The 144,179-nt window shown below is 37.0% G+C and overlaps 2 protein-coding genes and 1 long non-coding RNA gene across 7 annotated transcripts in view; 1 reads left to right on the top strand and 2 right to left on the bottom strand.

Annotated features, from left to right (window-relative positions):
* MPHOSPH8 (M-phase phosphoprotein 8) overlaps window positions 1–24,556 on the top strand; it is a 52,434-nt gene extending 27,878 nt beyond the window's left edge. Inside the window, exons 4-14 of one of the 4 annotated variants that reach the window (XM_073894807.1) lie at window positions 151–250; window positions 1,372–1,626; window positions 8,787–8,912; window positions 8,996–9,084; window positions 11,540–11,680; window positions 12,407–12,493; window positions 15,875–16,029; window positions 18,883–19,037; window positions 21,940–22,067; window positions 22,891–23,167; window positions 23,516–24,556. In XM_073894807.1, the coding sequence (XP_073750908.1) occupies window positions 151–250; window positions 1,372–1,626; window positions 8,787–8,912; window positions 8,996–9,084; window positions 11,540–11,680; window positions 12,407–12,493; window positions 15,875–16,029; window positions 18,883–19,037; window positions 21,940–22,067; window positions 22,891–23,139 (1,485 nt within the window). In that variant the 3' untranslated portion in view covers window positions 23,140–23,167; window positions 23,516–24,556. Of the gene's footprint in view, window positions 1–150; window positions 251–1,371; window positions 1,627–8,786; window positions 8,913–8,995; window positions 9,085–11,539; window positions 11,681–12,406; window positions 12,494–15,874; window positions 16,030–18,882; window positions 19,038–21,939; window positions 22,068–22,890 lie in introns of all 4 variants that reach the window. The other 3 variants (XM_025875233.2, XM_025875232.2, XM_073894808.1) reach the window with 3 other exon arrangements.
* LOC141373138 (uncharacterized) lies at window positions 17,845–21,944 on the bottom strand. Its single transcript, XR_012378842.1, has 2 exons — window positions 21,013–21,944; window positions 17,845–18,006 (listed from the first exon to the last, which is right to left on the bottom strand). It is a non-coding gene; the product is annotated as an uncharacterized lncRNA (long non-coding RNA).
* A 32,816-nt stretch (window positions 24,557–57,372) lies between the features above and the next one.
* PSPC1 (paraspeckle component 1) lies at window positions 57,373–127,808 on the bottom strand. 2 transcript variants are annotated; one of them, XM_073894816.1, is made up of 10 exons: window positions 127,248–127,808; window positions 120,842–121,143; window positions 103,674–103,769; window positions 99,644–99,840; window positions 91,673–91,757; window positions 82,167–82,272; window positions 78,998–79,018; window positions 64,837–64,894; window positions 61,397–61,566; window positions 57,373–59,377 (listed from the first exon to the last, which is right to left on the bottom strand). In XM_073894816.1, exons 1-10 carry the CDS (start codon window positions 127,611–127,613, stop codon window positions 59,192–59,194), a joined length of 1,587 nt encoding a protein of 528 aa, XP_073750917.1. In that variant the 5' UTR covers window positions 127,614–127,808; the 3' UTR covers window positions 57,373–59,191. The 2 variants fall into 2 exon arrangements, with proteins under 2 accessions (XP_073750917.1, XP_025731021.1); XM_025875236.2 differs by lacking the exon at window positions 78,998–79,018.
* Window positions 127,809–144,179: the final 16,371 nt, after the last annotated feature.

Raw genomic sequence — 144,179 nt, 5'->3', positions numbered from 1 at the left:
TGTGAAAAAAGATTTAATAATTAGTGGTTATGTGCCATAGTACCCAAAATGCAGCCACTGATACCAGGAACCTGCGTTTTCCAATTTTCAGATATATAATGTCAGTTCTTTCTGTCTTCTTGTTTTGTGTCTTTCATTTGTCTCTTGTAGGAGAAAGAGATAAAAAAAAATGAACTCAAAGAAAAAAACCAAAAAAGGCATGATTTGGACAAGGAAGAAAAAGGCCGTAAAGAGCCAAAGGGATTAAAGAGTGAGTGTGAATACTAACATTTTATCATTTACCATTGTCATCTTTTATACAAAGAATTTAATTTACTGTGAAGACAATCTCTCTTTTCTAACTTGCAAATTAGAAAATTTCATTCACTGGAGAATTTAGAACTTTATGCTACTTTTATTTAAACAGTTACTTTAGTTTATTGTATCATAGTTCATATTGTTTCTATAATTAATTTTTTCTCTTCTGTTCACTTTGTTGTTTCTCCTTTTGATGGAGTACACTAGAATTATAGAGATTCTGTAAATTAGTTGTGGTAGAAAAGTAAATGTCTCCATTTATAGTGGATGCTGAATGAGACAAACTACTGTTAATACATGTGTGTATTTAGCTCTGGGTCATTTGTATAAATATAATATTGAACATAAATTTTGGATCAGAAGGATACAACATTGAGAATCTGTGACACGTCAATACTAGCATTAAGTACTTTATAAAACATTCACCGTTACAGTATTTGAATAAAACCCCAATGGATAGTTTAGTTCTTGTACCAAAAGTACTTGGAACACATGCTCTCATGAAGCAATGATTCTAAGAGATAGATTATTTTTACCTAGTTTTTCTCCCAAAAGCTGCATATAGCTGAGGGTAATATTCAAAGTAGAACTGCCCACAACTGCTAAATAGCTGCCTACAACTGTATCTGAAGTTAACCTTGCACAAAAGTGATTCCTGATGGTGAGTGGGGGAGACAGAAGGGTGCCAGCACACTGACCAGGAATCATTTTTGTGCAAGGTTAACTTCAGGATACAGTTGTAGGCAGTTGTTTTAGCAGAAGGACAGTGGTGGCATGACTAGGATTATTTTGAGATTGACTGTCTTCAGTAGGCCTTTGTCAAAACTGGGAGTAGTTCTGAACACTTAATTAACAGCCATTCACTTTAGAGACCCTTTCTAAATATTGAGCAGCCAATAGAAAGGCCAGTTGAAATAACTTCATGGCTTTGAATAGTAAATCTGATCATGCTTTATAACCAAGGCAAATATTAGTAAAAATTTCAAAAATAACTGTTTCCTTAACACCCAGATTTTCTTTTGGTTACAACAGAAATTTGTGACTCATTTATTCTCAATTTTATTTTTTCACCAGCATTTAAGGAAATCAGAAATGCATTTGATTTACTTAAATTAACTCCAGAAGAAAAAAATGATTTTCCTGAGAATAATCGGAAAAGAGAAGAAATACTAGATTGTAAAATCACAGAAGATCACAAAACCAAGGAAAACAAGCAGTTACTTAAAGAAAGGAGAAATACAAGAGATGAAACTGATACTTGGGCATATATAGCTGCAGAAGGTGATCAAGAGGTTCTAGACAGTATGTGCCAAGCAGATGAGAGTTCTGGTATGTGTGTAGTCATTTTGCAGTATTTTTTCAGGGTAAATGCACCATATTATTTCACTCTCCTTATTCTTCTCTCCCAGCATAATTCTGGTCAGAAAATAATGGAGTAGATTTTAGTGATCTCCTGACAATTTTTAATACATTTTTATAAAATTGAAGACTTAAGTCATTCTGTGATTTCTAAATTCATTAAACAAATATTTTCTGAGTTCCTATACTGTGCTCAACACATTTAGAAATTATAAAGATTTTGGTTTTCTACATTACCTACTCTTGCCAAGCAGTCTGTTTCTATAGCTTACTAGATTTCTTTCAGAAAATTATCAAATACAGGCTTATTTGTATTCTGCCCTTTTAATTTTGCAGTAACACTTGATAAATAAGATTATATTATAAATGCTGTCCTTGGGGATGTTGGAATGGGCTGCCAAGGAGGGGAGAATCATGTGTAGAATCAGAGTACAATAGCTGTAGGGAAGAGTAATAAAAAGAGTGGTGTGTGTGTGTATAAAACTAGGACAGAATAAACAAAAGAGGTTAACCTGATAAAAACCTGATAAAATTATTTGTGAATCTTGAGAAATACTTGAAGAGAATTTTTAAAATATTTCAAAATACATGGCAGGCTAGATACTCTGGGTGACTCTCATACTGCAGAACAACTAGATTCTGAATACTGGGTAAAACATGCTTTTTGATACATTGCTGAGCTTGCTGGAAATTGGGACACTTTCTAGGAGGAGTAGATAAGAGGGAGGAAAGAGGTTACCCACAGGGCAAATGCCAATAGCAGCACTCCTGTTGGGATATTAAACATTAAGGAACAGATAGTAGGTATTGGTTGCAAACTCAGAATTTCCCTGGTTGAAATCTAAAACCAGCCCCGGTATAGGGAGTGCAGGAAATGACCAAAGGAAGACGCTGGCCATTCCAGATTGATAGGTAGCAGGTTTAATAAACAAGGGAACTTATATACGAAGCTTGCCTTGGTTGGCCACAAGATGAGTAGATCAATCTGTGCACGTGCACACACACACCCCTCCTCCTGAATCTTAGAACTTTATATAGAGGCTTTAACTGAGTTCAGTCATATATTTAGTCCAGATGGTCTCAGCAACACCTTATATTCTCAAGGCATGTCCTTGAAATAGCTCCTGTTTGGGAATGGTGGGTACATTCTAAGGAGACACCTCCGATTGCTCAGGTCCAGCCTGTGGGTCAACCCAAAGTCACATCCTCTTGATGACCTCCACCAATAGTAAAGAGCATCAATAAAGCCAGAGGTTGGTTCATTGATAAGACTAATAGGCACGCTTCCAGCAAAAGTGATTATGGAGAAAAAAGGACGGTTACACAAACAATATTTCCAGTGAAGAAAGAGACGTGCTTATAGATTGTGTCCAGATTAAAAAGACAATTTTCTGAGCAATTTTTTACCAATAAATTTGAAAACAGAATGAGATGGGAAAATTCCTGGAAAAAATATAGTTTAATAAAACTGACCCAAGAGGAAATACAAAAATTGAATAGTTTTATAACTATTAAATAAAGAATGTGAAATAGTAATTTAAAATAACCTTAAAAATTTAACACTAGCACAGATAGTTTCATATGCAAGAGCTTACCAAACTTATAAAAAGGTATTCCTAAAAATAAAGAATACTAACTCGTTCTATAGGCCTATCATAATTTCAGAACCATAATGAGACAATAACTTTGTTAGAAAGGAAAATGATAGGCCAAGCTTATGTAAATATCCCAAACAAAACATTAGCAAATTGAATCCAGCTGTATATAAAAACATAACCTCTTATGATCAAGTTAGGTGTTCCTAGGAATTCACTGTGTAAAGGAGAAACTGATTCAAGAACATTCTTGATTTTTAAAAAACAAAACCTAGCAAACTATGAATAAAAGGAAGCTTTCTTAAATTAGTAAAACATTAAACCTTTGGCAAACATCCGTCACCACTGTTATTCAACATTATTCTGAGGTCTACCCAGTCCAGTAAGACAGTGAAAAACAAAAGATATAAGCATTGGGAAGGAAGCCTCCCCCCCCCCCCGCAAAGCTTTTCATTATCAGATGTTATATATATAAAAAACTCAATCCACAAAGTTTTAGAAATGTTAAATGTTTAGCAAGGTGACTGGATATAAGACCAGTATACAAAAGTTAACTACAGTTCTCTATATTTCTATACAGTGTGCATTTCTGCATACATTTCTACATAAATAATATAATCTTAAAAAGTTAATTTTCAGTAAAAAAAAATAAGCATTGACGAGGATGTGGAGAAAAAGGAACCTTTGTGAACTGTTGGGGGAATATAAGTTGGTACAGCCTCTGTCGAAAACAGTATGGAGGTTCTTCAGAAAATTAAGAAAAAATACCATATGACGCAGTAATTCCACTGCTGGGTATACCCAAAGAAAAGGAAAACACTAATTCGAAAAGATATATACATCTCTATGTTTATTGCAACATTATTCATAATAGCTAAGATTTGGAAGCAACCCAGTTGTCCCATCAATGGATGAATGGATAAAGAAGCTGTGGGGTGTGTACACACACACACACAAACACACACACACTCACTCAATATAATATTACTCGACCATGAAAAAGAATGAGATTTGCAACAGCATGGATGGACCTACAGGGTATTACACTAAGTGAAATAAGTCAGAGAAAGACAACCCCCATATGATATCACTTGTATGTGGAAACTAAAAAAACAAATGAATACACAAAAAGCAGAAACTGATCCATAAATACAGAGAACAAACTGTTGGTTGCCAGGGGGGTGGGGATAGGAGAAAGGGCAAAATGGGTGAAGGGGAGTGGGAGATACAGGCTTCCAGTTATGGAATGAATAAGTCACCAGGATAAAAGGTAGACAGCATAGGGAATATAGTCAATGATATGTAATAGTGTTGTCTGCTGACAAATGGGAGCTACACTTGTGGTGAACATAGCACAAGGTATAGAGTTGTTGAATCACTATGTTGTACACCTGAAACTAGTGTAACGTGTCAACTATGCTTCAATTAAAAAAAGGTAGGGAGATGAGAAAATTAATTTTCAATAGCAACACATTTAAAAGATTGCTAAGAATATTGTATATGAAGATCTGTAAGACCTATATGGAGAAAATTATAAAAACTTTTTGAAAGTTATTAAAATTTATACCATTTTATTAATAAACACAATATTATAAATTTGCCATTTTCTTCAAGTTGGTCTGTAGTGTCACTGTGGTTCCAGTCAACTTCCCAACATAATTTTTCATGGAATTTATAAACACCAATTCTGAAATGTATGTGGAAGACTAACCAAAAGCCAAAACCAGTTACCCCAGTAGTAATCAAAACCTGCTATATAAAACTGTAGAACTAGATACAGTATTTACTTTGCACAGGGAAGTTTAGATTAGTTAATCGAGTAGAGCCCTCAGACTAGGACCCTTGCAGATGTGGAAACTAGATAGATGGTAAGTGGCAACACAGATCTCTGGGAAAGATAAGTTCTTTATAGATGGTGTGAGGATACTTGGTTATCCATGTGGCAGAAACCATACACAAAAACCAAATTCTGATGTATTAAGGCCTTAAATATAAAGAGGACTGTTAGGTATTTGGAGGATAAAGGATCATATCTTTAAGATCTTGGAGGTAGGGAAGGATTTCTGAAATGATGCAAAAAAGTACCATAAAAGAAAAGACTGATAATTGACTGCAAAACAGTTCCATTCATCAAAGTTCCCATTAAAAGTGAAAAAAACAAAGGATTGGTACTCAAAATATGTAAAGAATTTCTTCAGTATGATACTGTATTAATTAGGACTCTCCAGAGAAATAGAATCAACAGGATGTATATAAAAGGTTTGTTATGAGGAATTGGCATGTGTGATTATGAAGGTTTAGAATAGTCTCACAACCTGCCATTTGCAGTGTAGACCCAGGAAAGCTGGTAGTGTAATTTCAGTCTGAGTCCAAAGGCCTGAGAACCACAGAGCTGATGGTGTAAGCCCTGAAGTCCAAAGGTCCAAGAACCCGGATTCCTGATGTCTTAAGGCAGAAGATGGAGGTCCCAGCTCAAGAAGAGAATCTCTCTTCCTGTGCAATGCAGAGGATTAGGTGATGCCTGCCCATACTGATGAGGGCAGATCTTCTTTAGCTCATTCTATTGATTAAAATGCTAATCTCCCAGAAAGGCCCTCAGAGACATACCCAGAAATGTTTTACCCACTATCTGGGCATCCCTTAGTCCAGTCAAGTTGACACACAAAATTAGCCGTCGTAGATACCAATTTCTTCTTTTTTTTTTTTTTTAAAGATTTTTATTTATTTAACTGACAGAGGGAACACAAGTGGGAGAGGGAGAAGCAGGCCTCCCGCCAAGCGGGGAGCCCGATGCGGGGCTTAATTCCAGGACCCTGGGATCATGACCTGAGCTGAAGGCAGTCGCTTAACCGACTGAGCCACCCAGGCACCCCGATACTAATTTCTTTTTAAAGATTTTATTTATTCGAGAGAGAAAGAGCACCCTTGTGCAGGCACATGCACCAGCACGAGTAGGAGGGAGGGGCAGTGGCAGAGGGAGAAACAGACACCCGCTGAGCAGGGAACCCGATGCAGGGCTCCATCCCAGGACCTTGAGATCATGACCTGAGTCAAAGGCAGACAACTTAACCGAGTGAGCCACTCAGGCACCCAATACCAATTTTTGTAAAGCTAAGAAACAACTGTAGATTTTTTAGGATATATGTGTTTATGGCAAAACCATTTTTAAAAAAGAACAAAAAAGAATGACAGATTCAAACACCGGATCCATGATATCACTGTGGTGGGGGGTGGCATGGGGTGGGAGTGTTTAGGCCCCAGAGTGGTTCTGTGCTTAAGTTAGTGCCATGTTCACAGATGTTCACCTCCTAACACATTCTTTAGTGTTACTAAAAACGAAGTTTAGGGGTGCCTGGGTGGCTCAGTCAGTTAAGCCTCTGCCTTCAGCTCAGGTCATGATCCCAGGGTCCTGGGTTCGAGCCCCGTGTCAGGCTCCCTGCTCAGCAGGGAGGCTGCTTCTCCCTCTCCCTCGGCTGCTCCCCCTGTTTATGCTCTCTCTCTGTCAAATAAATAAAATCTTTTAAATAAAAATAATTGAAGTTTATTAAAGTTTATTAAAAATAGAAAAGGCTAAAACTACCAGATGCCGAATCAATGATCCAGTACTTGGTAGGAATAAACGTAGGATTTTGAACCAGTTGGCTATGTTAGAGACCAAAATCCAAACTACCTTTTCTTGTTATTTATGTTGTATGTTGTTGTTACTTATAATAGCCCTGTAAGTTAGGTGGTATTATCTCAACTGATACGAACCCTCATCTGTCCTGCTTCCCAGATCTTTCCATGGTTCTGTGGTGCTGCCCTAGAGAGGGAGGTCCAGCTGTGGGCTCAGATATGTCTCAGTGAGAATATGGCTCTTGCCTTATTGAAGTGTTTCTGAGCAAATCACAGAGCCTCTTCGCCTTGTTTTCTTACCTGTAACTTGTATCCCTATATAGATTATCGTGTGTGTGCTAAGTTATGTAAATACTTTTAACACTTCTCACTGAATATTAGCTACTTTTGCTATTACTACTACTGTTGTTATTCAGAAAGTGAGGTACAGCAAGTTTACATGACTTACTCAAAGCCATGCAGTTGATGAATGGAGCTGGGATACAGAAAATCCAGTATGTGTAGCTCCTAAGGCTGTGCTGTTTTCCAATGGAATGCTCTTGGAGGTAGCAAAGTGTTGGTTTGAGTTGAAAGCTTTGGAAGATTTTCCTTCATTTCTTTGCATGTCTTCTACAAACTTCATTTCTATGGCAAGATTAACTGTCTAACATTAGTTTGAGGAATTGGTTTTAAGTGAAAATACTTTAACTCTTACCATAAAATATTTATGCTTTTTGTTTTTTTTTCTTTTTGTTATGTTAATCACCATATCATCATTAGTTCTTGATGTAGTGTTCCATGATTCATTGTTTGTGCATAACACCCATTGCTCCATGCAGAATGTGCCCTCTTTAATACCCATCACCAGGCTAACCCATCCCCCCACCCTCCTCCCCTCTAGAACCCTCAGTTTGTTTTTCAGAGTCCATCGTCTCTCATGGTTCGTCTCCCCCTCCGACTTACTCCCCTTCATTCTTCCCCTCCTGCTATCTTCTTCTTTTTCTTTTTTCTTAACATATGTTGCATTATTTGTTTCAGAAGTACAGATCTGTGATTCAACAGTCTTGCACAATTCACAGCCCTCACCATATATGCTTTTTGTTTTTTAAAACAGCATAGTTGAAGGGCATCTGGGTGGGTGGCTTAGTTGGGCATCCAAATCTTGATTTCAGCTCAGGTCATGATTTCAGGGTCGTGGGATCAAGCCCCCACATCGGGCTCTGTGCTGGGTGTGGAGACTGCTTAAGATTCTTCCTCTCCCTCTGCCCCCCCAAATAAATAAATTAAATATGTAAAAATCAAATAAAATAGCACAGTTGTTTTGAATACTCCCCAGTGAGTTATGCTCAAATCTTATTTGTTGCACTGCCAATAGTGGATGAACATGCCCTTTCCTAATGTTAGGAAAGCCCCTGGGTCAGACAGATGAGGGAGGAAACTAGCACTTGCTTTGTAGGTAGAAGGGAGAACAGAGGGCTTCCAGGAGGAGAAGCTAGAGCTGAGTCTGAAAGATCAGTGACTAATTTACATACAGGTCTGGTTTACACATTTTAGAATGACTTTGCTTGCATAAATGATTGGAGGCAATGTATATCCAAGAATAGCCAAAGATAGAAATGTTAAGAAATTCCTCTTACTGAATCCCTACGATTTTTCTCTCTTCCTTTGAGCTACTTAATCTTATATTTAAAATTCATAGTTCATCATTTTATAATTAATAGATTACCTACTTATCTTTATGCCTTTGAAGCACCATGACATCTAAATATGGATAGTTAGTATTACTTGACCAAGAAAAGCAGAAATTTAATTAAAGACTCAATTACATAATGAAGTATGTTACAAGTATATATGAAACTTTGGTTAAGACACCACAGACTTAATAAAACAACATTGTTACAGGAAAAAAATGTGTATTAGTAAGGCTCTTCTGTGTTCCAGATGGCAGACAACAGATTTTGAGTTTGGGCATGGACTTGCAGTTGGAATGGATGAAACTAGAAGATTTTCAAAAGCATCTTGATGGGGAAGATGAGAACTTTACCACAGCAGATGCAGTTCCAAGTAGTGAGTAGTTTAGGAATTTTGGAGGTCCTTTTCATGAATCTAGATACGTGAAGCTTAACTTATCTTAATTTCTTTCATTGTAGATTTATTGAGGGATGCTGTGAAAAATGGGGATTATATTGCTGTGAAGGTGGCACTTAATTCAAATGAAGAATATAACCTGGACCAAGAGGTAATATGTCTTAGTAAAATCTCATGAAATAAAGATGGGAAGTAGCTCTTTTAACATAATTCTATTTTATTTAATTTTTTAAAATTAAAAATTAAAAAAAGTAATGTTCACTGAAAACACAGTAGAAATGTATAATGTAGAAAATTATAGACCTTGTAATTCCAGCCCCAAGAGTGACCATTTGGTTTAGCTGTGGCCTGTCTGGTTTTGTCTGTGGTTGAACCTCTGCTGCTCTGAGGGGCATAAAATGACTCCTTGTGTCCTTGTCACTGTTGATGTTTCATTCGTAGTCACCTGTTCACAGCAACTACCCATGGTTCTGTTGCTGCAGGTTTTTCTGATTTATAGGGGGGTTTTTTGTTTTTTGTTTGTTGTTTTAATGAAAGCATATTAACCCTTTCTTCCTAGTTTTTAGTTTTTGTTTTTTGAGTCTTTTATTGCTTAGAGGATTTTTATTTTTAGATAGTCACATCTGTCGATCCTTTCCTTTATGGCTTTTGGGTGTCTTGCTTACAAAAGATTTTTATATTTTCTTCTTCAGTATTTTTGCTTTAGTGGTGGAATTTTTTTTTTTTTTAAGATTTTATTTGACAGAGACACAGAGAGAGAGGGAACACAAGCGGGGGGGTGGGAGAGGGAGAAGCAGGCTTCCCGCTGAGCAGGGAGCCCCTAGTGGGGCTCGATCCCAGGATTCCGGGATCATGACCCGAGCCAAAGACAGACGCTTAACAACTGAGCCACCCAGGTGCCCCTAGTGGTGGATTTTTTTTAGGCTTAATCCTTAGGGGTTACAGTTCAATAAAATTATTGGGATTTTGGGTAAAGTTGCATGAACTCTATAGATTAATTTGGCTGAGTATTGACGTTTTTACATTTTGAGCCCTCCAAATAAAAACATGATAACTCTACATTCATTCAGCTCTTCATTTATTCCTAAAGCAAAGTTTTATAAGTTTTTTTCCTTTGTATGGTTCTTACACATTTATTTTAGATGTGTTCCTACATATTTGATAATTTTTAAATTATCTTAGTATGATCATTAGGATCTTTTTCCTCCCACATTTTGTCTTCTAACTGGTTATTATATATGTTTGGTGAAGCTGTTGATTTGTGTGTGTGTGTGTGTGCGTGCATATGGTCTCCAGTCACTTTGTGAAATTCTCTTACCGTAATAATTTTTAAGTCACTTGCCTGGGATTCTCTGGGCAGAGAATATGATTATCTGCTAAAAAGTAACTATTCTGTTCCCTTTTTCTTCAGTAAAATTTCTTTTTCTGGTCTTGTGAACTTGGTGACATTTTGAAGAATAGTGATGATGGAAATGATCCTGTTCTCTGATCTGAGTGGGCATTTCCCCTTAGGCTGTGTGTGAAGATTCTTTTTCCATTGTACTGTTGTTGGTTTCTCGTGGACAGTAGCCTTTCTCTTTTTAGACTTCCTTTCTTTGTTTACCTGCTTAAATTTTTATCAAGGATGGATGTTGGGTTTTAGCAGATGGGTTTTTTTTTCTACTTTAATACTAATGTAGCTTGGTCTTTATTAATAAATTAGGAAAAGGTTTTTTCCCTTTAACATGTTTTGTAGTAATAAGATACTTTACAAATGAGAGGAAGTGCACTATCTTACTTAAGTTGATTTTTCTTTTGTGTTCCTTCAGATTGCTCATACAGGTGAATTCTGCTAAGCTTTCAGATTACAGCCAAATTAACTACAGTATTAGAACTTGGTTTTAGCAGATGGTATTTAATGGTTTGGTATTCCCATGTGTTTGTTTCATAATGATTGGAAGTATTTTAGCTATTAATTACCTTTTTATTTTTGTCAATTTTATGTAATTTTATCTTTTTAATTTCTCTATTTTGTCATAGCCTCTTAGAAACCAATCATATTAGTGTCCTGTTTCTTCTTTCTGAATTTTCTTCTTTATCCTTCGAGTAGCCAAACTATCACTTCCCAACAGTTATATTCATATAGGCCACCATTTGTAGTGACAGCATTCACTTAGCCTGTCATCAATAGAGTGGACTTAGGTTACATCCAGTGGTCATTTCTAGCCTTAGGTCTTTCGGGCCAACTAAATGAGTATCACGAATGTGTGAGTTTCACCTATTTTCCCTAGAACACAAGGAGACTTCTGCGCCTGAAATGTGCGATAAATAAATACCTTTGCCATTTTATAGCATCAAGATATGAATGCAATTCATCGTATGTCAGGCAGAGTGTTGATATGATAGGCCTTACAACATGGAAGTTGTAAAATTTTATGATATATATGAAAGAAATTGTAATATTTCTGATTATTTATTATAAGGATATTTTCATGAAAACCTTAGGTAGCTGCTTAAATCAGTGCATTTAAATGATTTCACATTGAAATATCATAGATGAAAAGACTTAGTTCTAAAATTTTTCTGATAGACATTGACATTTTTTTTCCTCAACAAAACCAATGAAGGATTCAAGCGGCATGACTCTGGTGATGCTCGCCGCAGCAGGAGGACAAGACGACCTGCTGAGGCTCCTCATCAGGAAAGGGGCTAAGGTGAATGGCAGACAGAAGAATGGGACCACCGCCCTCATTCATGCAGCTGAGAAGGTTGGGAACTCAAAAGGCATCAGTTTCTTAGTCTGTGGGAATTCCTGCCTGTGGACCAGATCAGAATCTGTTTCTGTAGTGAAATATAACTCTCATATAGTTACATAACTTTAGAATCTCATATTTCAGCTCATCTGGGACTTGTCATGAATAGATTTTTTAATCAACAGTAGTACTTTATAATTGAATTTTCAAAGTGTGATTTATCTAGTGGGAAGTGAATCATAGTGAAAAAGGACCCTGGGGGTGCCTGGTTGGCTTAGTCTGTAGAACGTGCGACTCTTGATTTCAGGGTTGTGAATTCAAGTTCCATGCTGGGCATAGAGATTACTTAAAAAAAGAAAACAAGAAGAAGGGCCTCTGATTAATGTACTAATGCTGGTTTCAATCTTAAATCTTTTAAAAATCTTTTCCAGTTGATATTAAGTGTTCCTTTTGATTAAGAACTTAATTAAAATGTTCCCACATATTATCTTTTTAAAAGATTGATATATGGAGTTTCTTATGTTAAAACCAATATTTAAACTTCAGGTTGAAGTTGCTGTCAAATTGTGTGTGGCTGTGCAGGGGGCCTGAACGGTGGGGCACAGTGAAGAGCCATGTTCACTCACCTGCTTTGGATAGAGTCTGAGTATTTTTCCTGATGGCTAAAAATTTCAAGTCATCAAAAATTATCTTACTTTTAAAGAATTTTGAGAATTAAATATGCCTTTTTTTTTTTAATAGAACTTTTTAACTACAGTGGCTATTCTTTTGGAAGCAGGAGCTTTTGTTAATGTCCAGCAGAGCAATGGTGAGACTGCTCTAATGAAGGTAAATACTTCACTTCGGTTCTGACAGATGTTCCTGTTGGTACCTCTGATTACCAGGCACTCTGCCAGGGGCTGGGAATATGATGGGGAACAGGACACAGATGTGTAGGAGAAACAGGTCAGCAAAATTAAAAGCTGGTGTGAACCATGGGATTGTATAAAAGTTGATACCAGGCTCAGCAGTGCGGATTCAAGGTGGGACAGGGTAGGGCACCTGGCTGGCTCAGTCGGTAGAGCATATGACTCTTGATCTTGGGGTCATAAGTTCAAGCCCCATGTTGGGTGTAGAGATTACTTAAAAAGGTGAGACAGGCTGGATGTGATAGGTGGCTGAGCTGCATCTTACAAATGATATATGAGCTGGCAGGGATAAACTGTGTAAGTGGGAACTGGAATAGGATATGCACAGAGAACTGGGAGTGGAAAAGAACATGATGTACTTTCATTATTATTTTACATTGGTGGATTCATCTCCTTAGCCTCCGATTTCTTCATGGGTGTTTGGAATTGTGGTTTGCTGACCATTTTGACTGGAAGGTTGTTAAAGCCTCCCCCATGCCTCACCCTTTAATTACCTCTCCCTGTTTAGCAGTTTTGTATTTGCCTCTGCTGGGGCCCAGCCTGGTCTAGCATGTTCCTATGGCAGTTTTAGGTTCCTGGCCTAAGATGCCATTAGGACATCAAGCCATTCGTTAGTTCCCCACATGGAGGCTCTGTCTTACTGCCCCCTTCCTCGATACAGTTTCGTGCAAGGAAATTGACCCAAGTTGGTGTTTGTCTGAAGTACCTATTTTCAGCAGTCTTTCCTGAGTCAGTAAGAGAGGTCTAGGTGTACATGCCTAACAGGTATAGGCCCTAGTTAGCATCGGGCTTGGTTCTGAGGGTGGTCTTGAATCTCTGTTACTCTCAAAGCTGGGATCACCTTTCCCCTCAACCTCCTCCACACTCAGGATGTGGACCTTGCTCACTGCTTGTGTTGCCATTTCATTTTTGGTTTATGGAAATGCTTACTTTGTTCAGGAGCCCTACTTTTGAATTTCAATTTTCCTTGTGTGCTTCTATTGCCATATGCTTAGAGCAGAGGTGGCACCTCAAATATGAATTAAAACTTTGTCCTATTGAGAGATCACCAGGTACATTCTAAACAGCAAATAAGTAGTCTGGGGCATAAAGGTGTGCACATAGGGCAGTGAGCATGGACACCATCTACATCTGGAATGAGGGATTTGGACAACTTGATCCTGAGAGCAGCTGGGAGCCACTAAAAGGTTTAAGCTGGAGAAAGACATAATCAGAATAAAGATGGTTGTTTTTAATGTCCCTTACTTCAGTACGGGGAACGAATTGGTTAAAAAGAGAAGCAGTTTGCAGACTATTATAGGGATATTTTAAAAATTAAGTGAAATAATAGTGTGTACCTAGGTAGTGACAGTGGAGATAGAAGTGGGTAGACTGACCAGTGGTTTAAGAAGGTAGAATTCACAGGACTTGGTAACTGAAGGTGATGGTTGGTAATCCTATTTCCTAATTTAGGGAACTCAGGCAGTATACAATGAGAGTGGGGTTGCATTTGAGCTGGAAATGCTCAGATGATGTTTCACATGTGCATCTTTAGCTCAGGAGAAGAGGGGTCGGCTATAGATTCAGATTCAGGTTCATCAGTGTAGACAGCACAATTGCAGCCCTAGGCTGAGAGTCCGATCACCGCTGAGAGTTGGAAGGGAAAGAAAAGCCAGTGATGGAAGGCAGCCACATAGGAAAGACCAGGGAAGGGGGAGGAAGATCAGGAGAGAGAAGTATCCTGAGCGGTTCAAGGAGGAGCTGGCCTGCGGTGTCTGCTGAGGCAGAGATGCCAAAGGAGGAGGCTGAGAAGTGCCACTGGGAAGGAGCACTGGAGAGGGTGTTGGTGCCCTCATTTGTCAGGTTTGAGGGGTGTGGGACTGCAGGGGCTGAGGAGGTGGATGCTGGATGTAGCAGGCACTTAGGAGTTGATCTGCGAAGGAAGAATGCAGTGTCCAGATGGGAAGAGGTCAAGGGACTGTTTTTTGCCTCTTCATAGAGAAGAGCTTAAAGCATATTTAACTACTGTCTAAATAAGACTACCTGTAACTGTATTTAAATTTCGTTTTTGGTTTTTTTGTTTTGGTCTGGTTTTTGTGTTGGGGGTTTTTTTGGTACTGTTTTAAGGATTTAGTATATTAAATTGGTTTTTAGAATTAGAAGAAAGAAACGTGGGGAGAGATTTTCAGAAATTTTTGAAACAAAATTTAAAAAAAACCTTTTATCTCAGAAATAATATATAAAATTGGTTGTTACCAGAGTGTGAGGGTGTGGATAAACCATTCCCACCCACTGATGTGGGGCATATGATTGGTTCCAGCAGGGCTTCTCAACCTTCCCGCTCCTGACATTGTGGGCCAGATCATTTGTAGGATGTGTAACAGCATCCCTAACCTTTGTACCAGATACCATTAATACCCACCCTGTAACAACCAGAAATGTCTCCATACATTGCCTGAATTCCCTTGGGGGGCAAAATCACCCCAGTGAGAACCATGGGGTTATATCCTTTTGAAGGGCATTTGTCAGATCTGCCATGAGATGCATGCCCTTTGACCTAGCACTTGCACAGCTTAGAAACCTACTCTGTAGAAATACTGTCCAGAGTGGTAGCACACCAGACAGCCTTGTTCTTGTAGGAAAGCTTACTGGCTTACCCTGGTCCTTTACAATATATCTTTTAATTGCAGCCTCAATGTTGTGAGGCAGAAGTACTGTGATCCTCTTTTGACAAATGGAAACAGTGAGACTCAGAATTAGGGACTGACTTCAAGTCCCATAGCCAGTAAGTAACAGAGACAGGAGAGAACATGGATGTAGGTCTTTTTAACTCTAGAATTGGTCTTTGAACTGTGTCCAGGTCCATCTTAAATTTGCCAAATTCAAATTTGTATCTATGCTTAATTAGTCTCCTTTAAAGCAGCTTTTAGGGAAATTTTGAAATTATTTTGTGATGCTAAGAGACTTGGTCTGAAAAATGGAGCGCACTAGAGCTTAGAAACGCCTGGTGTTTGTTCTGTTTTGGGACAGAAGTATCTTTTTCAGAGTTGCCCATTTCCCCAGGAGTCAGGGATGAAATTGAACGTAGCACAGATTTCAGTACTGTTCACTGAGTAAAAGGAGCATACCACTGTTTGTTTACATAACAGTTTGTAACCCTTGGTGAGACCCGATGCCAGGTTTTCTTCCCCCTCTCCAACATTCTTGTCTTTCTCTTCACAAAAAATTCCTGGGCTCACTTGTGGAGAAGGGGGCAAACACAAATTGGTAGTTAACTTATTTTACAGCTAAGTAATTACTACTCCTTTTTTCCCCATCATAGGCCTGTAAAAGAGGAAATTCTGATATTGTACGACTTGTAATTGAATGTGGAGCTGACTGCAATATTTTGTCAAAGCACCAAAATAGCGCACTGCATTTTGCAAAGCAGTGTAACAACGTGTTGGTGTACGACTTGCTGAAGAATCATTTAGAGACGTAAGTGTGAGCAAATATGCCATGGTTAAGTCACAGAGTCTGTTTGGATACATCATAATTAGAATGGCCTGTGTATAATTGCTCAAACGAAGATTGTTAAGTGGAAGTCCTGATGGGTTTCTGTTCTCAAAAGATCATAAATTTAGTAAGTGGCATATGAATTATTTTTCTGACAGTTATTGAGGTCTCAAACTTTGAAATTTAATACTATCCTACTTGAAATCTTAGTTATGCTTGTAATTTGGCTCATGCTTTCTTAAAACTGTTTAATCTGTAGTTCCTTTTTTTTTAAATAGACATAATTTTTTCAAGCAGTTTTAGGTTCACAGTGAAGTTGAGCCAAAAGTACAGAGAGTTCCTATATATCCTCTGCTTCCATACATGCACAACCTCCCCTCCTAACATCTGTCACCAGAGTGGTGCATTTGCTAAAATCAGTGAACCTACATTGACAGTTACCGTTCAAAGTCCATAGTTTACCTTAGGGTTCACCTTGGTGTTGTGCATTTTGGGGTTTTGACAAACGTATAATGATATGTACCCACCATTAGTGTCATACAGAATAGCACTGCCCTAAAAATCCTCTGTGCTCTGCCTGTTCATCCCTTCCTGCCCCTGCCCCTTGACCCATGGCAACCACTGATCTTTCTGCTGCCTCTATTGTTTTGCTTTTTCCAGAATGTCATGCAGTTGGAATTACAGTATTGCCCTGTTCAGATTGGCTTCTTTCACTTAGTAATATGCATTGAAGATTCATCCATGTCTTTTTTTTTGTTTGTTTGCTTTAATTCCAGTTAGTTAACAGTATTATATTTCAGATGTAGAATATAGTGATTCAACAACTCTACATTACTCAGTGCTCATCACTCTTAATCCCCTTCACTGATTTCCCCCATTCCTCCACCCACCTCCCCTGTGGGAACCATCAGTTTGTTCTCCATAGTTGTCTGTTTTTTGGTTTGTCTCCTTATTTTTCCTTTGTTCATTTGTTTTGTCTCTTAAATTCCACATACAAGTGAAATCATATGGTATTTGTCTTTCTCTGTCTTATTTCACTTAGCATTATACTCTCTTGATCCATCCACATGGTTGCAAATGACAAGATTTCATTTTTTATGGCTGAATAATATACATACCACCTCTTCTTTATCCATTCATCATCTATCGATGGACACTTGGCTGCTTCCATAATTTGGCTATTGTAAATAATGCTGCTATAGACATAGTGGTCCTCCATGTCTTCATGGCTTGATAGCTTATTTCTTTTTAATGTTGAACAGTATTCCATTGTCTGGATGTACCACAGTGTATCCGTTCAAGTTCATTATTTTTCAAACGAATTCTAAATCATTTTATTTTAATTGAAAGTTCATACAAGTAATATAGTAGCTTTTTCCTTAAGAATTATTTTGTCTTACTCAGCCATCAAAAAGAATGAAATCTTGCCATTTGCAACGATGTGGATGGAACTAGAGGGTAATATGCTAAGTGAAATAAGTCAGAGAAGAGAAATACATGATTTCACTCATGTGGAATTTAAGAAACAAAACATGAACATAGGGGAAGGGAAGGAAAAATAAAATAAGATGAAAATTAAGAAGGAGGCAAGCCATAAGAGATGCTGAACTCTAAGAAACAAACTGAGGGTTGCTGGAGGGAAGGTGGGGGGAGGGATAATCAGGTGATGGGCATTAAGGAGGGCACTTGATGTAATGAGCACTGGGTGTTAGATGCAACTGATGAATCACTAAATTCTGCCTCTGAAACTAATAAAAGTATTTTGGCAACACATAGTAGAAACTTCACAAAGAGTAGTTAACACAAGTAAGGTGTTTATTGTTCAAAATAATAGGGAGTCCAGGGGTAGACAGCCATGGGCAAGAAAAGCCACTCTTCCCCTTTTCCTCCACCACACGTAGGGTGTGACTTGGATCTTCATGCCTGCATGATGGTTACTCCAATTCCAGGATCTATATTCTAAGCAGAAAGTAAGGTAAATTTCAGACAAGAGACAAAAAACAAACCAAAAGGGCATGTACGTGGTGAGTCTGCCCATGTTGGCAGCCTTTGCTGGGAGCCTTACCCAACCAGTATTTTCTCTGTGTGTCCGTGACCCAACACAGTGGATTTCCACTCCAAAACCCGGAATATCCTGGGCAAACCAAATGAGTTGGTTACCTTCCCAATAAGATCTTTTAAAAATACTTTCTGAATTAGCACTGATCATTTTTTAACTGCCTTCTAAACTAAGTACTATAAAGACGTGTGTGTGTGTGTGTGTGTGTGTGTGGCAATTCTCAAATTAATAGAATTTTCATTTTTTCTTTTTTAAGATTTTATTTATTTATTTGACAGAGAGAGACACAACGAGAGAGGGAACACAAGCAGGGAGAGTGGGAGAGGGAGAAGCAGGCTTCCCACCAAGCAGGGAGCCTGATGCGGGGCTCAATCCCAGAACCCTGGGATCATGACCTGAGCCGAAGACAGACGCTTAACAACTGAGCCACCCAGGCACCCCTAGAATTTTCATTTTCATTAGACAAATAAGTATTGAGTGCTTTCCGTACGCCAGGAACTATTCAGAAGGCTGGGAAGATGGAGACAGCAGCGGGGGAGGGGGAGGAGACTTGCCCTCTTAGAGCCTAAATTCCCTGTGACAACATAGACAGTAAGACACATAGTGTGTCAGATGTTAAGTGCTAAAGAAAAATAGAACGGGGAAGTAGAATGAGTAGGAAGTTATATTTAAAGGTTGATTTGGGAAGACCTCACTGGTATTCAGCAGTTTGATAATATGATTCATGGTTATTTTCTACATTGATATTAACAACTCTTACTATACTTTTTGACTAGACTTTCAAGAGTAGCAGAAGAAACAATAAGGGATTACTTTGAAGCACGTCTTGCTCTGTTAGAACCAATTTTCCCAATAGCATGTCATCGTCTCTGTGAGGGGCCAGATTTTTCAACGGATTTCAATTACAAACCCCCACAGAACATCCCAGAAGGTAAGTCTTTGTTTTTCTGTTTGAAAAGTGACACCGTAAATATCAGCTGATTTTTAATCAGATGAGATTGGGCGCGTTCAGGGTGGTATGGCCTTGGGCTATCATTTGATTTTTAAACAGAACTCTGAACATAACCTTAACAGAATCCCATTATGTAAAATAGTTAACAGCAGAGCTACTCTGGCAGAAAAAAAAGAGACCCAGCTGAGACCTACCATCCCAGGTGACTTTGAGGGATCCACCGAGCACAGTGTTAGCACTTTTTAAAAAGCATAGGGGTGCCTGGGTGGCATCCTGACTACTGATTTTGGGTCAGGTCATGGTATCAGAGTTATGAGATCGAGCCCCGCGTTAGGCTCTGTGCACAGCAGGGAGTTTGCTTGAGATTCTCTCTCTCTCTCTGTCCCTCCACCCCCCTCAAATAAAGAAATAAATCTTAAAAATTTTTTAAAAATGAAAAGCATGGAAGTTGGGCCTGTTCTTTCTGCTCATGGATCCTGTCCCCTGTGCTTTAATGAAACCACCTTTTTTGTACCAGAAGGGGGAAAAAAAAGTATGGAAGTTGGATCTTAATAATTGTACTACCTTTTGTTAAAATTGAGTTTTATTAAAATTTAAATTCAAATTGTAAGCCCAGAATCAGTGTTTTTCCTGAATTTTATTAAAAGAAAAAGTCAGTGTCTTGGCCCATAGGGAAGTTGAGTAGCAGGAGATGGAAACTTCAGTTCTGCTTCCTAGCCTCCGCTTAACAGCTGCTCTGCAGGCAAGACCATGACATGGCATGGTCCTTCTCTAGGACACAGACGCAGCATGTTTAAGTGGAAAGAACACTGCCTTCATGAAAGTAGGAAGCCGGGTTCTGGCTTTTTTGTTAAACAAAAACATCCATTTAAATATGTATTGGGCGCCTGGGTGGCTCATTCGTTAAGCGTCTGCCTTCAGCTCAGGTCATGATCTCACAGTCCTGGGATTGAGCCCCGTGTCGGGGGTCCCTGCTCAACAGGGAGTCTGCTTCTCCCTCTCCCTCTCCCCCCACCCTTGCTCATGCGTGCTCTCTTTCTCAAATAAATAAATCTTTAAAAAAATGTATGTATTCATTGATGAAAATTTAATTAAAATGTAGCCATAGCATGAAAATTTAAAGACAGCTATTCATAACACCTGTGTTTAGTGAACTTGGCATTGAAGAATCATTTGTGCTTTCAACTGTCCAGGTGGATCGTTTACATTGCTGGGTAGTGAGCACGAGGTTGGGGAACAGGGTGTAGGGGTGGCTGAGCTGATCTGGGCCAGTTTCCCAGCATCCACAACTTAGGGGCTTCAGTGCACCTGGACTGCCTTAGGGTTACTGAATTTTTTTTTTTCTGTACATGCACAATGTCTGTGGTCAGCAGAGAGCTTGTTAGAGATGCAGATTCTCAAGCCTCACCCAGGCCTGACTCTCAATTGACACCTTGGTGAGATGTTGGGTGATTTATGAACACACTCAAGTTTGAGAAGCACTGACCTTGGTTCCTTGATTGTGATTTTGTTTAACACCTAGTTTGGCTGGAGAAAGCATTTATACTGATACCGTGAAACAACAGCTAGCAAACTGATTAGGGTTCCTCGTGTCATTTTTTTATCTATGAAATTCAAGTATTTGTCGGAGTAGAGCTAATGAACACACCTTCCTTAGATCTAACTCATTTTGGTTAGAATAAACAGCACCTGAATGAAGGATTTTCCTGTAGACCACTAGTCCCCCATTCAGGCCATTTTGAAGAGTTACCACCACTCTCCTCTATATAGACAGTAACAAATAGTCCCAGATCAGATGCTCGTTCATAGTGGAGCTGAGGGGGAAAAGACAAGGAACGGACGGTCCCTGTATTGTCTGTAGGCCTTTTCTTCTTTTGAACCTTAGCATTTTGGGGGCGGTGGTGGGGGTGGGTATTGCATTTTAAAGCTGGAGAGCAAAATCAGTATGACAAACCTTAAATAGCTTGAAAGGCGAAGAAAGAGAGCCAGGGGCTCAGCGTGTCCTCCTCTCCCTGGGACCAGAACAAATAAAGCCAATGGTTCCTTGGGGTCTCTTTTATGAAGTCTCCTCTCGTTTATAATTGGGCTGGATCAGTGTTTTTTCATCTTAAAAATGGCTTACCAGAAAGGTCATAGAGTTCATGTATGTTTTTTCTGTTATAATAAAAGTATGGCTTTGTTCAGAAAAGTGAGTCATGCACAGTATTTTGGATATTCAGTGGAAGCGTCAAATCTCATGGTTTTTTTCCCCCCAAAATAGATTTTGGTATGAATCAGAAAGTTTGGAAAAGGCAAAATAGTATGTAGAAGAAAATGGACACTCAAACCCACACCCAGAGAGAACCGTCATAGAAGTTTGCTTCCATGGACGTTTACACATTTAGCAGCAACTTTTAAATACTCCTTTTTTTAGACCAAAATTAATGTAGAAAAGCATGTTTTAAAATATTTGTTCCATGGACAAAAAATAAAAGGGGTCTGTGGTTTGAAAAATGCTAGGTAACACCAAGTTTTGAAATTGGACTCAGATTGTCCAGTGTGAGTGGGCAGCAGGCTGGGTGTATACCACCAGGCTTACTGAGGGGACCACTCCCAACTGGTACAGGTGCGCCTTCCTCAGAGTTGAAAGGTGGCCATGGTAGGATTGGTATTAAAATCTGTGTTGGGGCGCCTGGGTGGCTCAGTTTGTTAAGCGACTGCCTTCGGCTCAGGTCATGATCCTGGGGTCCTGGGATCAAGCCCCGCATCAGGCTCCCTGCCCGGCCAGAAGCCTGCTTCTCCCTCTCCCACTCCCCCTGCTTGTGTTCCCCCTCACGCTGTCAATTAAATAAAATCTTTAAAAAAATAAAATAAAATCTGTGTTTCCACCTCCCTTATTCAGGCTCTGGCATCCTGCTGTTTATTTTCCATGCCAACTTTTTGGGTAAAGAAGTTATTGCTCGGCTCTGTGGACCATGTAGTGTACAAGCTGTAGTTTTAAATGATAAATTTCAACTTCCAGTTTTTCTGGTAAGATTTTCTGTAATTCATTTAAAAAGTACATTCTTCTAATCCAGAAGCACAGATGACTTTTAATTGTGTTTTAATAAAATGTTAATTCTAACTAAGCCAGTTGGAAATAAGGCAATAACCCCTAATTATAAAGTAAAATTATCCTAAATTTGTAAGAGTCTGGATTTCTCATGTTTGGTATATGTCTTAACGTTTACCATAATGTCTTAGAACATTCTGAATATAAATTCTTAAGGTATAATAAACATACTGATTTTTTTAAATATTCTGCCTTTTTCCACCATCATAATTACATTCACCTAAAGGAAATTTAGGAAATTTTAAAAATATACCCATCCTGTGCTTCAAGTACCTAGACCATGGGTCTGTATATGCTTAGTGTTAATGTGTGTAGCTTTAGGTAACCATTATACTGTAAATTTGGTTTATAATAAAATATTAGTGGCTATATAAACTTTAACAAAAAATGGTCTTGAAGAATCTTTGTGTATGTTTCCTTTTCTATACTTAGAATTCTTTCCTTAGGCTGAATTAAGCAAAATCAACTGTTTATGAGGATTTTTAACACTCATGCTATATATGGCTGGATACATGCTAATCCCAAAGCCAGATAAATCTTAACAAGCTTTTTTGTCAGTTGTATCTTTTTAAAAAATCAAGAGAAAAGTAATCACAGCAAATTGATCTATATAAAGTATAAAATTTGTGTTCTCTTTAATGTCTTTGGAATCTGAAATGTTTTTGTTAAGATACAGTGATGCTCTCAGATGTAGAAGTTTGTCTGAGGAAACTGACTGGTTGGTCTCTCTCCTCTCCCTAGGATAGTCATTTTGTTTACTCGTTCAGCCCTGCTGCAGGCCTCAATAAACTCTTCCTAAGGTTGACAGAAGCTCCTTCTGCCAAGGTGAAAATCCTTTCCTCACATTTAGTGCAGCTACTTCTATTGCTATGCCAGATTACTTTATCATCAGCAGAAAAAAATTCCAAGAATGCTGTGTTCCTGGCGTGCCTGTCCTGGAGACAAGTGCTCTCTGGGATAGCAGTGCACCAGAATCTACAGATGTGTTAGAAATTGTGTGTCAAGAAAGGGACTGATGGTAAGGATGCATCTCTCCAGTATTGAGCAGTCGGAGCTGTATTCTGGCCTTTGTTATTTAATGTACAACATTTTATGTATGTCTCCAGGCTGTTCACTGAACACTGAAGCTGGACCGAAAGTCTATGTAACGATAGTACAGTTATTTCCTATAATAATCTAAAAGTCAAATCATAAGCACTTGGATTTTTTTATTAAAAGTGATAACCTAATACCCTGAATTGATAACCATTTTGAGAACATTGCCAAATAAGACAGACAAATCTTGGTTGAGTGTTTCCCTCTTCTGAGAAAAGAGAACTCGATGGAGGTATCTGTACTGATTCTTATGCCTATTTTCTTTCAATAGGTTAAGCTACTAATAGGTGCATACAGAGTACAGCTGCAGTGACGGAATGGAGAGTTGGGATGGAGTTCTTTCCAGATCCGTTTTGGGACTCTGGCACAGCTAACACCTCCAGATTTGAAGTTTCATCTGTAAACCTCTTGCAGTGTCAGGCCTGCTGTCTGTTACAGGCTCTAAGACAGGACATGGTGGTTCTAATATATTATAAAATATAGATGTAAGTATTTGTGCCAGTGTTCTGAAATCTCGATGTTGTCTCCAGACTGCATAATTCAGTTTTTCCACAATGTGGAATGGTACATAGGAGAATTATTTAAGAAAATTAAAAGTCTTTTTTCTAACTTGAAATTTTCTACTAGCCCTGGTGAATTTCTGCGTTAAAAACAATTAAGTGTATATGTGATATTCAGGTTACCGAAGCACTAAATAAAGTGTGAATTTGCTGCCCTTAAAGGATGACTTTCTAACTTGGTAGGCAGATTCAAGGGAAGAGGTTGAGCTGTTTGTAATATGCAGTTGCCACAGACCCTGAATTGGAGGTGACAACTGTGTGTATTTGCAGTCATCCTTTATTTGTCGAAAAGGTAATAAGAATCTAAGATACAGCAAAAAAAATGTAAGCCAGGACACTATGGGGCCTAAAAGAAGATACTACTTGTGGACTTTGATCCTTGTTCTTGGAATCCATCAAGTAATTTTCAAAAGCCAGATCCTGTGCCCTTATTACGAACACTGGGAAGGCCAGCCGAGGTTTATTTGCCACATTGTGCCTCGTGTGAAGAGTTACTGCTTCTAGAGATACCCCACAGGTCTTTTATAGTCTCTCACGAACTATGTGGCCAAATAAGAAGTCAGACTCAGTCTGGACTATGGAGATGTATAAAATTATTTAGTTCCTGATTGGTTTTATAATTTACAATTTTAATGAAAAATTTTCAGACTGTCATATAGTAGACCACATACATTGTATAGACATTTCAGAGAGCCATTTTTACTTTACATACTGCCTTTTCCTACATTGTTCTCAATAAAACACCAAATGTTGGTCTGTTTTCTTTGTATTTCAAGTCTCAGGACTTCAATACAAGGGGGATACTAATGTGTCATTTTTTAGCTAAATGATGGCTGGGATTGGAATTTTTTCATCCGTACTGAGTCATGTATGACGTCATTAGCACTTTATCTGACTTCATAGCTTTCTAGGAAAAAAGTCATAAAAGATTTGAGTTAGCAGCAGTGGTAGGTCAGGGACAGTCAGGGAGATGGTACCTTCAAATAATACAATACATATAAGAGAAATGGGTTTTTAAAGAAAATTTCTGTTCTGAAAATCATGCTTGAGATAGTATCAGCTTTAACAGCATACATTAAAAGGCGATGTGCTGTTTATCCAAGAGGTGAGGTAAGGCTAGGCTAGAAATCAAGTAGAAAATCTGATGAATTTTTTTTTTTGAAGATTTTATTTATTTGAGAGAGAGAATGAGATAGCACGAGAGGGAAGAGGGTCAGAGGGAGAAGCAGACTCCCTGCTGAGCAGGGAGCCTGATGCGGGACTCGATCCCGGGACTCCAGGATCATGACCTGAGCTGAAGGCAGTCACCCAACCAACTGAGCCACCCAGGCACCCTGATGAATAATTTCTTTAGAAGTTTAGGTTCAGAAATATGAAAGCTGTTTGTAAGAGATGAAGAAACTATTAATTATGGAGAAATTGAACAAGTTATTTTGACAGAAGCAGAGTTAGGGAAGGAAGACAAAAGTGTGAGATTTGGGGTACCACAACCTTTTAAGTTGTCCATCTCAACTTCTACCAGTTATGCTGGATGTGGTAGTAAATTATGTAAACACAGTTGTGTCTACTAGGAATAGAAAAGCCAATTTAATACCTTTTGTTCTGAACCATTATAGCTTCTCTATAGCCAGATGAAAAGCACACCTGTCCACTCTGAAAGTTCTGGTTTCTTAAGGATGGAGAAGAATGGTCTAGAGACTCACACTTGAGTGGTTTCTTGTTGGTTCTCTGATGAGGCAACTTAATTCCATCAGATACTGATGATGCTGCTACTTTGACATTTAAATAAAATGTGTACAAAGTATGAGCCATGGTTTCTCTGGAAAAGCAAGTCTCAAAGCAGCACCTTAAGGCTTACAGTACTATAGGTCAAAACCAAAGCAGTCTTCTTAGAAAGTATATACAATACAGAATATGTAACTGAGCTTTATATCTAGGCCATGGACAATCTTATCATTAAGCAGATCGTCAAAAATGGGATGCACTGCTGTTCAGCCAGACTCACTGAGAAAAGCAAATAATACACATTTTTATTCCAATTTTATTTTTTTAATTTTTTTTAAGATTTTGAGAGAGAGAGAGGCATAGAGCACAAGCAGGGGGAGCAGCAGAGAGAGAGGGAGAAGCAGGCTCCCCACGAGCAGGGAGCCCGATGTGGGGCTCAATCCCCAGGATCCTGGGATCAGAACCTGAGCTGAAGGCAGACGCTTAACCAACTGAGCCACCCAGGCGCCCCTCAATTTTATATTAACTTAAAAAAATGAGGGGCACCTGGGCGGCTCAGTTCATTAAGCATCTGCCTTTGGCTCAGGTTGTCATCTCAGGGTCCTGGGTTTGAGCCCCATGTAGGGCTCCCTGCTGAGCAGGGAGTCTGTTTGTCCCTCTCCCTCTACCCCTCCCCCCCCCCAAATCTCGCTTGCTCGCTCTCTCAAATAAGTAAAATTCTTTAAAAAGAAAAATCACCCCTCAGCCATTACTCCTTTCCAGTGCATACGGCAGTAAGGACATCATAACTGGGTTAATTCAATTTCTGTATCATTCAGATCTGGTCCACTCTAATGAGTATGGCTATAGTACAAAGCACATTATACATGCTTTTTTTTTTTTTTTTACCTGCAATAGTACCAAAGAGCAGCATCCAGTATCCAAACTACTCAAATGTTGAACAGCTACAGTTAGGGAGTTTGGTTTCCCTCTGAGAACAGGGCATTTGCATACACCCTCTTCCCAAGTCATTCCTGTCTTATTTTCACTGAAATGTCAGGAGGTTGCAATTTGAAGCTCAGGTGCTTTTAGAATTGACCCAGTGTTAACACTGGCAGCTTTCAAAGTAAGAATTTATCAGTGCTGGAAAAAGGCTTAGCTAACAGTGAAAGGACCTGATAAAGCATTTACCATGCAAGTCTGGTGTCTTTAAAGCAAGGAGGATGATTAGCAAAGACCAGGGGAAAGGAGGATATATACACCAGAATTATCAAAAATGATTTATGAACTAAGGTAAGCATTTGGAAAATTTTAATATTTTATGTAGTTGGTGTTTCATAGCCTAAAACTAAACCCCTAAAATTGTTTTAAATTTTTAAAGCTTTATTGGTCCAAGTGTTGGCTAAATAAGTGCAGAGAACCACTGATAGAACCCACACTGCTTTCCTCCATCCTGTGCTGACTTGCAGATAATGCTCCTTTCAGACCAAATCTGGGATTTCTAAGCCTTACATCTCCCTCCAAGTACAGAAGAGCATTACTAGTAAGGTAGAAAATTGTAATTACAATGAGTCACAATCAAGTAAGGACCAAATTAAAATTGGGAAATAGTCCTATGCCAACATTCAAAGCTCCCAAGGACCCCAGCTAGAATCTAACCCTAATATTGGGCCATCAGTTTAACTTGGAAGAAAGTAATTTTCCATTACTCTCCAACACACTCTGCCTTGCTCATATCCGCCATTCTTTGCTTTCTTTGGGCTAAAATATATATGGGCTTTAGTAAAACACGATCTTTCTCACAACAATGCCAGATTCCACAAGTAGCTCCTTATCTTGGGGACTGACCCAAAATTGCAGGCCACGTGTGGTTGTAAAAAATATCCCTCTAATGGTTCCCACTTATAGGGAGTTGAAAGGGAAGTTTGTTGGTTATTCTGTATTTGTGGGTTACTACACTACTTTCCATGGCAAGACCACACCAAGAGTAGGTATACATCTTTTTTTCTTAATTTTGTTGTGTTAATCACCATACATTCTATCATTAGTTTTTTGAGGTAGTGTTCCATGATTCATTGCGTATAAGACCCAGTGCTCCATGCAATACGTGCCCTCTTTAATACCCATCACCAGGCTAAACCATCCCCCCCGCCTAGAACCCTCAGTTTGTTTCTCTCATGGTTCGTCTCCCCCTCCAATTCCCCCCTTCATTTTTCCCTTCCTGCTATCTTCTTTTTAACATATAATGTATTATTTCACAGGTACAGGTCTGTGATTCAACAGTCTTACACAATATACATCTTAATGAAAAACAAAAAAACACCTGAATGAAAATGGAAGTTTGCATTATTCCACATATTATTTTAACCAAAGAAAACTCCATGAGGCATAATGTCAAATGTTAGGATTACTCATACATCCATAAGCTGCTTGTATGGAGTAATAAATTCACAAATGAAATGAAATTTGTTTTCTGCCTTGTTTCTCCTGTGTCTTAAAAGCATTTCTCCCACAAAATGATCTGAAAAAAAAAAGGTAAATTCTTTGTTAGCAAATTAACATCTATTGTATATTTTCCACCGGAAACACAGAAGTTTCAGTTACAAAGAAAATAATTTGCTAGGCTAGAGTCAATGAGCAACAGACCTAAAAAATATTCAAGAACTGAATTAACACATTGCACCTATAAAATTTTCTTCAGTAATCCACCTCTGTAATTAGTATTTTGTTGTGAGCTCGTTTGGAGATTAAGTGCTGGAAGAGTTAAATATGTTAATGTTAAAAAAAAAAAAAGTGGTTCTGAAAATGCAGTCCCTGCCCCAGAGCAACACCAGCTGTCGGAAATGAGAACTCTCAGGCCCTCTAAATCACACATGGTGGGTCTGCAGTCTGTTCTAACAAGCCTCCAGGGGGTTCTGCTGCCCCTTGAAAACATGAGAACCACTGTTTCAAAGGATAACCTGAAGAGACCCAATTTTTAATAAGACTTGGGCATTTTATTAACTTCTAAAACTTAAAAGTTAGTGTCTTCCTGAAATGACTTTCTTTTCCACTAACTAGAAAATCTGTAATGAAAAGCAGTTATTTTAAATAAACACTATTCATCTCTTACCAAATTAACTTCAAAATCCTAAAGTTCCAATGACAGATCCACTTGACAAGCTTTTAAGATCTGATAGGCACAAAATGCCACAGCATGGATCTGTGGCACAGTTAGCCTACACACATTAAATTTTTTCCCCTTTCCCACGTATTTTGAGATTATTTCTTCAAATTTTATTTAAGGGGCTTACAAATAAAGCAATTTAAAAAAATATATTTTTTAAGATTTTATTTATTTGACAGAGACACAGCGAGAGAGGAAACAAGAAGGCCTCCCGCCGAGCAGGGAGCCCCACATGGGGCTCCATCCCAGGACCCTGGGATCATGACCTGAGCCGAAGGCAGACGCTTAACGACCAAGCCACCCAGGCACCCCAGCAATTTAAAAATTTAATACCAACAAAAGGTCTACAGAGTATTTACAAAGTAATTTTCTAATTTCAAAAGGCAATTCTAATTTTTTAGTAATTCCCTAGGTTCGTGGTTCTCCAATAGAAAACAGTTTACCTGTAAAAAAAAGAAAAAGAAAAAATAGTTTACCTGGATGGCTTTTTTTTTTTTTCCTTTTCTTTTCTAAGTAGGCTCCATGCCCAGCATGGAGCCCAGTGCAGGGCTCCAACTCAAGACCATAATGAGATCAAGACCTGAGCTGAGATCAAGAGTTGGACACTTAACCGACTGAACCACCCAGCAGGCACCACCCCCCCTTATTTTTTAAAGTAATCTCTATACCCAACGTGGGGCTTTAACTCCTGACCCAGAGATCAAGAGTCACATGCTCTACTGAATGGGCCAGCCAGGCGCCCCTACCTGGAGGCTTTTAAAAATAAAATACTGCATTGCTGGATCCCACCCACAAGTTTCTGTTGAGTAGCTGGACCTGAGAATGTGCATTCTTAAGCTTCCAGATAGTCTAGGGATCAGTTTTGAGAACTATTACACAAAGTTAATTTTCTAGAGCTGGATAATAGAATGCAAAACAGAGCTCTCACATTTTTGTCCTGCACCAGCATCAGCTACTTTAAAAGGGTGAAATTTCTCAAAGTTTCTGTATGTCAGTGCTTTTCACACAATGTGTACTCATTCAAATCCCCTGGGATTGTGTTAAAATGGGCAGATTCACTCAGTCAGCTGTGTGTTCTGTGATTCTGCACTGCCAAGAAGCCCAGAAGGCTGATTCTCCTGGTCCCGGGGACCACACATGTTAAGTAGCAAGAACAGAAGAGATGGTTTATCATCACCAGATAAAGTAGTTAGGAAAGAAATGCCCTTAAAATAATACTTTCTGGATCTATTAGGATGCCAGTATACCATCATTGGAATTCTGTCCTGAAGGTCACAATGTAAATGTTTATAGAAAAAAAATTTTTTTAAAGGTTTTATTTATTTGAGAGAGAGAGAGCACGAGAGGGAAGAGGGTCAGAGGGAGAAGCAGACTCCCTGCTGAGCAGGGAGTGAAACCAGCAAGGAAGATATGGAGCTAGTATCCCTAGTATGGATCTGAATTTATGATATTAAACCATTTTTAGGATTACACACTTTCCAAGGAACTTAAGACTTCTAGACTTGGGATCACTAAACACCAAGAGGGAATTTCTTTTCTTAGTAAAGACCTGTTTAATATGTCATTTCTACTCTTCAGTTCATTTTTACCTGAAGACAAATAACTAACCGTGAAGAAAGACGAGGGCAATCTGGAGATAAAACTAGCCTCCAACTTTGCTCAGAGAAAAGAGCAGCAACCCTGGGGGTCCCTTAATACAGGCAGAGAAGCAGAGGTTTCAGCTCCCACTGTAAACTATTCACTAACATTCCACTATCTCAAAGCATGGGGACCATGACATATGTTCATGAAGTCAGCAAAGTCAGGATCAGGAAGTATGGCTAAGGAAACAGAAGCAAGGAACAATGTTTTAACAATGACTCACCTGAAAGGAAATAATGACACCAGCACTTCCTAGTCTCTGAACTTGATTCATGCCAGAAGCCGAAATTCAGGAAGCTTCATCCATGTTTTCTTTCGCCCTCCTAGGAATACAAAAAAATCAAATTTAGCCAGTTTCAATAATCAATAAAATGGCGGAAGTGTTAAATCATAAAGTTCTTAACAGTAATCAGTTTCCACTCGATAAAGATTTTCCTTTGAATTCATTTTCTTAGAGAGTATCAAGAGACTTAAAATTCAGTTTAATTTGGGGCGCCTGGGTGGCTCAGTCGTTAAGTGTCTGCCTTCGGCTCAGGTCATGATCCCAGGGTCCTGGGATCAAGCCCCACATCGGGCTCCCTGCTCGACCGGAGGCCTGCTTCTCCCTCTCCCACCTGCTTGTGTTCCCGCTCTCACTTTGTCTCTGTCAAATAAATTCTTTAAAAAAAAAAAATCAGTTCAATTTTATGAATGGTGTAAATTTACACCACTAAATCCTAGAAGTTGAGTTTCCCAAGTCTGCTAATAATTTTAAAATATTATTTTGCTAAATCCTTAGTTTTTATTTCCATAGGCAGGCCCTCTTTTCTGCCTTGTTGATCCCTCAGCACACCACTGCCTGAAATCTTATAATCCAAAATTCTACATAGGATCCTGATCCCTACCCTAATCTGCAACATTTTATTCTGCTTGTACCAGGGCAGGGCACACAAATATGTCAGCTGTGCCCCATCAGAAAAAGACTTACCTATCCTAGTAATTCCTTGGGCCAGTGTTATTGAGAGAGCACTAGCCCCAGACTTTTCACTGGAATACAGTTTTAGGTGTATTATCTCATCCTTATAAAGTGTCTCTTTTAACATACCTGAATAGTACAAGAGTACACAATTACAGTTTAGAAATAAATATTCAAATTTGTGATCAATTTTTTTTAACTATTAGGGTACATGACCCGCAAATACTAGAAATACCCTAAATTAGTACAGTTTGCAAAACCCATTTGGGTCTCAAATATATCTGAAAATTGGATGGAGTATGAACAGTTCCCTCCACCCCCAAATTTGCATGTAAAAAAAATATGAACACAAAATTCTGCATGTAATTTAAGGGGATTCCAAATGATCCAACAGGACCCATGGTCCCAGTTATAAAACCTTAAATATTTTTTCAAACAAGGCATACCAAAAATCAACAAAATATTATCTTTTATACATTTCCACCTACAAGTAGCATTCTACTATGCAGGATCCTATCTGTCAATAAAGTTGGTTTGGTATATATTTGTACTTCTGTAATTATATTGCCTTTAGTAAAGTTAAGGCAGACAAGAATGGAACGCATAAACCAAACTGCACAACCAGACTATTAAAATTCTATCTTCTCAACTTTTCAAAAATGTGAACCCGCCATTTACAAAGCATTCATTGCCTATATTGAAACCTAGAAAGGTAATCTCTAGAATTATCCAAGTTTAGTTGCCAATATTTAGTCTTTAAAAGCGTGGCTTAATATCTGAATTCAATATTTGAAATCACTAGCATTCTGTTTAAAGTGGTCTTACAAAGAAGTGACCAGGTTTATTGTACATTGGAATGTAATCACCACTAATAAAAGAATTACAGTGAGCTACTACACATGTACATCCATTCCATGATACTCCTAATTTGGATTTAAAGTCTGTAAAGTCCTAGACAGTTGATACATATATTTTCTGATGCTGAAGAACAGCTGTCTCTATCAAAGTGATACTGTCAAATATTGGGGGTGGCCAATAATTACATTAAAAGAAAAGGTCTCCCTCAATTGAAATCTTAAAGCACAACTGTAAAAGACTATATGATACCACTTTGGATGAAAGTGGTCCATTTTCGATCTTAGGATAAAACTGAGTCAATAAAAATTGCGTACAAGTTCATGTTTGATTTTACCCTCCCATGCCAAAACATAGGAGTTGTTAAGAGTGAAAATCGGCTCCTCTAACCACACCCTAATTAGTCAGAAACATACAATATTTTCTGATGATTTTCTTAAAGAATAAAACATTGAAGGCCAATTCGTAAGTCAATTATGTAACAATGCACCTTTCTTCCCTCTTTGAGTTAGAGAAGGTATTCTTTTCCACTGAGTACACAATCCTTACATTACATATAATTTGTATTATATAATATATAAATTATGATAGTACATTCTAAGAAAGGAATGTATAAAATATAGATACTTCAGCAAGCATAGAAGCGGGGCAATACTCTACAAAGCTGTTCAAATTACAACAAACAAATTGTGAATACCCAAGAAACAGGATTTTAGCAATGGCTCATGTTGAAAATGCCTGGCCAGAAATCAACGTAAAAGGTAATGATTTCCTCTGAAGTAGATTCCCATGTTATCAACCATGAAAGAGCCACATTCTTTATTGGCATGCTCTGCAGCAGGGTTTCCCTTCTGAGGAGCATATGTTCTGAAGTTTGAGGTATGGAGGTGGGAGGATATCCATGTTGTCAAACATTACCATCAGAGAGAGCTTATATGGAATAGAGCTCACAAACTAATATGATCCTTTGCTTTCATGACAAAGACCACACTACTGGCTGCTAAAGCAATAAACCGAATGCTATTACAGGCAATTTACAACAGTGAAAATATGTAACGAGTCCTTACTGAAATAATTTTACTTCAATGTTAACAGATTCGCTTTAAGCAACAAAGAATAGGGACGCCTGGGTGGCTCAGTCGTTAAGCTATCTGCCTTCGGCTCCAGTCATGATCCCAGGGTCCTGGGATCGAGCCCTGCGTCTGGCTCCCGGCTCAGCGGGAAGGCTGCTTCTCCCTCTCCCACTCCCCCTGCTTGTGTTCCTTCTCTCGCTGTGTCTCTGTCAAATAAATAAATAAAATCTTAAAAAAAAAAAAAAAGGCAACAAAATGTATCTTTGGGGGTCCTGGGTGGCTCAGTTGGTTAGGTGTCCCAACTCTTGATTTCAGCTCAGGTTATGATCTCAGGGTCCTGGGATCGAGCTCCACATTGGGCTGCTCACTCAGTGGGGAGTCTGCTTGGGCACTCTCTCCCTCTGCCTCTTCTGTCTTGTGCAAAGCATGCACTCTCTTGCTCTAAAATAAATCTTTAAAAATAAAAATAATAATATATCTTCAAAGAGTATAGGGAAACAGTGTGTGATTACGTGAATAATATATCCAAAGAAATTAGGCCAAAAATTCAAAAGCCATCATCTCCCAAGGAAATGAGTAAACACCCATGAAAGTAGCAAATCTCTAAAACAAGGGACAATACTTCTACAAGTTCATCCTTTTTGATTTAATACAATTTCAACTGATGAACAAATGATATAACAGAATACAGTTCCAGTTAACTGAACAGTCAGTTGGAAGTTAGACAAAGAATTTTGACATTTTAAATTTTCACCTCTTTTGGATTGAAAACTGGCAATAAGGTGGACCTGGGTGGCTCAATCAGTTGGGTGTCTGACTCTTGGTGTTGGCTCAGGCTATGATCGGGGTCAAGGGATCGCGCCCCACACTGGGCTCTGCGTTCAGTGTGGAGCCTGCTTGTCCTGCTCCCTCTGCTCCTCTCCCGCCTGTGCTCTCTCTCAAATAAATAAAATCTTTAAGACAAACTGATTTTTTTAATCAAACCCATGTATCTTCTACCCACATTAGCATGCCAGACATCATAATAAAAGTTCAATTACATAATAATTTCTATTTTCCAGCTGTATTTTACAAAAAGCAGAAGTCCATAATATGAACATTCAATTCTGCATTCTCAACATCTGGCTTTCCAGAATTCTAATCGTTTTTTTACATCACAGGTTATACAAAGATGGAGTTTTACAACGGAGAGCAATGAAACCACACATCCTAGTGATAGTCGTTCCCCCTTACCCACAGTGTCGCTTTCTTTAGTTTCAGCTACCTACACTCAACGGTGGTCCAGAAGCAGATGATCCTCTTCTGACGTTGTGTCAGAAGGTCAATAATAGCCTAATGCTACTTCACCATGCCTACATTGTTTACCTCACTTCATTTCATCACGTAGGCGTATCACATCATCACCAGAAAGGTAACAGTACAGTAAGACATTCTGAGAGACATCACACTCATATAACTTTTATTACTATATACTGTTATCATTGTTCTATTATTAGTTATTGCTGTTAATCTCCTCCTGTGCCTAATTTGTAAATTAGGCTTTATCATAGTTATGTACATACAGGAAAAAACATAGTTCTTTATTAAGAGTTGGTACTATCCACAGCTCAGGCATTCACTGGGGTTCTCTAAAGTGTCCCCCTCAGATAAGGGGGGGCAGGACTAGCAATGAGGGTATGAAAGGCAAAAATACTTCACATAAAAAGGTATCCGCATAGCCAAAAAGTATATGAAAAGTTACTAGGTAAAAGCATATTAAAAACCACAATGATACACCTCTACATACTATAATGGCTAAAACAAATATGACTTGACAATACTGAGTGCTGGCAAGAATGTAGAGCAGAACAGAAATCATGTACACTGCTCATGGGAGTATAAAGGAGGACAGACACTTTGGAAAATTGTTTGACAGTTTCTGAGAAACACATCCCCTATACTCAGCAATTCCATTCCGATATTTTTCCCAAGAAAAACGTAATGTGTGAATGACTTGTACAAGAATGTTCATAGCAGCTTTATTCATAATAACCCTAAAGTGGAATCTACCCCAAGAATATATCAACAGGACACTGGATAAAAAAAATTTGGCATATTCACTTAATGGTACACTATGCAGCAATAAGAGAGAACCAACTGCTGATGTTTGCAACAACACAGATGAATCTCAAAAACACTATGTTGAATGAAAGAAGCCAGACGCAAAGAGTATACATTCTATGATTCCATTTACATTTTTCAAAAACAGGCAGAACTAATCTGTGGTCATCAAAATAAAACAGTGGTTGCTTTGATGCAGGACGTACTGCGTGGAAAGGAGCCCCTTAGATAGGTTTATGAAAAATGAGGCTGTCAAACCAAACAAAACTCACAAATTTAACTGACAGGCTATTCCAAATTTTTAAAAAGCAGGATTTTAAGGTTTATTTTTTCCCAAGATTATTTAAGTAATCTCTACACTCAAAGTGGGGTCCAAACTCACAACTCTGAGATCAAGGGTCACATGTTACACAGACTGAGCCTGCCAGGCACCCCGGGATTTGAAGTTTTTTTAAATTAAAGAATCAGAAAAAGATTAGAACTCAAAATTAAGAAATAAGTACATAAAATAAGGTCTTGTTTGAGTAAACAGGTAAGAATAATTTATAAACACTGTTAAATAACACTGAAATCTAGAAAATATTAAAGAAAAAATATTTAGGCTTTTCAGCTTTATTGAGGACAACCAGATTTTTTAGGAAAAGTTTACTGATATATATGATATATGTGATATATATATAAGATATATATTATACACACACCATCTTTTCTCCAAAGGTCAAGCACTCATATGAAATCAGTAAGTACAAATTGGTGACTTTTATCATACATAATTAATTCTTAGAAATCTCTAAGAAAAGTTATAACTAACTCAGTTTCTTTTTTTTTTTTTTAAGATTTTATTTATTTATTTGACAGAGAGAGAGATAGCGAGAGCAGGAACACAAGCAGGGGGAGTGGGAGAGGGAGAAGCAGGCTTCCCACAGAGCAGGGAGCCGGATGTGGGGCTTGATCCCAGGACCCTGGATCATGACCTGAGCCGAAGGCAGATGCTTAACGACTGAGCCACCCAGGCGCCCACTAACTCAGTTTCAATGTCCCAGACCTGTATATATTTTGCAAGGCAATGTGATGAGGTCAACAATGGCTAGTGACTGAAAGACACCACTGAAAAATTTCCAACTTAATTTCGTCCCCAAATTCCTACAAAGGCATTTCAATCAAACAAACAAAAAAAGCAACACTAACCTGTGATCACCTAAGATTTCTCAAGCACCCCTGCCCCAAAGCCAAAGAAAACATATCCTTGATCATTGCTTAATCAGGGTTAAGTTTTTTATGTTTTTTTTTTTTTAAGTAATCTCTATGCCCAATGTGGGACCCAAACTCACAACTCTAAGATCAAGAGTCTGAGGAGCCCCAGGGTTAAGTTTTTTAAAACAAGTTGGAGTACAGTAAAATAAATTGCATTTTTAGTTCAAAAGACGGTTATTATGAACTTACCTGTATGGCTTGCACTATTTTCTTTAAAAAGTTCAGTATTTCAAGTAAACTGATATTTAATGTATCAACCATGTTCATATATATAATGAAAAAAGCACTGGAAATTAACTAGCAAATAATATTCAAGTCTATTTTTCACCATGTACTTAAAACCACACAAAATAACTGTTACTGTTACCTACTTTGAAGAGAACAAATAAATCAACTTTAAGAGAAACACTTCTTGCAGAATCCACTGCAGGGAGAAAGGGGAACCTTCCTACACTGTTGTGGGAATGCAAGCTGGTGCAGCCACTCTGGAAAAACAGTATGGAGGTTCCTCAAAAAGTTGAAAATAAAGCTACCCTACGACCCAGCAATTTGCACTACTGGGTATTTACCCCAAAGATAGAGATGTAATGATCCGAAGGGACACATGCACCTCAATGTTTATAGCAGCAATGTCCGCAATAGCCAAACTATGGAAAGAGCCCAGACGTCCATCGATAGATGAATGGATAAAGAAGATGTGGTATATACACACACATACACAGACACACACACACACACACACACACACACACACACACTGGAATATTACTCAGCCATCAAAAAAATGAAATACTGCCATTTACAACGACGTGGATGGAACTAGAGGATATTATGCTAAGCAAAATAAGTCAATCAGGGAAAGATAATTATCAAATGATCTCACTGATATGCGGAGAAAGGCAGAGGATCCATAGGGAAGGGAGGGAAAAATGAAATAAGATGAAACCAGAGAGGGAGACAAACCAGTTATAAGAGACTCTTAATCTCAGGAAACAAACTGAGGGTTGCTGGGGGACGGGGGGATGAGGTGGCTGGGTGATGGACACTGGGGAGGGTAGGTGTGGTGAGCGCTGGGTGTTAAGAATGATGAATCACAGACCTGTACCCCTGAAACAAATAATTAATTATATGTTAACTTAAAAAATTAAAAGATATATATAGTAAAAAAAAATAAAAAAAAAAGAATCCACTACATGTTCACATGCAGTAAATATCAAATGTTACACTGGGGAGAAATTACTTAAACATCATTCAAGTATAATCTGCACTGTTATCTGTTGATTATCTAAATTTATTTAAATGTAGGGTAGAAAACAGGTGCTCAACTAAATCACTGAAGAAAATACTTTGTCCTGGACACAAGATGCCAACACATGTTCTAAAAAAGGGATTGAAAATTCTAAAAACAGACAAGTTAAAAATTTTGGTCACTGGGGGGGCTCAGTGGGTTGAGCCTCTGACTCTTGGCATGATCTCGGAGTCCTGGGATTGAGCCCTGTGTCAGGATCAGCGCAGAGTCTGCTGGAGAGTCTCTGCCTCTCCCTCTGCCCATCCCCCACTCAGACACACACTCTAAATAAATGAATAACTAAATTTGTTTTTAAGATTTTCTTTATTTATTTGACAGAGAGAGAGGGAACACAAGCAGGGGGAGTGGGAGAGGGAGAAGCAGGCTCCCCACTGATCAAGGAGCCCGAGATGGGGGCTCGATCCCAGGACCCTGGGGTCATGACCTGGGCCGAAGGCAGACACTTAACCAACCGAGTCACCCAGGTGCCCCTAAATAAAATTTTTTTTAAAAATTTTGGTCACATTTTAAAAATGTGCAAAATTTCCTGTTTGATTACCACTGTGTTTGAGAAATTAGGCTATAGAAACACCAAAAAACACAAAAACAAGGCATTGAAAATAAAGTCATAAATCTCACTTCTCAAACGTTTTGTGCCTCCAGATCATTTGTAAATGCAACATACTCCCAATCAGCAAAAGCTCCAGATGCACTGCACTGTGTCTCATCAGAGCCCAGGAGGCCTTCATGTCTCCCCTTGGCAAGGAGTTACAGGATCTGAATGGTGTGTGAACCTCAGAACTCCCTGCAGTCCCTTTTTGTTTTTTAATTTATTTATTTGAGAGAGAGAGAGAGCATGAGCAGTGGGGAGAGGTAGAGGGAGAGGGAGAAGCAGACTCCCCACCAAGCAGGGAGCTGGATACAGGGCTCAATCCCAGGACCCTGAGATCATGACTTAAGCTGAAGGCAGATGCTTAACCGACTGAGCCACCCACGTACCCCTCTGCAGTTCCTTTTTAAAACCACTTATGCTACTTATGCTATTTCCCATTTTCAGTCACCATCAGGGTTTGTTAAACATTCCCAGTAATTTTGCATTCATTCAATTTTGAGACAAAACTGTGGTATAAAATCTCATTTGGGTTCTAATAACTTCCATTATGATCTTGGAAAAACAGCCTGTTCACTGACTCAACAAATTGCAGTAAGCACCTGTATGAGTCCTTTTGCCTTGGGGAATTCACAATACTAACCCTCAATAAGTCAGAGGGTCCAAGAATTGTCTATTAGGTAAGAATCATTTAATTCTAACAGAAACTTTAACTGAAAATGTTCACATACTAATAACCACCACTACTGCAGCAGAACACAAAAGAACAGGCAGGCTTTTAAAGACTTCCCAGTCTGGAATGGAAGGCACAAAATATGGGGGCACATTCCTACTGAGAAAATAAAAAACAGAAAGTTGAAATAAATAGAGTTTTGACCATTCTAAACTGTGTTATAATCTACTGAAAAATAAACTTCAAATGTTAACAAGGGTAAAAATCAGACAAGTTTCTCATTTCCCAAGGGTCATTTCCTTCCTTCACTTCACTGGGTTCTATAGGCAACCTCTCTTTGTAACTTGGGAGGGCACACTATTCCCCAAGCTTTCATCAATATCATATGTAGACATACTTTATGACCATTAATGCTACATCCATTTATTCTCTCCCCTCTTTTGGTCTCTCTAATCTTCCTTATCTCTTTAACAATAATCTTTGAAGACCAAGCCACCATTACCTTTCACCTCTCTACTGGTCTAATTGGCATGCCTACTTTTTATTCTGGCTCTCTTTCAGTCTAGTCTCCATGAGTAGCTAAAATTCTTTTCTAATACATAAACTGTATCATGTCACTACCTGACCCAAGCCTTCATGATGATTTCTCATCAAGAAAAAAAATCTCAACTATTCACTACGGCATACACTGCTCTACATCTTGCGTTCTCAGTGGGGTAGTACTGCCCCCAAGAGGGAGAAATTAGTTGAAGGTGGGAGCAGTGGAGGGCAAAAATCTCTTTTAATGTATAAAAGCATAGATATAACAGATATATTTATAGTACACAAATAGCTGAGTTAAAATTTCATGAGGGGGGTCAAAAAAATTTCATGGGGGCCATGGGGGGGTCAATTAAGGAAAAAAAAGGGTTAAGAAACACTCCTGCCTTGTTCACTTAATTCCAGCCGCAAAAGACATTTTCCTATTCCATGCTATAAATGAAAAACCCCTCAGTTTGAACTGGGTTCACCTTCAGCACCTCCAACATTGCAAGTCCCCTCCTTCTGATTATTCAGGTATCAATCAGCTCAAGTGTCCCCTCAGAGAAGCATTCCCAACCATCCTAACTAAAATGGACACATCCGTTTCCCTAGCCCAGTTGTATCCCGTGTTTATTAGAACAGTCAGAATAGTCCCTAGTACTGCTACAGTATGTGCTCAACAAATATTTAAGAAGTCTAGTAACTACAATATGTGGTGAAACAAAACAATGTTTATTCTCCAGTCATACCTTGGAGAGATAATACTTCACAATTATGACGAATGTTGAAGTATATAGGTGGAATAAATGACCTCTGACCAAGGAGATTTTGGTTCTGCAAACAGCAAACTGCTCATTTAAGTCCTTGGGCAAACAATGTATACATAATTGTTTAAAGTTACTATCTGAAGATATTTTTTATTCAAAAAATCATTTCATTTTGCTATGAAGTCTTTAATTTTACATAATAATTTGCTGAATAAAAACCACAATTCCAAATTCAAAATAAAATCCTTTAAAAAAAACCACAATTCCTTGGGAATGTATAGAATTGTCTTTTAATTTTTTTATTAGTTCTAAGTAGAGCTAATCTAAAATATAGCTTAGAGCCTCCATCCTTTTTGGTTTATAAATGAAGTATCTATCTCCCTCCAGTACTTCCAAATAATATAAGATTTGAAATTCAAAGTGATATTGTAATATGAACACCAAAGATGGGAATTCTTCTAGAAAATTGTATGGTTCTTCCTATTCTTTTTTTTTTTTAGGATTTTATTTATTTGACAGATACACAGTGAGAGAGGGAACACAAGCAGGGAAGTGGGAGGGGGAAGCAGGCTTCCCACAGAGCAGGGAGCCTGATGCGGGGCTCGATCCCTGGACCCTGGGATCATGACCTGAGCCGAAGGCAGACACTTAACGACTGAGCTACCCAGGCGCCCCTGGTTCTTCCTATTCTTGATATTTAAGAAACAAAATCCAAGTTAGCTATTTGGGCACAGCAAAGTTAATGCCCATTCCCACCACTGCAGAACTGTGGAAATTTTTTAAATGAAAAATTTCTGAATTTGAGTCTCATGCCCTCCTTCTCTATCACAAAAAAACTAAGCCATATTAAATTCAGTGTAATACCTCTCATAAGGCAAACTGTTCATGTTCACCATGTCATTTTAAAAATCTAACATATTGGGGCACTGGGAGGCTCATCTGACTCTTGGTTTTGGCTCGGGTCGTGATCTCAGGGTTGTGAGATCGAGCCCCATACTGGGCTCCACGTTCAGCAAGGTATCTGCTTGAGATTCTCTCTCACCTTCTCTCCTACTTCCCCCCCAACTCTCTCTCTCTCCAAATCTTTTTTTAAAAAAATCTAACCTATTGATAACTCTCAAAGACATTAATACAGTTTATTTAATTAAACAGGCAACTATTTAATGTGATCTAATATTTAAGACACAAGACTTTAGGTCTCTAATTCCCAGAATTCTTATGAGCCAGCTTTACACTTCAAAGTTCTTCCAAGTGCAATTACATGATTTTTATTCTAAAACTTACTATTATTACCTAAAACAATCCCACCAGATTTTATTAATCTCTGATCTTTACTGACTTCATGCATTTGGTTGGGGACTACAGGGAATAAAGTTAAATTCTCATTGTCTTTAGTTAGGATAAGGAACCTCCAAAAAAAACTTCAAAAATATATATACCCAGTGACCAAGCAATTTAACTGGTAGAAATTTTATCCTACATATACATTCATATATATGCTTCATAATACATGCCCAAAGACATACTTTAGAGCATATAATGGGGAGGGGGGGCTCGGGGGGGGGAAGAGGAAACATCAATTAATCACTGACCAAAAAAGATCTGGAACATACCTAACAATGACCTAGCAAGAGGTGTAAAAACAAGGGATCTCTCTCACACACATATGCATTTATTTGGAACAATCTCCAAAACAGAATACTGCGAGGAAATAAGTAAATGGCATAAGTGTGTACAGTGTCCTTGCATATGCATTAAGAATGTATACAAATATGCCTGTGAGTACATAGAAACTTCTGGAAGGATACACAAGAAATAACAATGAATACACCTGAACAGAGAAGACGGGCGACTGGTAGACAAAGCATGGAGAAATTTACTTTCACTACATAGCATATTGTATTTCCACGTCTGCATACCAGATGCATATTATTCAAATAATTCAAAAATATATTGTGTGGTTTATGTATCAATAGTATTTGAAGGCTAGTTGATTTTTATTAGGTGTTAATGCTTTCTAAAGTACAATAGTGTGCTAAGGATTATTTCTAGATTTCAAACAAGTATTTGAATGATGGCTATAATATAGGGCTTACTTAGGTAATTCAAACTTAAGTTTGAGGAGTAAGACAAGTTAGTCTACCTCTGGTTTCCGCATTTCCTTCTGCTGACCACTGACCATGACCAAATATGATTGAAATATTTAGTAAATGTCCATTTCTTTAACAGGCTTGTTTCTGTAACTAATGCACACAACTGCAGTATTTATGGATGAAATGTATTCCAGTATGAAACTCAGTTCACCGAGCCCTTCAAAGTCTACCTAAACAGCTCCATCTACATAGGTGGTTAGAGGATATGGTAGCCCCCTTAACCTATATAAATTTTGCACTGGTGAACTATTTTTCTCATACTTTCATTTATCAATTATTGCTTACTTTGTTGACAACAAAATTCTTGAGCCAAGACCTTTTCCTAAGCATCACAATTTTTCATGCTGAAAACACTTACGAGATGTCACAAGAATCTGAAGCCTTCCATCCTGATCTGCTGCTCTATTCTTCGAAGCTGTAGCACCAAAACCACCTGCCATTGGTTAAAAACTAGTCATCCTTGCTTTCTTCCAGATAACAGCCCCCCACAACCAATTAACCACAAAGCCCTGACCACTTTGTAATTAATTAGGGTCTTATATTCCTCCTTTCCAATCCAAATACCATATAAAAACTGGTTTTCTTGCCCACAGTCTGAGTTACTACAAATGCACCCTTCCCACAATGTAGTTTTACTAAAATACAAACCTGACCACCACCATTCTCTGGCCAAAACACTTCCAATATATCTTGCCATGGAGTAAGATCTGATTAGTTTTCTACTCTAATTGTGGATTACTACCAGCCTCACGCACATTTATCAGCTCCCAGTCTTTGTTCATAATGGGTCTTCTTTGATTGCACCTGCTCCCAAAGACAATTTTTAATTCATCTTGAAGATGATACTCAGGCACTTCTACCTCGCCAAATCCTTGGACATACTCATTAAGATAAACAATTCTCCCCCTTTTGTTCTGAATGGTCATTTAACGTTCTCATCCTTCCCAATTAGTTTATCTTCCACTCATTTCTCCTCTCCAAACTCTCTGTAACACTTAATTTTGGACAAGTCTCATATGTAGTAAGTGAAGTCACCCAAACATACCGATCACCACCATTCAGCTGAACACACAGAAGGTTATTTATTTTTAAATGGGTAATGGAATACATGATGACCTACTGCATAAGATGCTCCAAGTCAATCACACCAAAATGCATTTTTACTGATAAGATTCCAAGACGTATTTTATATTCATGTGTGCTCTTTTCCTTTTCTTCCGCCTGCCTCCCAAGTCATGTAAACGTAATCCAAGTCTCAAATTATTCAAAGGTGCTGCCCCACTGATGTTTACCATCTTCTTGTTTTCCCTTAGGCCTTTTCTTCATCACTGTATCATAATTATTGTTACTGTATTCCAACCTCTGCCACTAGGGTTTGGAATTGCTCAGTAATAGGAACACCTTGTATCTACCCCACATTCGCTGCTTTAAGTCTTCAATATAGCAAATACTTAATGAATGGAACTGATGTTCCATGTCAACAGCACGTACTGTAGAATTAGTGATTCATGATCTATGACCACTTCTATCTTATACTAACCTAGGCTCTTCCCAAATATAACAATGATATAATTCTTTACAATTTATTCATAGGCCCTATCCATTTTTTAAAAATCATTTATTTTGGGGCGCCTGGGTGGCTCAGTTGTTAAGTGTCTGCCTTCAGCTCAGGTCATGATCCCAGGTCCTGGGATCGAGCCCCACATTGGGATCCCTGCTCAGCGGGAAGCCTGCTTCTCCCTCTCCCACTGCCCCTGCTTGTGTTCCCTCTCTCGCTGCCTCTGTCAAATAAACAAAATCTTTAAAATAAATAAAAAATCATTTATCTTATTGACCAAATACATGTATACACATATCCAATTATGACAGCAACAATGCACATACATTAAATTAGCATTTTAGGGGCACCTGAGGGTGGCTCAGTCAGTTAAGTGATTGCCTTCGGCTCAGGTCATGATCCCAGGGTCCTGGGATCGAGCCCCGCATCCGGCTCCCTGCTCGGCGGGAAGCCTGCTTCTCCCTCTCCCACTCCCCCTGCTTGTGTTCCTGCTCTTGCTATCTCTGTCAAATAAATAAAATCTTTAAAAAAAAACCAAAACAGATCATTTAAAAAATAAATTAGCATTTTAATACCTAAGTTATATTTAACGACGTGATAAAATTCTAGAAAACAAAAAACTCATTGTAGTACTAGCACCCATGCCACTGTGTGTGCATATCTTCAAGCATTATCCAAAAGAAAATAACTATTAAAGAACAAACAAGAAAGCAATAGTTGCTTGCCAAATTCTCAAGTGTTCATTTAATGATGATGCAGCTAAGAGCACATACAATCCAGAAGAGCACTGAGGTTCTGTCAGGTAGAGTTTGCTGCAGCTGTTCTAGACAGCAATAGCTCAGATTGGAGCAGAAAAAAGCGAGCCTCTAGGGAGAATCCTGGGATGAGGAGGGGAGCTAAAGGTAGGATGATGAGCATGGGAAATTCTAATGAAATGGTGAAGATACTGAATGCTGGGGAAAAATTTATGAAAAACTTATAAAAATTAGTTCAAACAGCAATTAATGGTCTTAAAAATCAATTCTCTTTCCACACTATTGAGTAGAAAGAAAACTTAACTATCGTTCAAGTAAATACTAAAATACACTTAAAGGCACCTGGGTGACTCAGTCAGTTACGAATCTGACTCTTGATCTCAGCTCAGGTCGTAAATTCAAACCCAGCTCTGGGCTTTAAAAAAAACCAAAAAACATACACACATACTCTTGTATTTCACATAGTACATATTAGCTATATAGAAAAAATTACCTTAGAACTTTGGCTAACCTGAGTTGACTCAATGTATTTGTCCTCCTTGTAGATGTTAGATGACATGTACCACTGTAACATGTTATTAAAGCTGTACCATAATGTAAATTGGAAAATTTTTAAGTCATTCCCAAATACTACACTTAGACATTTATTTTTTTTATTTTTTAAAAATTTTATTAATTTATTTGACAGAGACACAGCTAGAGAGGGAACACAAGCAGGGGGTACGGGAGAGGGAGAAGCAAGCTTCCCGCCGAGCGGGGAGCCCAATGCGGGCCTCGATCCCAGGACCTGTGATCATGACCTGAGCCGAAGGCAGACCCTTAATGACTGAGCCACCCAGGCGCCCTTGCACTCAGACATTTATCTCCCAACTTTTCAACAGCTCTAAAGGAGGGAAAAAATGGCAAAACAGAAAACTGTTTTATTGACGTCCCCAGACTCAGTGGCATTCCCTTTCTTCCTAACTTATATTAATCTGCATTTACTATAAAATACATAAAGATAAAAACCAAAGTGCAGGAGCTCAGTAATGTCTATTTAACTAAGAAAAATGTTAATCTTAGAAATAATTCAAATCGTTGTAAAGGCAATTCAGAAAAGCAAATAATGCCTCTTTTATAGGCAATTTTAAAAATCCTTATAAACCATCAAAACAAACAGTAATAAATGTTAACTCAAAGACCATGATAAAGGAATGGAAGGGAATTGGTAGCCTTTAAGAAGCCCTTTAGAGTATTGGAATAATTACCCACTCTTAAACAGGAACTGTTAATAAAAGACCAAGTGAGATAAAGTTTCTTCAAACTTTGTATTATATGCCTTTTCTCTCCCAGTATTTGTACAGAATAGTTTTTCAAGCTCTTTTTGATACAATACCCAAGTTACGTTATCAAAGCCACTGAGAGGACCAGGTGTTCCCTTCCTAACATCCAAGTGTTACTGAATGATTTCTCCTGAAAATCTTAACCACTCTGTCATTTTAAAGTTCAATTACTAGAGAATTACCATAATCAGACCTTCCATGTCTGTAGAAGTATATCTGATGGTTACATACAAAAAGTGTATATGGATAATCACAGCAACAACGAGCTGAAGTTGCTGCACTTTAATGAGACCCTTCGGAATATTTCCGGAGGAGTTGCTCTTTGCAGGCAACCTGTCCTACTTCTCCTTCTGATCTTCTCTTCAATGTAAACCAATGATCAGAAAACGTGCAAGAGAAAAATATGTAAACTTAAAATCAAGAGCCTTCACTTCACTCAATTAGAAAAACAGATTTTCTGGAAATAGAGATTGGATTTGGACACTTTAGGAGGCTTTTTATTTTAAGAGGGGGAGAAGGGGAGGGAGAGAATCTTAAGCAGGTTATATGCACAGCACAAAGCCTGACACAGGCTCGATCTCACAACCCTGAGATTATGACCTGAGCCAAAATCAAGAAATGATCAAGAGTTGGACACTTAACTGACTGAACCACCCAGGTGCCCGCCCCTGACACTTCAGGCAGGCTTTTATATCTCCTTCTAATTCCTCTGGTCTCCTTAATGCTTGGGGTTCCATTAACACCAAAACACCACTGTATTTCAGACACCCAATACACGAAACATACACTTGTGAGTTTAATTTAAAAAATTTAAGAATCCTTATTGTTCCAACTGTTAAAAATTTGCCTTCCATGCCAACAACCTCATCAATTCTCCAACCTCAGAGTAAGGTGTGACTTCCATCCATTCATTTCAAATTACTCCCTTCACATTTCCTCTCTCCCCACCCCCAGTTGCTTTTAGTTCTTTCTTTTTAGATATATTTCTATATAGACATATCTAAGGGTACATATTCTCCTTAATTCTACTAAAAACTGGACTATTCACTCACATTCTCTACTGGCTCTTCTTGCTCTGACGCTCAATACAATGATGAAATTGCCTAAGAATTTATCATTTCTTCCCATGATTTCTCTTGCCACCCACTGGACTTCAAGCTTAAAGAAGGTGAGGACCAATTCTATTTTCTTCACTATTATATGCACAAGCTGAGACAAAAATGTTCAATAACTATTTAGGGAATGAATAAGCAATCTGGGATTCTCATCCACACACTTTAATTGGTACTGAAAACTACATTTAAATCTATGCCATTACTCCCTGATTTTCTTCTCGATTTTCCCTCAGACTGGTTCAAGAAACAGTGTCAAATGTTGCGCTATAAAACAGGGAACAGATGAATAAAGAGATGAATAAAATGTAGGCACAACAAGCAAGCAAGTAAATATATACTGTCAAAGTGACAGGAATGAAAATTCGACTGGGGAAAGACTCTTAAGAAACCTACAAAAATATCTGGGGAGACAGGAACAATTTTAGTGTTTAGTGCACAAGGGGTGGAAAGTAGATGTGAGGCTGGAAAGGTAGACTGAGAACAGATCATATAAAGCCCTGTAACCTAGAGGTGCCTGGCTGGCTCAGATGGTAGAGTGTGCAACTCTTGATCTTGATCTTGGGGTTGTGGGTTTGAACCCCATGTTGGGTGTAGAGATTACTTAAAAAATGAAATAAAATCCCCCCTCCCCCAATAAAAGCCCTGTGGCCTACAATATAGTTGGGTTTTTAAAAAAAAAAATTTTTTTTTTTGAGAGAGACAGAGAGCACAAGTGGGTCTTGATCCCACGATTCTGAAATCACAACCTAAGCTGAAACCAAGAGTCTGACGCCCAACTGACTGAGTCACCCAGGCGCCCTTTGAGTTTTAATTCAAATGGAAAGCTACTGCATCTGAAAAAGGAGACCTACAATGATCTAACTCACATTTTAAAAGGATGCACTAGATACTATGTGGAAACTAAATTACAAGAGCAAAAGTAAAAGCAGGACAAGTTAGGAGGGTATTATAGTCACCTTTCATAACAAATGACAGTGCCTTGAGAACATATTTACCAGAGTTTTAAAATCCCAATATTATCAACCATAAGTACTCAAAATCGAAATATTAAAACCTTCCTCTCTCCCTCAAGCAGCTACATACCCCAACCCGGACCCTTGGACACACTTACCTTCTGTGTTTCAGTTAATGGTTATTACCACCATCACCATCATTCAAACTAGAAAACTCCTAGATCACTTTTCATCTCTCCCTCTCCCACCAACACACTAGTCTGTTAAATTCACTCTACTTCTGACTTACTGTCTGGAATCAGAACAATCATCATGGACACTACAGATCCTTTCAAATATCATGTGGGGGGTGGAGAGTGTGGGAGTGAACCAATGTTCTATGTGGTCTCTGCTTTCTGATTCATTTAATTCTTGTCCTGACACCCAGTCACCTAAAAGGCAAGGATCAAAACTCCTCAACTTAGATCAATTTTATCTAAACATTACTTCTTCCCTGCTCTACTCTTACCTCCTCCCCTAGACAGCTCCTTATTAACGGATCAGGATCTCTGTTCACTTATTAGCCTTTCCGACCACACCATTCCATCATCCCCAACCCTCCCTCCCTATCCTCTACCTCCAAAGAACCTACAGCTGGCAAGTACTTACTCACCTTTATGACCTGCTCAAAAGTTATCATCTTAGTGAATTCTTCCCAGTCTTCCCAATGTAAATGAATACTTGCTTCGAGGTTTTCAGAACATTTCCTATTCCCTTGCTTACTACCAACTGGTCTTACACTTTGCTTCCATAAAACCATTACACTCTAAATCCCAAGAGGGCAAGGACCATATTTTATTCATTGTATATTCTCATGGCAACAACCATGTGTTGCCCTCGGCTGGTGTAAATCATTCACTAAAAAACATTTAATGAGGATGTAATATGAAATGAGGATAAATCACTAAATGATAAGATCCCTACTCTCCTAGAGCTGACATCCCAGAATGAAGTAAACAAATAAATGAACACAAAAACTTCACACACAGATTTTAAGAGAAATCTTGTATGACAAAAATTTTTGGACTTAAAATTTTATGAAGTAAATAAACACAAAAGAAAAGTAACAAAAGTGAAAGGAATAAATGTAAACTTAATGTGTACAATTTATTTCCTAAAAACTGGTATTCAAATTTCTTTCTTGCACTCCTACACAAACACCAAGCAATTATACTACCAGGAAATCAATCTCACTAACACCTAATGGTGAATACATAAACTCTAAAGTTCAACCTCAAATTATTCATTTTTTAAAAAGATAAAAATAAATGAACTGCTTAATTACACCATATAATGAGATTCTGAGATTACATCCATGTAAGGAAAAGAAAAATTTGACAAAGTTACTACTCTAGACCAGCGCTATCCAGAAGAAAAATAATGCAATGTAAGAAAATTTAAATTTCTAAGTACATTAAAGAGAAAAAAAAAAGCAACAGATGAAATTAGCTAAATAGTGTTTTATTTAACCCAATATATCCAAAAGATAACATTTCAACATATAGCCGTATTAAAAATTGAGATAGTTTACATTCTTTTCCCCATACCAGATCTTTCCAATTCTGTACTTTACACATCTAATTCAACTAGTATATTTTCTCCAATATTTGTGTATTTAGATTTCATTATTTTGAAGATGCAAAAGGAGATATGCATACCCAAGTTGTTCCAAATACTCTGGTTTCTCTTCAGATCGCATAAATCTTTCACCTTTTATCAACATGCTAAACACCGTATTGATAAATTGGATTACAATAAAACTAAAAATCTTAGTTTCAATAGTCCCAAAGATTCAATAGGCCACATATGGCCACCACACTGAACAGCACAGCTCCAACAGTAGACTTATGACATCCACTTCATCCATCACAATGGTGTTTTTTATCAGCAAACTAAACTGACCAATGTCCCTTTGTCTTCTGAGATGGGTATTTTCTAGTCATCTTATCTAAAATAGAAACTGTCATTTTCTCTACCCTTATGACCTCATAAATTACTTTGACTCTATTTCTTCTATGTCTAGAACACTAGTGCCATGGGAGCTGAGAGGGTTGTTCTACTGTGTACAGCTATTATCTGCAGTGCCCAAACTGCAAGAAACTGTCAATACATCAACTGTAGAAAACCAGAACTGAATGTTTTAAATGCTAAATTACTTAACATGTACATCATACTTATATGATCTATAAAAAAGAATGACTATAAACTGCTTGTGACAGGTAGTCTTCTTCCATATGATACAAGTAGCTGCAAAACAATTCAAATTTTGAGATCTATAATTTCAATCAACCTAGGGAACATCTCATCCATTCAGAGGTCTAAAAGATCATAATATGAACCTAACTATACCTTAGTTTACCTCAGCTCTGACATTGTAGCAAATACTGGGACATAAACTAAACATTCCTCCTAAAAATATAAGCATATTATATTGCAAGGCAGAAATTACCAATCTGAATACTTGTTTTCCATATTATAGTTCCTACCCCCCAAATTTGGAGCACGTCATTTTCTAAAACCTCTGATCTCCTCTAGTATTTTAAAAGATTTAATGGCTCCAGGTCAAAGTCAATGTACCAAAATATAAAGAAAACAAAAAAATAAGGTTTTCTGAATTTTCCTAATTATTCATCATGCTAATTTTAATAGTAGCAACAGAGCAAGTACAAATCTAAAGTTTTTATACCTGCCTGTAGGATAATAACTGGGGTTGTTAAATATGGGGTCAGGTGCAGAGGGAGTAGAGAGGTCCTCCTTATCTGTGGTTTTGCTTTCCATAGTTTCAGTTTCCTACAGTCTGGAAGCAGACGACACTCTTCAGAAGTATGGTCAGGTCACTAGTAGCTTAATGCTACATCACAATGCCTATGATATTCACCTCACTTCATCTCATCACAAAAGCATTTTATCATCTCACATCATCACAGGCATTGAGTACAATATTCTGACAGAGGCCACATTCACATACCTTATTTACAGTATAATGTTATAATTGTTGTATTTTTCATTAGTCATTATTGTTAAATCTCCTACTACTGTGCCTAATTTATAAATTACTACAGACATGCATGTAATTAGGAAAAAAAAGTATATACAGGGTTTGGTACTATCTGTGCTTTTCCACTGGGGGGTCTTGGAATGTTTCCTCCTCATATAAGGGGATACTATTATATAGAGAAATCACAATATGAATCAGAAAACTTCAGTATAGATTAACTTCCTTTTTCAAATTTTATCCTTTTTCTCTATATTTGTGTACCTAAAAATAAAGTTAAGCACTGACTTTTGTAGAAATATAATTCATTGCAGTGTCCAAGTACTGCCACAGGAGTTAATCATTTTCTTGATTGAAGAAAACTAGTAATAAATAACAAATAACTGAACAGGAAAAACAAAAGCATAGGAAATCTAATCATGTTAACCTTTTTTTAAATAGATGAAACAAAGTTTTACTCTCATTAGCCACCTTGGGGAAGAAACCTAGTAGTATCCTTAAGTCCAGGGTTCCCATGGAGCAAGGAATCGGACTTCTTAATAAAAAAAAAAAAAAATGAGGGAGGGGTAGGTTGGTGCAAAGTTAAAAAGATAAAAGGGTAGATGAGTTGACTTCCTTGATGACAGATATGTAACTTCTGAGTCAAACCCATTTCTAGTTCACAAAAACCACAAAATGCTTGGTCAATGTGGATTTCCTGGTAAAACTGAGAGAACCGTTATGCTATGGCAATCTTTGGGAAGCAAGAGTGAGGCATCCAGATGACATCTAAATTACAAACAAGTTTCTCTTATTTCCTATACACAGATATTCTTAGCAGACACACACAAGGTTCTAGAAAATACCTGCTCAGATATTTAGAAAGCTATACACCAGGTGACTGTTTCTTTGCACTAATATAGTCAAAAAGTTTTGAAAGGAACTATAATCAATATTGCAACTATGTGCTCTCATTATGGACCAATTTGTTTTAATGTACTGCATAATTCTGAACAGACTCTGAATAATACATATGTGTAGCATAAATCTTTGTAAGGTCTCATAAGCCAGGCTATAGTTTTTACCATAAAATTACTTAATGATTTCCATTTATTGAACTCCTTGGTGGCATTACTTTCTAAAATGATTAATGAAAATTGAAGCTGCAAACCAAGAGAAAATTACTTTTAATAAATATACTCATTGTCTTAGAAAATGTATTTATCAAATCTGTATCTTCAATCTAGAAAAGTAAAAGACGAGTTCACAAAAGAGAAAGGTTGAGCCATCATTTTAATCCATCAAAATAGTGTCATTGTATTCATATTTACCAAGATGGTAAGCAAAGTCCAGGACAGTTTTCTAAAACCTTCACCTGTCAGGCATAAGCATCTTCAAGATTTTTTTTTTTTAATAACCACGACACCCAACGTGGGGCTCAAACTCACCACCCCAGCAAGGTCAAGCAAGAGTCCTAGAGCTGGCCAGACGCCCCAAGCATCTTCAAATACAAAAACAGTACACTGTTTCATTTCTCATACTGGTAGAGGAAGTTGAAAATCAGTTAAGTGAAAAACCTTTACAAAATTTTCAAATTGCACTTTTCTATATTCCCTCTTCACTTGAATTCACTAGGCTTGTGACACAAAAATGAAATCCTAGCTTAAAAATCTTGTGTATAAGATTTAGGACTCAATAGCCTACTTAAAAATAATGGACTTTTTGCAGTACTTGTCAACTGGCAGTAAGTAGCTGGAAAAGTTTGGGAGTGTTTTGAATGGTCTCAATGATTAGCCAGAGATCCTAAATAGCATATAACATACCAGGACAATCACTTATGCTACCACCAACAAAAATCAACTAAACAAAAAAGTTACTGTGATTCTTTTGAGTAATACTTTAGAACAGAGATTCTCAAAGAGTGCCCAAACCCAACATTAGTATCATCAGGGAACTTGTTAGAAATACACATTACTTAGCCCTACCTGAGACCTGCTGAATCAGAAATTGTGGGGTAGAGCACAGAAATCGGTTTTAATGAGCCCTCCGGGTGACTCTAAAGCACACTCAAGTGTGAGAACTACCAATCTGGAGGGATATTCACATGGCTGCTGGTCTTTAATTTAGAGCAGGGATTTTGTTTTTCCACTTTTGTATCTCAGCCTTAGGAAAGGGTACAGCAAACAATAGGACCCTCAATACATGCTGGTACAATATATACATGAATATAGTGCAATTCTGAATGACATGGCTTCCCCATAAACTCTATATGACTGCGAAAGTATCTTTTGTAGACAGTTACTTTGCAAAACTACTGATTCCTAATGTTTAAAATATTCTAACCAGTCCGTGAACATGTAAATATTCTAAGCACTTCTAAGAATTACCATTACAGACTAAGTAACCATTGAGCAAGTTACTAGTGCCTCCAACACTTTTAAAAGGTCAGAAATTGAGAGAATCACCATGTATGAGATTGTTTACTTCTTCTCATTACATAAAAACACCAAGCAACATTTGTAAATCTAAGCAATGTGTCACATTTGATACTGATTTAACATTATCTAATAATATGAAAATAACCTGAAGAAAAATTACAATTATTCTGGCAAAATGTACAATATAATTTGCAGAAAATAAATCGTCCAAATAAGCATACAAAAATAAAAATGTCAAGTAACTCATAGGCCAAACCTGGCAAAGTTAATAGTGATAGGATTATATTTACATAGTTCTTCTAAATCCCAAAACATACCTAAACTCTCATTCACATTCACAAGTCTGGTAGGTTGACATTTTGCATAAAGAAGATGAAACAAGGAAGAATATGTCTTAAGAGATCCAGTCACAGATATAATATAAAATATAGTGGATTACTGTGGCTACTCCTTTACGTTTTGACACTACATCATACCTATGTATTTCCTACCTTAAATATCTGAAATGATAATTTCAGAGCTAAAAACAATTTTTAGATATAAATATCAATTCCAAAGTCTTCAACACTACAAACAACACACTTACATAGAGCATTTAAAAAACTCTAGGTCCATTACATTACTACTCAAATAATGTCCACATGTTACTATTGATGCAATGCAAAACCCTTATTTTTAATTAATAAAAACCATTTATTTTTTTATTTTTTTTAAAAAGATTTTATTTGTTTGAGATAGAGCAAGAGAGAGCAAGCATAAGGTTGGGGGGAGGGGGGACCAGAGGGAGAGAAGCTGACTCACTGCTGAGCAGAGCCCGATGTGGGGCTCAGGCCCAGGAACCCAGAATCATGACCGGAGCTGAAGGCAGACGCTTAACCAACTGAGCCACCCAGGTGCCCCAAATGGTACTTTAAAAAAAATAAGTTGAACATTAAAAAATCATGTATTCCTACTAAGTACACTTCTTAATTCGACCTAATCCTACTAATTAGTCTTTAACTTTGATAGAAGTGCCTCACATGAAATCTGGGTGATTATATTGTATAAAACAGAACTGACATTTTATGTACATGTATAAGCAGAATACCATCTTTTAAAATCCGTTTAACTCAGAAAGACAAACAGTAATTCTAATTTAAGATTTTTATATAAACACAATCAACAAAATCTAGTATCTATTGCAGAGGGAAGAACTGGTAAGAGTTGACAGTGATTCAAACCATAAAACAATATACGTGAAAAACAAATTTTTTAAAAATGTGTACTACAAATTCTGGCTAGATTACTTTAAATAATGCAGTATACTCCATCTAGAAAATATAGGCTTCTCTTTTTGAAAAGGAAAACTGTGCATCATAAAGTAAAGAACATTCCACTGATTCCACCAGGTAAATAAAAAAATAATCAAATAGTAAGTTTCAACCAATAGGAACCCCTTGAAGATATTTATAAACTATACATGATTTTATAGAAAAAGGCAAGTAGTAATATTCCCAAAGTAACAGTGTTCCTGGTTGTGCCTTTAATTATTCAGTCTTTTAAGATTCAAACGTCAACTATTAATACTTCCTTCAGTAATCAAGAAAACAAAATTTCAAGTTTTTTTACACACTTAGAAGACAGTGCTTTTGACAAAAAAACTAATATATAATAGATTTTAATCAGATACTATTAAAAAAAATTTAAGAACGGATACTAAAAAAATTCTGAAATTCTTCACTATTTCAATAACCAGAGTGACGTTCTATAAATTACTTGTCCACATTCAACTGGGAAGCTTTGTGTGTTTCATTTTACACAACTGTGAAAAACAATTATATAAAATGAGCACACTAAAATTATTTCCTATTTTTCGAAATTTAGTTCTGAAAGGTGCAAGAAAGGAAACAATGCTCTTGAAAGTACGACACTACTCTCGATTTATTTATTTAATCATCATTTGTTTAGGATGAAATAAACCCACATGGGTCTATTCAACTTAAGTGATGGACGTGCTACTTACTTTGAAGATAAATAAATTGGTTTTCTTCCTTTCCACCTCTCCCCTCCACCCTGCCCCAAGTAAGTCCATGGCTACAAATATCTACTGATGAAGTAAGCACAGGAACATATTTACAACTGTTTAATTTAGGAGTCAGATATGTGGGTGTTCACTAACTTATTTTTGAAAATAGTAAGTCTGACTTTTCAAATCATTAGCACTCTCTTATATTTCAGGAACATATTTTAACATATTACTAGATACTATAACACAATAACACACACAAAACATTTAAATACCACAGTACTCCCCAGAAAATTTCCTCTATTTTTGCAAAATAATGTATCCCTTTTATTTGAGAGTCCCATTTAACACTACATTTTAAACCTTTTAAGAAAGGTTTAAACATTAACTTCATATTCACTTTTTTTAAATCACACACTTATTTCAATCACACACGAATCTTTTTCTCATTCAGAATCTAGGTTGTAATTTATCAACCAAACCCCCAAATATTAATTAGTGACCATTAATCATTCACACTAATACTTTAATTATTATAGACTTTACATATACACACCAAGTTACTGAAAGTTCAAGTATGTTTTTGAATAAAATATAAAGATGTAATTTCAATTAGTATTTGAGAAACAAGATCCAACATTCCATTAATTCCTTTTTGATAATTTCTATTTCTTATATTAATGGCAATTCTGGTGAAAATAGGTTTTTTCCCTAACATTACTGAGACTGTTGGGTTAAAAACAAATATTTAATTTCTTTCACTGAATGCTCAGTACTCATATTCAAAAGAAAAATCCAAAAATTCAAGGAATAACAAATTGGATTTTATGAAATATGGGTGAACCAAAAGTTCTTTAAAAACTAGATCTGTCAAAAAACAAAAACAAAACAAAAAAACTAGATCTGTCGTCAAGAAAACCAATTTATTTATCTTCAAAACAAAAATGGGGAAATTTTGACAAAATAATTAGGAAAATGGGTGTTCCTTTATTTTATGTACATTAATTACATACTAACAGCATATGAAATCTAAATCCTACAGACTTTAAACTCAGTATTTCAATTCATGACACAAAAAGAAAAATAATATTGTGATATAATTCTAAGATTGTTTCATATTACCTTTTTATGGAAAGAATTATGGTAGCATATGACAAATTCACACTTATTTAGAAAAGCTAATACTATTATTTTTATATCTACTGCTTTTAAGCAAATGACACTCAAATATCTTCCCCAGTGCGTATACTAATTCACAAGAAAAAATATTGACTGAACCAGCCACAAAGTTGTTTATACTAAAAACTGAATAACTGGGAGTTCACAGATGCTCCACTTGACTGTCACTCAGAAGCTGACTGTTCCCAGGGTAAACTTGATAAGTACTGGAACAAAGATTTTCTTGATGCAGGGAAAAAGCTGTGTAGAACTCTGTTCTTGGAGCCAGAGTTGAGCCGGACACTAGAATGTTCAGGAGATTAGGACATCTCTTTGTGCACTGGCTTTCAAATGTTCTTGAATCAATGTTACAGAATTTCACAGCCTTGGTCAAAGACAGCTTGGTATTAACATCAAAGGATCAAGTTTTTCCCACTCTTAATTCAGCTTTGAAGCAAAACAGTGCTAGCAATTACCTAGGATTATATGAATAAAAATATAGATGATGGGAAGGTATATTTAGGTGTAACAGATATCATTTAAAAATTATAGTTAATGTTAAAACTCCCTACACAGCAATTAATTAATTAAAACAAATTCCACTCCCTGCCAACTCATACACGTGGAAAATGTGATGAGAACAGTCTTTTTTGACTATTATTTACAATCTCCAAATCATGTTTTCAAAGATTTGCCAAGAAACAAAAGCCTACAAAAACCACAAATTTTAGAAAATAATTCCATCCATACAGCTGTGTCTAAAAAATATGTGAAATAGTACACAAGAAAAATGTTACAAAAGAATGCATCTCAATTTTGCTTTACACCTGCTTATATGCAAGATTTTAAATTAACGAATTTATTTCTTTACAAAGTATGCCTTCCAGCATAAACATAATACCATGCAAAAATGAGTTAATTTTTACATACTGTTCATTTCAAAACAGCAGTGTATTTTTCATTAAAATGCTAAAAGCATAATACAGTAAACACATTGAAATGTTATGTGAGAAATAACTGTTATGATCAATGGATGATGCATTAGATTTGTGGTTTAAGGTAAATATATAATTCCTTAAATGTAATTTTAAATTAAACATGGCTGACATACAAAATTTGAAATATAGCAAGGACTTTGTTTTAGAATAACAATTATAATGTAATAAAATCCGTTTCTTCCAAGTACCGAAAATCAAACTTCACAATACCTATTTGACAGTAAAGGGATCTAATCTGATTCCAATGACCTTAGCCATTCTCAAATTAATCCCCCCCTTTTTTTTAAATAAAGATCACCACTTGAACTGTATTCCTTGGAAACAAACACAACTAGCCCTGTCAGACATGTTTACTGGAGAGACTTACCAAACTACAGGAAGATATTTACAACACTGCAAAGTTAATCCATCTTTAGTACTTCTATAAACAACATTCTCAAGAAATGCCTAATTTCTTCTAAATCACACCAAATCCTCACTTAACATCCAACCTAACAGTACTGTTTGATTTTAAAAGAAAACTTAAAGGGTTAGGATCTAGATACTGACACCAAATAATGGCATATAAGATTAAAAATAAACATTATTTTATAAGCAAAAGAGATTTGCCTCCAAACAGTTTTTATTTTTCCAAGATTCAAAAGGTTTATTTGAAAAAAATCAGCACAGGACAAAGATATCCTTAATATTCCTTCTCAGAATATTTGAATATTCAAAATTTATATGAAATGTAGACAGCAACTCTGATTTCACAGAAAGAACATCAATGGTTTATACAAATGTAAACCCATTCCCACGTCCCTCCCCAATGTACTATTCTATCCACCCCTTACTGACATCAGCTTTCACTAAGCTTCTATCTTCAGTGCTACTTGCAAAAACTAAAAAGCAGAAAATCATTTTCATTTTTAAATGGTTGGGATTAATTAAAGCAAACAAAGTATTACTGTTACACAAAGTTTAGTAAAACTATGAGAGAATACTACTAATAACATTTGTAAATTATCGAAAATGATTTCTTTATTGAGATTAAGTAACTACATAGACTTCACAGTTCTATGGCATACTTATATGTAGCTAAAGTCACAAACACATTTTAACATTCACAATGATGAGCATCACCATTACCATTCTAATCTACAAAGCTTATGTATGAATAAAGAAAAATACAAAAACCTCGTTTTACAAAAAAAAAAAACTTTAAAGTCTACATACATTAACAATAAAACCATTTTTTCCAGGTAACAAGTAAAAGTGTAAAGGCATACCACTGAGGTTTTTTTCTCTAAGTAGCCAGGAATGAAAGAATGTTTAATATCTACGACGCTTATTAGGGCCTTCAAAGTTGCCCCCTTGGCTTCCTCTACCAAAACCACCAGGACCACCACTAACAGGACCTACACCACTCATTGGTGCTTGAGGGGTTTCAGAACCTGTTCTACTCCCCATAGGTGATCCCATCTGAGATGATGGTCCTTGAGGAAATCTATCATTGTGCTATAATACCACATAATAAATATGAAGTCCATTTGGAACACGCCAAATGTTAAGTGACAAGAAAAATTGGCAAAATCCCAAGTGGTGGTGTCATGAAGTTCAGCAGAAAGTCCAGCAGAATCAGGATCACACATAGAAGGAAGAAAGGAGCAATTTAATTAGTTACTACGTTTTAAAAAAAAAGGGAAAAAAAAGCATCTGAAGAGTTACAATTGCTAATGCTATGCCCCAATTTCATGAAAAAAGAACTGATTTTAAGAAGTAAGCAAGTGCCATTTTAAACCTAATCAGTATTACAAAACTGTTCTGATTTCTCTTTTTCTTAAAAGCTTATACTGCATATAACTGTGCTGTGTAATAAAAAATATTTTTTTGAAAATCAGAGATAAAACTGGGGAGCAGCATCACATTGAAAAAATAAGCATTTAAAAAAGTTCAATAGCAATGCTTTTAACAAAGAAAGTACTAGTACAGAGTTATAATTTCAGTATTAAAATTTTAGAGGTGTTTTTCCAGAAAGACTATTAATGGGAAAATATAGTTTTTAAAAACTGACAATATACTAATATGTACTACTAATAGCACAATTAAATAAATATCTGAATCCTATGCTTTGGAAAACTTTACAATAACAACAACATATGTTAATCTCAAAGGTTGACCAGAACTCCCTACATGCAGTAGTAAAATGTCACTGTGAAAAAGACCAAAGGTAATATTTAAATAAAGGTTACAATTTCAGGGGGATGGGTGGGAAAATGGGCCAGTTAATATTATTTTAAGTTATTACAGATGATTATAGGCTACAGAAAAAGTTAACCAAAGTAGTCAAAGTTTTTACTTAGCTTTCAGACATTTTACTATAAAATAAAGCCTCCAGAGAAGGAAACAAGTACACTAATTATATATCATGCGCCATCTGATCATAGCAGATACTATGGCACTGCCTTTTTATCTCTGTACACACTCATTTAAAAAAAAAAACTTAGCATGTCCAATTTTTCCAAATTTTTAAGACTGCATTTAAAGTAAGTAAGTTTTAAAATGATGAAACACTGTATCCATCAATTCTAAGACACACATTCACTTTTAACATCTCCGAAATCAGTATGGATTTACAGTTGATGGCATGTCTGAATTTAATTGGCAGTGCTTTTTCTTTCTTAGCAGCAATGGCGCCTTAACATTTGTTGTGGTAGTTCCAAAACTAAACTGCCTTTTCCAAAATATACAATCAACCAATTTTCCTTTTCTAAATGTTATTTAGAACAACCATTAACAAAAACCAAATGAAAAATGTTCTGCCAAGAGCCTCATTTAAACAGTGATAGATTTTAAGGAAAATGAGAAGTTATCAGTCTTGCTACTGATATTCAAGTAAAGTAAGAACTACTGAAAAATTTTGCTTTTATAATTATTTAACCCACACAAAGATATCTTCACACTGTCAAACCAAGACATAAACTGTATGCTTTAAAATTTTGTAACAAATAATGAATAATTCTATAAGACTGCAAAATGTAAATTTAAAATACACTTTAAAACTTTAATGTATATTATTTTACAGTTAGAATAAGTTCCCTGAAATTAATCGTAAATCATCTTTTTATTAAAAGTGTTTACTGAAAATGTGTTTTCACACATACTGGAGTTTCATTCCCCACCAAAGGTAAGGAGTCCACAGAGGAAAAGAACACAATCTTAAAATACTTGACCTTTACAGTGGATACTGGTAAGAGGTGGATACATACTAAAAGCAATATAAAAATAATTAACATGTATCTGCCATATACTTGAGTACAAAAGCATGCCATGAATGGTAAATATAACTCTTGTGATACGTAATAACTGCCTCTCATAAGTCAACATATAACTTCACAAAACTACGTTTTCTTCACTGCATATTGACCTTTACCGCCAAAACAAATGATGCCAAATTATGTTAAGTGTGAAGTTACCTTTGGGGCAGAAAAGTATATATTACTGAATATAATCAAAATAATGTTTATGATACATTACCACTGCTCCATTATCTGGCATCATTGGAGTTCCCATATTTGCAGCTCCTTCTGGTCCCATGGCAGGACCAGGACCCATTGGTGGGCCAGGTATAGTTCCTCTGTTGTTCATATTCATACCCATCATTGGAGGAGGACCTTGGTTACCAGCAGGTGCTGGGCTAAATGCATCTACGCAAAACAATCTATACTTAGAGCTGTCCTATCTTAGTTTAGTAAACATTAAAAATTTAACAATACTTATGCAAACTATATAACAAGACCATTATCAAAATTACTTTCCTTCTCTGAGAATGGGACACTTAATTATCTACTCTGTAATAGAGCATTACCTACACTATAAAATTTTCATCCCAAAATCAAATGTACATAAAACAAATAAGACAACTATCAACTATTTTAGGATATTTGAGACTGTCAAAGTTTTCAAAGTTTTTAAAAAATGAGTATTACTTGCTGTAGTCTGCTTTTTAACAAACTACTCTCTTAACAATGGTAACTATACTCTACCTCATAACTTAACGGCAAAGGATTAGCACTTGGCAAATACAAATAGGTATATAAAGTTCACTAAAACTAACCTCTTGACTTTAATGTAAGTTACTAAACATACCCGAAAATTGTAGGAGGTACTATTTTTTAACTTTAAAATTTACAGAAATAGGCACTCTAAACAAAGCAACTAAAAAGGGTTGTGAAGACAAAGCTTATTTTTTTAAAGCAAATATAAAGTATTAATAGAGCTATATGAATTTTTTTGACATGCTAAAAATTCTGGAAATGCGGACAATCAGATATACTTCAAATTTTCTCATCAAAAAGATATCCACCCGGTCTCATGTTAATTGCAGTAGTGTTTGAGCTGAAATATATTTATAATGGCTTCAAATACAACATTTTTAGGTATCTTCTTTGAATTTTTTAATTTTTAGAGTACTCATACTTTTTTTCATTAAAAATTTGTAACAAAGACTAACTCCAACTTGAGTTTTCTTTAGTATTTCATTCTATAGGTCAATTTTATGACACTCAGAACTCAATTTCTCAAGAACACATCATAACAGGAGATGATATCTCCATTCAAACCCAGAATTCTACACAGTATCTAATGCAGCTGACCTCTACATAGGACTGAGCCCAGGGAGCAGCTGGGAGGAAAAAGTCTTACTCCCTACCAGTCCCTGGCAATATATATACTACCACTCGTTCTCAACCTAATCCCCAGGAACCTACCACTTCACGGGAAGAAATTACTTCCTTAATCCCAAAATGTTCTCGCTTATTGATAAATCGAACATTACAACTACCCAAGAATATTTCTATTCCCTTAGCATAGCTATAAATAAAAAATTATTGCTAGAATTCCATGACATGTCCCACATGGAAATGAGGAAGAATGGAGACACTATCTATAAGGAATCTTAACTTTCCCTAAAAAGAACAGATCAAGGATTAGGTTTTTCTTCTCTTTTTAGTAAAACATAATTGTTACATTTAACTTGCAAGACTCATATATAACTATACAACTATGGGTTGTATAAAATATATATATGTATATATAAAATAAATAAAAAACATTTCCAACTATCAGTAATTAGAGTATTATTTCTAGTAATTAAGCCTTCTGTCACACAGATATAATTAAACTAAATTTAAACATCTAAGAAATGTTAGAATTATCTGGTCCCCTGAAAAGCAGTTTTATAATCTTATGTTTCGCTTGGTAGAGAGACTGGTGATAAACCAGAAAACCTACTGCCACATTCTAACGATGTAACTTGATAGGATATGGCAATTTACTGATTCAACAGTGGCATTCAACTTCATGATAATGATTCATAACTCCAGTAAACCATTAGGACAAAGTCTCAGGTGGAATAAAATGTATACAGGAGAAAAGTAAATGGACTGGACTTAAGGGGAGTTGAGAAAGTGCTCAATTGTAATACAGTTCCCTGATGAAATAAAATGCCATAAAAATTTTTAGTTCTCTTAAATTCCTAACTAAATAAGGAATCTAAAGGTATACTCTCATTATTCTTCTGATAAAGTTGCTAACTAAAATAGAATGTTTTCAAGGTCTCGGCAACATCAGAAATACTTCATTTGCTTCTAACATTAATGACAATCTAATAATTATAATGGCATTGCAAAGTACCTACAACCCATAACCTCACACTATAACCCTTAAAACCACTTGGATTATATTATACACCATTCTACAATTTACTTTGAAAAGACATAAAATTGAACTATCTGTACATTACTATATATTCAACTGTGTCTCTAGAACTTATATACTAGAACTGTGCCTACAGAACTTATGTATTTTGTTCACCAATTAATTCATGTATCCATTGTAACTAACTTCACAATTAAGATCTTTATAGGCAAGGGCCATGTATCATGCTTCCTTTGTATACCAGAGATGCTCAGTAACTTCTTACTGGTAAGAAAAATGACGAAATTAATAGCAATAAACAATTTTAGATGATCTGTTTGGAAGTAGCAAATAAACTGCATGAGAAATAGGGAAAAAGGTTGATCACAGAAAATGTTCATTCCACATATTAGATGCTTTAAGATTTTTTTACTCTATACACTATATATCCTAAGTACTACATGCTAACGGTAAAATGTAATCTTTACAACAATATGTACATTTTGAGTTACATGAAAATTTTAATTTTGTGACAGCTTCTTTGGGACAGTATGAAATGAATATATTAAAAATTTATCTAATTTTTAAGTGTATGACATTTCAAATTTACTGTTTCCCTCAATAGTGGAGAAGCTAATGTAGGCACTTTCTTCAAAACTTTACATCAACTCTAAAAATGTGCATTAGCCCAGATGTAAAAGACACATCTCATTTCCATGACATGTCATAGATGCCTCCCAACAGTGCACTTCTGTGCACAATACGGTAGGTTAGGGCAAAATAAGCTAAACATTCAGTAAAATGAATAAAAATAACTCCACTTACACAAAAGGTTACCTTACCAATAAAAATTTATAAAATACTCTCAAGAAGTTTAAAAACACTACACACTCAGAAACTATCAAACTTCTAAGAAAGGTAAAAAGAGCCAATTTGAAAGCATGAAATTGATTTTTTTAAAATGCAACAATATAGTTGCATTACATCATGGAATGACTGAACAGGTTTCAGGTTGTATCAAAACCTGGTTACAGGTTTCTTTCATTAAATCTATTAAAACATAATATACCTTTTAGCCTTCAATGAAACAAAATTCTTCCTTAGCGTATTATTTGTAATATACTTGTATCTTTTTCCAACTTAATAAATATAAGAGATTTCACCATTACAAATGTTGGTTCCAAATTTTAGTTTGTTACTGATATGTAGATACCACAAACAGCATGTACAATTCCCCAAAGAATTACAAGTTACAGAAGGCTTATGCTTCAAATCCCTACCTCCCATGTTTATTGCTCCACGGGGACCCATATCACCCATTCTCATTTCCTGTTCTCTCTGTAAGTAAGCATAGTTGTCACAGTCAACCTATCGATCTTATGACTTTACATTTCCCATCTAAAATCAAAAAGAAAAGAATCAATTGGGACATCACTTTCCATTTAAAAAAATTAAAATTTTCCAACATCACTTACTTATTAAGAACACTGAAAAGAAACTTCAATCTCCCAGGTCTGATATACCACAGAGCTCAAGCACTCAGTTTATACTACTAGATTATCAATGTGTCAGATTACATAAAATCTACCACAGAACATTTTTAATGTCCAATAGAGCAAAGACATATGCCTAGATTCCAAAAAAAGAAAAATCTAGTATTAATAACCACCAGGGCCAATTATTTTTTCCTCCCAGGACACTAAAGTCTTAAAACAAAAAGACCATTACCCCTTTTATATTCAAATGTATTCAAACATCCAACACAAACAGCTGTGGGGCACTAAGCTAAAAATAAAGTTATATAGACAATTTTCATGTTAATACATCTTTGCATTTTTATTCAAATACTTGAGCATTGTTTCACCCAAGACCTAAAGATTTGCCATGAAAAGTCTCCATGACACACAAACAGTTGTTAAAAGTTCAACATAACACTGCTTCCTTTATTTGAACAAAGGTTTTGCTTGGAAATCTAAATAAAAGTGTTATTACACAGTCGGCAAGTTCTGAAACAAAATGCTCTTGAGGTTAACTGTGATACAAAAGGTCATGCAAATGACAAACTTTTAAATTTCAGTAAAATTCAACTACTTCGGAAAACTAATTTATTAACAGTAGTTATATAGAATTAATGTCGATGAAATCTCTCGGTGAAATTACTCAACATACTGTAATTCAAATTTGCACTATTATTTAATGACCTTTTCCATAATCAGACCAGTGTGTTAAATGTAGCAATCATAAAACACACTGAGACAAAAGTAGCAATGTCTAAAACTTTAAAAAAAAAAAGCACAATTTTTCTTTTAAAAACAATTCTATTAAAATGTGCTTAAAATTCCATTTAGTAATACAAAATACCAGTGAAAAGCACCTATAAAAGCTAAGGAAAAAAGGAAAGAAAAGCCTATGGTATATGGTAGATAAATGCCACTAAGCAGCTAATCAACTGCCCATATCTAACCTAATGGACATGCCTCAAAATGTAACCTTTAATGAAGCTGTGGTAAAAAACAAAACAAAACACATCATTTACATAGCATCATGAAGAAATGTTTGTCACATTATGTAGAAAATGTAAATCCCAAAACTTTCTCAAAGCTATTTTTTTTTAAACTTTCCTAAAACTAAATTTGTCTCTTCTCATAAAACGTTTGGCTAGTGATGGATACTACTAACAAACAAAACAGCTAGACTATTTCATAGAATGGGTTTCTGATGAAGTCATATGGAAAATACTACTTTATGATCACACTTAACACTATCAACAATAAATGAAATCCAAGTTGTCATTTCCTCATCACTAGAACCTGATAAAATGTAGACTGCCTTCAGCATATCCAAAATCATCCAGGTATTATTTATAGCAGATACTTATTATTGAAAAGCTGGTTCCATTTCAGCACCACAGTAAAATACACGGATTTTTTGATCATGACATCTTTGGGGAACAAGGGTTTAATTTTAATTTTTATTTTTGGATTTGCCTTAACTATGAAAGATGAAGAATGCAATATCTAACCAACAGAGGGTAATTATGATAGTCTTATTGTTTGAGACTTCAATTTTCAAATCCCCCTTAAGTATTCTGACATCCTAACTGGATGCCTGTGATTCACTGGTGAGGGCAAAGAAGGAGACGTTTTTATTATCTCCTTATAATTTCATCTGCACCTATCATTTTCCAAAATAACAATATTTATTAGCTTTATTATTCACAAAGTTCAGTACTTTTTAAATTATTCTATTATTCTATTTTCTTCAATAGAATTCTGAAGAGATTAATATGCTAAATACATTTATGGATTTTTTAAAAAAGCTTTTATTTATTAAATAATCTCTATACCCAGCATGGGGCTCTAACTTATGACCCCAAGATCATGAGTCACATGGTCTACTGATTGAGCCAGCCAGGTGTCCCAAGACTTATGGTTTTTTAAGTCAATTTATTCAACAGTAGCCATAACATTCCCTTTCTGATGCTCTATTAGAAACTGGTTCCAGGGGCATGTGGCTAGCTCAGTCAGAAGAGCATGTGACTCTTGGATCTCAGGGTTGTGGGTTCAAGCCCCACATTGGGTGTAGAAATCACTTAAAAATAGAAACAACTTGTTTTCCAGTTTTAAAATATCTTCCTTTAAATGAGATAATCAGAATGTCTTACAATAATACATGCTAATGTAGCATATCACTATGCTAAAATACCTATATATATAAAAGCATTTTTCACTAAATACACATACACTCAATTTATTTAATACTGTTGATGCTTCCTTAAAGAAAATTACTAAGTACTATTTTATACAGCTTCACACATTAAGAAAAAGAGATAGCATAATTAGATGACAGATCATTTTTTAACTATTTTAGAAGGAGCAAAAGAAGTTTTCAACTTCCTAGTCCTATCTCTCTTTTTTAAAGATTTTATTTATTGGTCAGAAGGAGGGAGAGAAAGAGAGAGAGAGAGCAAAAGCAAGAGGAGCGGCAGGCAGAGCAGGCAAGAGAAGCAGGCTCCTGGCTGAGCAAGGAGTCCAATACGGGACTCGATCCCAGGACCCAGGGATCATGACCAGAGCCGAAGGCAGACGCTCAACTGACTGAGCCACCCAGGCGTCCCTTCCTAGTCATATCTTAAGATTACTGTCATTTTATCAAAATCCACTGCTACATACTTCTAGTAAAATGCAAGGGTCAGAGATTATACTTAAAGGTAGTGGTTAGCAATGAATATTAAGACAGTACTTCTCATTATTAACTTGATTTATCAAATATCAGTAAGGAGAAACTTGGAAGTTCACTATTAACTGTGTACCCACCCAAAAAGCAACACACAAGACCCTCACTTCTATGAATTCTAATATTTGAAATTAGAACTGGTGCATAATATATATGGTTTTGGAATACAAATCTTAATGCTTTATTGCTTTATACCAAAAATTAAGAGTTACGATTTAACGTGAAACAACATATAGGTAAACACAATCTTGAAAGACTGCACTGCAATAAGATAATAAAGCTATGATTAAAACTTGGTTTAATTAATTCAATTACTCTTCATAGCAACCCTATAAAGTAGGTCTACTGTTATCCCATTTTAGAGATCATAAAACTGAGGCACAGCACTGTTAAATAACTTACTCAAGGTTGAAATGACCTAAAAAATTCTGCCAAGAGATTTCATTAAGTTTTTACCTTCACAAAACACCTTCATTTTTTTCAAGGATTCCAACAAAGCCTAACAAAAGGCAAGATTTTTAATTTATTCTTATTATATTCATAAGTCGTGCTTTTCCATTAAAAGAATTATGCATATGAATTCCTGAGCTTGTCACTGAAGTATGCTTAAATTCACAGCTGACCAAAAAAGCAAGCAAAGTATGACTGATTTCCAAAACCACTTATCACAGCAGCATTCCATTAAAAAAATGTATCTCAGAGTGTGGCTGATGGGAGTACTGAGTCCACAAGACCCTTTCAGGAAGTATACAAATTCAAAACTGTTTCATGTCTTACTAAACATTAGAACACAATTATAAAACTATCATCTAACTGGGCTTTTCAGTCTATCAACATTTGTAGGGATGGTGTACAAGCAATTGGAGGCAAAAATCTTGGTATTTTAGCACAAATCAAGGCACTTACACTCAATTTTTACTAGTAACTATCATTGTTACAAGGGAGCAGCAGGCAGGACAGCAGGAGAAGCTGTCTGCCCACACAACTAGCTTTAAAATTTCAACTAGAACATGTAGATGAATACGTAGAGGAAGCAGTTAAAATTATTTTTATTGAATCACTGCATGTCTTTTTAATTATGCAACAAAGCCAGATACATACATAAAGCACTTCTGCTGCCTTCTGAAACAGGGTAGTCCTTCAAGAAAAACATTCTTATGACTGGGTTGTAAACGGAACAAGACAGCATCTGACAACTATGATTACTGATTACTTGTGTACAGGTATCCCTTGTTTTTCAAAAATGTGCATTACACCACTTGGCTTTTATAAAAGACCTACATTTGTAGTACCTGTTTTTGCCAACCAAAGAAGGATTTTCACTTTTATGGAAAAAGGCAAAAAGTGAATATAAAGTTCAGTGTGTTTTGCAGCAAGCAATTTTAGAGGCAGCACAAATCTAGAGCAACAAAAAGCGCTACCACCAAGCTCCCACCCCTGGGAACTATTCTTAGCACCTCAGGATCAAGCTGCCATAGCTTTGAACTATGTGTGAACATCTGTGCTTTATCTAGATTTATTCTGTGCATCAGTTAGCAAGATGTGTACTAAAGTATCAGAGAAGCCTATGAGGTTATAATTTGGGTTCAGAAACTTTCCAAACATTTTTCATATAAATATTAATGGTAACTGCTTCTTCATTTTATGCCATTTTGGCTTACAAAAGGTATCACAGGAATGTTATACTTTGGGATAGCATTTGGCAGACATTTTCTGACAAGATCAGTGGTTGATATTAAGAAATGTGATTTGTTTTTAATTTTGTGTAATAAAATACATTAAAATTTAGAAGATGTGCATAACTTAATGGATCAGTATTTTTCTAATGTCTGGTACATGACATTACAAAATCATGCATGGGTAAAAAAATAATCCATTCAAAGTTCCAGGTAGCCTAATGGATTATAATGCAATGAAAACTACTACTTGTCAAGTTTTCTGTAGTATTTAACAAAAATATCCACAATTATCTGAAAAGGTTAAAAATATTCGTCTCCATTTTACTAATTACTTATCTAAGTAAAGCCAGATTTTCTTCATGCACTTTAACCAAAAGAGCATTCTGCAACAGATGGAATGCAAAAGCAAATATGGGAAACCAGCCATTTTCCATAAAGCCAAACATTAAACAAATTTACAAAACAGTAAAACAATACCACTCTTCCCACTACATTAAAGTGGAACATCAAGAATTATCTGCAAAAAGTAAAATAAGGCCAGTGTTCCCACTACAGCCCATTTTCTTTCAACTTTCTCTCTTATTATCTAATATGGTAAACACTGATGTAACAAAACAAAACAAAAGCTCTTAGGGGTCTTCAATAATTTTTAATAGTGTAAAAAAATTTCAAAACCAAAAAGTTTAAAAACCAATGCTTTTTAAGTTCCAGTCAGTATTCGTTCATGAAAATAAAAGCAGAAAATTTGCACTAATGTAAAGTAACTAAACCAGTGCAGAACTTTACATTATTTTATATAGAATAGGATCTTTTCCTTAAATAATTAATACTCAAAATATCAACCTGTGAATTTAAAGATACTGTAGTTTTTAGATAACCAAATTTAAAGGATTCACACAGTACACAAAGATGAGGCTAAAATAAAGTATAATATGAATGCCTAAGATTTAGAAAACAGTGAACTATATAAATAATGATTTAACATAGTATCAACTGAAACATTCTGCAATGATAAAGATATATTCATCTGACACTAATTAAATTCCTGTTTGAATGAATGCAGTCTTAATGACCACGATCATCATTATTCTTTAATTTATAAAGATCTTTCACGTACATTTCTGAAGAAGCCTCTAAGGGATTGTCAAAGGATCACCAGGTACCATCTACATTCGATGTCTTGATAAAGAAAATGCTAAAATTCCCTATGTAAAAATACTGACACAGAACATTTAAATCTACTAAAGGAAATATAATTCTAGAGAAATGTCTTAAGTCTGGGAAATAACAAGATTCAACCTTTTTATAATTATTTCTAAAAATAAATTATATTTAGTACTTGGAAACATATCTTTTCCTTCACTAGAGAAGATTACATAAAGAATAAAGATTATTAGAAAGCTAGTCAAACTGTCAAGAGAGAAATTAAACAAATTAGCAGCTGAAATACTATCTAACAAACACCATATCTCGAAGTAAAAAATGGAAAAATCAATTACATGAAATATTAAGAAAACAAGTATAAAGAAAAAAATTCAAAATAAAAGGTAGGCCTCTTTGCCAAGAAATTACTCACTCATTTAGAAAGTGTTACAATCCTGAAGGGTATGCATCAACAAAGTAATCTTTTCTTAATAAAAATGAAGTAATTTTAAACTAAAAAGGGAAGTAAGACATGTTCCCACCAATATAAATAACAGCATGCAAACTTTCAAACATATGAACAGAGAATGCTTGGAAGACATTTTTACTTCAAGTAATTAAAAACAGTAACTTCCAAAACACAGTACTCACTACTAGAATGGGGGGAGGGGGGTATTTTTTAAGCAACCTAAGACAATCTTTCAATAAATACAGTCTATGATGGATTTTTTCCCCCAGTTTGAATACATGCATTCCATGATATCTGCATACACGAATACTGGAAAAATGTTCCTCAGTTTTATGACTTAAAATGAAATTTTATACCATATATCAATTAGGCAGTTGCAAATTAAAACAATGAGATACCACAACACCCCAACTGGAATGGCCAAAATCCTAACTGACAACACATAGTGCTGACAAGGATGTAGAGAAACAGGAATTCTCATTCACTGCTGATAGGGATTATAAATGGCATATTCACTTTGGAAGACAATTTAACAGTTTCTTACAAAATTAAAGATACTCTTACATACATACAATCCAGCAACCATACTCCTTGGTATTTAAACAAAGGAGTTGAAAACTTATGACCACACAAAAACCTGCACATGGATGTTTACAGCAGCTTTTTCAGAATTGCCAAAACTTGGAAACAACCAAGATGCCCTTCAGTAGGTGAATAGATAAACAAACTGTGGTACATCCAGACAATGAAACATTATTTAGCACTAAAAATAAACAAGCTATCAAGCCATGAAAAGACATAGAGTAACCTTAAAATGCTTATTACCAAAAAGTCATTATGAAAAGACTACATATTATACGATTCCAACTACATGACATTCTGGAAAAGGTAAAACTATAGACAGTAACAGAATCAATGACCAGGATTAGGAAGAAGAGAGGGATGAATAGGTAGAGGACAGAGGATTTTTAAGGCAGTGAAACTATTTTGTATACTGTAACAATGGGTACACGTAATTATACATTTGTCAAGAGTCCACAGAACGTCCAAAACCAAGAGTGAACCCTAACATAAACTATGGTCTTTTGGTGATAAGATGTGTCCTTCTGATAGTGAAGGAGTCTGGATGTATGTTAGGGGAAGGATGTATATGGGAAATCTCTATCTTCGGCTCAATTTTGCTATGAATCTAAGACTACTCTAAAAATTAGTCTATTAAAATTATTTTTTTGTGAGAGAGAGAGCGCAAGAGAGAGAGGAAGCACAAGCAGGGGAAGCAGCAGGCAGAGGGAGAAGGAGGCTCCCCACTGAGCACGGAGCCTGATGTGGAACTCGATCCCAGGACCCTGGGATCATGACCTGAGCTGAAGGCAGATGCTTAACCAATTGAGCTACCCAGGCATCCCTATTAAAAATTTTTAATGTTTCTTTTTGAATAATCAATTATAAATATATTAATTTATACTGTAATTTTTAGTCATGAATAAAAATTTGTTACTTGTTAAATTTCAAATCAGAAGTAAGAGGAATTAACAAATATAAGTAGGGGGACTTACATCTTATTAGCTCACTATATTCATTAACCTCAAGATACATATCTCTTAATCTAGAGTCCCTCAATGTATTTTTAAAGCCTGGTCTGGGTACCTTTAAGAGATTATTCTGGTGTCACTGTCAAATTCAGAAATTAATTGCAGCTTTTTAATTACTAGGGTGGTTTTTTAACTGAAGATTAATTAAATCTAATTACATATAATCACCATATATCAAGAGACAGAAGGGAATAAATATTTTAAACAAATTAATTTTTTAAACAAATTCATATTCAACTGAGAATACTTTTAACCATATACCCAAGGGACATTTTCAAAAATTATCATCATCATCACTTTTCAATTGTCATGGCAAACTCTGAAGAGATGCTTTTAAAAACTGAAATTGATTAGGAACATTTATTCTTCAAATTTAGTTATTTTATCCTAAACTCTTAAAGAAATCAGCCACGACGGTATCAACTACAGCACAAACACAATATTTTGAGTAGTATTCTATCAAAGCTCACATAATACTGGTAATTGGTTTGCATTTCTTCACCCATAACCTCTTAACCAGTATATTTCCTTATCAAAGTCAAAACAACTATCATGACTGGCCAGACCAAGATATGAAAGATGAAACAAAAAGATAAATATAAACTGTATAAGAAGAAATGCCAAATTGGCCCCATCAACAGAAGAAGGCAGTGGAAGGAGCAAACGAGCACATGTGTTCCAATATATAAAGAATTAAAGTATGTATTTAATGGGGAATCTTTTTGTTCATGATACTAAGTCATTAAACAAATTATTTCAGTAGTATGCCAGAAGCTTTTAAATTTTAACAAATTATATATTTTTCCTAAGTAGATAACTCAAAGCAACAGGTACAATTATAGTAATTTTAAAAATATGTAAGTGGTAACTAAATAAAATTCAAATACTTAAAATACACAATTTAAAAGAAACTACTATAATAAGCATATCAACTGTTAAAAAGCAGAATTTTAAAAAGCAGTAATAGGCCAAATGAAGAAGTTACTTTGTGAGAAACATGGTAAATTTACAACCAGAAAACAAAGAATTTGAAATGTGGTGTACAATATAGTGCAGAATAAGACAAAGTATAGGCAAACTTACCCATATACTTTCAATTATTTGAAATTTTAAACAGAAATAAATGCATTTCATCAGCAGAGCATGCTCACAAACCCAAGTTCCTACCCCCATCACTAATAGATAATAACTACACAAAGATATTAACATTCACATTTATTTAGTCTGATTTGGTATAAAATACTGACATTTCAGGTGATACTACAGAACTTCATGTCCTCAATACAAAGTACAGAAGATACTAATGGAGACTGGGTATAAAACTCTGACATTTCAGGTTATACTACAGAACTACAATACAAAGTACAGAAGATATTAGATGGAGACTAACCTAAAAAAAATTTTTTTTTTTACATAATCACCTTGTAAAACAACTCCTGTTTGAGGGGAGCTCTAGGTATAACGTTAAGAAGTCACAAAGCAGAAATAACAGGTTAAATTTTTATGTCTTCCTAGAATCTTTTTAAGTTAATACCTAAAAATTCTTATTTATATCACCCATGTGACACCTCAAAAACTGTTTACTTTAGTTGAATATTTCTATTTGCCAAACCTGACTTTCCTCCTCTCCAACCCCAAGAAAGGTAAACATTAACTGAAAGATCTCACCATTCTGAACAAAATAAGATTAGAAGGACTTACCATTTCAAATGAAAAGACATGATGTATACCTACAACACAGTGGAATAATAAACCAACCATTATCAGTTAAAAAAAAAAAAACCCATCCAAAATAAGTTCCACAACAGTGCTAAAGCTACTCAATGCACTCTTCACATTCCCTAGCACAGAATCTTTCTCTAAACTCTTAAAACTTTTTAGCTGTATCTCTCTATATTCCACAAAGATACTCTGCACCTATAATACTGTAAAATCCTCAAAGACCTGACTCTGAGCTTGATTCACTTCTGTATCGTCCATGGTATTCAGCACTCTGTTCTGAAACAGTAAAACAGTGACCAAATTTTCTTACTAAATGGAAACCTCTAAATCTTCCTGTAAGTCTAACATTCTGATGGGATATTCAAGTGGGATCCGAATATTGAAAAGTTAGATGTGCTGAAAACCAAACACAAAAAATTGTTATTTATTTTTAAAAATGTACTCTTCATTATGTGAGTCCATTATGAAGTCTACAAAAATCTACCAATACCACCTGTTTCAAAACTACAGATGTTTAACATCTTAGACATTAGTATTCAATAAATACTGAAGTATGGTGACCCATAAAGAACAGTGAAAATCATGACTGGGCAGCACTGATATTTGAAAAACAGGACACCAAACAACTATTTAATTCTCCCAATTTGTGTCTAAGTAATAACTACAATATGACAAATACAAGACTCTCAAACTCAAAAAATTCAGAGAGCTAAATTAGTTGGCAACAAAGTCAGAAAATAATTAGAATGCAATGTGGTAAGTACTAAAAAAGAATCACATTGAAAATGATACACCTAGGTGCATAGTCAGAGACGGTTATGCATACACTGAGTACATCTCCAGGAGAAGAAAAGATATACAGAAATTTTTCTGGGTTATAAGCCTCTCTGAAATGCTAATGGAAGGTAGGACGGGAAAAAAAGACACTAGTCATCTAATATGACATAGAAATAATTAAGTACAATAAAATGTCTTCTAGTAAAGTGTGTATAGAGTTTAAGGGAGACTCAGCATTTCCATTTGGAATCATTTGGAAGTCTTTTAAATATGAATGAAAAAACTTATTTATAATCATAACATATGACTGGACAACCATACATCGTGCTTTGCCTGAGACAGCCCATTTTCTGCCTGCTGTAATAAAAAGTAACTTTGAATAGTACCCATATTCAGTTGTCCCAGTCTGAATGAAAACTGTTAAGCTTTCCCCTACATATGGTTAGTTATTACTAAAACTATTAAAAAATCCTTTGAGAAGTTTCAAAGAGAAGTGATCAAAGATTTCCACAGCTGGTTAAAACTGACATTTATCTTCAATCCAAATACCCCCAGTTTTCAAAGTCCCTAAAGATCACTTCCAAAGTATATGTAAACATTACAAATGTAAACATCTATTGATTTTTTGTCTTCACTGGACTACAAAGGTCTAATTCCATCCCAAATATTCAGAAAAGTTCCTGGCTCACTGTAAGAAACACATTAGATTATTTTAGTAAATAAACAAATGAAAACATTAATAAAACTGGTCACAACTAGAGCATTCTACAGGAAACCACTGCAATATAACTGATATAATCAATTTTGATCTTTATCATCATGTCCAAATCACTGGAACTGGGCTGCCACTAACAGCAATAGGTACACTAAGCTGCCCAGCAAGTCAAACCTAAATCTGACACCAAATCCTACAGCAAATAATTTTTTAGTTATTTCCACAGAATAATGAAGATGCTATAAAAATTCCTTGTGAAATGTCCTTTTTGTTTGAATACTTCAGGTGTTTAGACTTCCAAAAAACAATCTTCTTCTGCAATACAATCAAATCACTTGTTAGAGCTAAATAATTTATAGAAAAGAGGAGTAATGGCTAGGTGGAAACCACAAAATGGCAACTTCTCTCAAAAATTCAAAAATCATTTCAGAAAATGTATTTGTACCTACTCATTAGTAATTAATGATTAGGGTCAGTTCTCTCTGCCAGCACCTATTAATTAAATTTTATTACTGGCGAGACTTTCTGTTTTGAGTTTTGTACATGGCACATCAGGGAAAGCTGTGTTATAATTAAGTCAGAGAAAAGAAACAATGCCCACTTGAGAAGCAGGAAAAGAGACTACCACAAAGTAATGGCTGATTAAACAGGCCAAATTTGGCCTGGAAAGGGTAACATCCGAAAGAACAATGCTTTATGTCTCTACTAAGAAAACATTTGTAAACTCTAGGATAATCAGCTATGGGGCAGTGATGCTTTATCAGTTCTTCCAATAACTTTTGCTCTGATTTATAACCATGACTACCAATAAACCTTCAGGATGCTAATTTGGATTCTTCAGGGACCTTGATTCTAGGATATGAGGTGCTCTGTTCAATAAGCCTTCTAAAAACACTGGAAAAAAACATATTAATTAATAAATTTGCATTTTATTCACAAACTCTTTGAGTTTGGTTAACATGAGTCACTTTTTATAGATTACTCCCAACTCTCATACTGAACCTAGACCAGGGGTGGGCAAACTCTTTTGGTAAAGGGCCAAAATAGTATGTATTTCAGGCTTAGCAGGCCAGAGAGTCTTGATATAGTCTCATACAGTTGTGTCATGACTAGTCAATCTACCACTTTTGGACAAAGCAGCCATAATCAAAACATAAACACAACTGTGTTCCAATAAAACTGTTCCAAAAACAGGCAGTATTCAGATTTAGCCTGGCTTACCCTAGTCTGTCAACCCCCGGTCTAGATGAAATACTTAAAAAACAAAAAGTTAATGCATCATTTGAGACAATACCTCCTCCACATATAGGCTGAAAGCTCAACTAAAAGTTGTCACACCAAAATCCCACAGAGCACTATTTACATAAAATGTTGTGCTACTTCCATTGTTAAGTGTATGAATCCTATCCACCATGCTGACTGACTTTGAGCCCTCCCCTCAAACTCCCAGGTTCCATAAAAAATTCAACTACTACTACCCTTATTTCAGTATTTCAACTATGTCTCATTTCAACATATGGCCAATGGTCTTCTATTTTTGCTAATTAAAATAAGCAGACTGAAGAGCTTAAAATGCAGATCCCATGGCTCCAACTCAAGACATTTTTCTTTTTTAAGTTGCAAAGATGTGCTGCAAAGGTTGAAAAGTACTGAATTTAGCCAAAAATGTGATCAATGGAGAATGCATCAGATTCTACTATAATCGTTAAACGAATCAATTTGTAGGTTGGAGACCTAAGGGAAAAACCCACATTTTTAAAAAGCTCCCTCGGTGTTTATTATGCACTATTTGAAAAACATTACCATGGAAGAGGCATTACACCCTTAGCCTCTGGCTACATCTCCTTAATGCTCTTGGCCTCACTATATAATATACTGGGTAGCCACAATGGAACTACTCTGACCAAGAAACATAACTCAATCAAATTATTGCCTTAGCATATAACATACATTTATTTCCAGGTTTATTATGCACATGTGTTTAAATATCCAGGGCTATTCCCACCTACTCAAACAAAAATAAAAATTCTTCAGTATCAATTCATGTACGTATTTCAAAACAGATCTGAAGGGCTATTCTTTTATTCACTAAAAAACCACGAACATTTATATTCACAACAGAAACAAACGTCTAAAAAAAAAAAAAAAGAAACTTGAAGTTTTAAAACAAAATAGCATCGCATATGAACATTGCCCCAATTTACCTAAACAAAGTATTTTATAATTACTTGATATAACTACTAAAGCTAGAATGACATTTAGATGTTTTTATAATCTTATCATTTTCCCAAGAAAGCAAAATTTACTCTAAGTAACTGCATTAAAAAAATATCCTAATTAAAATCTCCACTTTACACCAATGCAAACTGAATCCACAGATAAAAACTGGTATACTGCAGTACTAAAATGTTTAATATAGTAAGTGGAACAACCTAATATAAAAACAATCACAAGACAATCATAAGAGACAATCTCATAAATTTTTCCACTAACACTGTAACTTATTGTGATGTGTCCAAAAGCTATAAAACTGTGTTAAGTAGGAAACTTCAACCTAGTAAGTACTATAATGAAAATGGTTCAATATTACACTCTATACTACGGTAAAGGTAAAGATAAACCTAAATGTATTTAAGACACAGCATAAAAATGTATTTGTTATGGCTGTCAAAAATACTTTATGCTATAGGAGTGAAAATTAACATGTTTAATTTATAATTACCAGAGCTGTTATCAAAGAACTTGACTTCTAAGAGGAAACAAGGTATGAAATAAAAATGACAACTTCTAGTTGATGAAGGGCTGACATATCCTTGAAACCCTTAAAAATATGTTCATGTCATAAAATTATGATAAAGTTGAAGGCTAACAAAGAAAAACATGACCAGACGTGTGTTCTCCCTCATATTTTATTACATTTAAAAAAATTATTTTTCAAGACACAAAATATGGAAATCGGTTTTTACTTTATACTTCAAAGTCCATACTATTACTTGTGTTGGAATATTTCTAATAGGAATATTAGAAAGAAATGAGAGGTAGCATCTTAAACCAAGTAAACTGCTTTATACTAATTACTCTTACTACTTGGGCAAACTGAACACTTACCATTTGATTCCTCCCTTTAAACTGAACAGTGAAAAAAGAGAAAGCACATAAGAGGGCCTAATTTCAAAGCTTTTAAAAACAAAAACAAACATTAAATTTAACAATTTTTTCCAGAGACAGTTTTCAAAGTAAATGAAGAATAACTAATACAACAATTACCTCAATGTTTCTTCTATTAACACAAAATAATCAAGACCTATAAAGAGGTTTTGTTAATATTTCTTTAGCACTTGATTAGCTTGTATTAACAAGCATTTTGAAGCTAGGAACCAAATAAAACTGATACCAAAATGATGAAAAATTTTTGTCTATCCATAATTTCTAATACCAAAAAAATCTAAAAATCTGGCAAAGACTGAATTTCCCCTAAATATTTAAATGCATTGTTACATACTATTTTACATATGGTTCCTCTTCAGAAAATTAAGACTATAGTAACTTTGTGGCCTAACAAGAATATTAATTAAAAACAAAAACAAAAAACAAACAAAAAAACCCAGCACCAACTCTCCAGCCTAGGGTTCAGCAAACTTTTTCTGTACAGGGTCAAAGAGTATAAGTATCTTAGGTTTTATAAGTCACAGATACTCTAATATTCTTTTATTTTCCTTATCCATTAACTCTCTAAAATGTAAACACCATTCTTAGCTCTGTGTTAGAGTGGTATGAAACTGCGAACTGGTCCCAAGCTATAGTATGCTGACTTCTGCTCTAGCGAAATTAATCTTATGATGCTTCAAATATGCAACATATACTTTACTTGAAAACAAAGATATCTTAAAATATATCATCTACATTTTCTAAGAGTATAATCCGGTGAAACAATAAATGATCTATTTTTGAAATGCTTCAATAAACCCACCATGAGTATTTTAAATATGTAATTCATTTATTCTCAAAGTTCATCGGTAATTTATAAAGTTTTAGACACCATGAAATTAATTTTAAACATACAAATGTTTTAAAAATTAAAATAAGAATTTGCAGTATTTCTATTTTAAATTGTAGCAACATTTCCAAATAATTTTCGAATAGAAAAGTAAAATTAAAATCTGTCCTTCATTAATTATACCTATATTAAATGCCACTGAACAAATATAAAAAACACTGGTATGAGTTTTAAAAAATTGTGAAATAATTTCAAAGAATAGAGTCTGCAGACAAATTTATGATATAGCCACTTAAATGTAACAGCAGAATACATTTTACTTAATCATTTCCTTCTAGTCCCCTAAATGATTTATGCATATGACATTACAAATGGCTACACATGTGCCCCAAGAATGTGAAGTTTGTGTCAAAAAAATATTAAGAAAGTTAATTCCACCAACTTTAACTATAAGCAAGCACTTTAGGAAAAGAAATGTTCAGGTACATATAAGGACAAGGAAGAATTTCCTAATCCTCAATGGAATGAAATAAAGTTTCCCTAAGGAAATGTATCATATATAGTTTACATCTTGATTATATTTAAAATTAAAAACTGAGTCACTAATTTCCAAAATATGAGCCAAAAAAATTTTAATTACATATACTTTCATATCATAAAACATCCTCACATTGATAAATCCAACAGATTTATGTTCACATATAACAACCAAAAAGCCCTAAGACCACATTTAAAATATGTCATAAGCAAACACTATGTATCCAAGTAGGAAAAAGAGAATTGCAAAATGATACTAAAAATGCTAGAAATTAGAAGAAAATTTGCAATGCTTGAAAACTCTTTTGGTAATGGAATTTAAAATGAATTAAATTAAACCTTTAGTATGACTTATAAATAATAAATTTCTCTAATTGAATTTAAATGCCACATAATTTTTAGTCAAAGGATATTTACTTGATACAGGCTAAGATAAAAATTTGTTATTATACAAGTTAGGATGTATTTTACTGTGTATTCTTTTTTAGAAAGAAAGTTTAAAATATTTCTTGGGACAGAAGAATGGGGACAGAAGTCAGCAAAAGAGTCACTGACTTGAATTAATACTGTTAGCCTCAGAAACTTATTAACTTGGCTTTTGAATAGCTAGGGAAAAAAACACAAGTATTTCTCAGAATAATAACTATTAAAATAGCATTCATCTAAGGTGAATAATAAGACTCTTTGTTAGTTCACATTAAGAACTTGGGGATTTTAACATATTTGAATTATCCTTGTTTGCCCTACCATTTTGCCTGCCCAAAACAAAAACCTGAGTCAGACCAAATCTTTAGAACTAACTCCAGTTTATAAGAAATTCAGGGATAGAGAAACTTGTTAAACATCACTGCATGGATAAATTCAACAAGACCCAGGATGTGAGAAACAAGGGTCTGTTTTCTTAAAAAATTAAGGAAAAAACTTAAAAGGTGAAGAGAAAACCTACAGACTAAAAACACTGGATTTATCAGCCAATTAGAACCAAGTGTAAAGAAAATAAAAACCTTTATAAAACCTGAACAAATGTGGGCTTTTACTAGTTAATATTAAAGAAGTGACAATTTTTAAGATATGACAAAGATAGTTTTAAAAAGAGTCCTTATCTTCTAGGGATACATACTGAAATACTTACTAATGAAATCATTTAAAGCCAGGGATTTAATAAAAATAATTCGGGAAAGTGGCTATACTTAAAGATGAAAAGATCAGCTGTGTGTTGATAACGGTCATGATTGGGTAATGAGCACATACTGGTCTACATTTGTATATATCTAAAATCTTCCAATATAAAGAATTTTTATTTCATTTTTAAGTTTGTTTATTTAAATCATCTCCACACCCAACGTGGGGCTTGAACTCCCGACCCCAATATCAAGAGCTGCATGCTCTTCCAACTGAGCCAGCCAGGTGCCCCTAAAGAATTTTTAATATCAATGAATGTTGAAAATCAATCAAGTAGAGATGAAAGATTTACCAAGAGTTCTAATTTAGAACCATATATTTAAAAAAAGATAAAAATGGAGAAAATTTTAACATCCTTTTCATAAAACATTAATAGTATCTTCAGAAACTACTTTTAAGTTATTACCTGTAAGAGGTTAAGAAAATCATTAGTTTAACATAAACAAACATGACAAATTCAGAAAGATTAAAAAATATATAAACCAATATCCAAAGAATTCTAAATATGCATTGTACACCTGACAATATAAAATAATTTTAGTTAACTAGTATTTTACTTACATTTTCCATATAGTTTGGCTTAAAGCCCTCTTGTTGTCGCCTCAGTTCCTCCTGTTCTCTGTGTCGGATCATTTCTTCCTCACGGCGTCGATGCTCTTCCTCATGTCTGAAAGATTTTTAAATAAAAATTTCAGCCTGGTTGACATGTAAGCCATGATCAGGTATTTTATTCCAGGTAAAACAAAATCACTTACACAAGTTACTTTATACAAAATCTGTACGTGATGACTGACTTACTAGATTTACTTTCCTTCTAGTTTGCTCTAAGCCTTTCATAAATCAAATAACCCAAAGAAATAAAGTAACTAGGATAAATCAAAAAATAGAGTAATAACATGTAACTAAGAGAGTTAATATGCTTACAGTCAAGAAATCAGGAGTCCAAAAGCTCAAACATGTATTCTATTACTGTATAAAGAGAAAAGCCTGGGATCTATCACTGGCATAATAGAGTTCTTAAAGGCACTAAGAACCAATCCCGATATAAGCCACTACAAAGAACACCACTGCCTAGTCAAAAAAAATCTATTAAGTGTCAAAGGAACCCTTAACAAACCCTCTCTCCCCCATTTTATCAACCCACTGAGGAAAACCTCTGGAACAGGTGTCAGCCTACCATCTGTTTTTGTAAATTAAGTTTTATAAGATAATCATCTATTTAATGTCTATAGCTACCTTTGGGCCGGAGCAGTGCTGAGTAGTTGAGACAAAGATCATATGACCTGCAAAGCCTAAAATGTTTACTATTTAGCTCTTTCCCAGAAAAAGTATGCTAACCTCAGCCCTAGAGGTATGTGGGAGGAAAAAATATTGAACTATATATGTATGCAGAATTACAAATAAGTAATTACTTATGATTAAGAGAAAAAAACCTACAAAATATTATTAAATACACTCACATTATATTGGCATGTATGTCAATGCATATTCAAGTATATATGCCCTCTACTCAAAAACAAAAAACATTACTTCAGGAGTGCTTGGGTGGCTCAGTCGTGAAGCGTCTGCCTTCAGCTCAGGTCATGATCCCAGGGTCCTGGGATCGAGGCCCACATTGGGCTCCCTGCTCTGCAGGAAGCCTGCTTCTCCCTCTCCCACTCCCCCTGCTTGTGTTCCTGCTCTCTCTCTGTCAAATAAATAAATAAAATCTTAAAAAAAATTATTTCAATAGTGAAGACTATATAATACTGATGCGCTCTCATTAAGTGTCATTTTCTGTTGCTCTTATAAGTACCTTCCTACACTAAGTGTAATACTTGAATTCCAAGATACTGTTGTTTCCTGTATATGCCTCCCCTAAACACAAGTCCACGAACTAAAAAAAATGGTGTTATTTCCCACAGCAGAAAACCTAGCTGTTAGAAGAGTTTGGGTCAGACCACAAAGTAACAATGTTCCTAAGGGATTTTAAGCAAAATCTAGACTATTTTGAGATTTTTGTCTAAGTCCCCAATATACATTTCTATTCAGGTAAACTGAATATTCAAATAAAGTGGTTAATCCACTTCTTGGACATTAACACTCATGAATTTTAAGGGAAAGAAAATATTTTCATAGTCACACATCTGAAAATGTACACAGGTACAGGTAAAAATCCTGTATTCAAAAACTCCACTACTACGTATGTTTTTAAACTGATTTTTCACGATTTCAAAAAGGGTCCATATACTATTATTATACCACTAATAGGATCTGGGACAGGACCCAGTAATCAACCACACTGGTATTTTTGCAGTAAGATGAAAATTCACTTTTGTGAAAATAGTAAAGGTGTGACACGACCCCAACATAAATGCAGGTCAGGTTTTGTCATCAAATAGGCTCATATCAGATCCTGCCACTAAATGTTACATGAAAAAGCTTTTGGTTTTCAAATTTGGATACTCCAAATAAGTTTTTTCTCTCTAAATATACTTTCTTAAGCCAGTTTTGTCAATCTTATAAGGTGAAACAGAGTCCAAACTATCTGGCTTGTTAACAGTTAAAGCTGTCTTATGTATGGTAGGAGCCACAGTCAGCTGTATTTCTTCAATTTAACTGCCATAGTTTTATTTGCTTTGTCTTGAAAGTATAGGATATTTTTGACAATTATTGGTATAAGTTCCTAGACACATTCAGTCTTTCTTGGTCTTTCATGAACTTAACATTTTTTCTTTTCCAGCGGCAGATACGTTTCACTGACCCGGGCCTGGGGCAGACCGGAATCCTCACCCACAGCAAGGGGTGGAAGTGAGGTTGCAAATAAAATGTGATTTGTGGTAGGACTGCAGGTTTTGGCTATACTGAGAGCCAAGGACCTGGTTAGCTGGTAGCTGCAAAGTTTGACTTTTCTGTTGATTGTATCTGCAGGTGCAGCAGGAAAGGCAAAGCCTGACTTTCCTGCTGGTTGCATCTGCAGGAGGAAGTAGCAGGGAGGCAAGGAGTCCAGAAGCTGGATTCGTGGGGCACAGGGAGGAAGTCCAGTCTGTTGGTTACCACGTTCCATCTGCTTTTGTAAGTACAAGGCACCACGAGGCTGGAGGACCTCTGTCTGGGTGGGTGGGCTAAAAGTGGCCAGGCACAGCCTCATGTAAAACTTTTCTTGAGCTGCAAGAAAAGCTAGTGGTTTCTCTTCCTGTAGGGCCAAAAGCTTCTCCTGCAATTTCAGGATGTGTTCCATGGTCTCCTCTAGTGACATTCACTCTTCCAACTCCTTTTTCTTCTTTCCTGCTCTTCCTTCATCTTTTACACCTCTCCTTCCTCCGGTAGACCACATTCCTAGCTCCATCATGATGTGCCAGTGCAATACCCAGGCCATGGCACTGGAAAACTTGGGGCATTCCAGGAATGCAGGCATGGTGCTGCTAGGGATACTTGGGCCATGGGAGCCCTGCTCTGTCACTGACTACCAGAACTTGGACTGGACCTGTGGGGCAGCAGGTTCTCAGGGGATACCATGCCCAGCCGAGGCAGAAGCCCACTGATCTGCCATAGTCAGGTGTCTAATACTTGTCACCACAACCTACCAGCCTGGCAGGAGAGGTCTACCATGTGCACAGAGCCAGGCAATAGTCTCCAGCCTGGGCGCTCAGCACACCTTCCTCCCCATTAGCCTCAGAGTGAGCTTGACACTTTTTTATTTTTTTTTTAAAGATTTTATTTATTTGAGAGAGAGAATGAGAGAGAGCACGAGAGGGAAGAGGGTCGGAGGGAGAAGCAGACTCCCTGCTGAGCAGGGAGCCCGATGTGGGACTTGATCCCGGGACTCCAGGATCATGACCCGAGCCGAAGGCAGTCACTTAACCAACTGAGCCACCCAGGCGCCCGAGCTTGACACTTTTTTAAAGACAACTGATTATTTTGTACAATGTCTTTCAATCTGGGTTCATGTTTTATTTCCTCATGGGCTAGCCTGAGGTTATAATTTTTTGCCAAAAATCCCCACAGAAATGACAACGTATCCCTCTGACTGCATCATATCAAACAGTTCCTGATATCAATGTCTTATTACAGGTGATATGAACCTTAATACTTGGTAATGGTGGTGTCTGTTGCTTCTCCACTTTAAATTTACTGTTTTTCCATTTGTACCTAATACAAATGAGTATGCAAATTGTTTCTTAAGTTTCGGCAAAAACTGGAGCATCTGTCAGTAAATCTTGTCTGTAACAATTATTACTACTATTAACCCACTGGTGATCTTCTCTCATTCCTTCTGTACTGATTAACTGGAATTCTATACTATAAGGAAAACTCATCCATTCTCTTCCATTTATTTATTTATTCAATTATTTACTTCTATCAGTATGGACTCACGGATATGTACTTTATTCCACAGTTTAAAATCTAATACTATACTGTGGCTGAAACTGTTACACCTTTGGCCATTTAGGAGCACCTTCAGTTTGCCTGTGTACTTTCAATACGCCCCATCTTTTTTTTTTTTTTAAGATTTTATTTATCTGAGAGAGAGAGAGACAGCGAAAGAGGAAACACAAGCAGGGGGAGTGGAAGAGGGAGAAGCAGGCTTCCCGCTGAGCAGGGAGCCTGATGCAGGGCTTGATCCCAGGACCCTGGGATCATGACCTGAGCCAAAGGCAGATGCTTAACAACTGAGCCACCCAGGCGCCCCAATATGCCCCATCTTTTATGAGTACAGGCCTACTTCATTTTATTCAGCTTTGCCTTACTGTGCACTTCACATACAGTGGGGGGTTTTTTGTTTTTATTTTTACAAATTGAAGGTTTGGGTCAACTCTGCATCAAGCACTGCCCCATTTTTCCAAATGCATTTGCTCACTTTGTGTCTCTGTGTCAGTTTTGGTAGGTAACTATCACAATATTTCATTATTATTATTATATCTGTAACGGTGATGTGTTTGATGTGTTACTACTATAATTGTTTTGAGATGCCACAAACCACATCCATATAAGACCAAACATTATCAGTAAATACTATGTGTGTTCTAACTGCTCCATCAACAAGCCATTCCCCCATCCCTCCCATCTGTCTCCTTCTCCTTGGGCCTCCCTACTCCCTAAGATACAACAATATTGAAATTAGGCCCATGCCTAGTCCTAGAATGGTCTGAGTGTTCAAGTGAAGAGCTGCATGTCTCTCACTTTAAATCAAAAGCTAAAAATGATTAAGCTTAGTGAGGAAGGCATGTCAAAAGCTGAAAAAGGCCAAAAGCTGGGCCTCTTGCACGAAAGAGCCAAGTTGTGAATGCAAAGAAAAAGTTCTTCAGGGAAACTGAAAGTGACACTCCAGTGAACATACGAATAAGAAAACAAAACAACCTTGTTGCTGAAACGGAGGACTTTTAAGTAGTCTGCATAGAAGATCAAACGAGCCTCAATACTCCCTTAAGCCAAGGCCTAATCCAGATCAAGACCCTAATGCTATTTAACTGTATAAAAGTGGAAAAAGCAAGGAAGCTGCAGAAAAGTTTGAAGCCAGCAGAGATCCAGAAGCTGCCATCAAGTTACCCAGAAGATCTAGCTTAGTTAATTAATGAAAGTGGGTACACTAAACCACAGATTTTCAATGTAGATTAAATAACTTTATACTGGAAGAAGATGCCATCTAGGACATTCATAGCCATAGATGAGAAGTCAATGCCTGGATTCAAAGGACAGGCCGACTATCTTGTAAGGGGCTAACGCAGCCTGGTGACCTGAAGATGAAGCCAATGCTCACCGACCATTCTGAAAATCCTAGGGCCCTTAAAAATTATGTTCAATCCACTCTGCCTGTGCTCTACACATAGAACAACAAAGGCTGGATGACAGCACATCTACTTACAACACGACTGAATATTCTAAGCCCACTGCTGAGATCTACTGATCAGTAAAAAAAGATTCCTTTCAAAATACTGCTGCTCCTTGACAATGTGCCTGGTCACCCAAGAGGTGTGATGGCGATATACAACAAGATTAATGTTGTTTTCATGCCTGCTGACACAACATCCATCCTGCAGCCCCACAGATCAAGGAGCAATTTCAACTTTCAGGTCTTATTATTTAATAAATACATTTCATAAGGCTATAGCTGCCTTAGACAGTGATTCCTCTGATACATCTGGGCAAAGCAGAATGAGAAACTTCTAGAAAGGATTCACCATTCTAGATACCATTAAGAACATCTGTGCTTCATGGGAAGCACGGGAAGAGGTCTAACTATCAACACTAACAGGAGTTTGGAAGAAGTTGATTCCAACCTAACCCTCATGGATGCCTTTCCGCTGAGGGGTTCAAGACATCAGTGGGGGAAGTAAATGCAGATGTGGTGGAAACAGCAAGCAAACTAGAAGCGGGGCCTGAAGATGGGACCACACTGATGCAATCCCATGATAAAACTTTAACGAATGAGGTGTAAAGAAAGTGGTTTCTGGAGATGGACTCTACTCCTGGTGAAGATGTTGTGAAGACTGCTGAAATGACAACAAGGAACTTAGCATATTACATAAATGTAGTTGGTAGCACATCAGCAGGGTTTGAGAGGAATGACTCCCAATTTTGAAAGAAGTTCTACTTTGGGGTAAAATGGTATCAAACAGCACCACATGCTATAGAAAAATCTTGCCTGCAAGGAAGACTATTCATGCGGCAAATTTCAATATCATCTTATTTTAAGAAATTGCCACAACCACCCCAACCTTCAGCAACTACCAACCTGATCAGTATTTTTTTAATTAAGGCATGCACATTCTTTTAAACATAATACTATTTCACACTTAATAAATTATAATTTATAGGTGTGAATATAACTTGTATGCCCTGGGAAACCGAAGAATTCATTTGACACACTACTGTGACATTCACTTTACAGCACTGGTCTAGATCTGAATCTGCAGTATCTCCAAGGTACGTCTACGAGAGGGTTTGAGAGGATTCCTATTCTGAAAGAAGTTCTACTGTGGGTAAAATGCTATCAAACAGCACCACACGCTACAGAGAAATCGTATGTGAAAGAGAGTCAAAAACTGCCACAGCCTTCCCAACCTTCAGCAACCATCACCCTGATCAGTCAGCAACCATCAACATCAAGGAAAGACATTCCACCAACAAAAAGATTACAACTCACTGAAAGCTCAGATGATGGTTAGCACTTTTTATCAATAAAGGGTTTTTTCTTTGAGGTGTGTACATTTTTTAGACATAATGTTCTTGTACACTTGTTACACTATAACACAGTGTTAACATAACTTTTACATGCACTGGGAAGCCAAAAAATTCATTAGATACACCTTATTTCGATATTTGCTTTACTCCAGTGGTCTTGTACCTAACCTGCAGTATATCAGAGGTACACCTGTACTTTCTTATTCCCTGGCACAACATTCCAGGCTCATCCTGGACTTTTTAGTCCAGGAATCAACCACTTCTCCACAAAGCCTTAGTTTCTTTTATTATAGAATGGTGTTTGAAACAAGAATCTGGGCCCTAATAATGTGCTCCCTGTTACTGAGGCATTGCATCACTGCTTCTAGGTAGACAGGAGTTATGAAATGTATGTATGTATGTGAACCCACATATAAACACACATCTATATTTCTCTAAGTTAAATACCACTGAGTTCTATTGTTACCCCTGATCCCAATTCAACACCACAGGATTCATTTTAGTTTTAGCCTTTCTTTTTTCTTTCTCCAACAATGAGAAACCTGCATTTCATTATTATTTACTAATTTGTTCACTCAAAAAAGTATATGCATTCTTTTCATTAAAGACCTGATCAAAATAGGAAAAAAGTACACATACAAAAAGTTTCAGAACTACTAACCCATATCCCTGTGAGAAACACATTAGATTACAAAACATATTGCTTTTCTTGTAATTGGCCTATAGTGTCCAGTCAAGATAGTGTTTCCAAAGTTATTTAGGCTCCTTATTTTCTTCCTCATCCCCTTTCAGAGTGTTAATGTTATTCACTTGCAATGCAATTATTTATGTTCACTTGTTTGTTTTTTAAAAACTTTATTTTTAAGTTATCTCTACACTCATTCTGGGGCTCGAACTGACAACCCCAAGATCAAGTTGCATGCTCTACTGACTGAGCTAGCCAGGCACCCCCATTTTTATGTGGGTTTTTTTTTTAATGCCCTCTTATTGGTTCTCCCACATTGTTTGGTTAAATTATTTATTTTTTTGAGAAGTGAAGGGTAGAGTACTAATTCTAAAAGCCTAGCTGTCAAATATAAGGGAAAATGGAGTCAGAGTTTTATACTTGGGAGGGAAGGTTTCCTTTTCTTTGTACAAGGAGAACAGACTTTGACATACTTACATAAAAAGGAAAAAAACAACGACAAAGAAATTGGCAAAAGGTCCCTTGTGTAAGGAGATATGGGAAGTTTTATATAATAGTGGTTCTCAAACTTTATGATGCATACAAATCACCTGGAAGATTAAGCACAGGTGGCTGAGCTCCACCCATATAGTTTCTGATTCACCGGTTGGGGAAGTGGAGGCTTATAATTGGAATGCTGAAGCTGTCTGTCCAAATATCATAATTTGAGAAGTAATTTAGAGTAAAATCAGAGTAGTTGCAAGACAGAAACATACACTGACATAAGCAGGTACAAAATTAGAAAAAATACATTAAAATATACTGAATACTACCTATCTCCAGACCATAAAGACACCTGACACTTACTCAAGGCTTTTTGCCTTCTTTTTTATTTTTTTATTTCCCATGAGCACCTTACTTCCTACCACAAGCACTTACTACTTTTATAACACTTTATTCTTTTTTAAAAGATTTTATTTATTTAACAGAGAGAGAGACAGCAAGAGAGGGAACACAATTAGGGGGAGTGGGAGAGGGAGAAGCAGGCTTCCCACTGAGCAGGGAGTCCGATGTGGGGCTCGAGCCCAGGACTGTAGGATCATGACCTAAGCCCAAGGCAGATGCCCAACAACTGAGCCACCCAGGCGCCCCTTTTATAACACTAAAAAACAAAACTCTGAGGGGTGCCTGGGTGGCTCAGATGGTTAAGCTGGGCTCCCAGCTCAGCAGGGGTCTGCTTCTCCTTCTCTCCATGCTCATGCTCTCTCTCTGTCTTAAATGAATAAATAAAATCTTGAAAAAATAAAGAACAAAAAAATTAAAAAATAAAAAACAAAACTTTGGGGCACCTGGATGGAGCAGTTAGTTGAGCATCTGACTCTTGGTTTCAGCTCAGGTCATGACCTAAGAGTGCTGAGATTCAGCCCCATGGCAGCCTCCACGCTCAGTGGCAAGTCTGCTTGATATTCCTTCTCTCTCTCTCCCTCTGATCCTCCACCCCACACTTGCTCTTTTTCTCTAAAATTAATTGAAAAACTTTCTTAAATAAAAAAACAAAACTTTAAGTTTGTTTTAATCTATCATAGCTTTGTTCATAACACTTCCTATTATGATTTTTAACAACTTTAAGAGTAATATTTATCTCATTAGATTTCACAATTAAATATTCCTAGTACAAGAAAAGCTGTTAATTTTTGTTTATATATCTTGGATCAACCACTCCCCCAAAGTCCTTATTTAACCTAGAAGATTTTAAGTTGACCATCACAGTCATCTATTTTATACTGAGATTTTAAATACCCATACCCCTTTTTATCATATATTCCACTTCCACAAATCTTTTTTAAGCAAATTATCAGAAGCACAAAGATGTATAAAAGCATTCACATGGAAAAACAAAACAAGAACAGTTCAAATATGTCCACCTCTAGAAAAATGATCCAGTAATTCACAGTGCATTCTTAGAGCAAATTATATGCAATACCTAAGCCCCTTATGTAAGTTCACAGTGAATGCAATCAAAGTGTCCATAACCAGCTTGGGGGGGGGAAATCATAATACCAAAGAATTATGCTAATTTGTAGAGTAATTCCCAAAGTATAGTAAAGATAGACAATTTTGTTATTTTTTTCTGTATTTTCCAACTTGTACAACTTGTTTATAATAGGCAGTGGGGAATTTTATTAAAAACACAATGAAAACTACATATATTCACATATATATTACAATGTTCTTTTACCTCAGTTGTATTTGCTTCCGTTTTTGTAACTCTTGGTTTCTGAGTTCTTCCAAGCGTCTGAGTTCTTCTTGACGCCTCATGAGATCTATAAAATATTGATTACACATTAATATTTTTACCTTCCCTTTTTTTTTTAAATCAATAATCATATAGATTCTCTACTGCTGGCAATATATTTAGCAACTTATTCATACTCATGCACCTCGCCTTTTTTGTCTATTATATCATTTTATAATGAAAAATTATAAGCTGTGTAATCAAATTAGTATCTTTTCTGGACCTGTTTCTTCGTATATATGAAAATAATAAAATTTATCCTTACGTTAAGAAATTAAAATGGGTAGTACTGTTTTAACGTAAGGCCTGGAACATATTAAGAACAGAATAAATGGTAGCTATATTTTCATATACATTCCTTCAAATTAGAATTTTTTTCAGCCACGAATGTAAAGCCCTAAAGGATGCCTTGGGAGACATGAGCAGAGGGCACATAAGAACCAAAACAAACAGTAAGAATAACAGGATACTGTTTAACTTCCAAAGAATATCCCCCTCCCAGTAAATTAGCCTAAGATTTCTCCCACACAAAGTCAGTTTCTTATGAAAAAAGGCTGTAAGAGAATTCCTGGGGGTGGGAGATGAATTCTGATACTAACAAGATTATTTTAAACAAGATGAGAATTCCCCTAGTCACTAACCATTGCCATATCATCAAGAACAGGCAGGGGATCCAGAGTAGTATAAGATTAGAAAAAGCACATTTCTTTTGCCCAAATGCTAAAAATCTTTGTAATAAGCTTACCAATGTGTATACACACATGGATTAAAAAACATTAATGGCACAATTACTGGTTGTGCTTTTATTTGCCCTTTCTCTTATCACATTATCTGAAATTTCTAATGTGAACATAAATTACCTCAATTGAACATTTCTTAATAAATCACTATTATCAACTTATATAATAAAATACTAACAGTTACAGTTATTCTATGTGCCAATAACCATAATAATATAACCACAACAAAATAGGCATCATAACCCTAACAAGGTAAATATTATCGTCCCCATTTTACGGACTGAAAACAGCTGAATTATATATTACTTATGTCAAAAAAAAAAGATTCAGACAGATTACAAATGTATTATAACCATCCAGCTAGGGTAAGGTAGTGACCAGGGGATTCCAACAAGATGCGTGAAAACACTTAGCTACCTTAAAAACCATCAAAAACTACTACAATGATTTCAAACATTGAGACAATTAGTTGTCAACCTTAACTGCTCATGAAAACTACTTAAGTACCTTTTAACCAGACGAATTAAATCAAAATCTCTTGGGATGTAGACATCGGTATTTTTTTTTTAAAGCACCCTATTTGACTTCACTGTACAAACATTGAGAACCATACAACTATCAGATAATTACTTTAGTTGGAGAAACATAGTAGATACCAAAAATATGTATCTACTTATATTCCTAAGGGGAAATGCTTCGATAAGCTAAAATGTGGAAAGTGTACTACGATCATTAATTATCCAAGAAAGTCTATCCAGTATATCCTGTAACAATTCTGTCATGGTTTTGCAGGTTAGCTGCTATTAAATCAGGGACAAATTACCATATATAATGATGTAAAATGTGCATTACATTTTCTTCCACAAAAAGGAGTAAGAAAAAAACATAAACATTTGTTTTCTGGCAACTAGATTTTCTCCCTTTAAGCTGTGCCAGTTGAGAAAACTGCTTTAACCTCTCAGATAGTATTTCCCGATCTGTTAACAGTGGTTATTTAGCCCAAAGAATCCAACAATAAAGTTAACAGATAAGCACATTATGCAATTTAAGTAAGAGCACTATCAACTTAAAGCAAAACTACCATTTTACATTTACTAAATTATTTAAGTTGCTAATATCCAAGGTTCCTGAAATTTCAACAAAGCTTACATATTTGTACACTGCCATAGTAATATCCTTCTGAGGGGAATAAATTACGAAAAAAATACATACATACACATACATATATATAGCTATATTATATATATATACAGCTATATATATATATATATACACACACAGCTATATATAGCTGAAGTGTTTTCAACCTTTGATCCAGTAAATCAGTCAGAGATTTTTCTTAAAAATATAATCCAAAGGCATCCGTCCATACACATAAAGACATCAGCTGCAGCACTACTTATTACTAGACCAAAAAACATTTGAAAATGCTTTCCTAATTTAATAACAAAGAACATAAAATTACATCTATATAATATAAATATATGGGAATATAAGGGAATAAAGGGGAATACAGACAAATTTAAAGTTTGATCGGGACTGTGTTTTCTCAATTTAATATCCTTCAAGACATGAAACCTGAATGTATACTCTCTGATCTAACAGTCTATTTTCCAGAAATACAGGCACTGAATCTACATTTTTTAAACATTTTGTTTAGTTATTTGACAGAGAGAGAGTGCACAAGCAGGGGGGAGCAGCAGGCAGAGGGAGAGGGAGAAGCAGGTTCCCTGCTGAGCAGCGGGCCCAATGTCAAACTCGATCCCAGGACCTTGGGATCATGACCTGAGCTGAAGGCAGACGCTTAACCAACTGAGCCACCCAGGTGGCTACAGATTTTAAGGGCATATTTAGTCCCAAAGAAAAGTTGAAACACTATACTGTTACAACAAGATGTATCTTTTTTTTATTAAAGATTTTTATTTATTTGACAGAGAGAGACAGTGAGAGAGGGAACACAAGCAGGGGGAGTGGGAGAGGGAGAAGCAGGCTTCCCACCGAGCAGGGAGCCTGACACGGGGCCCGATCCCAGGACCCTGGGATCATGACCTGAGCTGAAGGCAGACGCTTAACAACCAAGCCACCCGGGCACCCCACAACAAGATGTATCTTAAATACAAGAATGAAAAGATGTAAAGATATAATAAAGAAGAGTAAAATGTTAGAATCTAAATAGTGAACACCTTAAAATTCCTTCAACATTATGTTTACAATTTCTCTTAACAAGGGGTGCCTGGGTGGCTCATTTGGTTAAGCATCTGACTTCTGATCTTGGCTCAAGTCTTGATCTTGGAGTTGTGAGTTCATGCCCTATATTGGGCTCCATTCTGGGTGTGGAGCCTACTTAAAAAGAAAAAGAAAAGAAAAAAAATTTATCTTAACAAAATGTTTGGGGCAGGAGGGTGGGTGGGTAGGGAACACATCCTGGATAAGTTACTGGACTTAAGAAGAAAGAATCCAGATCAAGTCACTTACGAGACGGGAAAAAATTCAGGCTTACCTCAGACTTCCCCACAGAAACATTCAATGCTACAAAACAATGAAACATGCTATCAAGTACTTAAGAAAGGAAGGGAGAAAAAAATCAATGAATTTCAAACACCAGTTTAAAATATAAGGATCACAGATAATATTTTAGAAGACACAAGAACGCAAGGAATGTTGTTTTTATGAACCCTTCCTTAAATCACGAGGACAGACATCAATCAAATGAACAGAAAAGTCATGACTCATCTATTTAAAATAGGGTTAAGATTTAAATGTGTTAGGATTATCATAAAGAACATTAAGTTGAAATGAAAACATGCTATTGAAGAGATATGTCCACTTCCATGTTCAGTCCAACATTCACAACAGTGACCGTATGGAAACCTAAGTGTCCATCAACGAGCGAACGGATAAAGATGTGGTGTGTATACATACATATATATGTATACACACTCACAGACATAATATACATACACACAGACACACACACAATCGAATATTGTTCAGCCACAAGAAAATGAAACCCTACGTTTCCAAGAACATGGATGAACCTTGAGGACATTAAAGCTCAGTGAAATATGCCAAAGAAAGACAAATACTGCAAAGAACTTATATGTGGAATCTAAAAAACTCAAACTCATAGAAACAAAGTAGAAAGTGGCTGTCAGGGGCTGGCAAGTGGGGTAAATACGGAGAGGTTGGTAAAAGGGTAACAAGTTTCACCTATAATAATAAGACCTGAGGATTCAACATATAATGTAGTGACTATAGTTGATAACAGTGTATTGTGTAATTGAAAACTAAGAGAGTAAAACTTAAGTGTTCTGCAACAGCAGAAAAATAAACAAAATCAGCTTTTATACTAAAAAAGAAAAAATTAATGTCATAAATGTAGACAAATAAGATGCAAAATAAAAGTTGAGAGGGGGGTGCCTGCGTGGCTCAGTCATTAAGCGTCTGCCTTCAGCTCAGGTCATGATCCCAGGGTCCTGGGATTGAGCCCCGCATCTGGCTCCCTGCTCAGTGGGAAGCCTGCTTCTCCCTCTCACACACACACCCTGCTTGGGTTCCCTCTCTTGCTGTCTCTCTTTGTCAAATAAATAAATAAAATCTTAAAAAAAAAAAAAAAGTTGAGAGGAAAAGAGAATGGAGGAATAAATTATGCCTATTTCCTTGGGGTTTTTTTCCTTCAGTAATCAGGACCAAAAGATATTTAAAGGCAATATACTTCCACTACTTGATTTATCAGTACGAAGGCATACATAAACAGTGATAATCATAAAATTCCAGTGGTGGTAGAGGAGATAGTAATAACAAAATGCATGGCAGAGTTAATCTCATCTATTGAAAGTTTGTAACTACAGGAACAAAGATAATACAAAAATAACCATGAAGAAAATTCAGGAACTGCCTCCTATGCTGATGATCAAAAACAGAGGGAGGAGGAAAAAAATAACCTGTAATAGTATAATGGAATTTGGATCCAGAAAGGATTAAATAAACATCCGTGAAGTACAAAAGTACAATTATTAGAACATATTGGTGTATCCATGAAGAATTAAGATTTACAAAACTCTGCTAAGGTATATACATAAATATTCATTGAAGCACTGCTTTTACTAACTGGAAAAAGAACTAGATATCAATCAACAGAAGAGGAGCTAAACTAATTATATCCATTTAGCAGAGTATCATGCAGCCATTTAAAAAATGAGGCAGATCTTCTGTAGAAAGTAAAACAGCAAGGAACAGAAAAAGATAAATAGGGGATTTTTTGGTTATAAATAAATATACATATCTACTGACATATTCAAGTTTTCTTTTCATTAAGGGATATACAAAAGAAACTGTTAAAATACAGAAGACAACACTGTGACTCCTACAAGAAAGCAGAAGGTGGGGGCAGGGGAGGAGACACTTTTTCTGTACTATTTGAGTTTTCTATTTCCATAAGTCAACTAAAGAGCTGTTTCTGTTTCTGCACAGCCACAGAACAAAGATTACTAAAGTCCCCCCGCTGACCTGAATAAACCCTTAGAAATGCTGTATGAAATGTAAAATTGTAAAACTGTAAATTTAAAAAAAAAAAAAATTTATCACCTGCAGACTTTTGCCAAAATAAACACAAGATGTACTTCAGCAGAAGTAAACCCAGAAGGAGTAGGCTACACTAAACAATGTGCTTTTCTAATATTATAAACCAAAATATTGTTAACAGGGGTTATAAAGAAACACACAAAAAGCAATGAAAAAAAGCTCATGGGAAATAACTTTGCAAAATTATTCTTCAAAAGTCAAGCTTTAGGGATGAAGCAAATCTAAGAGCTCAGAAGAGCTTTATGAGGCCAAAAGAAATGTTGTTCTTTGTCATCACTATATCCTCAAATACTTGTGTCTTCTACAACTGACATTAAAAAATATGTGAAGTAATGACTGTCATAATAGTTTGTCATCATTAGCAACAAATATCTTATAGTACAAATGCTTCCATATTTAATCAATGTTATGTCCTAACTATGGCATGACTGTAGAGAGTGGCAAAGTGCCCAGCAGGCTATGAGCAGAAAACAATTCATATTGGACAGAAGTACTAGAGTAATCATGGGGCCCAGGAAATTAAATTTTTAAAAATTTCCCAGTCAATTCTCATGTGTTTTAAAGCCACAAAACCACCAGACTAGATAACCTTGAAGATCTCTCCTCCATCTCTAAGCAGCCAATGATTCTGTAACCCTATCTTATAAAACAATTTAAAATTTTCTGCTAGAGATTTAGTTTATCTTAAACATATGTAATATAAATGAGTTCAATTTTCTTTGAAGAGTGAACTTACAGAACTGCTAAGTTTAGTGTCCAAATGAAACCAGAAATGTCTGACTAGTTTCTATAGTTGCTGAGCTGGATTTTGTTTTAACTTAGTTTCAGCACAGTTATTTAGTGACTTGATCATAAATGTTCAATAACCATTTACTGAACAGAAAAAACAAATAAACAACCCAGACTTTTAGGAATCAAGAATCTATCAAAAGGATTTAAAGATGAATGATGATTGTATTTTTCACTTTTTAAAGGAATACTGACTCTAGTATAAAAGAATGGTTTACAGACCAAGATTAAATGACAGTCCAGTAAGAAGGCTACTGAAGAAATCTAGCTAAGCATCCTGTGCCTTCATCTCTGGGGGTAGCCAAAAGAAGGTAGGTAAATGTTTACTGAAACACTAAACTAAAAAAAAAAAAATTAACAGTAAAATAGAAAGCAATCAAATGCTTATTTTAAGAAATACAAAACTACTATGAATAGTTGAAAAAATGAGTGACAGGAATAACGAAGACATTATTTGGAGAATTAAAGAACAGAAAAGGAAAGAGATAAACAAAAAGAAAGATAGGCATAAAAAGAAAACCAGCAAGAGGATAGGGGAGAAGTGAGCTTCTAGATATATTTAGGCACCTTGTCAATGATAGGTATTTGACCAGTGAATATGAAAATATATGTGCTGCCGAAGCGAGCACTGACCAGTGAATATGAAAATAAATGATCACCCATTAGGACTGCTCTTAAAAGTTCAGCTGGCTCTGTCCCAAATGTTTAAAATATTCTTGCCAACTACAAAGAATTCAGTCTTCATGAATCCCCATATCTGTCAGCACACATGAATCTTTTTCACCCGTGCCAAAGAATATCCATCTGTATTCTTTTGACACACAGTACAATCTTAAAGTCAGCATTTGTCATAATTCTTCTTTCCAATAAACAAAATCTTTTAAAAGTTTTTATTTTAATTCCAGTTAGTTAATATACAGTGTTACATGTCAGGTGTACACCACAACAAAATCTTGATATGTGACTTTATGCCAAATCTACACACCAAGAATTACCCACTGTGCTTCTCTTTTTGCCAGCAGAATAAAGTATTTGTTACAGGCAAAATTTAACAACCTTAATAACCTCCAACAATACTATGTATGTAGGTAGAATTTTTTTTTTTAAGATTTTGTTTATTTGACAGAAAAAGCACAATAAGGGGGTGCAGCAGGCAGAGGGAGGGGGAAAAGCAGTCTCCCCACTGAGCAGGGAGCCAGATGCAGGGCTTGACCTCAGGATCCTGGGATCATGACCTAAGCTGAAGGCAGATGCTTAACCAACTGAGCAACCCAGGCACCCTTTTTTTCTTTTTAAACGCGGAGCTTGAACTCACAATGCGGGGCTTGAACTCACAACCCTGAGCTGAGATCAAGAGTTAGACACTTGGGCACCTGGGTGGCTCATTCTTTAAGTGTCTGCCTTTAAGCTCAGGTCATGATCCCAGGGTCTTGGGATTGGGCCCCACATCGGGTTCCCTGCTCAGCGGGAAGCCTGCTTCTCCCTCTCCCACTCCCCCTGCTTGTGTTCCTGCTCTCGCTATCTCTCTCTCTGTCAAATAAATAAAATCTTAAAAAAAAAAAAAAAGAGAGAGACACTCAACCAACTGAGCCACCCAGGCGCCAAAAACTTATTTTAATAAGGTATTTTTGCTTTTTTTTCTCTCTTTGAAAAGGGAGATTTTCATTTCTAATACAGTGAGAGTTCCAACTATCTCCAAAACTCCTAACTGGCAATTTAAATAACAACAGGTATCAATGGGAAATACGAACGAGCCTTAAGAAAAAAAAAATACCATATCTATATGAAAACCCATTTTTACCTTGCCTCATTAACATTAATTGGTGTTCATGCCTAGCTGCTTCCATTTCTGCTTCCAGTTTCTCTTTGGCTTCTCTGATGTTTCTATCAACCTGCTCACGCTGCTGCTTTTCCATTTCATCAAGAGCCTTCCATCGAGATGCATACTCAAATTCAAAGGTCCCAGGTTGAGCAAAACGTGGCGGCTGTTCTCTTTCCCTAAGTTTACATTTGAAAACATACAGAAATGTATGTTTAAAAGTCAAAACAACAAATAAGATAATAAGGACTACCATTTACTAAGCAGTTACAATGTTTATGTCACCGTGTCAGGCAAGTAAGTACTCGAAATGACTTACCTCATAGCAGTATTATAATTCATGTTTTAACAACCCTGAGTTTAAGAAACTGCCCAAGGATGCCCAGCTAGTAAGAACAGAACCAGGACTTGAACCTAAGCAATCTGATACTACAAGCTGCACTCCCCTAATTATCACCTTCAATAAGGCCTTGCTGGTTTTCACTGAACAAACAATTTTAGATAAGGCAATCTGCAACACATGAATCAAATATACCCTAAATTGTCTAGAATTAATTTTTTTTTCTAAAAGTAGTAACTTTTAGGGATAATACAAGCAGTTTATTGAGTGTTATGTGCTGGTTAACAGGCTATGCCAAAAAATAAAGGCCTCACTTATAAATATGTCTGTTAATTGTTGTACCTCAAGAACCTAGCACAGTATCTGGCACATTGTATACATTTAACATTTCTTTCTTTTTTTTTATTTATTTGAGAGAGAGAGAATGAGAGAGAGCACGAGAGGGAAGAGGGTCAGAGGGAGAAGCAGACTCCCTGCTGAGCAGGGAGCCCAATGCGGGACTCAATCCCGGGACTCCAGGATCATGACCTGAGCCCAAGGCAGTCGCTTAACCAACTGAGCCACCCAGGCGCCCTAACATTTATTTCTTAAATGAATGAATAAAAGTTCAGCAAACAAATGACCAAAAAATTTTTTAAAAAAATAATGATCTATGAATGTACCTGAAATTCAAAGAATTTTTTCAATTATTCTCGCCTATCATAGCTTCTATTAAAAAATATTAGTAGTGGTGCCTGGGTGGCTCAATGGTTAAGTGTCTGCCTTCGGCTCAGTTCATGATCCCAGCGTCCTGGGATCGAGCCCCACATCAGGCTCTGTTTCTCCCTTTCCCACTCCCCCTGCTTGTGTTCCCTCTCTTGCTATATCTCTGTCAAATAAATAAAATCTTTAATAAATAAATAAATAAATAATATTAGTAAAAACATAATCCCTACCCCAGCAATGAAAGTATACAGGCCTTGCAATGCTAAATTTTAACTTTTATTTTAGGGTGGGGAGGGAAAGATGGGTAGGTGAGACAAATTTGGGACATAAAAGGTGAGGCTGTCACAGAAGAAAAGATGTAATAACAAGAAACAGCTTTACAGATTTTCAGAGGTACATAAGGAAAATCAAAGTTAACCATGATCTGGTATTCTGTACTTAAAAACAAGACTTAGACATTTTCTTTTTAAAACACTGGAAAAAGGAAAGGAATAGGGGAGATCAACCACCTACTCATTTTTCTGAAAGATTTATTAGCCAGTAGTTCCTAAATCAGACTTTGACTATAATCACAAATATTAAAAAATCTTCATTTTCTCCAAGGGGAACACTACTGAAACAATATGGATATGAGGAGTTAGAACTAAATTTGAATCATGGCACTTAGCCTTTGTGAACATTCCAATCTGAGCATAACTCTTTAGTAGCAAAACCAGAAATATGAGATCTTGTAAGGTTTGCTGGGTAATTAAATTATATAAATAAATATTTCTATATGCATATAAATTCCACTTTTTGTAACACCCTTATAATTCCAGTTCTCTTAATTCTTGAATCCAAAGCGCTAGTTCAAATTTGTAATGCTAAACTATAACCAACAAAAAAGTCAAGTGACTAGGAAATCATAGTAAGTCATTGAAAAATAGCATTGTATGAGAAATTAAAATGGTTCTGAATTACAACTGATTATACTACTGATCCTTCTCCCCTAAAATACTTTCTTCCCTTGCTTCCAGGACACACTGCCAGTTGATCCCCCTACAGCAATGACTGTTCCACTCTTGTCTTTGTTAATTCCTTCTATGCTTCCCCAACTCTATATACTGGAGTATTCCAGGGCTCAATCCTTTGACATAGTTATCTATCACATGTGGTAAGTGTAGCTCAGAAAGCTCATCTAAATTCCAGATGCAAATCCAACTACTTATTTGACATCTCCACTTGGGTTTTGGAAACCATCTCAAACTTAACATGTCTAAAACAAGGTTCCTGAACTTCCTCCCCCAAAAACGCTCCTCCTACAAGATTCTCCAGATCATTAGCAATTTCCATATTTCCACTTACTTCGGCCAAAAACCACATAATCATGCTTTTAACTCTTTTTATCCCACATCCATCAGCAAAATCCAAAGTCTGCTTTCAAACTATAGCCAGAATCTGACCACTTCTCACCATCACCACTGTGACCTCCATTTCAGCAGGCTCCTAAGTTACTATCCCCCACAATTCCATCCTTGGTTCTTTACAAATCTATTCTTAAAACAGGAGCCAAAAAAGCTACTGTTAAATTTAGGATTAAGTCACTACTCAAAATACAAAAGTCAGTTCAATAGCCAGCAAGGTAAAACAATCTACAGTCCTCCCAAGGTCCTATCTCTACCTCCTCCCTACTATTTCCCCTCCCTACTCACTATGCTCCAGGTAAACTGGCCTCTCTACTGTTCCTAGAACTTGCCAGAGTTCCCTCCAGGCCTTTATAGGTACTATTTCCTCTGCTGAGATCACTATTCTCTCTATTCCAGCCCACTTCTGATCCTGAATAGCTAGCTTCTTCCTCCCCACTACTTCAAGCTGTTAATCAAATGTCACCCACTAGGCAGACTTCCCAAACCACCTGTACAAAGAACACACTACTCTGCTCCACAGCATCCACTTTCCCCAGTCTTTCTGCTGTATTTGTTTTACTAATGTTATTGTTTACCCTCCTTACCACCCCCCACATAGCATGAATTTCTGGCCTATTTTGTTCACTGACACATCTCCTGCACCAGGCATATAACAAGTATTCATATTTCTCATTTAAATCAACTACAAAGAAAAACATTCAACTGCACTAAAAGAACGCTAATTAAAATAACATGCAGAAAATATCACTTTGAACAAAGGCTATCAAATCTTAAAATCATACATCCATCTTTTCGTCATGATGAAGAAAAATACCTTTATACATACACCAAGGAATGTAAATTGGTATATTTCTGGAAAACCATTTGCCAGTATTAATCAACTTTAAATATGCATACAATTTGATCTAAGCCTTTACACCTTATGTCAGTGAGTTTTTTAAATAGTAATTCTCACAATATATATTTTTTTTAAGATTTTATTTATGTATTTATTTATTTATTTGACAGATAGAGACAGTGAGAGAGGGAACACAAGCAGGAGGAGTGGGAAAGGGAAAAGCAGGCTTCCTGCCAAGCAGGGAGCCCGATGCAGGGCTTGATCCCAGGACTCTGGGATCATAACCTGAGCCGAAGGCAGACGCTTAATGACTAAGTCATCCAGGTGCCCCTAATATATGTTTTATAATTTTTGGTTCCTTATTTCTTGTATAACTCCACCACCAGAAATATAAGCAGTAGGAACACAAAAACAGCTCAAAGTTGCACTGACAGCACGTGGAACAGTGCGTAGCACAAAAGCCCTCCAGTATTTGTTGAATTCATGCTTGCAAATATGTTAGTTTTACCTACAGACACCCATCCCAGTTATAAAAGTAGACTCAGAATTCTAAGTTAATGTTCTATCCATATATAAAAAAAGAATACCATTCATGTAGACCAGGCCACTCTATTAACCAGATTATATGACTGAACAGAACACCTTAGAATCTAACAATACTTGATAACAGATGTGATAATATCCTTGATATCACATATCTAAAATATCTTAACAAAATCTTACTTATGATATTGTTGGGTTTTCTGCATTAGTTTCTCCGGCAAGCCATCTTCATCATCAAACTGCTCCATAGGCTCCACAATGACTGGACGAGGGGTCCTGGGTAGGTAAAATTGTAAGAGTTTAATACAGTGTCTGGAATTAACATCTCCCTAGAAATTCTTTGTAATAATTCCAAGATATATACATGCGAAATTTCTCTCTTTGAGAATAAATATACTCTTGAGTCAATAAACATTTACTGCATCAGATACAAGTAAACATCTAAGTCAGACAAAGATGAATGCTTTTTAGAGCATGCCCCATTCAAGACAGAGTAAATCAACATCTTTGAACCTGTATAATCACTGTAGTTAACTTTTACAAATTATGATGGAAAAGAATGAGTACCTAATTCATGTTTTATGTGGAATCATCATCCCCATATCCCACCACCTCAAATTCCCACCTCCCAGCCTCCCTGTGTCTAACCAAGTCTTGTTCAGAAAAGTCTTTCTAAAACCTAAAATGAGGGATGCCTGGGTGGCTCAGGAGGTTAAGCGTCTGACTTCAGGTCAGGTGATGATCCCAGGGTCCTGGGATCGAGAAATGCATTGGGCTCCCTGCTCAGCAAGGAGCCTGCTTCTCCCTCTCCCTGCTTGTGCGTGCTCTCTCTGGCAAATAAATAAATAAAATCTTAACACAAAAACACCCTAAAATGACATCTAAAATACATCAGTCAAGCAGCCAGGCAGCTAAGCAAAAGGGAAGGAGGGGAGTCAGAAGACACAGACACGTTCAAGGTGGAGGTTGGGGGCAGGGGGAAGCAAGAGTGGGTGATGAAAGATACGACTTGTAAATGCTCCTTCTTTACTACTTTTCTAAGTAAAACAAAAGGATGGGAAAGCTCATTGAGGAAGACAAAACAAGGAAATGAAATAGATATCAGATGATATGCTGATATTAAAATTTCCTCGCTATTATTCATTAACTTTGTAAGGCTTTTATAGCCAAGCACAGAATTTTAAAACCACCACCACTGAAAGTACCCATGTATATTTTTTAACAATACACTTTCTTGTAGCTTAGACTGGACTCATTTCCAAAATGATGCAAAAGTATTTCTACCATTTTTCCAAATTAGCAAATACCAAGACTGATGTGTTTTCAGTGATAAAAGAATGCACTGGATTCATTTTTGTCAAAGAGGATATTGTGGCCTGTCCAAGGAATGGATCAGGGATGATCAGCTGTATGAGAAAGAAGCACCTAAGGATTTATAGATCCTGTCAAACTGTTGCTGATATCATCATCACAGCTGGGACTGTTATCATTGCTATCAACACAATCACCTTCATGTCATCTGTAATAATACCCCTGGAGGGCCTGGCTGCCTAACCCAGTGGAGAAGAGGCTTTGGTTGTTCCTGCTCCTGCCACCCAACTGTCTCACACACACACAGATAAATATAGCATATTCATTTGACAGGATCAAACTGGCATCTGTACATGAAGATCCATATCAAACTTTCTTATGGTTTGTCCCTTCTACTGATACCAGAGCATCTCCTCTGGTTGTTAATTATGTTTACTTTTTGGAACTACGTAAGCCTAACCAAAAATAAAAGATCTTTGCCTAAGTTAAAATTTCTTTTCCCTTGCTATCAGTCTCTCACTATGCAAATAATAGTAATAACTATTGCAGTAGTAAATCTGTGCATTAACACAAGGGCTAAGAGGTGAAGGGGTTTTCTGGATTCCAAAAGCTTCCCTTTACAAATAAATGAAGATCCTGAGAATAACAGACTTTTAAATCCTAAACTGCTATTAAAAATGATTACCAGGGGGGCGGGGGGGCGCCCGGGTGGCTCAGTCGTTAAGCGTCTGCCTTCGGCTCAGGTTATGATCCCAGTGTCCTGGGATCGAGCCCCGCATGGGGCTCCCTGCTCAGCGGGAAGCCTGCTTCTCCCTCTCCCACTCCCTCTGCTTGTGTTCCCTCTCTTGCTGTGTCTCTGTCAAATAAATAAAATAAAAATCTTTAAAAAAAAAAAATGATTACTGGGGTACCTGGGTGGCTCAGTCGGTTAAGCACTGGACTCTTGATTTCAGCTCAGGTCATGACCTCAGGGTCATGGTACTGAACCCCACGACGGGCTCCACACTCAGGGTGGAGTGTGCTTGTTCCTTTCTCTACTCCTCCCCTTGCTTTCCCGCGTTCTTTTGCCCTCCCAAATAAATAAAATCTTTTTTAAAAAAGGAGAGCGAGAAAGAAAAATGATTATTAAAAATGATTCCTTTGGTGGGGGCACCTGGCTGGCTCAGTTGGTGGAGCATGCAACTCTTGATCTGAGGGTTTTGAGTTTGAGCCCCATGTTGGGTATAAAGGTTACTTAAAAATAAAATCTTTATTAAAAAAAATGACTCCTGGGCTAGTAAAGACATTTTAAATATATTTTTTAAAGATTTTATTTATTTATTTGACAGAGAGATAAAGCCAGAGAGCACAAGTGGAATGAATGGCAGAGGGAGAGGGAGAAGCAGGCTCCCCACTGAGCAGGGAGCTCCATGTGGGGCTCAATCCTAGGCCCCTAGGATCATGACCTGAGCTGAAGGCAGACGCTCAACCGAATGAGCCACCCAGGCACCCCACTAGTAAAGACATTTTAGACAGAAAAGGCAACAGAAGCAGGTGTGGAATACCTTGGGGTGGTGGACACAAGGGGATTATAGAAACCTCAGATAAACTGAGTGGAAACCCAAAAGAAAAGAGCCTTACAAGCCTCAATTTCAAAGGTGATAACTCATATCCAACATCTAAAAATTGAAGTGTGGTCAAGACTGAGTAAATATAGCCTCAAAGATCACATGCAACCCAATGAAGTAGAAGAAAATAGCTGAGAGTTCCTGAACCCATAGGAGGACCCAAAGAGGCCCAAGGACAAACAGAAGAAGATGCACTACATTGACCACTTACCCAATGGAAGCCACAGCAGGACCACAAACATCAAAATAATAATAGGACCAGATAAGAACTCCTCAGCAGAGGCCAACAAAGAAAAACTCACCCCTCCACTTCAATACCAGAAGGTCACTATCCCCCAAGAGAAAAATCAGAAAAGGAGACTCAAGAAGGAAAACATACTAAGTAAATCACACTCAGAACATGACAGAATTACTTAGAATTGACAAGATTAATTTTATGAAGTCAAGGAAATGAACAAAATTAGAGAATATAATGACATCTCTACTATACTCTCAAATAATGTTGAGTTTGTAACTATAAATTTTCAGTTTTCAACATATGAATATGGGCCACCAGACATACTTAAGACATGGGGGTGAATACAGCCCTCTGAGACAAAACTTGAGCAATACAAACAAATGTTATATATTTATACCTTGTTCCTGGAATTTCATTTCTAAGGAGATACATGAATAAGTGAGGAAAGATCAGTCAGCCACAACCACATTCACCATATTACATAAAACAAAGAGACCATATGTAGTGTTCAAGAGAAGCCCTTAAGGGACTCTCTCATTTATTTTTTTTTGGTTGGGTTATATGCTAAAATGTGAACACTTATGGTTTCACTGTATGCACCACTCCCTGTAAAAATTCCCCCTTGTCCATTATCTCACACTTCTTGTTTATTTCACTTTGATCTCTGTCGTTAAAAAAAAAGGTGTTTTTTTTTTTTAAAGATTTATCTGAAAAAGAGAGCGCATGTGAGTGAGGGGAGGGGCAGGGGGAGAGGGAGACAGACAATCTCAAGCAGACTCCCCACTAAGCTTGGAGCTAGAACCCAATGCAGGGGCTCAATCTCATAACCCATGAGATCATGACCTAAACTGAATTCAAGAATTGAATGCTTGGGGCGCCAGGGTGGCTCAGTTGTTACGCATCTGCCTTCGGCTCAGGTCATGATCCCAGGGTCCTGATTCAAGCCCCGCATCAGGCTCCCTGCTCCGCGGGAAGCCTGCTTCTCCCCCTCCCACTCCCCCTGCTTGTGTTCCCTCTCTCGCTGTATCTCTCTCTGTGAAATAAATAAATCTTAAAAAAAAAGATTTAAAAAAAAAAAAGAGTTGGATGCTTAACCAACTTGAGCCACCCAGGTGCCCCTAAAAAAGGTTTTTAAAACCTAATTTAAATTCTGTGTATAGGTACAATTACTTATTTACTTTTTATAAATGTAGGAAAATACTTCATAGAAAAAAAGACTAAAAGGAAGCAAATCAAATTGGTCAACCATTAATGTTAAAATCTGGAGTTGTTATCTGTACAGTTTTTCTTCTCCTCCCTTTGCCCCCAAATTAACCAATCATTAGTTTGGTTGTAATATTGATACTTGTCCATAGTAACTTTCATGTAAGTCAGTCAGTCCTGTGAAATCCTATCATTTGGAAGGGATCTCTGATCATATTCCATAAACATCTCTTCAGATTTTCCTTTCTGCTAGATATACATAATTTTACATAAAATGAATCACCTATCCATGCTTTCTTCAGAAATCCTGTTATCACTCAATAAAAAAATGGCACAAAAAAAATAAATAAAAATTAAAATTAAAAAATGGCACCATTTCAGACGTATGTAATGCACCATAATTTTTTAACCATAGATATTGGTGGACATTTAAGGTTTCCATGTTTTCTGAAATGGTACATAAAGACTTAAGATATTTTTGACTGACCTTTCTCACTTGTTCAAATATCTCTTTAGAAGCAGAAGGGTGAGAACAAGGTATTATATATACAGTACTAAAAACATAATGGCTTAAAAAATGATGCAACATCTTCTGTATGGAATTAAAAAATGATTATGTAATGATGACAGTTTGTTTCACTGCTACATAATCCTTGTAGATATATACCATTTTGCAGGATTTTTCAATTTTAGTCTTTAATATAGTTGAGAATTGAAGAATAATGATAAAATAATTCTTAGAATGATGAAATAAGATGTTTTATGATAGAGGAAAAATAAAATGACTAGGACCTGATATTATCTTAGATTATAAAACTACCCAATGGAGGGGCACCTGGGTGGCTCAGTCGTTAAGCACCTGCCTTCGGCTCAGGTCATGATCCCAGGGTCCTGGGATCGAGTCCCGCATCGGGCTCCCTGCTCCTTGGGAGCCTGCTTCTCCCTCTCTCTCTCCCCCTGCTTGTGTTCCCTCTCTCGCTGTGTCTCTCTCTGTCAAATAAATAAAATCTTTAAAAAAAAAAAAAAAAACTACCCAATGGACCCATATGGTAAATTTTAAGAAAAAAAAGTAAGTTTAAATATTCTTTTTGTTCTTTTGAGGACCTCTAAGAAATAATAAAATATCTTACAAATAATTAAGACTTCTCAAAAAAGAAAGTATAAAACCAAAATTGGACCCAATTGACACTGACCATATTATAAGGCTTAAGGGTGCTTTTCTGGAAAGATTAAAGAGCAATTTATACTTCCACCATCAGCAGGTATGCTTAGATAACTCTTGTGTTTCCTATTTATATAAGCAAAAGCAATATTACAATACTGTTTTTATTAAGGAAATATTTCTTCTGTGGAGCACCTAGGTGGCTCAGTCGTTAAGCGTCTGCCTTCGGCTCAAGTCATGACCCCAGGGTCCTGGGATCAAGCCCCGCATCAGGCTCCCTGCTCAGCAGGAAGCCTGCTTCTCCCTCTCTCACTCCCTCTGCTTGTGTTCCCTCTCTCGCTGTGTGTCTCTCTGTCAAATAAATTTAAAAAAAAAGAAATATTTCTTCTGAATAAAAGAATCCCATTTAATGGAAAGATGTGATGAAGCAAACAAAATGATGGAAAAGTAATCTTTTTGAAGGAGTATAAAATAGGAAAGTTATAAAAAAAATTATTAATGGAACAATCACTTGTATACAAAAAAGAGTTAAAAAAATAGGCCTAAAATGGCTATGCCACCACCCTAAAAGATAAGGCTGTTTTCTGTGCCAAAACTGTACAAACAATGTGGTTTACGTTGAATATAAACCATCTAAGTTTCCTTCCTTCATGGGGTCCTAAATTCTGGTATCTTCCAGGTAGAGGAAACTTTTAAAACTGACACTCTACCCTCTACTCCACCAACCCTTTGCACACACCACTGGGGTCAGTTCAGCTTCACTTGGTAGTAAGCACTTCATTGTGTTGTCTCAACTAATTGCTGGAGAAATTAAGACAAGTCCTGTGTTACTCACCTGGAAAAGGACTCTTGGAAGTAACAAGAGTTTTGTAACAATTTGCTACACTGTTTTATTTATAGAATATAAATACACACATTTATTTATATACTAAATTTATTTATAAATTTTTGAGCAGCTATTAGCATAGATGCATAGCCAATGCTCTGCCATAAACAGATGTGGGGTCTGCAATTTTAGTTTGTATTTCATTGAGATATAACTCACACACCATAAAATTGACCATTTTAAAGTACAGAGTTCAATGGGCTTCAGTATGTATAACCATCACTATGATCTAATGCCAGAACATCTTCACCACCCCAGAAAGAAACCCCAAACTCATTAGCTATCAATTCCCCATTTCCCTGAACCTCTGGCAACTACTAGTCTACTGCCTCTGTGGTATATACACCCTTTAAAAAAATTTTTTCAGGGAGGCGACTGGGTGGCTCAGTCGTTAAGTGCCTGCCTTCAGCTCAGGTCATGATCCCAGAGTCCTGGGATCGAGTCCCACATTGGGCTCCCTGCTCCGTGGGAAGCCTGCTTCTCCCTCTCCCGCTCCCCCTGCTTGTGTTCCCTCTCTAGCTGTCTCTCTGTGTCAAATAAATAAAATCTTTAAAAAATAATAAAAATTAAAATAAAATTAAAGTAAAAAATTTTTTTCAGGGCCCATGGCTGGCTCAGTCATTTGAGCATGTGACTCTTGATCTCAGGGTCATGAGTTCGAGCCCCATAGAGATTACTTTAAAAATTATAATAAAGAAATTTTTTTCATGAGTATTGCATTTCCTGGTGTCATGAAATATTCTTCACAAAATAACTACATACTAATCTACTATAAATATGATCTACTTAATCAATTCTCTATTAAGAAATTCAGATTTGGCCAATATTTTGTTATTAGAAATAAAGTGATAAACCACATATAGTGATATACCAAAACTTTGAGTCAAAATACTTACTTAAAATATACCTCCAACAGTCAAAGAATCTTAAGGTTTTTATACTCAGTAACTAAATCCCTCCCAGAAAGAGTAACCAATTTCCATCAGCGCTAGGAGTTATAAAATACTCAAGTAATTTCACTTTCACTCACTGAGTATTTTTAAATCTTTGCCAATACATTAAAAAAAAAAAAAAGATTTAGTCTGTCTCTGATTACCAACAAAAGATTATTTAAATATCTAGCTGTCAACCTAAAAAATGTGTCTCTCATGAATCAAAAGAAAGCACAGAACTGTAACTTAAGACTCTGAAGTGGTATCAGAAGCAAAACATTCTTTTCTCCCAAAAAGAAAAATAAAAGCAACAAGTAATTAGCAAATAAAGTAATGCTATGCACAGCAAGGATTTGAGCTACATCATGTAACACAGATTAAGAGGTTTCCTTCAAAGTTATTCTTTATAATTAATCTTGCCCTCATGAATCTTTGATTTTCTAATAACGTTTGGGTTACCAAACTTCAATTGGTTTAAAAAGGAACCATTTAAGAGGTGCCTGGCTGGATCAGTTGGAGGAGTGTGTAACTCTTGGTCTTGGGGCTGTGAGTTCGAGCTCCATGATAGGTACAGAGACCACTTAAATAAATAAAACTTTAAAAAAAAAGGGGGGGAACCATCTTTTTAAACTTTTTCCATGGAAATTCCAGAATACATTTGCCCCATAAAAATCTATACCTGGGGGGGGCGCCTACCTGGCTCTGTCAATGGAGCATGCAACTCTTGATTTTGAGGATCTGAGTTCAAGCCCTACACTGAGTGTAGACATCACTTAAAAAATTTTTAAAACTTAAGAAAAAAAAAAATCTATACTCAGGAAACAAAGAACAACCAAACATTTATGGTCCATAATGTTTGCCACAAGGTTAGTTATTACAGCAAAAAAGGGCAACAACCTAAATGTCTAATAATAGAATGTCTATTGTCCAAAAAAGGAATAAAGTCCGGCATAGCTGTAACAAACCATGTATTTTTAATAATATCAAAAAGACTCACAATATAACAGTCAGGTAAACTTAATAAAAAGAAAAGGATGCTGGGCACCTGGGTGGCTCAGTCATTAAGCACCTGCCTTCGAGTCAGATGATCCCAGGGTCCTGGGATCGAGCCCCACATCGGGCTCCCTGCTCGGCGGGAAGCCTGCTTCTCCCTCTCCTTCTCCCTCTCCCCCTGCTTGTGTTCCCTCTCTCGCTGTCTCTGTGAAATAAATAAAATCTTTAAAAAAAAAAAAAGATGCTTAGTAATAAGGAGAAATTCTTCTATTTATCACAAATAAATTAATCCCAAAGTAGGTTAGTGATGTAAAGGCAAGAGTCTAAAATAAAGTGTCTTGGAATCTTCACTCCTACAAAGCTAAGAGTTTAATAAGTATAAACCCTCAAAAGCCTAAGAGGAAAACAAATCCAAAATGAAGAAATTCTGAAAAACACTTGTCCTGGACTCTTCAAAAATGTCAATATCACAACACCAACATTTTTGTCATTTGGGAAACGTAAGATAAAAGGAAATTACAGCCATAACAACTAAATTCAATGTGTGATCTTTGAATAGATTACAAACAGTTATAAAGGACACTACTAAGGAATAGGAGAAATTTAAATATAGACTGTATATTAGATAACATATAGACATATCTCACTTTATTGTACTTTGATTTACTGGGTTTCACAGATACTGCAGTTTTTTTTTTAGAAATAGAAGGGTTAAAAAAGAAATAGAAATAGAAGGGTTTTGGGAACCCTGCATTGAGCAAATCTATTGGCATCATTTTTTTTCAATAGTATTTGTTCATTTTGTGTCTCTGTCACATCTTAGTAACTGTCAGAGAATGTCAAACTTTTTCATTATTATGTTTGTTAGGGTCACCTATTATCAGTGATCTTTGATGTCACTTTTGTAATTGTTTAGGGGGGTGACATGAACCACATCCATGTAAGACCGCAAACTTACTCACTAAAAGTTATGTGTGCTCTTCCTGTTCCGCTGACCAGATGTTCCTCTATCTCTCCCTCTCCTTGGGTGTTTCCCTACTCCCTGAGACACAACAATATTGAAATTAGGCCAATAAACTACCCTTCAATGGTCTCTATGTGTTCAAGTCAAAGGTAAACTTGTACCTCTCTCACTATAAATAAAAAGCTAGAAATGATTAAACTTAGTGAGGAAGGTATGCCAAAAAGCTGAGACAGGCTGAAAGCTAGGGCTTCTTGCACCAAACATGAGCCAAGTTGTGACTGCAAAGGAAAAGTCCTTGAAGTGCTACTCTAGTGAACACACAAATGAGAAAACAAAACATTACAGAGGCGCCTGAGTTGCTCAGTCACTTAAGAGTCTGCCCTTGGCTCAGGTCATGATCCCTGGGTCCTGGGACTAAGCCCCGCATTAGGCTCCCCGCTCAACAAGAAACCTGGTTTTCCCTCTACCCCCTGCTCATGCTCTCCCTATCTCTCTCTCAAATAAATAAAATCCTTAAAAAAAATTAGTGATTACTGCCGATATGGAGGATGTTTCAGTGGTCTCGATAGAATATCAAACCAGCCACAACAGTCCCTTAACCCAAAACCTCATCTAGAGCAAGGCCTTAACTCTCCTGGATTCTATAAAGGCAGAGAGAGGTGAGGAAGCTGCAGAAAAAAGTTTGAAACTAGCCAAGGCTCAGTCATCAGGTTTAAGGAAAAAAGCCATCTCTATAACATAAAAGTACAAGGTGAAGCAGCAAGTGCTAATGAAGAAGCTTTATTAAGTTACCCAGAAGATCTAGCTTAGATAATTAAAGTGGGTACACTAAACCACAGATTTTTTAATGTAGATTAAATAACCTTGTACTAGAAGATGCCATCTAGGACATTCACAGCCATAGATGAGAAGTCAATGCCTGGGGCGCCTGGGTGGCTCAGATGGTTAAGCATCTGCCTTCGGCTCAGGTCATGATCCCAGGGTCCTGGGATCGAGTCCCGCATCGGGCTCCCTGCTCCTTGGGAGCCTGCTTCTCTCTCTGCCTCTCTGTCTCTCATGAATAAATAAATAAAATCTATAAAAAAAAAAAAAAAAAGAAGTCAATGCCTGGATTCAAAGGACAGGCCGACTATCTTGTAAGGGGCTAACGCAGCCTGGTGACCTGAAGATGAAGCCAATGCTCACCGACCATTCTGAAAATCCTAGGGCCCTTAAAAATTATGTTCAATCCACTCTGCCTGTGCTCTACACATAGAACAACAAAGGCTGGATGACAGCACATCTACTTACAACACGACTGAATATTCTAAGCCCACTGCTGAGATCTACTGATCAGTAAAAAAAGATTCCTTTCAAAATACTGCTGCTCCTTGACAATGTGCCTGGTCACCCAAGAGGTGTGATGGCGATATACAACAAGATTAATGTTGTTTTCATGCCTGCTGACACAACATCCATCCTGCAGCCCCACAGATCAAGGAGCAATTTCAACTTTCAGGTCTTATTATTTAATAAATACATTTCATAAGGCTATAGCTGCCTTAGACAGTGATTCCTCTGATACATCTGGGCAAAGCAGAATGAGAAACTTCTAGAAAGGATTCACCATTCTAGATACCATTAAGAACATCTGTGCTTCATGGGAAGCACGGGAAGAGGTCTAACTATCAACACTAACAGGAGTTTGGAAGAAGTTGATTCCAACCTAACCCTCATGGATGCCTTTCCGCTGAGGGGTTCAAGACATCAGTGGGGGAAGTAAATGCAGATGTGGTGGAAACAGCAAGCAAACTAGAAGCGGGGCCTGAAGATGGGACCACACTGATGCAATCCCATGATAAAACTAACGAATGAGGTGTAAAGAAAGTGGTTTCTGGAGATGGACTCTACTCCTGGTGAAGATGCTGTGAAGACTGTTGAAATGACAAGGAACTTAGCATATTACATAAATGCAGTTGGTAACACATCAGCAGGGTTTGAGAGAAATGACTCCCAATTTTGAAAGAAGTTCTACTGTGGGTAAAATGGTATCAAACAGCACCACATGCTATAGAAAAATCTTGCCTGCAAGGAAGACTATTCATGCGGCAAATTTCAGTATCATCTTATTTTAAGAAATTGCCACAACCACCCCAACCTTCAGCAACTACCAACCTGATCAGTATTTTTTTAATTAAGGCATGCACATTCTTTTAAACATAATGCTATTTCACACTTAATGAACTATAATTTACAGGTGTGAATATAACTTGTATGTACTGGGAAACCAAAGAATTCATTTGACACACTTTATTGTGACATTCACTTTACAGCACTGGTCTAGATCTGAATCTGCAGTATCTCCAAGGTATGTCTATATTGAATAAATGTTAGATTTCTTCAGGATAACAGTTATAACTTTTAAGAAAATATTCTTAACAGATGCATATCAAGTACTGTATTCAGGGATAAAGTATGACGTCTGTACCTGACTCTCAAAAGAATTAGCCAAAAAAACAAAAAATCCAAAACTGTATGTATATGGTGAAATAAAACATGTGTCAAAATGCTAACAATTAATGAATGTAGACACCATATATAGTAACATTAAAGGGTTGTTTTAAAGCGAAAATGTCGGGCGCCTAGGTGGCTCAGTTGGTTAAGCCACTGCCTTTGGCTCAGGTCATGATCCTGGAGTACCAGGATGGAGTCCCACATCGGGCTCCCTTCTCAGAGGGGAGTCTGCTTCTCCCTCTGACCCTCCTCCCTCTCACACTCTGTCTCTCATTCTCTCTCTCTCAAATAAATAAATAAAATCTTTAAAAAAAAAAAAAGCGAAAATGTCTTTTTCTAACTAAAATTGAAACACATGAGGCACCTGGTGGTTGAGTTGGTTGAGCGTCTGACTTCAGCTCCTGCCATGATCTCGGGGTTCTGGAATGAGCCCCATGTGGGGCTCTGCACTCAGCAGGGAGTCCGCTTCTCCCTCTCACTCAGCCCCTCTCCCCCTGCTCGTGCACACTCTCTCTCTCAAATAAAATAAATCTTAAAAAAAAAAATTGAAAAATACATTTTTCTGCTTCTACGGAAACAACCCCAACATCATTTTTAGGGTATCAGTTAGCAATTGGTAAAAACACTGTATCTTGATTTAATTTAACCTATAATGGTCTGTAGGAAAAAAAAAAAAAACAGAACAGGGGTGCCTAGGTGGCTCAGTCGGTTAAGCTGCTGCCTTCGGCTGGGATTGTGATCCCAAGGTCCTAAGATCGAGCCCCATATTGGGCTCCTTGCTCAGCGGGGAACGTGCTTCTCCCTCTGCCTGCTGCTCCCCCGCTTGTGCTCCCCGCCCCTCTGTGTCAAATAATTAAAAAAAAAATCTTTAAGAAAAGAAAAAAAAAGAAAAGCTAGAGAGAGAAATTTAAGTAGTGAACAGCTAGCATTATGCCTACTCAATTCCTGTGTAGTTCAAAATCCCTATGATACCAATCCTATAAATCACCTGTATTATCCTTGATATCTGAGATTCAGTCAGTCTGTCAATAAATATTTGATTACCCAAAATGTACCAAGAAGACCGTACTTGGGGCTAGAGAATCAGAGTAAACAAAACCATCCCTGAAGTGTTCTAAAAGACCAGAACAAACAAATGAAAAAGAATGAGTAAACAAATAATTTTAAGAGCTAAGAAGGAAAAACACAATGCTGCCAGAAAGAATTAACAGAGGGAGCCCACTTTAGATAAGGCAGTGAGGAAATTCCTCTACATGAAGTTACATTTCAGCTGATACCAACTATTCAAACAGGGAAAGAGCATCCTGAGTTCCATTAAAAGGTTTAACTAAAAACAAAGTTCGGAGCAAGAACAGTCTATAAAAAATTCCACCTGTAGCACAAAATGAAAAGCAAGGGATATGGTGTCAGATTAAAATCCACCATTTATTAGTTGTGCAATCTTACACAAATTACTTAACATCTCTCAGCCAGTTTTCTCATCTGAAAAATGGAACAGTGCTATGAAAATCCAACATGTTTATGACTGTGAAGTGACAGATAATACAATGTTCAACACCTTGTCCATTCCCTCAGAACTGTTTTTAAATTATTCCAAAAGCTACCTGTAGGACATAAGTATTTCCCAATGCCTGGATGTAACTTTAAAAAAATACCAATTAATCAAAGCCTGCAGTGGAAAAAATACTAACCACATGCCTTGCCTCTTGCTTTATTTCCTTCCTTCCTTCATTAAATAACTATTATTAGCTTACTTTGTGGCCAGCAAAGAGACTACAGGCGCTAAGAGAGTATAATGCTAAGCAAAGTTAAGTCAGAGAAAGACAAATACCATATGATTTCGCTCATATGTGGAATTTAAGAAACAAAACAAAGGGAAAAAAAGAGACAAACCAAATAGCAGACTACAGAGAACAAAGAGATGGTTGGGGTGGAGGGGTGTGAATGGGTGAAATAGGTGAAGGGGACTAAGAGCACACTTATTTTGATGAACACTGAGTAAGATACACAATTGTTGAATACTATACGGTACACATGAAACTATTATAACACTGTATGTTAACTATACTGGACTTAAAGTAAATTTAATTAAAAAAAGAACATAGGTGCTAGGACTATAGTGTTGAACAAGACAAAGCCCTTGCCCTCATTGAACTTACATTCTACTGCAGAGAAAGACATACAAATTAAAACAGTAAATGCTATGACAAAAAATAAACTGGGAGAGGAGAGTATCAGTGACGCTGCAGAGGGGATGACTATATGAAGATAAAACTACTTCTCTGAGAAGATAACATCTTAGCAAAAGGTGAATAAAATGGAACAAGGCCTGTGATGTGGGGAGCAAGCATTCTCTTAAGCGAGAGGAACAAGACCAAAAAGTCACTGAAGGAGCAAATTGGCAGTGCTGTAAAACAGATGTAACATGAATTACAGCTTTAGCATGAATGGTTAACAGTCCAAAACAAACTGAAAATGCTTTACAAATCACCGAACTAAGCTGTGGGGCCAAAAACAAGATGTTTTATATTGTCTTTGATTCCAGTCCCCCAAACCCTAAAATATTTTAATGATCCCAACCAATATAGCAAATGGAAACACTTTATTACTAACAGAGAGAAAAGGAATCAATACAATAATCAACAAAGGAACTTTTACACTAAATGCAGTGTAAAGACTAAGGATGAACATCAAGAACTTTGTTGTGGGCAAACTGAAAGGAAAGGCATGTTAATATGGCAAGCGGTTTAATGACTATTACTTACAAGTATTTTTAAGTAAATGGGAGAGATACACCACATTCATGGAATGGAAAAGTCAGTATTGTAAAGATGTCAATATTCCCCAGAATGACCTGTACACTCAAGGCAATTTCAATCAAAAGCCCAGCAGAATTTTTTTAATTGACAAGTTGATTTTAAAATCAGTAAAAATAGGGGTGCCTAGGTGGCTCAGTCGTTAAGCGTCTGCCTTCGGCTCAGGTCATGATCCCAGGCTCCTGGGATCGAGCCCTGCATCGGGCTCCCTGCTTGGTGGGAAGCCTGCTTCTCCCTCTCCCACTCCCCCTGCTTGTGTTCCCTCTCTCACTGTGTCTCTCCCTGTCAAATAAATCAAATCTTTAAAAAAATAATAATAAAATAAGATCAGTAAAAATAATCTGAAATTAATGTAACACTGTACATTAACTATACTCAAATTGGGAAATAAACAGGTAGATAGATAAAATAAGTAAGGATATACAAAACAAGAATACCCAGAACAATTTTGAAAAAAGAAAAAAGTTAGGTGATACTACCTAATTTCAAACCTTAGCATAAAGTAATTAAGAAAGTACAGTATTGGTGTGGGGCACACCTGGCTGGCTCAGTCAGTAGAGCATACAACTACAACTCTTGATCTCAGAGTTGTCAATTTAAGCCCAATGTTGGGTGCAGAGATTACTTAAAAATAAAATCTTTAAGGGGCGCCTGGGTGGCTCAGTCGGTTAAGCATCTGCCTTCAGCTCAGGGGCTTCCTGCTCAACAGGAGCCTGCTTCTCCCTCTCCATTCTGCCGCTCCCGAACCCCCTTCCCCCACCGTTCTGCTCTCACATGCTCACTCTCTCTAATAAATAATATCTAAAATAAAATCTTAAAAGAAAGTATTGGTATAACAGACACGCAGACCAATGAAACAAAAGATAATGCAGATTCTTTTTGCCAAGATTTTTGATAAAAAGATAAAAAAGGAGATATCAATCTTTTCAATGACTGGTGCTGGAACAAATGGATATATGTATGGAAAAAAATGAAGTGTTATCTCACATCATACTCAAAATGGACCACAGGTATAAATAAAAAAAGCTATAAAATGTCTCAAGAAAGCACAAGAAAAACTCTGCTACCTTGGGAAAGGCAAAAATTTCATACAAGGATCCAAAAAGCACAAATCATAAAAGAAAAAAAATCATAAATTATACTTCACTTCTGCTTTCTGAAGAACACTATTAAGAAAATTAAAAAGCAAGCCACAGACTGGGAGAAATCACCATAAAACAGACCTGTATCCAGATGTTTTAATTCAATAAGGCAAACCTCCCAATTAAAAAATAGGCAAAAAATTTCGACACTTCATAGAAGATATAAAAATAGCCAAAAAGCACATGAAAAGATGCTAATCATTAGTAGTTAGGAAAATAAAATTTAAACTCATCATGAGATGCTCCTATCACTAGAATATCCAAAAGACTAAAAATATCAAGTGTTGGTGACAGTATGGAGCAACTAAACCAGAACTCTCCCACTCATCATTGCTGGTAGGAATGTGAAATGGTACAACCATTTTGGAGAACAATTTGGCAGTTTCTTATAAAGTTGAAAATTCAGCCATTTACCCCTAAATATTACCCAAGCCACATGAAAACATAATGTTCACAAGAAGCCTTTATACAAATGTTCATGGTAGTTTTATTCAAAATGGCCAACAGCTGGAAACAACTTGAACATTCACCCACCCTTAGATCACTGAGTAAACTGTGATTATGTCCATATGACAGAATAAAACAGCCATAAAAAAGAACAAAATACTGATACAATGGCATAGGTGAAATCTCATAAATTGTGCTAAGCCAAAGAAATGAAACACAGGTGGCTCCTGGGTGGCTAGGTCAGTTAAGTGTCTGCCTTCAGCTCAGATTGTGATCCCAGAGTCCTGGGATGGAGCCCGGACTCAGGCTCCCTGCTCAGCTGGGAGTCTGCCTGTCCCCCTCCCTCTGCCCTGCTCATGCTCTCTCTCTGTCTCTCTCAAATAAATAAAATCTTAGGAAAAAAAAAGCGAACACAAAAGAGTACATACTATTTCATTTACATGAAATAACTAGAAAAGACAAAACTAATTTATAGGAGAGCAGAAAGATCAATAGCTGTGTAGGACAGGGTTAAGGGGTGGAGAATAACTGCAAAAGAACACAAAGGAACTTGTTTGGATGATGAAAATGTTCTCTATTTGATTGTGATTTTAAGTTACATAAGTACATTCACTTGCTAAAACTCATTGAGTTTTACATTTAAAATTGGGGGCATTTTAATTCATGAAAATTATGCATTTATCAATCTCATGAAAAGGTTGGTCATTTCTTTTAGCTGTATCTGTTGAAAGCATAGCATCAAAGCTTGATTCCCTTGAATTTCCAGAAATTCTGTAAACAACCTAACAATACATAATAAATCCAGTTCTGCTAAAACTAAAAAAAAAAAGGCATTTAAAAAGTTGATTAAAATGTCATTCATCCATTATTTAAATTTAAAATTTTCCTTTGCATATAATAGACAGCTGAATGAAAATCGTAAAAGAATACATTTCTAAGATTCAAATATGAATCAATACACAGAAGTCTGAAGTATGACTCCTGACTCCTGGAGATACACAAAAATTTCTTACTTATATTCAGTGAACATTTATTCAACACCTACTTACCATATGCCAAGACAGTATGAACTGTACAAGGAAAGACAGAAGTTCAGAACAGAGAGAAGCCCATTTGCAACTGCAGAGAAGGATGATGAGATGTTTAAAACTTACGTTGTTAGCAAGAACGCCCCATCACCACATCTTTCCAGAGCCTTTCGTGCAGGAGGTTTTGCTGCAAATTCTACAAAACCTTTTCCTGTAGCTCTACCACGATCATCCACAACCACAACGGCTTTCTCTACAGGACCAAACTGGGAAAATGCTTGCTCTAGCAGCTCATTGGAAACAACCGGCGAAAGGTTCTTGACAGTTAGGGCTGCTCCGTGTGTAGCAAAACGAATTCGGAGAGGTCTGCTCTTCAAAATGGTGCCATCCAGCTCTGCTTTTGCAATTTCAGCCAGTGTTCTGGATTCCTTTTTAGAAGGAAAAATCACTTTTTAAAGATGATAGTAACACAAATAATTTTAAATAGTGGTTTCTAGGGAGAAGAGCTGGGTAGCTTTTGGAAAACTGCTGTTAGGGTCACTGTTTTTGTGTCATTCAATTTTGGTATCACACGCATTGTGTTAATTATTCAAAAATAAGTATGTTTAAATACCCAATGTCCCAAGTCATCACTAAAAGATTATCTATTCAGAAATTACCAGCTATTAAATATTCGAAGCAATATCTTTTTTAAATCTCCTCCATATATTAAAAGAAAATCATAATTACTTTTTGAGACCAAGCACCAGTTACTGGAAGCTATTATTGAAAACAGAATAATTTCCCACATATTCCATGCTTTTGATATTTATATCTTAATAAAACATCTCACCTCATCCCACCTCTCCAATGCCAGAAAAATTCCCTTCTCTTTTTCTTTTTTATATCATCTATGAAAACTACTATCAGATATTGTTAACCACTTCTGAAATACTTTCATGGGCTACACATTTCTCCATTATATTGAGAAGCAAACGTGTACAATCATGGGCTATAAGAGTTCTCTCCATTATAGAGAGAATCAAGTGCACACGCATTTATAAACTAGAAAATACATTCATTGCTGAAACCACTAGGGAACTTCCTATTTGAAGAATTCAAGAATATAGACATCTAAACATTATCAACAAACTGACAAGTTTAATATAGGTATGTTCTTTTTCTTTGTGTTGTGAGAACTCTCCAGGGAGAACTGAAAGTTTTACATGCATTTGTAAGAGAACAAATACACTGTCTTATGAAAAAAGTCTTAAGGTCACAATAGATCCGTATACAATCCCTAAAATATTCATGACATTTAAATTACTGCACTTATGCAAAAATCTATCTACAGAACTAATTTTACAAAGACAAATGAATCTAACCTTTTTACAGATTTTCAAAACAGCTATCTTTAAAAATTACTCTTGGGGTGCCTAACCGGCTAAGTCAGTAAAACATGTGACTTGATCTCAGCATTGTAAATTCAAGCCCCAGCTTGGGTACACAGATTACTTAAAAATAAAATCTCAAAAATAAATCAGTAAATAAAAATTACTCTTAAATTTTTTTTAATTATTCTTAAAAGTATCTGCAAGCATTCAATAAATATCTAACAAGGGACAGGTACTTTGTACCTAGTATGTCATATAATCCAACAACTTTGAAAGGTAGATTTTTAAAATGCTGTTGGGTATAACTGGGAATGGAAAGAGGAATGAGGAAATTTCATGGGGGTGATGATAGTGTTCTGTATCTTAATAGGAATCTGAATTAAATGTTATTTGTCTAAAATCACCAAACTGTACACTTATAATTTGTGCATTTCACTGTATGCAGATTTCAAATACCTCAAAAAATAATACTGGACTCTAGTTAATGACAAGCATGCCCAAGTGTTCAAAGAGTCAAGAACTGATGGGCAGAGAGAGAGATGAATAGGTAAGTGAAAAAGGCATATATAACAAAACTTAAGACAATCTAGATGGTGGATCTATGGATGTTTATTGCTATATATCTGAAATTCTTTCATAGTAAAATGTTTAAGGGTAGGAGGATAAAGAAAACCTGGTGAGGATTTTCTAAAACCGAAGAGTGGCGGGGCGCCTGGCTGGCTCAGTTGGTAAAGCGTGTCACTCTGGATCTCGGGGTTGTGAATTCAACCCCCACACTGGGAGTAGAGATTACTTAAAAATAAAATCTTAAGAAAATAATAAATAAATAAATGAAATAAAACCGAAGAGTGCTTCCAGAGGGCATCTCCTGTTCAGATTCAGTCATGTATATTCACAACATCACATATTTTTTCCCCCAAGGGAAGCAGGAAATCCCAATTTTTATGTTAAATCAAGTAATTTTTTTACAGTTGGCAATGAATTCAATTTTTAGTACTTTTGGGCCAAATAAAATGTTTATGCTGTCAGGAATTTTCAATACCAGAATCTTTCTTCAAAGTTCATACTTTTCATGGTTTTAAATAATTCTACATCAGGGTTTCTCAACTTTAGCTCTCTTGACATTATGGGCAAGATAATTCCTATTGTGGGGGGCTTGTCCTGTGCATTACAGGAGGTTTAAGCCAGTAGAACCACGCCCACTTTTGACAACGAAAAATGTCTCGAGATATTGTCAAATGTCCCCTGGGAAGCAAAACCACCCCATTTAAGAACCACTGCTGTAAATGTGTACTACAGTTATCTGTAAAATCAATTAAAATTATGTGTTTGAAATGAAACCAAATTATTCTTCATGCCGCAGAATAATTATAACAGGGTAACTTTTACTAAGTACTATATGCTAGCCATTATTTTATATAAATATACATATATATACCTATATAAATAGACACACACACACAAAGCTTTCATTATCCTCATCAACAATCTTACAAAGTGGGTTGTTACTATCCCCACTTCACATATGGGGAAATAAGCGTAGACAGGTTGAAGTAACTCGCCCCCAGATCTATAAAGAATTCATAATCTCTACCAATATACCGTAAGTCCCTCCTTCCAGCTAGTGTCCCTGCATAAAAAGTAAAACTATAGACTTTTAACTTAAAGGAATACAAAAAATAACAAGAAACTAAGTGACTACCCCAAGATAGAGACCACTTGAATTAGGATCTCATGATGTCCACTGGACCCTTTCAAAAGGCTCTTTCAAAGCACCTGATCTTTTCTCATTGTTCGCTAGTGGTTAAAACTGACCACTGCAAGAGTACTAAATTAAGTACAAGGAAATCCACTGATGCAAAATGGAAATAGCCTTCAAGTCAATCAACAGAAAGTTGACTGGGTAACTGGCAGTCCATTCACACTGTGAAATACAATAGGGTCATTAAAAATCAATCTAATGATATGAGACGATGTCATAGAGATATTAAATGAAAACCTCAAATTACAAAATGTGTACAGTATTGTTTGCTATGGAAAAATCACACCAAGTTTAACAGTGACTACATTTAATGTGTTAGGGGGCAATCTTTCACTAGAATTAAAATTGTAAGAAAATTACCTGAACTAAAAGAGCACTTTAAATTATAGGCTGGACAGGCCCACTAAGGAGATTCTACATCTTCTCCAGTATTTGACATTCCATTAAGAAGCACACAGCATTTCATTATTAAAAACAAAAAAGGGGAGAAGGTTTAGTCCGCAATGGCTAAATTAGTGTAAATTCAGTTGATTTTTAACTCTTTGATTACAAGAGTGGTTCTCAAACCTTAGCAAGCATAAAAATAACATGGAGGGCTAATTAAAACCCAAGACTATTGGGCCCCAAGCCCATAATTTCTGATTCAGTACATCTAATCTAGGGTGGGGTCTTAGAATTTGCATTTCTAACAAATTCTCAGTTAACAATTTTTGAGATGGTCTAGGGTCAGTCGGCATTGCTAGCCTGAGTGGTAGGGAAAATAATGTAAGTGGCCATCTGCGTACACTAGTGAGAAATGTGAATCTGCTGGAAAGGAACCAGTTTTGTGAATCACCGCTTCAGAAGTCTTGTTTACTAAAGCTAAAAAAGTAGGGGAGGAGGGAGATAAAAGCAGAAAGAGAGTTCAGGTCAAACTTATACCAGTTTTAACTATATTAAACTAGGTTTAAAATGCACCATCGGGACTCCTGGCTGGCTCAGTCTGAGAAGCATGTGGCTCTTAATCTCAGGGTTGTCAGTTCGAGCCCCTGACTGGGTATAGAGATTACTTAAATAAATAAATAACCTTTTTAAAAAATGCACAACTTCTCAGTTAATTTAGCCAATCTAATGTCAGTAACCACTCGAAACCTAAAAAAGAAGCTTTTGGGTCTAAAATTCCACAAAATGTACCTAAATTAAACACAGTCTACTTCAACCCTAATGTACCATGGATTAGGACCTTATGAGGAAATTCTACATATATAAGAGCTCAGAAATATTTAAGGCTTTTGAATGTACCTGTTAATCATAGAGCTCAGATTAAACAGTAAAGTTATCCATAAAGCCAAATCTTGTAAGCTAAATTCTAATTTCCCACTGACATATTTTTAACATTCCTACACAAAAAATACAGCATGATAGGTTTGGAGGAGCATATCCCAAAGGAGCAGACAAGGGCCTTCTCAACTCCCCATTTCATAATCCCATAGACTATTTTTTAAAAGAAACTAAAAGCAAATATCCACTAGCCACATGTAGCTATTTAAATTTAAGAGTAAGTAAAATTTAAAGTTTAAATCCTCCAGCACAATTGCTACATTTCAAGGGCTCAACAGTCACATATGGCTAGTAGCTACTACATTGGACAGCACATAGACATAGCATTTCCAACATTGCAGAGGTTCTATTGGACAGGGCTAAAACCCTAAAGGAAAAAAAGGATTATGAGTAGCTTTAAAGATAGAAGGAAAAAGATTTTTCCATGTCAAAATGTTTACTATTGGCTTATTTTTTAAGTGTAAAGCTTCCCAAACAAAAGGAAATGCAGTCCTATCATTCTTCCTCCAGAATGTCAACTTTAGAACAGACCAACAGGGTGCCAGACGCTAAAGAGTATGAAAATGTTAAATAACATCTTTTTGGAAAGTTTACTAAAAATTGCCTAAAATACTTCATTGTAGAAACCTAAGTTCCTTTAACATAACTTCTGGAATTATATCAAAAAATAATTTTACCAAATGACAGACTGTTTCTCTAACGTCCAAAAGATATTTATAATTTTATGTTCAAAACGCACTGATTACTTAACTTCAATTTTAAGGAAATTTCCAGATCTTATTAATACCCTATGAATATTTACCCTTCTCTTGAAGCCATTTAGATTTTAAATGGTCAAATGTTCTCCCTAAAAAATACAATGTCATTAAATTACGAATCATTTCTATCTACATATTAAAGTTTTGCCTTGGCCAATCATGAAGAGAACCCGATTTTCAATGTTAAAACTCCAATAAGAAAGCTTCCACAAACTGCCATGCACATAAAATTTGAGGGTCAAACTAGAAAGGCAACACAACACAAATAAGCCCTTGTGTAAAAATATCTCCAAGAAAAATATTTTGTTGGAAAAAAAAAATCCAGCATCTAAATACGAATTACAATAAAGCTGTATAATTGACACTGATGGAATTCACCACAAAGCACATAAGAAAACTGAATAAAGTAGATATTTTGGCCTATAAGATTAAACCCCCGCTATCTGAATTAAAACAAAAAATGTAAGGGAGGCACAATTTTTGCATGTTATTGGAAAACTTCTAAGACTTAGACTAAAAAGTATAAAATGTGTACTCTCCTAGCGTTAAAATGTGCACGTAAAATATAGAACAGTATATAATTCACACACACCCCCAAAAACGTGGAAACGTCCAGAATGTTTAGGAAGAGAGCATCCTACATAGATACGAAACAATTCAACACCGTCCCAATGTTGCAGAGTTTAAGAACTAGGCAGTTAAAGGTGGGCTGCGCTGAGGTGGGGGAGAAACAAAATGGTTTACCGTTAAACATGCAAGTCTGGTTACAATCAAGGAGATGATTTGGAAAATTTTTAAGAAGCGAATCCGCTGGTTGGTCCTCCATGCCCAATGATATTTCTGGTAAGACCCAAGCTTCCATTCAAATTCGTATCTAATTCATTTCCCTTAACACAATTGTGCCTGCAAGAAGTCTCACCCCAAAACGTTCCTGACCCTTGTCGGAACCAGAGAACTAAAACCTATTGGGCCGGGTTAGCCGTAGCCTATATAGCGCGGGGCAATCGAAGCCGGACGCGCGCAGAGCAGAAAACGCTGGCGACAGCAACCACGGAGCGATGGGAAACCGAGCCGGCTAATCGGAAATACCGGGCTAAAACGCCGCTCTGGGTGAAAGGACAATCCAGCGCGGCGGGAAAGATAAGGACGGGAGGCGCCGCGATTTTCACAGGCCACAGCAAAGGCCGCAGCTGGGACAAGGGCTTTCTCCAAGGCGGCTGAGGAACGTGGACCGCTGCCGGCGGCGCAGGGCTCCTCTCAGGGGCCTCGCTTCACGCCCCCTTCCCTTCACACCCCCGCCAGCCAGGTCCGACACTCACCAAACGGATGAAGCCAAAGCCACGGTCCCGATTGATGAAGACCTCACTGGGCTCGCCGTAGCGCTCGAAGAGCCTCTTGAAGTCCTCCTCCGTGATGTCTGTGGGCAGGTTCCCCACGAAGAGGCGACAGCGTTGCGTGTACGTCTTTTCGCCCGGCTTGAGGAAGCTCTTGATGTCAATGGTGAATCCCATCTCTTCATCGGGGTGGTCCTCCGGGGGCACGGGAGCAGGTGGCGCCGGCTCCCCCGCCAGCGCGAGGGCCATGGCGGCCGCCGGCTCGCTCTCGCCTGCTGCGGACTCAAGAGCTCGAAGGCGGGCCGGGTTTTTCTCAATGCGTACTTGCTTCAGGTTTCCTCTTAACATCATCTTAGTGAGTTCACTTCAGATACCGGATATAAGTCTGGAGCTATACCGTATCTCTGTATATACCTAGAGAAACGGAATATAGAAGGAAAAAGAGAAGACAGCTAGTTCGCCTAGCCCGCTGCCTTGCCTGGTAGGACTCACGGCCCGGGTAGCCGCACGTTCAAAATGGCGCTGCCACCAGCCGCAGTTACAAGCAGAGACGCCAGCTGTAAGCCCCGCCCCTCCGCAAAGGCCGGCGCCGGAGCCAACGCGCCTGCGCATTATTGGCGCCAACGGCACGATAACTAGCATGCGCATGAGCACAATATTATAATGAGCTGTGGAACCAAGCTACCTCCTAGGCTTCGCGAAATGCGGTTTCCCATCCTTCTAAATTAGCGGACTGTTGGGTTGCACTTGTGAGAAAAATTGTTATGTGTGCACCCAGCGTGTGAAAACAGAATGATTTGGAGTATATCCGTATTCTTTTAAATATCCAGCTCAATTCTCAATGATTATGGAAAAATGAAAACTTGTAGATGTTATGCATAGCATTGAATAAGAAGATATTTCCCAGTAATTGGAACACGTGAAAACATTTGTTTCTGCCCGTTTCAACAGCAAGGTTTTTATTATATTTACTGATAAGATTATCCCGTTCTATAAAATAATTATGCTGTTGATTATTCGCCTCGGAGAAGGACTCCATGAAATTGCTTATGAAATTCTGAACTCCTATGGACCATACTCCATAACACAAGTCAACAAATATTTTCTGTAAAGGGCCAGATTGCAAATATTTTTTTTAATTTTTTTTAAGATTTTATTTTTATTTACTTGACAGACACTGCGAGAGAGGAAACACAGGCAGGGGGAGTGGGAGAGGGAGAAGCAGGCTCTCCACCGAGCAGAAAGCCCGATGCGGGGCTCGATCCCAGAACTCTGGGATCATGACCTGAGCAGAAGGCAGACGCTTAACGACTGAGCCACCCAGGTGCCCCTAGATTGCAAATATTTTAATATTTGTGAGCCATACAGTGTCTGCTAAACTACTCAGGTCTGCTCAGTACCTCTCCTGGGACATGAGCATGCACTCTTCAGTGAGTGTCAAAAAGAAATGAATTCACTTTCTGCAAAACATTTTAGTAGTTTCTCATGAGGTTAAACATATGCTCACTTAAGAAGAGCAATCCCACTCCTAATTATCCAAGTGAAGTGAAAACTTGTGTTCACAGAAAAAACTATAGGCAAATGTTTATAGGGGCTTTATTTGTAATCAACAAAAAATGGAAACAATTCAAATGTCCAACTAGTGATAGGTAAACAGTGTGACATTCATATAATAAAATACGCTCAGCAATAAAAAGGAATGCACTACAGAACACAGATCAGTGGCCGCCAGGAGCTGGGGGGTGGGGTGACGACACAGGGACACAGGGAAATGTTCGGAATGATGAAACTATATTCTCACTGAGGCGGTGGCTACACAATTGTATGTGTTTGTCAAAACTTGGTAAACTGTGCACTAAAAGGGTCAGTATTACTGTTTGTAAATTATGCCTTAAAAATTTTTAAACTGTCCAAAAATTTAAAAATAAAATACCATCAAGACTAATCCCTATTTACCTTAGTTACCATCCAAATTCTAATCACCCAGACTCTAATCCCCATAGAGTTCTATAAATTCCTGAGTCTGACCCAATTCCCCACACCCCTCTCAGTTGCTCTAAAGCCTTTTATTGAGTGCTTGGAAACTCACTCTCTGTCATCAGCAAAATCCCCTATCTTTAATTTTTTCTCTGAACATCTTCACTTTCCTGCTTTAACTGCAATATTGTTTTCCTCTGAAGATTGCTTCCCCAACAGCCCTCCCTAGAGGTGGACATTTTTCCTACATCCCATGTGTCACCAGACTTAAGGATGAGACAGAGACATTCTCCATGATCCCTTGCAAGTTGGAGAATATTTCCCCTCTCCTTCAGCAAAAATCCCAGCTCCAAATTTCTCGTGCCAATATAAACATGAGCTTATGCTCCCTCTCCTGCTCTCCCTCTTCTTTACTCTTCCTTCCCCCGCCCCATAATAACTTTCTCACCTCTCTTTAAATTTACAAACACAAATGTGTGGTAGGACCTCAGCCCCTAATTATTTCTCTCACCTAACAATTTCAGACTATTTTCTCTCTCCTCAAACCAACACTCCCCCCACCTCATTCATAGCCAATAATGTCAATTTTTATTAACTTCAATGAAGAAAAAGACACAATCAGAATAAAACTGCCTCACTCGATCAGCGCCAAATCAACTAACCTAATACCATATGTAGCCTTCCCTCCTGTTACAAGAATGAATTGCCAATGATCCCCTCTAAGGCCAACCCCCTGGATAGCATTTTCTTTCCAAACACTTTGCTTCTGCAGTTAACTAGTCACCTTCCCAAGTGGTCAGTCACTTGATCTGTACTCAACTATATCCATGTGCAAAACAAAACAAACTGCTGATGAAACTGTCACTTTAAAAAAAAGAAAAAGAAAAGAAAAGAAAAAAAACCCTCCTAGACCAACGTTGTCTTTTAGCTATTTCTTTACTAGAAAGAGAGAAACAGAGACACCAGAATTGTCTATATTTTCTGTCTCTATTTGCTCATTTGATATCTCCTTAAGCCACATTAATCAGATGTCTATCCCCACATTCCATTCCTCTGAAACCTCTCGGCACAGTGGGTGACTCTACTTTACCAGGTGCAACAGTCAAATCTCAGACTTTTCAGCAGCATTTGACATTGTAGACCCGTGCCTGAGTTTCACCATGTATAATTTGGGAATAATACCTACTTAACAGTTATTGTGCACAGTAAATGAATTACAGTATAATCTTTGGAAAATATTCTGATACCATAAGTGTTATTATTGGTCACTTTTCTCCTACCTTCTGGAAACACTATTCTGTCTTCCATATTACCATATTCTCCTGGTGTTCTTACACTCACTAGCCACTCCTCAGTCATTATCTTTCTTAGGAATCCTGAGTATGTTGGAGAGCCACAAGTTTAAGTCCTTCTCTCTTCTTTAGCTACGTTCATTCCCTAGGTCAGACCATCCACATCATGGTACCTCAGAAGCATTACAGGATGTTTTCTAAACCTCAATACTATTTGCATTTTAGACCAAATAATTATTTGTTGTGAGGGAATGTTTAGCAGCATGACTGGCTTCTACCAACGAGATGCCAGTAGCACCTCATTCCAGGTTGTGACAAAGCAAAACCTGCCAGGCATTATTCTAATTGTGTTACACTTATTAACTCATTAATCTTCATAAGATAGATATTATTGTTGTCACCTTTATTTATTTATTTATTTATTTATTTATTTTAAGATTTTATTTGTCAGAGAGAGGGCGGAGACAGCACACAAGCAGGGAGAGCAGAGGTAGAGGAAGAAGCAGGCTCCCTACAGGGCAAGGAGCCCGACATGGGACTCAATCCCAGGACCCTGGGATCATGACCTGAGCCGAAGGCAGACGCTTAACTAACTGAGCCACCCAGGAGTCCCTACTGTTGTCACTTTTACACTTTATTTTTTAGAGCAGTTTTAGATTCACAGCAAAATTAAGAGCAAGGTACAGAGATTTCCCATATATTCCCTGCTCCTACATATGCACAGTCTTCCCCATTATGAACATAACCCACAAGAAAGATACATCTGTTACAGTTGATGAACCTATATTGTCACGTCATGATCACACAGAGTCCAATAGGGTTCACTCAGTGGTGTATATTCTATGGGTCTGGAAAAATTTATGATGACATGTATCCACCATTATAGTTATTATACAGAGTGCTTTCTCTTAAGATTTTATTTATTTGAGAGAGAGACAGAGAGAGCACAAGCAAGGGGAGGGGCAGAGGGAGAGGAAGAGGGACAAAGCAGACTCCCTACTGAGCAGGGAGCCCATGCAGGACTCAATCCCAGGACCCTGAGATCATGACCTGAGCAAAGTCAGACACTTAACTGACTGAACCACCCAGGCGCCCCTATACAGAATGCTTTCACTGCCCTAAAACTCCTCTGTGCTCCACCTGTTCATCCCTCTCCCCATCCAACCTCTGGAGATCACTGATGTTTTTGTCTCTATAGTTTTACCTTTTCTAGAATGTCATATAATTGCAATCATATAGTGTGTAGCCTTTTTAGACTGTCTTCTTTCACTTAGTAATATGCATTTAAGATTCCCCTATGTCTTTTCATGGCTCAGTAGCTCGTTTCTTTGTAATACTGAATAATATTCCATTGTTTGGATGTAGCACAATTTATCCATTCACTTACTGAAGGACATCTTGGTTGTTTCCAAGTTTGGCAATTATGAATGAAGCTGCTATAACATCTGTGTGCAACTTTTTGTATGGTTATAAGTTTTCAACTCCTTTGGGTAAATAGCTAGCTGTGAGATAGCTGGTCTTTCGGTAAGAGTACATTTAGCATTTGCGAAACTGTCAAACTGTCTTCTAAAGTGGCTATACCACTTTGCATCCCCACCAGCAATGAATGACTGTTCCTGTTGCTCCACATCTTTGCTAGCATTTGGTGTTGTCAGTGTTCTAGATTCTGACCATTCTGTTATGGGTATAGTGGTATCTCACTTTTGTTTTAGTTTACATTTCACTGATAATATAGCGTATGGAACATCTTTTCTTATGCTCATTTACCATTTATATATCTTTTCTGAGGTGTCTGTTAAGGCCATTGGCCCATTTCTTAATCAGATTGCTATTGTTGAGTTATAAGAGTTGTTTGTATACTTTGGATAACAGTCCTTTATCAGATATGTCTTTGGCACATATTTTCTTGCAACCTATGAGCTTGTCTTTTTATTCTCATGACAGTGTCTTTTACAGAGCAGAAGTTTTTCACTTTAATGAAGTTCAGCTTATCAGTTCTTTCTTTCATAATTCATATCTATGGTGTTATATCTAAAAAGTCATCACCATGGGCGCCTGGGTGGCTCAGTTGGTTAAGCGACTGCCTTCGGCTCAGGTCATGATCCTGGTGTCCCGGGATCAAGTCCCACATCAGGCTCCCTGCTCAGCAGGGAGTCTGTTTCTCCCTCTGACCCTCCTCCCTCGTGCTCTCTATCTCTCATTCTCTCTCTCTCTCAAATAAATAAATAAAATCTTTAAAAAAATAAAATAAAATAAAAAGTCATCACCATGGGATGCCTGGGTGGCCCAGTCGATTGAATGTCTACCTTCAGCTCGGGTCATGATCCCAGGGTCCTGGGATCGAGCCCCACATCAGGCTACTTGCTTAGCGGGGAGCCTGCTTCTCCCTCTGCCCATTCTGCCTGCTCTGCCTGCTGCTCCGCCTGCTTGTGTTCTCTCTGACAAATAAATAAAATCTTTAATAAATAGTCTTCACCTGGGACACATGGGTGGCTCAGTCAGTTGAGCGTCTGCCTTTGGCTCAGGTCATGATCCTAGGGTCCTGGGATTGGGCTCCCTGCTCAGTGGGGAGCCTGGTTCTCCCTCTCCCTCTGCTGTTCCCCTTGCTTGTGCTTGCTCTCACTCTCTGTCAACTGAATACATAAAATCTTAAAAAAAATAAAATAAAAAGTCATCACCAAACCAAAAGTCATTTAAATTTTTTTCAATTTTTCTTCTAGGATTTTTAAAATTTTGTGTTTTACATTTAGGTCTATGATCCATTTTGAGTTAATATCTGTGAAGGTTATAAGTTTTGTGTATAGATTCTCTCTCTCTCTCTTTTTTAATATGTGAATGTCCAGTTGTTCCAGCACCATTTATTGAAAAGACAGTCTTGTTCCATCATATTGCCTTTGTTCTTTGCCAAAGATCAGTTGATCTATATTTATGATGGTCTATTTCTGGACTCTCTATTCTGTTTCATTGATATATTTGTCTATTCTTTCTCTAACACAGTATTGTTTTGATTAGTGTAACTTTATAGTAAGTCTTAAAGTTGGGTAGCATTAGTCCTCCAGCTTTGTTCTTTTCCTTCAATATTGTGTTGGCTACTCTGGGTCTTTTTCCTCTCCATATAAACTTAAGAAGCAGTTTGTCCATATCAAAAATACAACTTGCTGGGATTTTGATTGGGATTTCATTGAATCCATAGATCAAATTGGAAAGAACTGACAATATTGTCTTACTATCCATGAACGTGAAATATTTCTCCAGGGGCACCTGGGTGGCTCAGTTGGTTAAGCGACTGCCTTCAGCTCAGGTCATGGTCCTGGAGTCCCGGGATCGAGTCCCGCATTGGGCTCCCTGCTCAGCAGGGAGTCTGCTTCTCCCTCTGACCCTCCCCGCTCTCATGCTCTCTCTCTCTCTCTATCTCATTCTCTCTCTCAAATAAATAAAATCTTAAAAAAAAGAAATATTTCTCCATATATTTAGTTCTTTGATTTCATTTATCAGAGATTTGTAGTTTTCCTCATATAGATCTTATAATTTATTGCATTTATATCTAAATATTTCATCTTTTGGGGGAGCTAATGTAAATGGTATTGTATTTTTTTAAAAGACTTTATTTATTTATCTGAGAGAGTGAGTATGCAAGAGATAGTATGAATGGGGTGAGGGAGGACAGAGGAAGAGGGACAAGCAGACTCCCCGCTGAGTAGGGAGCCTGATGCAGGCTCAATCCCGGGACCCTGGGACCACAACCTGAGCCGAAGGCAGACTACCCAACTGACTGAGTCACCCAGGCTCCTGGTATTGTATTTTTTTTATTTCAAATTCCACTTGATCATTCTGGTACGTAAAAAAGTAATTGATTTTGAAAGTTAACCTTATATCCTACAACCTTGCTATAATGCTTATTAGTTTTTTGTCAATTCTTTCAAATTTTCTATATACACAATCATATCATCTGCATACAAAGACAGTTTTATTCTTTCCCAATCTCCATACCTTGTATTTACTTTTCCTATCTTATTGTATTATCTAGGACTTCTAGAACAATGTTGAATGGCAGTGGAGAGAGAGATGTCCTTGCCTTGTTCCTGATCTTACCAGGAGAGCTTTGAGTTTCTTACCATCAAGTATGATGTTAGCTATAGGTTTCTTGTGGATATTCTTTATCAAGTTGAGGAGGTTACCATCAATTACTAGTTTACTGAGAGTTTTTATGATAAATGAGTGTTGGATTTTGTCAAATAATTTTTTCTGCATCTAGGGTGCCTGGGTGGCTCAGTTGGTTAAGTGACTGCCTTCAGCTCAGGTCATAATCCTGGAGTCCTGGGATCAAGTCCCACATCGGGCTCCCGGCTCAGCAGGGAGCCTACTTCTCCCTCTGACCCTTTCCCCTCTCATGCTGTTTCTCTCTCTCTCTCTCTCTCTCTCTCTCTCAAATAAATAAAATAAAATCTTTTAAAAAAAATTTTTTTTCTGCATCTATTGATAAGACCATGTGATTTTTCTTCTTTGGACTTTTGATGTGATGAAATATATTAATTGATTTTTGTTTTTGTTTTTTAATTTTTTTTACTTTTTTTGTTAAGATTTTATTTATCTATTTGACAGAGAGAGACACAGCAAGAGAAGGAACACAAGCAGGGGGAGTGGGAGAGAGAGAAGCAGGCTCCCTGCTGGGCAGGGAACCCAATGCAGGGTTCGATCCCAGGACCCTGGGATCATGACCTGAGCCGAAGGCAGACGCCTAATGACTGAGCCACCCAGGTGCCCCTAATTGATTTTTGAATGTTGAACCAGTCTTGCAAACCTGAGATAAACCCATTTGATTGTGGTATACCATTTGCTTTACCTATTGTTAGATTAAATTTGATAATATTTTGTTGAGAATGTTTGCATCTATGTTCCTGTAAATTATTGGTTTGTAGTGGTTTTTTTTCTTTTTTCCCCTTGCAATGTCTTTGTCTAGTTTGAGAATTAAGGTAATGCAGGCCTCATAGAATGAGTCAGGAAGAATTCCTTCTGCTTCTACTCTCTGAAAGAGATGATAGAGAATTGGTATAACTTATTTCTTAAATATATAGTAGAATTCACCAGTGAACCCAACTGGGACTAGTGCTTTCTGTTTTGGAAGGTTATTAACTATTGATTAAATTTCTTTAAAACATACAGGCCTATTCAGATTGTTTATTTGTGTTTCTGTGATTTTTGGCAGACTGTGTCTTTCCAGAAATTAGTTCATTTCATCTAGGCTATCAAATATGTGGGCCTAGAGTGGTTCACAGTATATCTTCATTATCCTTTTAATATCCATGGGATCTGTAATGTCCCCTCTTTCATTTCTGATATTAGTAATTTGTATCTTTTCTCTTTTTTCTTAGCTTGGCTAGAGGCTTATTGATTTGTTTGATCTTTTCAATGAACTAATTTTTGGTTTTATTGATTTTCTCTAATATCTGCTTTTCAATTTAATTGATTTCTACTCTAAATCTTATTATTTCTTTTCTTCTGCTAACTTTGGATTTAATTTGCTCTTGTCTTTCTAGTTTTCTAACATGGAAACTTAGATGATTGATATTAAATTTTTTAATTTATGCATTCAACACTATAAATGTTTCTCTAAGTACTGTTTTTGCTGCATCCCAGAAATTTGGTAAGTTGTACTTTCATTTTCCCTTAGTTCAAAATATTTTTAAATTTCTCTTGAGATTTCTTCTTTCACCCATATGTTATTTAGAAGTATACTATTTAATCTCCATGTATTTTAGGAATTCCCAGTTATCTTCCTGTTATTGATTGCTAGGTTAATTCCACTGTGATCTGAGAGGAGACATACAATTTTTATTCTTTTAAATTTGTTAAGGTATATTTTATGACCAACAATGTGATCAATCTTGGTGAATGGTCCATGTGATCTTTTTTTTTAGAAAGGGGTAGGGGCAGAGGGAGAGGGAGAAAGAGAATCCCAAACAGGCTCCACCTCTAGCATGGAGCCTGACACATGGCTTGATCTCACAACCCTTAGATCATGACCTGAGCTGAAATCAAGAGTCAGACACTCAACTGACTGAGCCACCCAGGCACCCCACAGTCCATGTGATCTTGAGGAGAATGTGTATTCTGCTATTGTTGGATGGAGTAGTCTATTGATGTCAATTATATCCAGTTGAATGATGGTATTGTTAAGTTCAACTATGTCCTTATTGATTTTCTGCCTGCTGGATCCATCCATTTCTGATAAAAGTGTTGAAACTTCCAACTGTAATTGTGGATTCATCTATTTCTCCATGCAGTTCTATCCATCATGTATTTTGATGCTCTGTTTTTAGGCACATTTAAAGCCAAGATTTTTATGTCTTCTTGGGGAAATGACTCCTTTATAAATATGGAATTCCAAGAAAAATGGGAGGTGGCCGAGTAGTAAGATCCTGAGCTCACCTCCTCCCATGGAAACAACAGGGCTGTGACTATGTATAGAGAAACTCTCTCTGAGAATGACCTGAAGATTAGCAGAACAGCTCTTCCACAGCTGAAGACATGAAGAAAAAGCCACAGCACTGGAGGGGCAAACACACCGTCTAATCAGGAACCAAATTCCTGGCTTGGCAACCCATAAGCAGGAGGTATGTCACTGGTACAGAGGTACTCCCTGAGGAGTGAGAGTTCAAGCTTCACATTGGGTAATCCCTGCCCTGGGGATCTGAACTAGGTAGATGAGCTCCCATAATGTCTGGCTATGAAAATGAGTGGAGCTTAACTCCAGGAGAGCCAGAGGGCTAGAGGAAACCAAGACTCTACTCTTAAAGGTCTTGCACACAATCTCACTCCCTCCAAGACCCAACACAGAGGCAGCAGTGTGAAAAGGGCCTGGGCCAAAAGTGAAGACTTATTGACTAATTTTAGGGCATGTGCCAGAGGGACAGGGATCTGTAGAAATTTTCTCTGGGAACAGAAGGACTGATGGGTGCCATTTTTCTTACCCTCTTTCAGCCTAGTTGACTTGATGCTGATGGGCACCAGTTCTGACAATCTACATCTAACATGCTAACACTGATCACCCCTTGAAAAGCAGTTTTTGCTCTGCTGCAGGCAGTGGACAGCCTCAGCAGGGAACACAACCCCTCCAAAGCAATTCCTGATCTCACAGAAGGAAGGCCACCCTGGCCCAACAGCACACCCACACCAGTCATGGCCAGGCCTCATGGTCAGTCTTGCCTACCACTGCACCTGCAGCAGTCATGGCCCAATCACAATAGTAGGGCATATGGAAATCATACAGGGGACATCACTGGAGTGCCTGGTTCTGGTAACCACAGGGAAATTGTACCTTCTTCCTAAGGCCACTACTTTCAAGACCAGGAGACATAGTTGACCTACTTAATACATAGAGAAAAACACAAAGAGTCAGACAAAAAGAGGAGACAGAGAAATATGTTCCAAACAAAAGAATAAGACAAAACCTCAGAAAAGGAACTAAACAAAACAGAGGTAAGCAATCTACCTGATAAAGAGTTCAAAGTAATGGTCATAAAGATGCTCACTGAACTTGGGAGAAGAGTGGAGGAACTCAGAACTTTAGCAAAGAGATAGAAAATAATAAAAAACTAATCAGAGCTGAAGAATACAATAAATGAAATGAAAAATACACTAGAGGAGCCACTAGTAGATTAGTGGATGTAGAAGAATAGATCAGTGATCTAAAGGACAGGATAGTTGAAATCATTCAAACTGAACAGCAAAAAGAAAAGGAAATTTTAACAGGGTAGATAAGGGACCTTTATGACAACATCAAGGGTACTAACATTAGGAGTGCCTGGGGGGCTCAGTAAGTTAAATGTTTACCTTTGGCTCAGGTCATGATCCCAGGATCCTGGGATGGAGCCCCCTGTCGGGCTCCCTGCTCATTGGAGGGTCTGCAACTCCCTCTCCCTCTGCTTCTCCCCTCAATCGTGTGTGCCCTCTCTCTCAAATTTTATAAAAAAGGGTACTAACATTTGCATTATGGGGGTCCCAGAAAGAGAAGAAAAAGAAAGGGGCAGAAAACTTAAAGAAATAATAGCTGAAAAATTCCTTACCCTGAAGAAGGAAACAGACATCCAGGTCCAGGAGCTACCAAAAGCCCCAAATAAAATAAATCCCAGAAGATCCATGCCAAAACACATAATAATTAAAATCACAAAAATAAAGATGAGAGAATCTTCAGAGCAACAAGAGAAAAGCAACTAGTTACGTACAGTGGAACATCCACAAGGCTGTCAACTGATTTTTCAGCAGAAACTTTGCAGACCAAAAGGGAATGACATGATATATTCAAAATGCTAAAAGGAAGAAAACCTACAATCAAGAATATTTTACTCAAGGGTGCCTGGGTGGCTCAGTTGGTTAAGCGACTGCCTTCGGCTCAGGTCATGATCCTGGAGTCCTGGGATCGAGTCCGGCATCAGGCTCGCTGCTCAGCGAGGAACCTGCTTCTCCCTCTGGCCCTCCCCCCCCCTAAATGTGCGCGCGCTTTCTCTCTCTCTCTTTCTCACTCTCTCAAAATAAATAAATCTTTAAAAAAAAAAAAAGAATATTTTACTCAAAGGTGCCTGAGTGGCTCAGTTGGTTGAGCAGCTGCCTTCAGCTCAGGTCATGATCATCGGGTCCTGGGATCAAGCCCCGTATCAGGCTTGCCTGTTCAGCAGGGAGTCCACTCCTCCCTCTCCCTTTGGCCCTACCCCCTGCTTATGCTTTCACTCTCACTCTCTCTCAAATGAATAAATAAAAAATCCTTAAAAAAAAAAAAAAGAATATTTTACCCAGCAAGATCATTACTCAGAATTGAAGAGATAAAGAATTTCCCAAACAAAATTTGAAGGAGTTCATCACCACTAAACTGGCCATACGAGAAATGTTAAAGGGATTGTTTTAAGTGGAAAAGAAAAGGCCATATATAGAGGTAAGAAAATTATGAAAGAAAAATTTTCATTGGTAGAAGCAAACATATAATAAATACAGTAATCTTTTATAAAGCTAGTATGAAGGCTAAGAGACAAAAGTAGTAAAATCAACTATATCTACAATAATTAGTTAAGCGATGCATAAAATTAGAAGCTGTGAAATGTGATGTCAAATACATAAAACATGTCGGCAGGGAGTAAAATTGGGCTTTTAGAATGTGTTTGCCCTTAAATGACCATTAACCTGAAACAGATTGTTATAAACATAGGGTGATATTTAGGAACATCATGGTAACTACAAATCCAAAACCTGTAATAGACACACAAAAACAAAGAATCCAAGCATAACAATAAAGCAAGTCATCAGATCGCTAGGAAAGAGAACAAGAGAAGAATAAAGAACTACAAAAACAACCAGCAAAGAAAATGGCAATAATTATAACCTATCAAAAATTACTTTTGGGGTGCCTGGGTGGCTCAGTCGTTAAGCATCTGCCTTCGGCTCAGGTCAAATCCCTGGGTCCTGGGATCAAGCCCCACGTCGGGCTCCCTGCTCAGTGGGGGGCCTGCTTCTCCTTCTCCCACTCCCCCTGCTTGTGTTCCCTCTCTCGCTGTGTCTCTGTCAAATAAATAAATAAAATCTTTAAAAAAAATTACTTTCAATGTAAATGTACTAAATCCTCCAATGAAAAGACAAAGGGTGACTACATGAATTAAACAAAACAAAACCAAAACAGGACCCATCTATATGCTGCCTAAAGGAAACTTGCTTCAGACCTTAAAACACAGAGACTGAAAATAAAGAGATTAAAAAAGACATTTCATGCAAATGGAAATGAAAAAAATAAAGCTGGGGTAGCAATACTTACATTAGACAAAATAGACTATTTTTTTAAAAATATTTTATCTTTTACTTATTTATTTTTTTAAAAATTTTATTTATTTATTTGAGAGGGAGAGAGAGAGAGAGAGAGAGCGCGCGCAAGAGGGTGGGGTAGAATGGGCAGAGGAAGAGGGAGAAGCAGGCTCTCTGTTGAGCGGGGAGCCCGATGTGGGTGGGGCTCAATCCCAGGACTAGGGCTTGATCCCAGGACCCTGGGATCACGAGCCAAGCCAAAGGCAGACAGACACTCAACCAACTGAGCCACCCAGGTGCCCCAAAGATTTTATTTTTTTTAAGTAATCTCTACACCCAATGTGGGGCTTAAACTCACAACCCGAAGATCAAAAGTTGCATGCTCCCCCAACTGAGCCAACCAGGAGCCCCCAAACAAAATAGACTTTAAAACAAAGACTACAATAAGAGGAGAGAGGAGTTAAGATGGTGGAGTAGTAGGACGACCTTATGTTTGCCTTGTTCCCTGAACACAGCTAGATAATTATCAAATCATTCTGAACACCCAGGAATCAATTGGAGGACTGAGAGAACAAACTGCACAACTAGAGGGAGAAGAGAGGCCACACTGTGGAAGGTAGGAGTTGTGGAGATGTGATTTGGGGGAGAAAAGAATCATGGGTGCTGCACAGGGTAGGGAGCCCTGATCAAGGAGAGAGGAGAGAAAGAGATAAAGCAGCACACACGGGATTGCTCAAGAAAAACACTTCCCCTAAACCACTGACTGGAAAATGAGAGGGGCTGATTATCACAAGTTTTTACTAGCAGCAGAGCTGAAATTCTGAAGTTTTAGAAGTCCACACCATTGCTGGGGTCATGCCTGGTGGGTGTAGCCCAGGGAGCCAACAGCATACTCTGAGGATCCCCTGTATCATGCTGGCAGAGACACTTCCCCTTCTTGGAGTGCATTTGAGAGAGGTGGCCCTGCCTCTCAGGGGACAGAAGAGCCAGCAGGCACCATTGTGCTGCCCCATTCATTAGCATATGAGCAGAGACAGAAACTGAGGGCAGCTAACTTGGATGCCAGCTTTTTACTGTGCTTTACCATAAACCCCAAGCCCCTGCACATTTGTGTAACTGCCCTTCTGGAACAAACTGGCACCAGCCACAGCTGGGTAAGACCCTAACCCAGAGGATCAGAGCAGGTCTGCACCACCCCGGTTCCCTAAAATTTGGGGTTTTAAAACCCAGCTGCATGCCTGAGATAAAACACAGGAGCACTACACCACTGGCAGGCAGATGGCTCAGACACAGACAGGGTGAAGGAAGGGATCTGATGGAAGCCTGGGACACAAGAGGGGAGATTGTTCATTCTTCTGTGAGGGCTTCCTGAACAGTGATGGTGGGAACTCCCCTCTCTGTGGAAGAGAGCAGACTGTCGCCATTTTTACCCCCACCCATTAGCACCCCTGGATTTCAGTGAGCAGCACAGTGCCCCACAGTGGAGGCTTGAGCCACTTACACCAAGCCCCAACCCTCCTCACTCCGCAGGTGTCTTTGTTACTAGGGCAAGTGTGACTGAGAGCCAGAAGAGCAGTGGACTCCTTCCCCAGAAAACCAGCACAAACCCTCCACTCCCACCAGTTTTAGAGTGCAGCAAAGCTTCTTCAGCTCTAGTGGAAATAGGACCAGGCACAGGGTTCCTAAACACAAAAGACAGAGTCCTAGATAAAATGCCAAGATGGAGGAATTCATCCCAAAAGAAAGAACAAGAGGAGGTCAGGGCCAGGGACCTAATCAAAATAGATATATGTAATATGCCTGAACCAGAATTTAAAACAATAATCATAAGGATACTAGCTGGGCTTGAGAAAAGCATAGAAGAAACCAGAGAGACCCTTACCACAGAGATAAAAGTCTTAAAAATTAGTCAGGCTGAAATAAAAAATGCTTTTACCAAGATGCAAAACCAACTGGATATAAGGACTACAAGGATGGAAGAAAGCAGAGGAATAAATCAGTGATTTAGAAGATAAAATTATGGAAAATAATGAAGCTGAAAAGAAAGGGGGAAGAAAAATATTGGATCATGAATGTAGACTTAGGGAACTCAGCAACTCCATAAAGAATAACATTTGTATCATAGGGCATCTGGGTGGCTCAGTTGGTTAAGTGTCTACCTTCAGCTCAGGTCATGATCTCAGGGTCTTGGGATCGAGTCCTGCATCCAGCTCCTTGCTCAGCGGGGAGTCTGCTTCTCCTTCTCCCTCTGCCCCTACCCCTGCTCATGTTCTCTCTCTCAAATAAATTAAATCTTAAAAAAAAAAAAAACATTCGTATCATAGGAGTCCCAGAAGAAGAGAGCGGGAAATGGGCAGAAGGTTTATTTGGGCAAGTTGTAGCTGAAAACTTCCTAATTTGGCGAAAGAAACAGACATCCAAATCCAGGAGGCACAGAGAACTCCTATCAAAATCAACAAAAGCAAGCCAACACCAAGACATATTGTAGTAAAATGTGCAAAATTCACAGATAAGGAAAGAATCCTGAAAGCAGCAAGGGAAAAGAAATCCTAACCTACAAGTGCAGACAAATCAGGTTAGCAGCATATCTCTCCACAGAAACCTGGCAAGCCAGAAGAAAGTGGCAGGATATAGTCAACATGGTGAATGGGAAACTACGCAGCCAAGAATACTTTATCCAGCAAGGCTGTTATTTAGAATAGAAGGAGAGATAAAGAGTTTCCCAGACAAAAACTAAAGGAGTTTGTGACCATTAAACCAGCCCTGAAAGAAATATTAAAGGGGACTCTTTGAGTGGGAAAGAAAGACCAAAAGCAACAAAGACTAGTTAGGAACAGAGAACACCTCCAGAAATGACGACTTTACAAGTAATAAAATGGCACTAAATTCATATCTATCAATAATTGCTCTGAATGTAAATAGACTAAGTGCTCCAATCAAAGACATAGGGTATCAAAACGGATTAAAAAAACAAGACCCATCTATAGCCTGCCTACAAAAGATTCAATTTTAGACCTAAAGACACCTGCAGAGTGAAAGTGATTTTTCCAATGGAGACATCCAGATGGCCAACAGACACATGAAAAGAGGCTCAACATCACTTATCATCAGGGAAATACAAATCAAAACCACGATGAGATACCACCTCACATCTGTCAGAATGGTTAAAATTAACAACACAGGAAGCAATAGATGTTGGCAAGGATGTGGGGAAAGGGGAGCCCTCTTGCACTGTTGGTGGGAATGCAAACTGATGCAGCCACCCTGGAAAACAGTATGGAGGATCCTCAAAAATTAAAAGCAGAACTACCCTACAACCCAGCAATTGCACTATGAGGTATTTACCCAAAGAATACAAAAATACTGATTTAAAGGAGCACGTGCCCCCCAATGTTTATATATTTATAGCAGCATTATCAATAATAGCCAAATTATGGAAAGAGCGCAAATGTCCATTGACTGATGAATGGATAAAGAAGATATGGTGTGTATATTTGTGTGTGTGTGTATATATATATAATATATAATATAATATATATATAACATATAATATAATATATATGCATATATATTATATTATATTACTCAGCCACCAAGAAGAATGAAATCTTGCCATTTGGAATTATGTGGATGGAGCTAGAGTGTATTATGCTAAGCAAAATAAGATAGAGAAAGACACTCTTTCACTCACATGTGGAATTTAAGAAACAAAACTGATGAACGTAGGGGAAGGGGGAAAAAAAGAGAGGGAAGCACACTGTAAGAGTGCTTCTTAACTGTAGAGAACAAACTGAGGGTTGATGGAGGGGAGGTGGGCAGGGGATGGGCCAAATGGGTGATGGGTATTAAGGAGAGCACTTGT

This window comes from Callorhinus ursinus, unplaced genomic scaffold (assembly GCF_003265705.2).
Source record: "Callorhinus ursinus isolate GAN/ISIS: 27379988/994484 unplaced genomic scaffold, GSC_fseal_2.0 scaffold7, whole genome shotgun sequence".
NCBI lineage: Eukaryota > Metazoa > Chordata > Mammalia > Carnivora > Otariidae > Callorhinus > Callorhinus ursinus.
The sequence above is the reverse complement of the archived record's forward strand: the minus strand, read 5'-3'. Positions and strand labels throughout refer to the sequence as shown.

Bases quoted from the DNA above. Each gene is read 5' to 3' on its own strand.
- PSPC1 (XM_073894816.1), bottom strand. From the start codon at position 127,613: ATGATGTTAAGAGGAAACCTGAAGCAAGTACGCATTGAGAAAAACCCG. The intron at 61,567-64,836 runs GTAGGGATTTGA...TGTTTTGCGTAG, and splicing joins TGGAGCAATAAACATGGGAG to ATGCATTTAGCCCAGCACCT. The intron at 59,378-61,396 runs GTAATGTATCAT...GTGGTATTATAG, and splicing joins TGCCAGATAATGGAGCAGTG to CACAATGATAGATTTCCTCA.